We start from the raw sequence: 140,195 nt of genomic DNA on the forward strand, positions 1-140,195 counted from the left end.
CATGTCTCCTGTTTGGAACCTCTCACAAAGGGATGAGTGGTGCAGGATATAGGCATCATGGCAATACCTTGGGTAACCTGAAACCACACTGAGAATACACAGGTTAGTATCACAGACCACCTCCACCTTGAGGGAGTAGTAGCCATGTCTATTTACTTAGACATACCCCCTCAAGTGCAATGCTCCTATCACCCCCTCAAGTGCAGTGCTCCTATCCCAATGTGGGTGCAATCTATGGCTTCCTGCACATTAGGGAATGCTGAGAGCCTATAGAAAGCTACCTTCAGGTCCTACCACTCAGACTCACACCTTAGGAATGAGATAGATGTATGCCAGTTTTGTCATGGCACATGACATTTGAGTTAAATGCCTAAGGAAAGTGGCTTGCGTAATCCCTGACACCCAGCAGCTCACAGACTGAAATGAGCCTGTGGCAAAGTGCAGGGCACACATTAATTTATGCAGCCTAGACATTGCATAGTTACTACCAGACAAAGGATCCAAATAATCTCCCACCTGCTCATATATGTTCAAGAGGTTTGTGCAGTTCAGCCTAAATAGCCTAACCACCTCTTGATCAGAAAGGGATTCCAGGTACGTATGTGGAGCACGGAGCATAATAGGGACCTGGTTCTGGTGCTGGTTCTGCACCCTTCACCTGCGCAGCTCCTCCAAACATGTCAGCCACACAAAGACAGCTCCCAACCTGACTGCACAAATTCCATTGCAAACACCTTCACAGGTGTCATTGATGAACGTGGGGTATATATAAGGGTGTAATTGGTGATTATGTTGGTCTCCTGTGTGAATTTGAGTCAGATGTGTCATTTTCAGTTTTTCAAACACTCAAATCACCTGTCTGAACCTGGTCTATTTTTGGTAAGGTTTGTGTGCGATGTGTAAGGTCGCACCCTATTACGTACATATGCGATTTCTATTAATTTCTATGGGCAAACATCTGGATGCGATTTGATCCTTGCAATTTTTAGTAAATGCCAAGAACATGAGATTTGACTGGTACCCGCACCCTATTACATTTGCGAGCTTTGCAAAATGTGCAATTTTGCCACAAAAAAAAATTGGGGGGCAAAATCACACCCTATTACATCCGGCCCCTGGTGTCTTTCTAGACACTGTCGACCTTTTTACTGTCTATTTTTCAATCCACACCCTTCACTTTACCGACTGTTTAGAAAATGGCAGTTAGGAGCTGTTTGGTTGGTACTCAGTTAGGAGCTGTTTGGTTTGATTGGTATCTCCATCCACTTTATTTCTCTCCAAGGCTTAGCACATAGATTCCAAAATTATAATTAGTTCTACCAGAGTCATATAAGAAATGACTCACAAAACATACAATAATGAAGGTAGTTTATTTGTTTAATTAAAACATAAATAAGATGATTAGAAAATTGCAACCAACATAAGCAAGAACAGTGATGACAATTATGGTAATGAATAAATGAAATGCACTTAACAAGATACAAAAGTCACATCTCCATGGAGACCGGTGGTATATTTACTAAAGTGCAGGTTTTTAGATGTGGAGATGTTGCCCACAGCAACCAATCAGAGTCTACTTAACACTTATCTATCACCTTTAAGAAGTTACAAGCTAGGATATGATTGGTTGCTATGGGAAACATCTTCACTTCTAAAAACCCATACTTTTTTAAATATAACCCCGGGTCTCTCTCCCAGCATGTGACATCATCACAGCCCAATGATAAAGGGCGGATGTCCAGAAGTTTCCTAAACATAACCCTGAGGAAGGCCAGGAGGCCACTATGCTTCGTATCTGTTAAACATTCCCACAAGAGCAACACAAGAGATCTCTCTAGGTAGAGATTGAAGCTTCAAATGGCCATCTGCAATTCACATTGACAGCGAGATCTCGTTGATTGTGCTCCTAGTGCAGGAATATTTTATAAGTTTGCTAGCTGTAGTTTTTTAGCTTTTGTGCTGTTAGGGGTTAATGTTAATAGCTGTTTTGGTATTGTTATGTTAAGGGCGGGCAGGGCTGGTGCAAGCTTTCCCAGTGTCCTAGCCAAAGCTTCAGTTTACCACCCGTACCCCCCCCCAACAAGACCAACTTCACTATTTTGCTCACATGCCCCAGCTAATTTTCACATGCACATCTGCCCTCCAACAATTCCCTCACATTTCCTTTCGCTTACATATCCTATTTCCCCAACTAAAGAAACAGTTCTAACTACATAGTGCACTATACAACGCCAATACACTTACTGACAGTGACACACATACAACATACATTTTATACATTGCATGTTAATAAAATATAAAATATGTATTACAGAACTATTGTTGTCATGTTAGTAAATTATGATTATTACATACAGACAGTTTACTGTAGTCAGACTCAGACACTCACACCGCTCTCTGCCCAGGCAACACCCTGATTATTCCCTGCTTCTCATCTCTGAGAGGAAGAGGAGGAGCAAAAGGGAAAATTACTAGGGGTTGGTCTGGCAGCAGGGGCATGTGATGCAGCCTACCTACTAGATTAGTGCCTTGTTGAACTTGAATCCAGGTCCCTGACTCTGCAGTACTGCTGAAGCCTGAAGGGGCTGGCCAGAGAGTGAGGACTCGGAGACAGACTGTCAGACAGTGTATGTGCAGTATTCTGATGCTGCAGACAGTTACTTACACACTGTCTGTCAGACTGTCTTTCAGTTCCGTCTCCCTTACAAGCACGGTCGCTGGGCAGACACCGCCGGGCGGTCTGGCGGGTCACCTACAGTCTCAATCATGTGACTGTGGTGGCTGCCACCCGGCCCGAGTCCACTGTGGAGTGGAGGGAGGGAGGACAACATTAGTGCAGCGGGCGAGGCTGGCAGTTGCTTCACAAGTGCCGCGGGCCGGCCACCAGGCGGACATGTGATGGATGGTGTATGATGTTAGACCTGCAGGGGCAGCCTGCCTCATGGGCATAGTGTGGTGGCCTGCCCGGCTGGCTTTGCTAGTGCAGGCGCTGCTCTATTACACTTCTATCATTCACTGTCCCACTAGTGGCCGGCGCCCAAAGGCAGATGCCTAATGTTGCCTAATGGTACCGCCGGCCCTGAGACGCGTTTAGGTGTGGGGACTTTGGACCTGATTCAGACCCGCTTGCGAGCGCTGAGCGCTCGCAAGCGGGTCGATGTTGGCCCAGTGCACATGCGCACGACGGACCCGGCTCCGTCGTGCACATGCGCGAGACCCAGATAGCATTCCCATTCAATGCACAATGTGTACTGATTTCCCTACTGGGTTCAGTGGCTTTGTTTTCTAACCAGGCCTCTAGTATATTGGTATGGGAGCATTAGATATTATAGCTATCGTTATGCAGGTAAATTGGCCCTGCAGGTTATTGTTGCCATCTTTGCTGTAACTAAGGAAGTAAGGCCCAACAAAAAAAGAACCGGCTATTGTATCCCACAAATTAATGGATAAAAAGGGCTCCAGTATGACAAGACAGTAGTAGTCACAATTAGGAATATCCTTATAAATTGTTGTTTAACTTCTGGTAATTTTCTAGGGGACATATTTCCTGCTCACCCCTTGGAATAGATTTTATAGATTTATAAACTACTGAATTCTACTATTTATTATTAATGACATGTCAACAGAGGTGCTTTTAGGTCTTTTTCACCAAAGGACTTCGGTGCAGCAAATATTAAGTAAAAAGCCACCTTCAAGTATTTCATGTTAGAGTATTATTATTATTATCATTTATTTATATGGCTCCACAAGTGTTCCGTAGCGCCTTACAAAGTACATAAACAAATAAGTAACTAGCGACTTACAATAAAATACATGGACAAGGATAATAAACATTGCTATATTAGCGACCTTTACACCCACATAATCAGCCAAGTCTTAGTTGCCCTAGTGGGGAGTAAGAGATAAATGAAAATACTGTAGGGAGAAGCACAAGAGGGTAGAGGGCCCTACTCAAAAGAGCTTACATTCTAAAATTGAGGGGCAGACAAACAGGAGTGACACAGATGGGGTAGGCGGGAAGAGAGTTAATAGAGAGTTAATAGAATATTCTCTTAACGTGTACTTTGAATATATTGTATGTTTAAATAGTATTTTACGTTTTAATCCTCGAGTGCACTGGGTATTAAATTTCATTGGTTTAATAATTTCATGTCGTGCTAATAATAGTTTGGGATGTGTGCTCTCTATGTATATTAGAATATATAATTGTTGTATGTGTGTTTATTTTAGATAAGTGGTTATTTAGAGTGTTTGTTAAGATCTGCATTATGGTAACAATATGACATTTGTCGACAGGGTGTTTATAAAGCTCATACTCTGACTCAGGGATATGTATTAAAGCTTTGACAGAGATAAAACACAGAAGTTGCCCATAGCAACCAATCAACTTCTAACTGTCATTTTATAGACTGTGCTTGATAAATGATAGCTAGGGGTATATTTACTAAAGTGAAAGTGTTAGAAGTGGAGATGTTGCCCATAGCAAGCAATCAGATTCTAGCTATTATCTTCTAGAAGGTGCTAGTTAAATGTTAAGTACAATCTGATTGGTTGCTATGGGCAACATCTCCACTTCTAAAACCTCTCACTTTATTAAATTTACCCCCTAGAATCTGCCAAGTTTTGATACTGTACATCTCCACTTTAGTAACCACCAGGAGAAGTAGCCACAAAATGATAATCATTTTATCCAGCAGGGAAATAGGGTTTTAGTTCCTGTTGTTGGATCTAGAGTGTCTAGTTTAATACCAAAAGGACTAATTCTGACCTGCTGGAGGAATCAGTTGTAATGTGTGCTGTCGGGAAACCTCCTGTCAAAATACAGACAGCGTATCTTGTAGCTTAATCCTAACCCTCCCCACCCCGCAACCTAACCCTCCCCTTTAGTGCCTAAACTTAGGTCTCCCCTCTTAGTGCCTAAACCTAACCCTGACCCCTTAGTGCCTAATCCTAACCCCCCCAGTGGTGCCTAACCCTAAACCCCATCCTAGGAGTGCCTAATCCTAACCTCCACCCCAAAAAAACTAACGCCAACCCCACTATGGTACCTAAACCTAACCCTCCCCCCTCGCGGCTAACAGCTAAGATGCCCCGGACTTACCTTGTTCAGATTGACATCTGTCTGTGTTCCGGTGTTGAGATTAAGATAGGCGTTGGTATTTCGATGCCTATCTTAAGTCCCATGTTGGACTTCAAGAGTCGGAAATCAAATCGGCGGCATGCCTTCTGCCGGTCTGCTAACTACATCCCCTGCTGGAATCTCTTGCTCTATATGTATGATACTATAGTACATTCTAGACAGAAGTAGTAATGAGCGGGTTTGGTTCCCTAAGAACCGAACCCGCCCAAACTACGGGGATCTGAGCCTGACTTGGATCTGAAACGAGTCAAAATGTCATCATCCCGCTGTCGGATTCAAGCGAGTTTTGGATTCTATAAAGGTCCCTTGATCATTGCAATTTTTAATTCTGGCTGTGCAGCGTGAAGAGGGAGGGAGCTGGGATCTGTTGCTCAGGGCCGTAGTTAGGGAAGTGCGGCCGGTGCCATTGCACAGGGCACCACAGGTCAGGGGGCACTGTTCAGGCCTGTAAAATTTCTGTTTATTATCATTCTCACTTGTAGCTTCCTCTAATTTCATCCCCAGCATCTCCTGGCGTCACCTATCACTTCCCTAGCCCACCCCATGAGGCCATTCCCATTTTTTGGGTGCATTATGTCCCTTTGAAAAATGAGGGGGGCACCAATGCTCTTTCTGGCACAGGGCACCAAAAAGTCTAGCTACGGCTCTGCTGTTGCTGACACTGATGCTGACCATAGGGGCTGGCTACTGTTGTCCATATAGGAGCTGGCTGGCTACAGTTGTCCATATAGGGGCTGGCTGTTGTCCTGTCCATAAGGGCTGGCTGTTAGCCACACCTGTCATCTGCGTAGCTGCACAGGGGTGTTGTGCTCCTGTCTGTCAAGGGGCTGCTGCCCAATAAATAATTAAACATTTTTTTTGTGTGCGTGTTAGCCACACCTGTCATCGACATATAGTGGTGGCCAAAATTGCGTACACTTTTTGAAATTTGAATGTTTTCAACTTCGAATGCTTATAAAATTTGTTTAATTTCATGCAGTGCAATGATTCATATATCAAATGTAAGGAAATGTAATGCTGAATTCAACACAATAAACAGAGGTCAAATATTTGCATTACAAGGGACGTTATGCTGTGATATAAACACTTAGGGTGAAAATCCCTGTGTACTTATTTTGTTACTGTCCTATCAGTATTTTGTTGGGTATCCTTTATTTTTCAAGACTGCAGCACAGCGATGTGTCATTGAGCCAACCAATGTTTGGAGCTCTTCCTTCTTTTTTATGTGGTGCCATGAGACAATTATAGCCTCAATTAATTGTCTTTTATTGGATGGATGCCTCAGATGTACCAGTTTTTTCAAACAGAACCACAAATGTTCTATGGAGTTCAGGTCTGGGCTGTTTCCTGGCCATCCCAGCACCTGTATGTCATTCTCCATGAATCCCTTTTTGTATGTCCATGCAGTGTGGTAGGGAGCTGAATCCTGCTGGAAAAAAAATATGTGGCATTATCTGGAAAAAGATCCCTGATAGAAGGTAGAAGTTTTGGTTGTAGGATGGTGTCAATGTACTTTCTGCTGTTCAGTGTGCCATCTATGACATAAAGGCGGCATACAGCATCTGCTGTCATACATGCCCAGATCACTTGAAGGATTCTTTGTTGTCACTTGAATAAAATCTGGATGCACCTTTTCCCTGGTGTGACATCTCACACATTTTCTCCCATCACTACCAAATATCGATATCTTAGTTTCGTCACTCCATATCACTTGTTTCCACTGACCTTCTGTCCATGCAATGTGTTCTTTTGCCCACTGTATTAGCTGCTGCTTTGTATTGAGCAATGGCTTTTTTGGGGAATCCTACCTTTTAGGCCAACCTCCGTTAGTCTTCTCCGTTCCGTTCTTGCACTGACAGAAACACCAGTTGCACTCAGTTTACTGCTAATGGCCGCAGATGACATCCATCTGTCCCTGACCCAAATTAGTTTTATTCTCCTATCATCAACAGCTGTTGTGCACTTTTTCCGGCCTTTTCCTTCTTTATTTTGTATAGATTGTGTTTCCTGATAGTGTAAACAAAACTTTCGTACTCCTGATGTTATCACATTCCCACCAATTTCTCTCACAATTTCTGCATACGAACGACCATTTTCAATTAACACCACAATCCTGGATCACGTTGCTGTGCTGCGGTCTTGAAAAATAAAGGATACCCAACGAAATACTGATAGGACAGTAACATCATAAGTAAACAGGGATTTTCACCCTAAGTGTTGTTTTTATGGCATAACTTCCCTTGTAATGCAAATATTTGACCTCTGTTTATTGTGTTGAATTCAGCATTAAATTTCCTTTCATTTGATATATGAATCATTGCACTGCGTGAAGTGAAACAGTTTTATAAGCATTTGAAGTTGATAAACATTCAAATTTCAAAATGTGTCTGCAATTTTGCCACCAGTGTAGCTGTTCAGGGGTGCTGTGCTGCTCCTGTCTGACAAGGGACTGCTGGCCAAAAAATAAACATTTTTTTTTGTGTGTGTGTTAGCCACACCTGTCATTGGCGTAGCTGCACATGGGTGCTGTGCTCCAGTCTGTCAAAGGGCTGCTGCCTCTTTCAGGGTACTCTTTACCGCCAGTGTGAAAAAAAACAACATTTTTTAGTGTGTGTACATTAACCACATTTATCAGCAACATAGGTGTGCAGGGGTGCTGTGCTGTCTGTGTCATTTATCAAGAGGCTGCTGCCTCTTTTGGGTGCTCTCCCTCCCAAGTGCCCACTAAAAAATATTTAATTAATCAATCAATCAATGTGTTTTTGTCTGTGTGTGTGTGCGTTAGCCATGGCATCACAAACGCCTCAGCTGAGATTTACATAAACATTTTCAAAGGTGAAAATACAGGATATGGTTTAAAAAATTTAATAAAGCAGCTAAAACTGCATTCTATGATTAAATTGTCTCTACTCCCTACCCATGGCCCCTCTACCTGAATTTCAGTGAGTCAGAGGGGCAACTCCATGCAACTGTATTCCAGAGTGCAGCTTCTCCTCCTGTAGCCCAGGTCAGAAGATGTGTAAGGGGTGTGGTGATGATATGGTCAAAAATGGAGCTCACATCCATTAAAGTGGACAATGAATGCCCAATGTAACTGGAAGCGTAGCTGTAATTTATACACAACACATGATGGGATGACGATATAGGCTTGGGTGATGGTATAATCTGGGGTAATGTATACATAATCTTCTTCACACAGTATTAATGTGTCCATGCTGGAACTATCATTACAGGTGCCTCTGTAATATTTGCATGTAATTGACAGTAAAGGTCTTTCTCGTACTTTGATGGACATCATCTTTTCCACATTTTGGGGAAGTAGTCTCAGGCTGATCACTGACAAGGTTTGTGGCTGGGCTGAAAAGTATTTCTCAGTGAGTACACACTAGTGGGCAGCTCAGGTAAAGAAAATACAGTTAATGTTCATGCTGTCCATAGCAAGTGGCAACATAAACACTTTTCAATTTTAGAAACTTATATATATCCCCACATTGCCTCTTTTTCCTTGCAGTAGTTATTTACATGCATCTCTTTCTCTTCAGATATGTGTCAGTTGGGAAGAAAAAAGAATGTATTAATCCCTTCTGGGATGACAATCCACTCCCAGCAAGCAGGTATGGTGCTCAAGAATTCCCAAGAAAGACACAACGTAAGACTTAAACCTTAACTCTGAAATATTGCATGTAATGCTCTCTTCCCCTTGTTCACATATCTGATCTGGTTAAGTGGATAGTGGGAACAATGGCAGTTTGAAAGCCACTAACTGGTGCATACACACGGTACGATCTGTACCACCAACAACTTGAAAGATATCTTTCAAAGATATCTTTCAGTGAGTCATCCTGCCACTTCTCTGAACAGGGAAAATTGACAATATCATCCAAGTTGGCCTGCATGCATGGACCATGAAAGATATCTTTATTGTCCATGTAGGAACGTGCATCGTTGGTCATTTTCGATCATTCAATGCCTAAAAATTAATGATATGAATGATATATCGTTCAACTATATCATTATTGTTCATATCGTTTAGGAAAATTGTCCTGTGTGTATGCAGCATTACTCTGGTTTTTTTATGTCTCTGTGCAGGTTGGGAAATGTCTTTACTTCTGCTAATCCAAAGGATTATTTAAATAAATTTTTTTGGAAGCACTCTTCCTGGTCCCCTTCTGGGATGAAAATCCACTCCTAGCCACAGAAGCAGGCTCAGGATTCTCAAGAAAGACACAACATAAGGGCTAAATCAGGGGTTGCCAACCTCGGTCCTCGAGAGCTACTAACAGTTCATGTTTTCCAGACCACATAGCTGGTGCACAGGTGTATTCATTACCCATCAATACATTTGGAAAGATCCACAGGTGGAGTTAATAAAGTTATTATTCTTTGAGGAGACCTGGAAAACATGCACTATTGGTGGCTCTCAGGGTTGGCTACCCCTGCCTTAAATCATAGATCTTATGCTTGAGCCCACTAACTAACTCTGTTTTTTTTAATGTCCCTGTACAGGTTGGGAAATGATTTTTCATGTTGAAAGCACTACTAGAAGTCTTCCTGGTCCCCTTCTGGGATGAGAAAATCCACTCCCAGCAACAGCAGCCATAATCAAGGATTATTCTGTGGCAAAGACTGAGTTGAATGTATAGAAATTTTTTTGGAAATGCCTCCTCTCCTCTCCTTCTCCCTCATAAATTTTCTTCGGAATCAAAAAATTAAATTAAATTTACTACCAATCAACCCTTCATGTCCCTCCCCGGCCTTCAACTACATACATACTCCAACTCCTTCAGGACTCTCTTGAAAATAAAAGTGTTTCCTGATGTTCAATGTTTGAAGTTGAACTGCCATGTGTTTGTGCCGCCCACTGCTGCCACTCAGCTTAGTCAGCCAGCTAGCTTAGTGCAAATTTGGGCCTAATCCGGGTGAAAACAATATAGTGAGCCATGAGGTGGTCAAAATTGACTGGAAACTAGTGGAAATAAATGTTATTGAGGTTAATAATACGGTAGGAACAAAAAAAAGCCAATTTTATGTGATTTTAGCGGTTTTTATGATTTTTTAAGAAAAAATCCAGATCCAAAACCAAAACCGAAAAGCAAAACACGGAGGTGAGGTTTTGGAAAAACCAATCCCGATCCAAAACAAGGGGAAATCCAGATCCAAAACCAAAACACGGGGGTTAGTGCACATCTCTAAACAGAAGGATGTATTATTTGCTGAACTATATTTCCTTATTATTTTGTTATCATCTGCTGTTGCTGTTTGTGTTGTCATCTGGGAGGAAGAGCATATACTATATATGGTACCAACTGATCTTAGGTTAGCCTGGCAATAGCTTGTGCATGGCTGTTCAGTCTCAGATGGCAGCAATCTGGAGGCAGCAAAATCAAAGTTCTCATCACCCAGCACTCTAATGAGAAGCCCTACAATAGTTGATTATAGGAAGTAGCGCAGGTTTTAGCGCAGGTTTAACAATGTCAATTACAGTGCTTTCTCCTGTACGTGTGTCGCCATAAGGAGCAGAAGATGCTTGATTTTTAGCAACATTGTTTAATGTATGCCATCTCTTATTTAATAAACCTATAGAACTGAAGGCTCAGTCTCCACCTATAGAGGTCTCCATTTTTCATAGACCTTTATATGTTCATTGATATACAGTTGCCCCCAGGTTTTCTGCAATATTATATGTTTGCAATACTAAGCACTAAGCTAGTGCATACAAAGGACATGCTGAAGACTTGAGCCCTGAATCTCACAGAGTGAATACCAGTTTTCAAATGGTAACTGAACATATAAAGCAGAAAGTCAGGTGTAATCAATAATAATAGTATGTAACCAGTGGCGGTTCTAGGCACGGGCTAGCAGGGCCGTCACCCGGAGCTCAGCCTTTCCTGAACTCACTATCACAGGAAAACCCCACCCTCCCACTGGCATTATTGGTAAACCCTCAGGTAGAGGGAAGGGGTGCAGCAGTGCAGTACGGACGGCGCTGGGCGCAGGGAACCCTAGCGTTGGCACTGCATGTGTCAAACAGAATATTAGGGGGTCACAAACTCTGGTCTATACAAGCTGCAGACAGAAAACTGAGAAGCAGCAATTGTTTTTCATGACAGTTGGCAATCCTTGTGCATTTAAAAATGTTCAGTGTATAGGAAGTAAATGTAACCCCCATCATCGTATTGTCTTTTAAACAATTTATTTTTTAAAAGACTGCATACACGCCTACTCTCTTGAAAATTGTGGGAGGCACCCGATTTTTTGGGTAACGCCCCACAACCCAGGAAGAGTAGGCATTTCACCCGTATCCCGCCCACTTCCTAGTGAAGTGGGCAGGATGGGTAGATGTTATTGGAAATCACCAGTGGAGTGCCAGCCTAGTGCTACGGATTAGATATATAGATGACGTGCTGTTTATATGGAGTGGAGATGATAAAAGTTTTAAACCAAAATGAACAAAATATTGAACTTTCCTTTAATAGGAGTAAAATAGAAGTCACTTTCCTTGACTTGACCATTTACACCAATGAATCAAAAATTTACACTAAGAACTTTTCCAAACCTACGGACTGCAACTCCTATATAGACCAAAACAGTAATCATCATAGTAACTGGATACACAGCATCCCCAAAAGCCAGTTCCTACGGCTTAGGAGAAATTGCAGTACCTTAGATACTTATGAAGAACAGGCAAAATGGATGGAACAGCAATTTGCTAACAAAGGATATGACATTACTAATGTTAGGGAAACCAAGAATAAAATTAAAGAAATACAGAGAGACAATATTAAAAAGCAATGAGACCATGGAAGATGATGATCCTAAAAATATGGGTGATGTTTCATCACCAAATATTCTTCCCAGTATAAACAATTGGAATATATAGTGAAGAAACATTGGAAAATTTTAGAAAGAGATCCCGGACTTAAGGAGTTCATCAAAGAGAAACCATAATTTATCTATAGAAGAGCAGATAATCTAAAAAATCTTTTGGTTACTAGTGCCCTACCTATAGAAAAAATGAATATGGTAATAATCTCTAAAGGTTTTTATAGATGTGGCTCTTGCATGATGTGTACAACTTATCATACACTGCAACAAATTACTGAATATGCATCAAATCATACTAAAGAAAATATCCTATTAGAGATTTCATCACTTGTGGGACTAAAAATGTGGTGTATCTTTTAGAGTGTCGTTGTGGAGTACAATATGTTGGCAGAACCGGCAGAATGCTGAAGGAACGTCTGTCAGAACATGTCCGCAATATAAAAAAAGGTTATAACCTACACAGCGTGTCACTGCATTTTAAGGATAAACATGAGTGTAAAATAAACAAATTAAAAAGTTTTTGTGGCATAAAAATTAGCAAAGGTAGCTGGCGTACAAAAAATCAAGAGTCACAATTAGCCAAGTTGGAAATGTGGACTGTTTATGACTTACATACGTTAGCACCATTAGATATCAATATGGATTTTGAAACCAAATGGTTTCTATGATTGTTTTTATAATTGGTTCTATCATTATTTTGTACTAATCTATTGCTTTTTGTTTTCTCTCTCCGTTCAGTTCCTCCGCTCCTTTTGAGCTTTTTCCTCAATTATATTAGATTCTGTGGACATTTGTGAGTTTATATATTTTATACCATATATACATTTGTTGTATATGTTTTATATATTCATTACTTTGGAGTGTTTTTCTGTATATTCATGTTCATTGTAACAACCAGTTACACTTTTTTATGGATGATTTTAATACACTGCTTATATATTAAATTGTGGGAGAAAACCCAGTTTTTAAAGTCTGTTATTATTAGATTTGTTGTTCAATACCCCACATCACATGGGGTTAATTGTAAGTCCATTAAGCTCTCTAGAACATTCCCTGGATGGCTAGAAATGAGCATGTGACTGGAGGATACCTTCTTTATATATCGACTACTACAGAGATGACAGCACTTCTTAACAAAGAGGGGTGGACCCTCGAACCGCGTTGAAGCCGCCAGCTGCCAGCCGGACTTACCATGCCTCTATCTGAAAGATACCTTTATGGGAATGCGTGAGAGAACTCAGATGTAAGTTTATTTTTTACATTCACTTTATCATGAGATTTCCCTGTCTTATAAAGAGACCTTTAGATGCACATGTGACAGGATTACTATGTAAGTGTGGTCGTTTCAGTCTGTGACAAAGGGTGAGAGGACTGCACCATCTATTCAGGATTACCCTAGGAATAAAAAAGGGTTTTTGCAGCGCTGGTTCATTATTTCTTGTTTTGGTGAGAAAAGGAGATGCGGTCAGTCACGTGACTCATGGTGGTGGAAACTTTTTCTGAAATTATGGTGATCAGATAACTTCTTAAGAACTACTATAACTGGTTTGATTCCTGGTCCTGTGAGTGGTACAGTATACACTTGAGACTCACCCACTCTGGCTCTGGCTGGGGAAGATAAGAACAGAGGCTGAATATCAAGCATCACCCGCTGGATAGCCTCAGGGACAGACTAAGCCTTGTTTACTGGAACCACCCTACTGGAACTAATGGACATTGGGGTAGATGTATGAAGCAGTGAAAAGAGTGGTGAAGAATGCTTTGACGTTTCATTTATTAAGTACATTGTATAACATGATAGGTAGGAGCTGATTGGGTGCCATGGGCAATTTCTCCACTGGCCGACTTCTCCATGCTTTTCACTGCTTCATACATCTACCCCAACCAGGTATCACTAATTTCATTCTAAAAAGAGCCTATAAACTAGAGATGTGCGGTTCAGTTCTCCAGAAATACGTAACCACACAAATTTTGTGAATCCAGACAGATCCGAGATGCAGTTCTAATCTCCTGAGGAGATCCAGATAAACCCAAGTTGAGGCTCTGTTCTCGCATCGGTTCCAAATTTGGGTTTCGGATTGCAAAAATTACATGATTTTAGATGTTTTTTAAAACTTTTTATAATTTTTTTAAAAAATCCAGATCCAAAACCAAAACACTTGAAGGTAGTTTTGCAAAACCAAAATAGGAAGATGAACCCATATCCAAACTCAAAATACAGGGTTCATCGCACATCTCTACTATAAACATTGTTTATTCTCAAAATTGTTAATCTTATTTTTACAGGTGCCACTCATATTTTAGCTCTCATCCTAACTTTATATAAATGTAGTTATTAGGAATTTAATTATTAAATATTTTATTGTCCTTCTTTTATTGTCAACGTGGTTCCACATACATTTGATATGTCCTTGTAACAACACCATTTTTTCCTGGCTCTGGTGTTATTTCAAGATCCTCTGGAACTTTATTTGATTTCAGTTTCAATTTTTGCAATACGGTGGTCAGAATAAGGAACAGCTCCATGCGTGCCAGACCTTCTCCCATGCAGCTCCTCTTCCCTGTGGATAATAAATTGGTTATTGTCCACTCTAGTTAGGTATAAGGGTTATAAAAATAAAACCAACTACAGATTAAGCAACCAACTACTACTGGGAAGTGCAAAATGTGCTTTTTTAGTACTGTGTATGCAGAGCCAGAACAATGAAGGAAGGGACAGACTTGCATCACTTGAATGCAGTAAGGTCGTGGAATTATGTGACTCCCAGATTTTTTCTAAATCTATGCTTCCTATCTAGTCCCCGACATGAGCCATAAATTGGGGGGGGGGACTTAAATAAGTCCCATGAGAATTTAACAGCAAAGGGAGGTAAGAAGTCCCTTTATGCGGTCTGATGTCAGGAGACACCATTTGTTGAAATAGAACATTAAATCACAGGTTCCCAAACGTGGTCCTCAAGGCTCCCCAACAGTGCAGATTTTACAGATATTCATGGTTGAGCACAGGTGGTTAAATCAAATTGACTGAGATACAAATTAAGTCACCTGTTCTCCACTATGGATATCTGTAAAACCTGAACTGTTGGGGAACCTTGAGGACTGCATTTGGGAACCTCTGCATTAAATTCTGTAGACTGAAACTAACATATCTAATATAAAATATAAATTAAAGGTGGATTGTATTAATGGAAAAAATGGAGGCAGACAATAACTTGACTTAATTAGATTTAAGAAACAAATAGAATTATGTTATACAGTAAGTACAGTTCAATTTTGCTAATGCACCAAAACAGTGCCCATATTACTTATTTTGCCAGAAATGTTCATGGCGGTGTTCAGTATAACATTTAGCCCACAATGTAGCAAAATATAATTTTCAGTACAAATTTTTTAATCTTTCTTACCCACAATGTCTCATGACAGAGCATATCCTCAGAAATGAGGTATTCATAAACTCTTTTGTGAACAAGCAAATAAGTTATATGTACTCTGTGCTGAACAAGAACTATTGTATAGTTAATTATATCTGAGTTTCTTAATGAAAAAAAGGCCAGATCTTGACAATCTCCTTTGTCAGAACATTATCCCCCATTCAAACCACATTCTCTGTCAACTCTTATTATTGTAAGCCCAACGTGAGCAGAATTCCCTGCTGAATATCAACCTTAAACCAATACCAAATTACTACCCCACCATTTACAACCATTAACCATTAAATTGGTACATCCCAAACAGGAGGGATTTGTTCAGGGATGGGAAGACAGAGATAACATACATAACTTTATATATACTGTATATATATTACACATCAGTATTTTGTCAGGTGAAATTTTGTCTCTCTCTTAACACATAGAAAGCTTCCAATTAGATTGCTGACAGGAGGCTCCATAAGCATGAAGTGGGGTAAACCATGAGGCTGTAGATGGGTTGGGTCTGATGACATTGGGTATATTGCCCTGACCAATGGTAGTTCAGGTTGAACAGTGTAGGTGATATAGCTTTATATGAGCAATACTGCTAGAAATTAGACATTTAACTGATCTTTTATCCCCTGTTGTTTGATTTGCACGTTTACCATGTTATGGTGGGTGAGAGCGGCCAGTCAGTTGCATGATCTTGCTTTACCTTGTTCGTTTTAATTTAATCTCTCCCTAACACATACTGTATGATTAGCACAATGGCAACATGGCAAGAGTCTGGCAACACAATGGTGTGCAGCCTCTTTTTTTACATAATACCCTGACATTGTATACAGTTCCATTTTCCATTGTTAAAATTAATGGAACATTTTCTAATGTTTTAAACAAATAAAAGCTAATTTCTACATTTAACAATATAAATAATGATCACCATACTGTAATAATAACATAATTACATATATTAATTATTGTTTTGATATTACCGATAGAGAAAGGGAGAAAGCCCTCGATATATTTGAGACATCCATTTTCATCCAGAAAGTGTCCGGGATCAAAACTTTCTGGGTGCTCAAAAAATTTTGGATCCTTTAGGACAGAAGTCAGCAGTGGAGAAACGATTGTATTCTAAAACATAAATAGAACACAGACATTTGCCATCAAGTGAACTATTTACCAATGGTGTTATAATATTTGGAGCGTTTTGTTTAGAGGACAATCTAGATGCCTGTTACCCACTGTTTGAGTGGTAGCTTCAGTACTAAACTAGGAAACATTGTTGCAAGTAGGATGTGGCCAAGCAGGCTCCCTTCACAGATTTTACTTAATTGTACATGCCATTGGAAAACATGCAGAATTTGACAAACAAATACAGTAGAATAGATTCTCATCGTATAAAGTCTTCAAGCTTCTGACCTTGGGGATATTGTATCCTCTGAATTCTGTGTCTTCGCTAGCTGCATGTGGAATGCCCATGGGCACTATGTCAGAAAACCTCTGGATCTCATGAATCACAGCATCTGTATACGGCATCTTATTTCGATCCTCCAATGAGGGACATCGACTCTGTCCAATCACATTATCAATCTCTTCCTGGATCTTCCCTGAAAGGAAATTAACATTAAGTCTATTTAAAATGGATGTTTTATTGCAATTTGCTTCACTGGAGAACAGTCAACGCATTGAGAATTACTTACCAACATTGCTTAAAGACCCACATTTGCACTAAACTTCTAGGAAACAATAGATTATTAATACTGTATATATCCATCTGCATAAAATAATTGAAGCAAATATCTAATTGACTATTAGAGGTTTAAAGGCAGTATTTATTAAATGTGCTCCAACCAACAAGGCTAGTTACAAAATAATTTTATGGGAGTCTTTCCAAAGACTGTGAAGTGAATGTGGACATCAAAATGTGCTCACACTCATACTGTAAACAACCATTTTGCAGTTCATTAATTACTGTTTTTCATATATCATTTCACATGTTGAGGGGTCATCACTAATGCAGCAGAAAAAAACAAACAAAAAAAGGGAACAAACAACTTCTAGTCAAACAGTCATAGGAGCTGATTCAGAGCCGCTCGCTAGATGCAATCGCTCACACGATGTGTATGCAAATTGCGTAGGCAGTGCTATTGCACAGCAATGTATTAGCACGCCCAGTATTTCTTAGAGAGCGATCACATAGTGTATGCAGACACCCACCAGCCAGTCTTAAGATGCCCACTTGTGCACGTTAGTCCAGGAACTGTATGCAACCATCGGTACATCGGGTAACACCGGATGCGATCGCAGCGCTTGAGGCTGACCATACCCTGCCGCAAGCACTGCGAGCACTTCAGTGTAAAAACAAGCCAGGTGACATGTACTATGATGCTGTCTGTTAATTATGAACACCTCTAAAACGCCGTTGAGATGTTCAGGCACGCCGGTGTTTCCACCTCCACTCCCCCATTTTTAATGGCCAGTCCCTGTTACCACCTATAAATGGCTTCCCTTGTCACTCACTCTGCTGGGCTGTCTATGCGCAGCGAGCTAATGCATTGTGAACTTTCGCTAAGTTATGCGCACGTGCACTGCGATGCATGCGCACAATGCATACACACTGCATACCATCGGTAGCAGTCAGTGTTTGCATCTTAGCGAGTGGGTCCGATTGAGCTCCATAGTACACAAAAGTCTAGATGCAAGTTCAAAACCCAGAGAAATGGTCAGGTTCAAAGCATGGATAAAGTCAGGAACCCATCAAACAAGGTCAGAAACTAATCTAGAATTGGCACATAGAATGTTGATTTAAACACACACTCAGGTCACATGATGAATGTCCACTCTGACTGCCTGTGGAACAAGTGGGTGTGCAGGACTTTGAAACTAAACTAAACCCACATGTTAATCTACATATATTCTAATACACTATAGTTCTTTGCAGGAGCATTCAGTGAAACCTTATATATACAAAATAATATTTTCATAGACTTGCTTACCTGCCACATCTGGGTATTTCACCAGGATGAGGAGAGCACTTTTGAGGGTTGTGCTGGTGGTTTCAATTCCAGCAGAGAACAGATCCATTAGTGTTCCAAACAAGTTCTCAAAATGGAATTCAGTTTTTGGGTTGTCCTTCTCCTGCAGTCATGGGAAGTTCATATGTTAAGTTGTTGCAAAAGATCATTAGTGACTTACATCCATGTAAAGATCTGGGATAATGAAGTGCTGGGATAATATTGATTATCAGACATTACCTCTTCCATCTTTATCAGGAAGCTGTCAATGAAGTCCCGTTGGCAGTTCACATCAATTGTCTTCTTGTGGTTTTCTACAGACTCCAGAAAAAAATGTTTCAGTTTGTCAATGTTTTGAAAGACCTTCTGATGAGGTCCTGGGATGTAATACGATGTTCTTGGAAATGAATGGAGTAGCTGTAAATACAGAGACATTAGTTTTTGCCTGGAGGAAAAGATTTATCAACGCTGTCTAGATGAATGAATGAATAGATGAAAATGAGTCTATGGGGTTTAATTAATAGGAGTCAGCTTCTAAAATCTGATGCTTCTGATTGGGTTTGTGCCTGAAATTTAAAAGGCCAATGATTGTATTACTGAAACATAGCTTGTAAAAACATTGCCCTTTTAAATTTTGGGGATAATCACGATCGGAAGTGCCATCTTCTAGAGCCCGATGCTTAGTAATTAAACACCTATATACCGTAAGGGATGGGAGAAATAGTCTAAACTTAAAGGCTGCTATTAATCCCTTTACAATGTCAGGTGTTCTAAAATTAAATATTATGTGCCTGGTGCAGAGTGGCATGACCACCATGAGATATTGCTGGCCTTGTAGTAGGGGGCACAGCCATGACCTGCTGTGAATATTGGTGGCACTGTTAATCCTACACTGTGGTGCATGCCCCTATACTAGGATGCTTACAAGTTTGTGTGAAATCACTTAGCAAATGCACAGTGCATGCATATTCTGCCATTTATGCCTGCCTGCACCTGGGGAGGTGGAACAAGGGAAAACATAGCTTTGCTTACAGCAAAGGCCTGAATACATAAATGTAGCTTATGCATACCTGCAGAGACATGCATACATGCCAGTTAGGAAGTAGTACAGGGTAGGTGCAAATACATGCTAATAAAGATATATTGTCATAAACCAGGCACATGTGTTCCTCCGGGCAAGTAGTGTTATAGCTAATGACCGCTACCGTTGTCTTTAATAGCATAACTGCTTACCACTGACAACTGCTTTTATCCTGAATAAACCTACAAACCTGATTAAAGGATAAACTGTCTGGACTAACTTCCTTTTCAAATTCTGCTGGTAGCTTTTGTTCTACACCACAGGTTCCCAAACTCGGTCCTCAGGCCTTCAAACAGTGCATGTTTCCCAGGTCTCCTCACAGAATCACAAGTGAAATAATTAGCTCCACCTGTGAATCTTTTAAAGTGTGCCAGTGAGTAATGACTACACCTGTGCACCTGCCAGGTGACCTGGAAAATGTGACCTGTGTGGGGTCCTGAAGACCGAGTATGAGAACCCCTGTTGTACATCAATAGGATATATCAGCAACTTACAATCCCCCATGCAGAGGTCAGTATAGAATAGAGCTCCTTTAGTAAGGAGAGCAGAGTCATGAACTTTTCATCTTCATAGTCAAAACGTTCTCCAAACACAATGGAGCAGATGACATTGGAAACCGCTAACCGCAGAAAATCAGTTGGATCAAACAGTTTGTCTAGGAAGAGAATGACAGAATAATACATCAGCACAGGGAATAAAGGGCACATCATACAGTTACAACTTGTTTATAAATGCAATTAAATATAAACATTTTTTTCCTTATAAAAACCATATGGGAGTCTGGAAGTTTCAATTAAGTACTGAGAATATATGGCAGAAACTTGATGTAACATAGCAACAACATTACTAATCAAATACTATCAGCTGAAGGGATTGGGTATTATATGCTGAAAAGTGGCTGAAAAGCCGCTGATTAGATTCCCGATGCCGGAAGCATGCTGGTCACAGTCCTGACTACAGCTGGTAAGTACCCTAACCCTTCCCCTCACCCCCACCAGCCCTAGCCCTCCCTTGGGGTGCCCTTTCCTAACCTCCCAATGGTGGTGCCTAACCCTAACTCCCCTGTCTGTAGCCTAACCCTAACCTCCCCCCTCCTGCAGCCTAAGCCTAAGTCCCCCCGGGGTGCCTAAACCTAACCCCCCCGCGACTAACCGTTCCCCTGCCCTGCTGTACTTACATTGGGGATGCCAGCTGTCAGTATTCCAGCATCAGTATCTCCAGCTGATCGGGATTCCGGGTGACAGCATCCCGGCCATCGGTCAAATGACCGTATCCCCAGCTGAAAGAGTCTGTTGCAAGGTGAATAGCAAGCTCCATGACTGGGAACTCAAAACCATAATGATAACTTTAAATTTAGAATGTACCGTAAGCAACCATCCAGTGGATTGAGCATAAGTCTTTAGAAGTACAGACCAAAATTGTTTTCACTTTAAAGCTGGCACGCATGGACTGACCCTGATGTTGGGGATGAGCCCTGATCAACCAGATCATGGTATAATTGTGGCACACATGTGGTGGGGTCAGATTAGAGGAGATCATGCAGTTCAGAGTAAGAGACCTGTTGTGTGGTCAGAAGATGACTGCACACTTGCCAACAATAGTCAGTTTAACATTGCATTTTCCAACATTGCGCTATAATGATCTATTTCAATGTTATTTTGCTTTTATTGTTATATTGCATTGATTTTGCTTTGTGCCTGTACACTATCTTATACTATGGTCTTGGGCATGTAGGTCCCGTTAGTCATATATTGTAAATGTCATCTGTACAACTAGATTTTTTAAGACTTTGACAAATGAACAGTACAGTATGTTTCTGTGACCGTACATTCTAGTTCTACTATCTATGTATGTAGTCACAAATAAAAGAACTGAGCTTTGTAAATGCCACTGGTACAGTACTGTAGGTCCCATTTATTAGAAAAGAGTACAATGGAAAGAATGATCTCACTCACCTCCATGTCTCCTGAATCGTTCCACTAGAAAATGGGCCTCTTCCTGGATTCTCTCCCCAATGTCTTTCTTCCCCATCCCAAAATTTCTTAGGGTGGTGATTGAGAAGCGACGTAATTGTTTCCAGCGCTCCCCATTGCTCAGTACAATTCCTTTCAATTTTATGCAAAAATAAGGTTATAAGTGGGATACAAGCAAAGGTACAATTGTTAGAGTATAAATGTAATTAAATATAAAATTGAAGATTTGTCAGTGAAAGTTTGTATGATAATTTTTTTATACATTACATATATATATATATATATATATATATATATATATAAATAATATTACAGATATACTTTAGAGATGAACAGTTTGGTTCTACTCAGTTCTTTTTGCCAAATTAGCACAACTTCAGATTTATCTTATTGGCTATCCAAAACACATGAGAGCCGGATAACCAATAAGATGCCATTTTACATATCCAAATGTAACCGAACCACTCGTATCTAATACATAGTAAGTTAATTTTTGGTAGATGAAAACTGTGGTGGTAGAATTTGAAAGATGGAGCATTGGAAAACCACCTCCCAGCATCAAGCATCATTGTTGCTAAAAATAAATTACTTCTATTATTATAACTAGCAATGGATAAAATGTATCACATCTAACAAAGAGGGGAGAAGTGAGTGGACAAGTGGAGAGGTTGCACAAAGCAACAAAACAGCTTCTAGCTAGCATTTATCAAGTACATTCTATTACAGGCATAGACATCTTTATAATGGGTGCAAGCTGTGCGGTGCACACAGGTCCCTGAGACCAGGGGGGCCCACACCGCAGTATACAATCGGGAAGCCGGCTGCCTTAATACCGGCAGCCGGCTTCCCAACTGTCATATCCCAGCGAGGGTGAAATGCCAGGTGTCTAGATGTAGATGCCTGACATTTCCCCGATGCCGGAAGACAGGCGCCCGGCATCCCAATCAAAGGGATGCCGGGTGCCGTGAGCGGACAGCCATGGGGGGGAGGGTAAGGTTTATGGCACCCGGGGACACTTAGAGTTAGGCACTCCCCTGGGAGGGTTAGGGCTAGGCTAGGGGGAGGGTTAGGGTTAGGGTTAGGCACCCCCGGGGGGGACTTAGGGTTAGGCACCCCCGGGGGGGACTTAGGTTTAGGCAGCAGGGAAGGGGGGTTTAGGGTTAGGCACTTAGAGGGGGGATTAGGGTTAGGCACTTGGGGGGGACGTTAGGGTTAGGCACCCCTAAGGAGGGTTAGGGGGTTAGGTTAGTCAGTACTTACCTATCGATGATCGGGATTTCCAGCGCTGTCTGGCTTCCGCTGCCGGGAACTCTGCTTTAGTCAGCCAGGCGCTGCCGGGGATCGAACCGCTGGCCATGCGGCCGGTGATATTTCATACCGATTCCCACACCGCACACCCTGCACCCACAGTTAATAAATACTTTCCTCTTTGCAGATTTGATTTGCTGTTCCGCAGCACTGAACTGGCGCTAAAGAGCCGGAAAAAAATCACTGTGAAAATATTGTTGGCTATTTTCCTGGTGACCTGCTCATGTGCAGAAAAGATGTCCCTGAGAAAATAGGCATGGGCGTCATTTTCCAGGAGACCCGTGCATATGCAGTAGATTGTGGCATGAAGCCAGAATCTACCACGCTCAGGGCCTGATTCAGACCTGGTCACTAAGCTGCACTCGCTTGTTGCCAAAAGGGGCCGGGTATGCAAATCCCGAGATCGCATTGCCTGGCTTAAGGATGCCCTCTATGTCTTAGAGAGTGATGGCAGTGACCGTACGCTGGTGTTTAAAGATGCCCACTTTTCATTCTTAACCCACATCAACTACAGGGAGTGTATGAATCATCGGTAACATCGAGAGCCATCACAGCAGCTCGCAGCCCTTGAGGTAGACCCTACCCCACCACAAGCACTGTAATCAGTTCAGGGAAAAAAACAACCAAGTGACGTGGTCAATGATGCTACTTTGCTAATTATGCACACCCATTAAACTCCGTTTTGAAGCTCAGACATGCCTGCATTCGCACCACAACTCCCCCGTTCACAAGCACCTTCCCCTGTTACCACCCACAAACGGCACTATCTGTCACTGAAAGTAGTGCTCAGTCTGTGTACAATGAGTGCCCGCTTCCTGACCGCAGTGACTGGCTTGCCCACGTGCTCTGTGAATCATACACATGCGCAGATGTGCGATTATTGCCCCTAGCGAGCGAGCGCAGCTTAGCGACCGTGTCTGAATCAAACCCTCAGTGCGCTGACAGAGAGGAGGGGGCCCGAACGGAGGCTGCACACAGGCCCCCTCCTCTCTTAAAATGCCCCTGATTACAGTGGTAGGAAACCCCTACACTCCAACTTCTGAGGAACTACAGTACACATCCCAGCATGCCTTCCACACTCTTAGCAGGACCTAATAGTAAACTGTTGCAGGCATGTTGGAATGTGTAGTTTCACAGCAGCTGGAGTGCCACACTTTGCCGAACCCTCTTTTCTATTAAATGATAGGTAGAAGTTGATCGGTTGCATTGGCCAACTTTTCCACTTGTTCACTCTTTAGAAGGCTTCACACATCTATCCATACAGTATATGTACACAGTAAAACTTACCATAATCTTTGAAAACTGCATGGATAAAAAAAGTATTTCCTCTTGCAGTGAAAACATCACTGTGGTCCACTAAGGCTTCCCTCACACATTCATAATCAGCTAAGACCACCATCGGGGCATTACCTATGTAAATAGTAAACACTGGTCCATACTGCTTACTAAGCTGGAATGACAGAAAAATGATTGTTAATTAGGCGCAGTCCAGAAACAGTATTTGCATTTTTCTCACAATTGTGGCAATGTAAATTTACATGATATTGCATGGCTGGACACATGACAAAGCTCAGTCATATTGGCCCACATTCTTTTTACTCATGTTAGCAACCTTGTCGCACTACTATAGCATGCAAATCCACTAGTGATGCGCAGTATATTTGTACTTTGATTTTATTATTGCATTAGCAGTCAGAAAAAGGTGCAAAACAGATCCGGTAAAAAATCCGACAGTTAGGGATGCTGGCGCTTAGAATGCCGGCACTGGAATCCCGACACCTGTCAGAATCCTGGTCCCGGTGTGTCAACCGCAGTGTTGTGGGCATGTCAATGCAAATAGCTGTATTCACAAACACACAGCCACAAGCATATGAGGCCATGGTCAGACAAAGAAACTGCACCTGCCATAGTGCTAGTGCAAGTTTTGCAATAGATGGTCGAGTATAAGAATGCACCAATTGGTATTACCCTGGGTCAGCACGGGATGGGGTTAATGTCATTACCCAGCAATAAGCCGGGTCGGGACACCAGTCTGAAAGGGATCTGAGCTGGGTCGCAACCCCGGATGGACCCATGAACAAAATTCTGGGTGCAACCCGGCATTATAATATGAAAGGGGTATGTGAAATCTTCTGCATTGTGATATTAGTACATTGCAGCAAATCATAAAATTATGCAGAAACTACAATTTCTACCGTACATAAACAATACATGAAAAAATAGCTTGATAAATAGCCCCCTTAAAAATTCATATTCTATCAATTCTAGCTTTATTATTGTTTATATAAATATTCACACCTGAACTTCTGATAGTCATTTATCACTGTTTTATCAAGATATATGCTCTTTACGAACATTGTGACAGGTGAATAATTGACTCACATTTTATTTTAATTTTAACACTGTAATGTATTGTCACACTTCAGTATGTTGTAAGCATTAGTGTTTTTACTCATCAGTGCTTAAAAATCATTGCAAAGAACTTTGGCTGTGTTCGAACAGTTTGAATGTGTGCAATCAGATTTGTTGCTGCTAATAAGTAATTTGTTATAAAATATCATTCTTCAGTGGCAACAGTGTAGAAGCCTTTTTTAAGCTGGGCATACACACTACAATTATCGAGACGATCCATCCGATATCCGCGGATCGCCCCGATAATTGTAGCGTGTGTGCGGGCGACCGAGGGTTAAATATGGCTCGGTCAGGCATGCCGGATCAACAAGCATGCCGGTCCGATGCGATATTTGTGAGTTAAAATGTTGGCCGCATTGGGCAGTGGCAGACAAACAGACATTTCCTGTGTTCCTTCCATGGAAGGAACAGGGAAATGACTCCTTCCCTCGGGGCGGAGCGCAGAGGTCGGGGCTAATACACTGTGAGATATCTCACAGTGTATGCTGCAGACATCTGTGGACTGACAGGCTGCCAGATAAAATGTCTGTTGGTCTGCCAGGCATTTTATCTGGCCGTGTATGCCCAGCATGACAAATACAGGGTTGATGGTATTTATACATAATATTCCTTTTAAAGCTGGGTACACAGCTAAGAACTGTATTATCAGCCAGAGAATTGAATAATGTGTACTTTCATACAATCTGTATTTATCACAGATAAATCGGTCTCATCTTATGATTGGTTCTTTGCACATGCTTAAAAGATTAGATAGATTTGGTCATGGTATTGTGCACATCTTAAGCTGGTTATACACTATGCAATAAATTGTGCCGATCTGCGATTATCGGATCTGTGTGTACCAGTACACACTGAGCAATTTTTTGATCTCCTTAATGGGATTTGTAGGTCGAGAACAAGATATTGTGTGCAGCATATGAGATCTCGACCTCCCGATTTCATCATTGTAGGAGTGTTTAAACCCATTTATCGATTAATGCTCCTGCATACATACTATCCAATTATCCAACAATTTAATACTGTGTACCCAGATTTACAGTATGTATGGTCTGAAGATCGACTTGCTGATAGATCTTCCAACAGCTGTGGATGTAAATCTTTATTTCTTCCAATCATAAGAACAGATAAATAGTAACAATTGCATGGAACAATTGCATAGTGTGTATGTACAATATTGGATGTTTCCCTGTGAGGAAAAATAGTTTATTACATTATATCTTTTGTGAGTATTAGATAGTGTGTAGCCAGCTCACACCTGGCTGAATTAATTCTCATAGCATAACCTCCAAGTCTCCACCCATTGAAACTTATTTAAATATCCAATGCTGCAACAGGAAATCTCACAAGTATATACACAAAGGATACAAGTCTGTTGTATTTGCAAGATTAACTCACTCATTTCACTAACTCCCTTGCAATTATAATTCATTAAGTGTAAGATCTTGATAGTTGTAGTGGTTTGCAAAATACACAATTCATAAAGTAGATATATCATTTTTTACATAATATACCTATGTTTATTGTAATTTTGTACAGTGTGGCATCAATAAACAGTATTAATACATTACAATAATAACATGTCATTATGGAGGGCCAGCTCTTTATGTAGCTGTGAGTTAGTGAGAGAAAATATAGCACTGACTTTATAACTTATTATTGTCTGAGTAAGCTGACCAGTACTTACCTTCACCAAAGACTGGGGCATTTCAGTAGTGCTCACATGAAGGACAGTACCTAACACTGGCAATGTGGGTGGTCCAGGGGGCAAATATTTACTTCTCAGTTTACTCCTCCATGTGAAGAAGTACAGGACGAGGCTTACACACACTGTCAGGATTAGAGTCCCTGTTAGACCTATCTCCATCTCCAGTGACTCTAGAATAACAGCCTGAATACAGGAAGCAATTGGACTAACATGCTGAACACAGGACTCTTTATATATACACAGTAACAGCTACAGTGATATGAAATGATATCTCCAACCTATTATTTGTGTTCTTGTGAGTACAATGTACAAGGGCTGTAAAGTTTGTATGAGACAGAATGACATCACAGTGTGATTGGCTGATCTTTATTTACACTGGGTTATGAGAGGTGATATAAGAAGCTACAGAATATATTACTGTATATGGTGTGTTTACCACAGCAAAGATAAGGTTCCAAATCTATCCATTTAAGGCATTTTTTCCACTGTATGTTGTGCAGAACACACACACACATATACATGTTCATCACAAATTACAGCAATGTAGTTAAGTGCACTGATTTTTATATAAAATAAGTGATCCAGGAAGTATTGAGATTCTAATGGCTAAACTTACTAAGCAGTGGGTTTAATGTCCTGGCAGTTTTGCAGAGATTTAGCGGCAGTATTGCATGCCACAGATTTACTATGCACAAAGCTGTTTAGGAACTATGCTTTAGAATAGAATAGAACATCGAATAACCATCAATTTTTATCTCATTAGAAGAATAGAAACCCCATATTTGCTAAGTGGCGGCTTTGGAAACCAAAAAATAAATAAAAAAATGCAGAGCCAAGCCCACCCAAATAAATTACTATTAGAAAGCACTGCACAGATCCCTGTGATCTGTGTGGGCTTTCTTTTGTGAGCTAGCAACATGCAAAAAAAAATGGTATTGGGGATCTCTTCAAATTTATAACCAGCCAGAGGAGTTTGGTATATTTGTTAGACATGCACAATATCAACATTTATTATGTTGACATGAAATGTCAGCAAGGGCATAATGTTGACATTAAATATGTTGACATGTTCATTATTGACCATAGAAAAGAAAAATTAAAACAAGGTGTTTTATGTGTAAATGGGGTACAGCTAGTGTTCACACGTTGGGGTGTCCTCATCCCCAAAATAATGTACAAGACAAACAAGACAAACGAATATTTAGATGAAATTTTCCCAAGTCACACATAGAGAAATTAACGCCAACTGAATGTATTACTCTCAAAAACTAAAATATACATTGGAAACACAATTACAAGTAGGATGGGATTTAACGACCCTTTAAAGTTATTAAAAAAAGAACTGTACTTCCCTTAGCTATGGAAATTATGAGTATTCTGCATAAACATAACCACCTCATAGAAGAATGTGAAAAAAAAAAGATTCTCTATGAAAGCATTTAAAATAATGGGAACCAGATCCCCATTTTCAAAGATGTTTTGTACAAAAAAGAAAGTTTTTGAGAAATATGAAAAGGTGATTATGGGATGTAAGAAAAATAATTCTATGGTGAAAAACTTTAAAATTTAATAAGGTTAGTAAAAGGGAATATACTGTACCAGGAAGTACAACAATATAAACACGTCTTTAGTAGCAGGTCTTGGAGTGATGATAATACTGATATGAACACATTTAACAACCTGAGAAGATACAAAATCTCAGCCCCTTTTTTAAGGAATCTGAGAGGCTCCAGAAGTGGTCAATAAAACATAAGATGACAACAAGGAGGACCATTAAGAAGAGGCCAAGCAAGATGGGAATCTCCATCCCCATCATGTACCAGGAGGGGACAATAACATATAAACTGAGGATTGCCAACCTCTTTTACCACTTATTAATAGAACATGGTATTAATATGCTCAGAAGACTCTCACTCTCCCCCACTACCAAAGTCAAATAATTCCAGTGGGAGGTAAGACTTGAGGCTTTTTGACCATATACTACTCTTGACAAAATAATTTTCCTCTAAAAATAAGAAAATTCTGATCCAACCTCTCCAGTGTAAATTATAGAAGAAAAATTGCTTGTTCTGTGTTAGTGGATTTACAACATATAAACCAAATAGAGAAAAAAAGGGAAAAATGACTCTTTTTGGGGGCACACACAAGGTATAGAGTTATGACTTAGATGTTCTATTAAAAATTAACTTTTATTCTATATTTATTAAAAAACATGAACAACTACAGACAAACAAAAGAACAAACAATGTTTTGTACACAAAAAGGAGAACTATCGTTCTCTCCCACAATGTCTGATATGGTGTTGTATAGCAGTCATATGGATAATTAATGTCCACAGAAATGTATTATTAATCACTAAGGCACACTCTATATATATGCATAGATATTGGTAAGTTTTATGAGATATCTAAAATCTGTTTTAGAGTGTGTATCCTCCAGTGCACGCAGGCATAAGCATGTTTTTTCTATTCATTGCATTGATTTATTAGGGAATAAGGTAGACACATATATTTGTTAATGGTTTGACCTCATAAGAAATATATCCGTTCAGTGAGGAATTTTTTATTATAAACCAAGTTGCTTTGTATTCTAAAGATAAGTTTAAATTGTGAACAATTATTATTACTTTTATTTTTTCTCTAATATATTGGATCAGTGAGGTCTTATCATTTGTGTCTCTTGGACCCTAAAATTGCCTTAACTGCGAATAATTGATGATACACAGTAGTTATGAACATATTATATATAAAATCTTTATTTGATTAGTTAATTTGCCAAGACCCTTTTATTTCCTTGATGGGAGTAATAAATCTCCCTGTTTTTGTATATATACATATATACTCAAACTAAATTGTGGGAGTGAACGATAGTTCTCCTTTTTGTGTACAAAACATTGTTTGTTCTTTTGTTTGTCTGTAGTTGTTCATGTTTTTTAATAAATATAGAATAAAAGTTAATTTTTAATAGAACATCTAAGTCATAACTCTATACCTTTTGTGCGCCCCCCAAAAGAGTCCTTTTTCCCTTTTTTTCTCTATTTGGTTTATATGTTGTAAAAAGACTCTGGGGAGCACCAGGGACTTACCAATAATACAGATCCAGCAGACTTCAGTCTCATGATCAATTTGGTAATATTTTGCAAATATTTGTAAGAGTCCTTATAAGGTCTTTTTTGAGATATACTAGTCATATTATCTTAGCAGGATTTTTTCAGTGCGGTTTCCAATTCATTTTGTTTATGCATTAGTGGATTTACAACAAGAATCAGAGGAAACAATGGCCACACATAAAAAAGGACCAGCATGCAAAAATAAATAAATTTTCTTCCCCCAGAAACTATTTGTCCAGAGGTAAGATTGTTTATAAATTGGGTATCTAAAGACCTGGATACACTCCCCATTAACAAACACCATCACAAAACTACTGGTAACCTGAGTAGAGTAGAGAGAGTAGCTCTCAAAACTACAGGGGCTAGCAGGATGGGGTTATCAAACCCTCTGACATAAAGGGAAATGTGCCAAAATAATAATACATTTGTGAAGCAAACAGCTACAAAATCCTGACTGTTATCAACATATTTTGTGTAAAGACAACTTTAAATCCTTGTATAAGAGACTGATCAATAAGGGAAAAATTATGGCATTATCTCCAAGCAGGCACATAAATATTTATGGATGGAACATCTAAAGATACCTACTTTTTACCTGTTGCCTAAAAATCATACAAATTCAAATACACTGCCTGTTAGGCCAATTGTGCCAGGCATTGGAGGATTATCTGAGAAATCCAGCACATTTGGAAAGGATTTACACTAGAAACATTTGAACTGGACCTACCTTCTTACATTCTGTACTGTACAAGACACCTCCAATATACTTAAGTGACTCCATGACATAAGATAGGAGGAAGGACAAAAATTGGTAAGTCTTGATTTCTAGGCATTAACTACCAGCATTGATCATACAACACGATTGACTGCTGTTAAATACTTTCTTACTATGGAAGAACATAGTGAGTTGCAAGATCTTTTGCTTGAACTTTTACATTTTGCCTTCAGTAAAAACTACTTCACTTTTAAGACATTTTTTTCTGTAGGTAAGGGGCACTGCTATGGTAGCAGCTTGTGCTCTGTCCTACACTAATCTGTTATGTGATGGAAGCAGAAATAGACCTTCCAAGATGGCAATATTCATCAATTATGTAGTTGCCTGGTATTGCTATATTGATGATATTTTAATCATCTGGGATGGAGAGAAGAGTCAAAAGATTGAATTTATAAAATCACTCAATGACAACAACCTAAGGATAACCAATGAAATTAGTTAAAGAGAGATATCTTTCCTTGATCTCAAGGTTTATAAAGATGACAATGGAATACTGGCTACTGAAATATACAGGAAAAACACTGCTATGAATAGCACAATGCATTGTAGATGAGTTCCATTTTCCCCCCAACTATAGACAACATCCCCAATGGAGAATTCCTCAGACTACACCAAAACTGCTCAGATGATAAAATCTTCAGACAAAAAGCAATGAACTTGCAGACAGGATGAAAGAAATGGTATAGAGTGGAAACTACTGTAAATTAAAAAGGGAATAATTTCTATTGGGAAAAAAGAAAAAGGAAGAAATGAGATTCGTAGTAAACTTTGACCAAGAATTAAGGATTATCAAAAACATTGTCCAAAAACTCTGGCATATACTGCTGTCAGGTGAAGATTTAGCAAAGAACCTTGCCAATGATGGTGAATGTTTTACTTATAGGGTGTTGAGAATATTTTCATGTGACTTGTATGCATCATACAAGTTTGTGTAACAGTCATGGTGGGGAAAAGGGGTCAGTCCTATAGAACTGCCATCCTTGCATGTGTTGTAGAATCCCTGTCACTGAAGTGCTTGGTTTGTTAAACTGTGCATGTCCTTTTTAAAATGCAACATAAGGGTGGGTGGGATGGCCCAATGACAATTCCATCATACATCACTTCTCTTTTCGGCCAGTGCTATGTGACAATGTTTCCTAGGTGAGCTATATTCTTTTAAACTGCCGTGTGTTTGTGTCGCTGCTTTGTTGCTTAGTTTAGCTAGCCGGCTATTGGCCATCATTGGTGAACAATATTGTGATCTGTGAGGTGGTCAAAATCGACTGGAAAAGAATGGAAATCAATGCTAGTGCAGTCAGTAATACTATAGGAATAAACCCAGGCTCAAATTACATGATTTTAGCTATTTAAGAAAAAAAACAAAAAACAAAAACAAAACACATCTCTAGTTATATGTCATTTCAAGTCCGGATTTGGGTGATCAACAGAGATATGTACTTTTTCAGATAACCTTGATTTATTTTAAATTATTTGTACTATTTAATGTTTTATAAATTGTTTAGCTGCCAAGGATTTCACTCATTATTTTATTAAATATACTGTAAAGTCTGTGAATCTTTACCATATATTCTGGAAACTGATAGAAACAGTGGATGGGTTCACTAAAACCCAATTTTTTAATATACAAGTACAGTATGCAGATAACAATCTGGAAATTTATAAAGGATAACAGGGGGTGACAAACTTACAGTAGTGCATTAAAAAAAAACTTTGGGAGAGATATTTTTTTACAGCTCTGGAGCAAAGCTCATCTATACCCTGTACTAGTCCCACCTCCCAAATCCATCATGTGTGGGGCCACCAGCAGAAGTGTGGAGAGCTGACTGGTTCCTCCAGGTGGCTCTACACACTGCAGATGCATGCCGGGTGCATCCTTTGGACACTCTGAGCAGCATTTAAGTTACACTACTGGCCAAAGGCACCCAGCTAGCCAGATGTAGGAGCTGTGGAGCAGCCGCAATGTCACATCCAGGGCCCTGCACCCTGGGTGATGGGCCTGCTCGCACACCCCTCCCTATGGCCCTGACACTGTATGTGCATACCAGAATGTTATGATTAATGTGGATGTTCATGATCTTGTTGATGATCTTTAACCTGAGTGAATAAACCTTCCAAAAGGATAAAATAATGTAACACATCCTTGCAATGACAGTATATTAGATAGATTTATAATTGCGTACCTTAAGAACATATAAAACAAGATAATTAAACACTTGCAAGTAGTTTCCCTATATATTTCTACCAATCAAATTACAGGGACACTGTCATCAAAGACCTTCATGAAGATGCATGTACCTTAATATAAAAGCACATCATCATGTATTACTGCAAAAAGTATACTTTTATGATTTTAAAGCCCATACGGAATATCTGAAATGGACAGGCTTATCTCAGATCCCTGGGTAACAATAAAGAGGGAATTTCTGCCCAGAAAAATGTCTTTCAGAAGTGCACCATCTATTTATTGGTCTAAACTATTCTAGGTGAGCCACTACCTATAAATAAACTGACATTTATTTTAACAAATTTGTTCCAATATTCTCAGGCTTAAAATCAACCTTCTGGTATCCTTACGTTGTATAGTAAAATCAAGGGTGACTAAACAATTTTAGATTTTAGGCTAAGATAATTTTGGCGTCCCTAAATCGCTGAAGATTGCCCCCTTAGGAGCCGTTGGAGTAATCCGCCACACCACCTACCTGATGAAGGGGTTAAACAGTAGTAATGCAGTGATCTCACCAGCAGGAGCGATACAGTGGTAGCACAGGGTTTGGTGGACACAGTGCACCATCAGGCTCTAAACTCACTGTAAATAATTGTCTATTATGCTGTAATAATTGTCCACTTGAAACATCGCACTGGCTCTTTAATTTAACTACTTCTTTTGTTATATTCTGTCATTGTGTTCAATATTTTGCAGCCTTATAGATGCATACTTGTTAGGTGACATAAATATGAATAATACTATATATCCTAATATTCACTGAGATTACATACTGAGTATAAACTATAAGTATTTATTAAAAATTCTTCCATTCCCAAAATTTAACACAAATTGTTTTGCTTATATTCAAAACATATGTCATAAGTATGCACAATCATAGTAGATATGTATGTATATTAGGGGTGTGCACAGGCCACTTTTCGTGTTTTGTGTTTTGGTTTTGGATCTGGATCTTTCTTCGTGTTTTGGATCTGGATTGGTTTTGCCAAAACCACCCTTCCGTGTTTTGGGTTCTGGGTTTTGTGTTTTGGATCTGTATTTTTTTGAAAAAAAGCATAAAAACAGCTAAAATCACAGAATTTGTAGGTTTTTCTGCTCCTATGCTATTATTAACCTCAATAACCTTAATTTCCATTCATTTCAAGTCTATTCTGAACACCTCACAATAGTGTTTTTATGTCCAAAAGGTTGCACCGAGGTAGCTGGATGACTATGCTAAGCGACACGAGTGGGCGGCACAAACACGTGACCCATCTAGGCGTGAAACTGCAATGGCAGACAGGATGGCAGTTTGAAAAACTAGGCCCCAAACTGTACATAATGCAAAGAAAAAAAAGAGGTGCAAGATGGAATTGTCCTTTGGCCCTCCCACCCACCCTTATGTTGTATAAACAGGACATGCACACTTTAACAAACCAATCATTTCAGCGCCAGGGTCTGCCACACAACTGTGGCTGAAATGATTGGTTCGTTTGGGCCCCCACAAAACAAGCTGGCAATTAATCTGTCCCTGCACAAACTGGCTCTACGGAGGCAAGATGTCATCCTCATCCTCCTCATCCACCGATTCCTCACCCTCTTCAGTGTGTACATCCTCATCCTCACAGAGTATTAATTCGTCCCCGCTGGAACCACAGGTCCCTCTGTACATTCTGGAGGCTGGTCTCCCTGGAAGAGTTGATAATTCATTTTATGAACATCATCTTCTCCACATTTTGTGGAAGCAACCTCTTACGCCATTCGCTGACAAGGTTCCCGGCTGCACTAAACACTCTTTCGGAGTACACACTGGAGGGGGGGCAACTCAGGTAAAATAGAGCCAGTTTGTACAGGGACCTCCAAATTGCTTCTTTTTCCTGCCAGTACAGGTACGGACTGTCTGACATGCCTACTTGGATGCTGTCACCGATGTAATCCTTTAACAGACAGACGCACGCTTGTCGCTGCTGCTTTGAGGATGCAAGTGCGGCTACAGCCCACACAATTCACAAAGACAGAAAAAAAAAAAAGAATATTTTTATTGTTTGTGGAGCGCACTTTGAGGGTTACACCACCCTTTAACAGACAGACGCACACTTGTCGCTGCTGCTTTGAGGATGCAAGTGCGGCTACAGCCCACACAATTCACAAAGACAGAAAAAAGAAGAATATTTTTATTGTTTGTGTAGCACACTTTGAGGGTGTCACCACCCTTTAACAGACAGACGCACGCTTGACGCTGCTGCTTTGAGAATGCAAGTGCGGCTACAGCCCACACAATTCACAAAGACAGAAAAAAAAAGAACAATATTTTTATTGTTTGTGTAGCACGCTTTGAGGGTGTCACCACCCTTTAACAGACAGACGCACGCTTGTCGCTGCTGCTTTGAGGACAGTATCATATGCAGTGAGAGTAGACTTGTCAGAAATTGTTGGCACGTCCTTCAGTCCGGACCAGATGTCCAAACCAGCCCTTGACTTATGACACAGGCGCACGCTTGGCGCTGCTACTATGTTGATGCACGTGTGGCTACATCGCACACAAGTCACAAACACATTAAAAAATAGTTTTTTATTTTTTGGAGCACTTTGAGGGTTACACCACCCTTTAACAGACAGACGCACGCTTGTCGCTGCTGCTTTGAGGATGCAAGTGTGGCTACATCGCACACAAGTCACAAACACATTAAAAAAATATTTTTTTATTTTTTGGAGCACTTTGAGAGTTACACCACCCTTTAACAGACAGACGCACGCTTGTCGCTGCTGCTTTGAGGATGTAAGTGCGGCTACAGCCCACACAATTCACAAAGACAGAAGAAAAAGAACAATATTTTTATTGTTTGTGTAGCACATTTTGAGGGTGTCACCACCCTTTAACAGACAGACACACGCTTGTCGCTGCTGGTTTAAGGATGCAGGTGCGGCTACAGCCCACACATTTCACAAAGACCGAAAAAAAAAGAACAATATTTTTATTGTTTGTGTAGCACACTTTGAGGGTGTCACCACCCTTTAACAGACAGACGCAAGCTTGTCGCTGCTGCTTTGAGGATGCAGGTGGAATCTAGACGGGATTTGGAACCGGGGACACACTACCTCCATCAATTGTCTAAATCCCACTGCACTAATGGCGGATACCGGATGCACGTCTAACACCAACATAGCAGTAAAGGCCTCAGTTATATGTTTTGCTTCAGGATGACTGCTGTCGTACTTCATCCTCATCGCTAGGGACTGTCAGGGAGGGTCAATTGATTAGTAAAAGTAGTGATGTTCCTACTTCCTCTCTGGGATGATGAACAACTCCCAGCAGCAGCAATAGCACTAGGAGGAAGTGGTTCTTGATCTTTCCCTATTTTATTTTTATCGGAGAAAGTTTGGTCCTCCATTTATGTTATATTGATATATACGTGCGGCTAAAGCGCACACAAACACAGAAAATATTTTTTGATTTTTGCTGGAGAGTAGTGCACTTTGTGGGTTACACCAGCCGGCTCTTTACTTATGGGACACAGGCGCACGCTTGGCGCTGCTCCTTTGTTGATGCACGTGCAGCCACAGTGCACACAAGTCACAAACACAGAAAATATTTTTTTCTGTGTACTTTGGGGGTTACAGCACCCTTTAACGGTCAAGCCAGCCGGCCCTTTACTTATGACACAGGCGCACGCTTGGCACTACTTTGTTGATGCACGTGCGGCTACTGCGCACACAATTCACAAACACAGAAAATTATTTTTTTTTTTTGTTTGGACTGGAGTGTACTTTGGGGGTTATAGCACCCTTTAGTGGTCAAGCCAGCCGGCCCTTTACTTATGACACAGGCGCACGCTTGGCACTACTTTGTTGATGCACGTGCGGCTACTGCGCACACAATTCACAAACACAGAAAATATATATTTTTTTTGTTTGGACTGGAGTGTACTTTGGGGGTTACAGCACCTTTTAACGGTCAAGCCAGCCGGTCCTTTACTTATGACACAGGCGCACGCTTGGCACTACTTTGTTGATGCACGTGCGGCTACTGCGCACACAATTCACAAACACAGAAAATATATATTTTTTTGGTTTGGACTGGAGTGTACTTTGGGGGTTACAGCACCCTTTAACGGTCAAGCCAGCCGGCCCTTTACTTATGACACAGGCGCACGCTTGGCACTACTTTGTTGATGCACGTGCGGCTATTGCGCACACAATTCACAAACACAGAAAATAATTTTTTTTTTGGTTTGGACTGGAGTGTACTTTGGGGGTTTCAGCACCCTTTAACGGTCAAGCCAGCCGGCCCTTTACTTATGACACAGGCGCACGCTTGGCACTATTTTGTTGATGCACGTGCGGCTACTGCGCACACAATTCACAAACACAGAAAATAATTTTGTTTTTGGTTTGGACTGGAGTGTACTTTGGGGGTTACAGCACCCATTAACGGTCAAGCCACCCGGCCCTTTACTTATGACACAGGCACACGCTTCGCACTACTTTGTTGATGCACGTGCGGCTACTGCGCACACAATTCACAAACACAGAAAATAATTTTTTTTTTGGTTTGGACTTGAGTGTACTTTGGGGGTTACAGCACCCTTTAACGGTCAAGCCAGCCGGCCCTTTACTTATGACACAGGCGCACGCTTGGCACTACTTTGCTGATGCACGTGCGGCTACTGCGCACACAATTCACAAACACAGAAAATATATTTTTTTTTGGTTTGGACTGGAGTGTACTTTGGGGGTTACAGCACCCTTTAACGGTCAAGCCAGCCGGCCCTTTACTTATGACACAGGCGCACGCTTGGCACTACTTTGTTGATGCACGTGTGGCTACTGCGCACACAATTCACAAACACAGAAAATATATATTTTTTTGGTTTGGACTGGAGTGTACTTTGGGGGTTACAGCACCCTTTAACAGTCAAGTCATCCGGCCCTTTACTTATGACACATGCACACGCTTGGCACTACTTTGTTGATGCACGTGCGGCTACTGCGCACACAATTCACAAACACAGAAGATAATTTTTTTTTTGGTTTGGACTGGAGTGTACTTTGGGGGTTACAGCACCCTTTAACGGTCAAGCCAGCCGGCCCTTTACTTATGACACAGGCGCACGCTTGGCACTACTTTGTTGATGCACGTGCGGCTACTGCGCACACAATTCACAAACACATAAAATATATATTTTTTTTGTTTGGACTGGAGTGTACTTTGGGGGTTACAGCACCCTTTAACGGTCAAGCCAGCTGGCCCTTTACTTATTACACAGGCGCACGCTTGGCACTACTTTGTTGATGCACGTGCGGCTACTGCGCACACAATTCACAAACACAGAAAATATATATTTTTTTTGGTTTGGACTGGAGTGTACTTTGGGGGTTACAGCACCCTTTAACGGTCAAGCCAGCCGGCCCTTTACTTATGACACAGGCGCACGTTTGGCACTACTTTGTTGATGCACGTGCGGCTACTGCGCACACAATTCAACAACACAGAAAATATATTATTTTTTTAGCACTTGGGGGAGCACCCCTGATGGACAGAGCACCCCCTGGACAACACTACAGCACCCCTTTAGGACTGGGACACTGCACAGGACTTTGGAGTGGACACAGCCCCTATGGAGAACTGACTGCACAACACAGTCCAGGAAGGCCCTATGGACTTTGAAGTAGTGGACACAGCCCCTATTAACAACAGCAGCACAGCACAACACAGCCAGCCCCTATGGACTTTGAAGTAGTGGACAACAGCAGCACAGCACAGCACAGCACAACACTACTCTGCACTACACTACACTACACTACACAGCCCAGCCAGCCCTAACTCCCACCCTCCCTCTTCACTGTCCACAGCCGAGTGAGAAAATGGCGCCGACTTGGGTACCTTATATAGGATCCAAAACCCGCGAGACTCGGAAGGCGGGATGATGACGTTTTGCCTCGATTTCAGATCCGAGTCAGGCGGGAAAAGTCGAGCCGGACTCGGATCGGGTGGGCTCGGGGGGGTTCGGCTTTCAGAAATCCGAACCCGCTCACCCCTAATGTATATAATAGAGAACTAATGGATTTTTTTCTTTATTGCACAATTAAACCACACCCACACATTTATTTTCCTTCCTGTATTGAAAAAGCACTGCATTAAGGCATAAAAAGCATCTAGATTCACCTGACAATTCTTTGAACAAGAATGAATCTCTCAGAAGATGTCTCCCTCCTCCTTACTTTCTCCATATCTTTTCTTATCCTAGTTATGAGTTGTAAACTAATCTGGAGAAGACGGAATCTACCACCAGGACCTACCCCTCTGCCTATATTGGGTAATTTTCTACAGCTAAACAAAGGTGACATAGTAAAATCTCTGCTGAAAGTAAGTGTACATTGGGGTACTACATTGTACATTGTATTGGGTATAATGCTGATTGGGAGCAACATATTCATAGGCTTGTCATCTTACTGATTCTAAATTTTAGTAGCTTGCCATTTTATTATAAAAATAGTTGTTGTATTACTATGCCTTTCCGCAGTGCTGTACAAAATAGAGAACACATACAAGAGCTCAAAGCAACTGCTAAACTTTAATACAATAGAAGATGAGACTTCCGGGCACAAGTGCTTACAATCTAGATGCTGAGAGTGATAAAGTTATCTATGAATGTTTTCATTTCTTTTAACTGCCAAATCTGTGATTTATTTTCTGCTTGAATTTGGCAAATACTTTGATAAATGTTTTTGATTTATTTATTGAAAACAGTTGATTTCTCTTTGTGGCGGAATAAAAACTTCCTATGTTGGCTGCTTCTTATAAGAAATCACTAGTAACAAGTTACTAGATGTGTGCTGACCCCTGTGTTTTGGTTTTGGCAAAACCATCCTCAAGTGTTTTGGTTCGGATTCGGTTCTGGCTCAGTTTTGTATTAGTTTAAAATCGATAAAAAATGATAACAAATTATAAAAACAGCTCAATTCTATTACTTTGATTCGTTTTACAAGCAATACAAAACCTGCATTTGTTTTTTAAATCCAAGTTCCGAATTGCGAGAAGACCCGAGCCAGGATTTGGTTCCACTCAGAACCCCAGAGTCATTCCGAACTAGGAGTCAATTAGACTCGGAACCCCTAATTTCGGGTATTTTCATATTTCAGGAAAACCAAACCGCACATCTCTACTTTATATAGGGGATTGTTTTCTAATTGTAACATATGATGTTAATATAATTTGTGTAATTATATGTGTGTGTATCTACAAGCATAATTCTTATATACTATGGACCTGATGCTTTGGACAAAGCTATTATTGGTAAAATATGCTAATGCCTTCAGGAGCCATTTGAAGGTAAGAGACATCTCCAGTGGCCTTGCAAATCCGGGTACTGTGTCTGAAGACGCAGCATCGGACCAACGTTGTGACCTTCAATCGCAATGTTTGCAGCATTGGCCAACTGAGTAAGCTGAAGCTTACTCAGACTGGTCATCTTCTATCGGTGCTATCTGTGTTCTGGCCATCGGGTTTACGCACATCTCTCAATCAGGCCTGATGTTATTGCAAAGTATATATTACTGTGTACAATAACAAAGAATAATTGTTCCAAAGTATTGCAGTAAGGGTGGGTACACACTATATGACATCTCGTAAACATTGTATAGTGCGTACATCTGATCCATAGTTCATGATGGTCTCTCTTCACATTGTCCTGTCGGCTTTTCTGCCCAGCAGATGGGGCAATGCAATTAATGATGTGGTGCAGTTACACGCAGCATGTAACAATACATCTCACCATTGTACACCTGATCGTGAAGTGTGTATGGTGTGAGCAATGTATCGTTACATCGCATTGCACCGTTGCTGCTTCACCCATACTATAGTGTGTACCCAGCTTAAGAGGCAGTGAATCAGAAAAAAATATTACATTATATGTTCACTTCCTAGGAGATAGAATGGAGACAAAACAGAATGCCTTTAATGTTTCACACCATTACAGATAATTCAGTAGAGGCTAACCTGTCACTTAGTGACATATTAGACATAACTACACTACACTTAAGATAACACATACATATATATATATATATATATATATATATATGTACTGTTTCAAGCGACTGTCTAGTTTCTATTTAGAATCCCCTATGGCAGTGGTTCCCAAACATTTTTGAATCACGGCGCCCAAGAGTATCAGAATTGTTTTCACGGCACCCCTAAGCCAAAAGTTTGATATTGAGAAATTCATTAAAAAATGTAGTAAAGTGAAGTAAATTGTGCTTACCTGTCATCCTTAGGTTCAGTTATGTGGTGGGGGACAGGTTTCTGCTTCTGTTTGTCCACATATTTACATTACATTGACCATAAATAATTAGATTTGGTGCTGGACAATCAACCTGAGGCACCCCTGCAAGTGTCCCAAGGCACCCCAGGGTGCCAAGGCGCACAGTTTGGTAACCACTGCCTTATGGGAATTTGTTTAATTTGCTGCAAAGTATACATCAGTGTGAATACATACAGTACCAGGTGATAAGCAAATAAAAGCAAATAAAATATCATATATCACAAGAAGTATATAAAAACAGTTCAGTGAATAAATAATCAGAATAATATATATTTAAAAGTACAGTTTATTGAAGAAAATTAATAGGCTATATATATTCAATAAATATGTGACAAAGAGGCTTATTACATTCCCTCTGGGTTTCTCTTGCAGCTCACAAACACATAGGCACACTACATGGTTGTAATTGATTTGTTTGTAGTGCTTGGGTGGAGGATAAAACACCATCAGTTCTTGCAGGTGAGTCGATCAATGTCAGCTAGTTTACAAGTGACTAGGCAATTAGTTCACCAGTAACTAGGTAGCCAGGTTTCATACTGACAAAAGTCTGCTGTGCTATTTATCATCTGAAAAATAAAAGCACAATTTTCGCAGTAAGAGATTGTTGATGTGTCATCTGCCAGGTGGCAATATCACAATGGTGTTATCAGGGGATTGCAAAAGACAGCCAGATCCAGCTGTCCACCCAACCAAACAGATGCAATGGTGGTGGAATGTGTTCAACACCACTATCAAGTAATAAACTGTTTCAAAAGCTGTAATTTGCAAAGGGGTTATTGCTAGGTTGTAGAGAAAGCGATAACAGCTGTCTGTGCCACGCCTGCTGATTAATTAAGCTGAGAGTTGGGTGTGGTCCAAAAAAGTTTTCTACTTTCTTGTGAAATATGCTACATCACCCGTTTTGCACAGAAAGCAATTTTTTTTTAAACTACTGGCTGCTGTAGTGCTAAAACCATGTGCAAAGAAGTTTTGATATTTGTGTGAATGCTAAGGGAAGCAAGATTCCTCTTTCCAGTCCAAACTTATGTGGAAATGGAACGCCACCTGAGCCAAATTGTCACCTAAGAGTTTGGCTAAACATCTAGTACCTATATACTTTAGCCCTGGATGAGGACCAGGCTGGTAACTATCGCTATATATAGTGATGATAACATTCTACTATAGATATTGCTAGTTGGACCCTTGTTCAGGCCTGGGAATTTGTTGCAACACAGATGTTTGGACCCCAGCACAGACTGGCAGATGGCCGATAAGCAGCTTGCCACTAGAACAAACCTTTCACATACTAAGAAAATACCCACTTTTAAAATGTCTATTCATCAATAAAATCAATATACAGTTATGTATAAAATATATATAGCAGACATTAACTGTTTAGAACTCATGATATTATCAGATCAAGAAATAAGAACTACAGTGTCCTACAGGCATAGATTAGATGGAAATTGCATTAATTCACTTGTGCATTTTATATAGGGACGTGATTGATCTGTCCATCTCCAGGAGAATCCAATTTATCAATGTTTCAATTCTGTGGTGTAGAGAATATAACAGGCTCACCAGGTCCTAGTGATTTTACTGTCACGCTACTAAGGAAACTGCAGGAAATCAGTAAAATGCATTAATTGTTCATCCATTAAAGCTGTTCTCTCTTATTAACAAGGATTTATATTAGAAAGGAGATCAAGGACTTTGAGCTGGAATACATTGTGTTAACTGTGGATGGACTGCCAAAACCACTGTGACTTGATGAACCTGTTAAATTTTCTACACCACTGAATTGTGGAACACTGATAAAGGGGTTTCACTTGGAGTTTGGTAGAGAAATCTTATCCTTACAGTATATTATCTGCTGTGGAATCCTGTTTAAATATTCTATGGCTGTTGATGCTATGTGGATGCACCTTGCGTATGGTGATACACAAATGTCAATGCACAGTACAAGCAAGATGTTTATGCATATGCAATATCTTCCTTTAATTGTAACAACACTAATATGCATAACAGTCGCTATCTTTATATCATAAATACAATATGAATTACAGAGCAATATATATATAACAGTATAACCTTATGTGAACACACACACCAATTTATGTGGTCCAACGCACAAAAGTAAATATTGTATTTAGAGAATATATAACATTATTATTACAAGTTTTACAGTGGTACAATACAGTTCAAGAACAGAGATCAGAGTTACAAACCAGTATACATACATTTGCATGCGCATCCTTCAATCCAGAGAGTACAGTCATCACCAGATGACTGGTAGAATACTGCTACCGGCCTCTGAATTCAGGGGAGCCTTATTTAATACAGTTAGATTATGGGTGTGTATAATGGCAAGTTGTGTTCCTTTCCATTGGTCCAAGGACGGGATGTCTCCAGTTCACTGGGGGTCATTGGCTGGCTAGAACAGTGGACGATGCCTAAGCTTCAGGCTGCAGTTTCATGAACTTTCCTCTAGGGTCTCTCAAAAAGTAGCTCAAGATCTACCATTGTTATATACTATTATTAAACATAAATCTGACATTGCTAATATCTGCTTGCCGCAATGTGCGACAATCTATTCGCATACATCAGATTACTGCTACCATAATTCTGCACAATATGATCCTAAACATGATATTAATATGTGGTTCCATCCCTGGACTATATGTATTGTGTGGGCCATGGAAGCTGGGATTTATATAATACATTGGACATGTAATATAAATATCAATCAAACTAATCTCTCATGGCCAGAAGGGGGAGAATTGTTACTACAGCTAGCTGGTATATTACTTGCAAAATCAAACATACTTGAATAACACTAGGATTAAAAGGAAAATTGTTCAAATTAAAATACCATAATGATTAAAAGTGGTTTTCACCAAATATATATAAATATATATATATATATATATATATATAAATATATATATTTATATATATATATATATATATATTTATATATATATATATATATATATATATATTTATATATATATATATATATATATATATATATATTGTAGCAAAGAGTTCATATGTGTTTGTATGTATACATGTATCAAATAGGGAATTTCTTGAATTTAATATACATCAAATATATTAGTTTGTTAGGAAGACCTGTTCAAACTGCCTTCCTATCTATGTCACAAAACAATGGACTGGCCACTCTTTGCACAGGTGTGTGTGGGTGATAGGTATAATTAAGATCACAATCTCAGTGTAGCAGACCTGGGGCAGTCATAAACTAGTTCATCCATTGTCCAGTAAGGGTCAGCTTATTTGTACATTAAACACAGGGAATGTTGGTGAATAGAAATTGCACATTTTATTGTTGCTTGAGCAGATAATATCCAACTTACTTTACAACTCCTTGTGGTATTATTGGTTAACCTATAATATGCCAGTTAATGTCAAAATCTGGGATATTATTGTATTTTTAATATTTTTGACTTTGACATCTGCACAAGTGAATGAATGCAATTTCCTCCTAAACTATGTTTGTGGGACTTTTTTGCAGGAACAAGCAAAATAAAATATATAATATTGTATAATATTGATAACAAAATCAAATACACAATACTTCTTCAATACCTATTTCCTTAATGGGAATTGAACCCCAATTAAACATATTTACAGAATTAAAAAGTTATAACATAATATATATTTTACATCAGTAGTTCTCAGCTTCAGTCCCCAAGTACCACCAACAGGTTTTTTGGATTTATTTAATTATGCACAGATGAGTTAATCTACATATATTTTGCTTTGTCAGTAGTAATCCCACCTGCTTCCAGAGACAGAAATCCTCAAAACATGGCTTGTTGGCAAAACTTGAGGGTTGAGGTTGAGAACCACTGTTTTAAGTCTAAGGGGGGTATTTATCAAAGCTGGGGGAGAGATAAAATTGTGAGAGATAAAGTTCTTACAAATCAGCTTCCAATTTACATTTTGCAGCCTATGGTTATAAAATGATAGTTAGAAGCTAATTGGTTGGTAAATTTTTTTACAATTTCATCTCTCTCTCAGCTTTGATAGATAACCCCCAAAGTTTTGATGCAGCTCTACCAGTTCACCATCTTCTTAAACTCCCATTATGCAACAAATGGGAATTTGGTGATGTTAACTATATAAAACCAAGTACAGAAGATAATTTTTTGGATCAATTCTCTTTACATATGATGAGTTCTGAGCACCTTAGACAATGTATCCCATTCTGAATCCATTTAGTATGGATGACTTCTCTAATCACATGTCCTATACCAAAATATCAGTGACAACATTAGTTCACCCAGAGTATTTAGTTGATCGCAGTGGAATTAAGAAAATGTAAACAGAAATCAGGTCAGTCAAGTCCTTGCATAAGACTGCAGCTGCTTGCTCCAGGGTAAATTGAATGTTGTGTAATTATGCATACAATTTATATATGCATAATCATATATACTGTATATGCAAACAAAAATCCACAAGGCTGGAGGTAATGTGAGTCTGGCTTATACAGTAACCATTATACCCCCATTTTTTGGCTTTGGATTTGGATTATTCTTTGTGTTTTTATTTTGAAAAACCACCCTCACGTGTTTTGTTTTTGATTTTGGATCAATATATTTTTTATAATTGTTAAAAACAGCTTAAACCATGTAATGTGGACCTGTTTTTTATTCCTACAGTGTTATTAAATTCAATCACATTAATTTCCAGTTATTTTTTACCACCTCATAGCTCACTATATTGTTCACAAATATTAGCCAAAGGTTACAGTGAGCTGGCTGACTATACAAAGCTACCGAGCAGTGGCACAAACATAGGGCAGTTTAAAAGATTATAGCACATCTATGAAACTTTGCCATACAGCAGTGGCAGATAGGATGGCAGTTTAATAAACTATATGAACCAATAGAAAGTTAGAAACCAAGAGCATTTTCATTAATCAATAAATAGATCAGAGGCTGAAGGGCAGTACAGGGAAATGGAGGTGAATTATGTATGTAGTGGAAAGCAGGTCATGGATTGATTAATTTTATTGATTGATTAAAAAAAATAAGATATGCTGATTAATTTTGCAGCTCTGCAGAGAAACTATTAATTTTCTTAGCTTTGCAACCCTTGTCAGGAATCCTTGGCTATTAACATTGTATTCTATTCTGGTTAAAATGTGTTGTAAATTAGTAATTTATTAGAACAATAACCAATATAAATGTTTGTCTTTGCAAAAATACCATCCCCAATGCCCCCCCAAAATACAGCCCATAATGAAAAATGTGCTGTAAGATGGAATTGTCTTTGTGATTATTTTGTATATTAAAAAGGACATGCACATTTTAACAAACCAAGCACTTCAGGTACTGCCACTTTTGTGTTTGAAGTGCTTGGTTTGTTTGGGCCCCCTCAAAACAAGCTACGAATGGGCTTAAGGCAGCTAACAATGTTGGTAATCTCTAAAATAGCAAGATGATGTCATTATCATCCTACTCTTCACCCTCATCAGTGTTAACATCATCATCATCATCATCATCATCATCATCATCAACATCATCACACAATATTAACTCATCTCTGCTGGAATCCACCATTAAAGAAGTCTCTGTAGTTTGACAAAATTGGTGGCAAAGGTCTTCCTCATGGAATTTGTGGTTCATTTTTATCATCATCTTTTCTACAATTTGAGGAAGTAGCCTCCTACACTGATTGCTCACATGCTGAACACTCACCTATGCTGAACAATCTTTCTCAGTACACACTGCACAATGACAGCTTAATTAAAGTAAAGTGACTTTCTATAAGTGGCATCAATTTGTTTTAGTTTCCTCCCAGTATTCAAAGGGACTGTCTGTAACTTATTTGTAACTTAAATAATCCTCTACCATTCTATGGATGATTACTGTATTAGATTGAGTCACAGTAGAGGTGTCAATAATTTTTGGCAATTATGTTAGGCCTGGCCAGATTCACTCTGTACCCTGAGTTGACTCATCCTCATCACCAGTGGATCTCTTAAGAATGCTTAGGTTTTTTTTCCCAGCAGCAGTAGCAGGAGAAACTGAAGCAGGAGATGTTGAGAGTCATGTGCCACTTGAGCTGACAACTTGCTCACAAGGAGCTCTTTGCATATCTGATCTGTGTTATTTGGAAAGAAATACATTACATATTGATAAAATTTAAATTTGTTGATGACCCTTTGATCCTGGTAATGCGGATTAAGAACTTCACCTACAAGTACAACATACTTAGTGGAATTGCTTAATTTCATCTTCTCCTTCAGTTTCTCTAGCTGCTTTTCCAGTAGTTTAACTAACAGAATGACCTGACCCAGGCTGGGAGTACTTTACCTCACTTCATAGGTTACTATTTCAAATGGTTTCAATAGCTTGCATAAAATGGAAAGTATTCCCCACTGTGTCATGGGTAGTTTTGTAGGTGTGAATGTACTGTATTTGCAGCCACTGCAATATTCTTCATGCAGTTGCTGAATGCCAAAAATGTCCAGAATTTTTTTGGGCCGCAGACAGCATCTCTTGCATGCCCTTGTAATTTTTAAAAATAAAATTCTGAAGCACCAAGTTGATTGTGTGTGCAGAACATGGGATGTGTTCAATTTCAACCAGTTGTAATTCTCTTACAATATTAGTTGTGTTAGGGGAAATGACAAATCCTAAGGAAAGCCCAAGCAGGATAAGCGATTTTGCTATAACATCCCTTAGTTTTTCACACAGATCAAAACTGGTATGACTCTTAGTGAAGCCGGTGATACAGAGAGTAACCTGCTTGTGAATGAGCTGGTGTTGTGTGCTAGATACTGCTGCTGTTGAAGGCAGTACAGCCACCCAGTGGGCTTTCACAGTCATGCTGTCCTCATATCTATGATTAAGTGGATATTTGGTACAAAAGGCATTTTGTAGACCACTGAATAGTTTTTTTAATGTCCTCGTACAGACAAGGAATTGCTTTACTGGTAAAATGGAATAAAGATGAAATTTGGTAGTGGGGACTAAGGACCTCAATTAACTGTCTAAAACCAGATGCATTAATGGCAGATATTGGACAAAGATCTAAAACTAGTATAGCTGTCATGGCTTAAATGATCCACTGTGCAACTGGATGGCAGCTTTCATACTTGTTTCCTCTGGCAAAGGATTGTTTTAAAGCCAGTTGTTGTTTGAAACTAGTACTACTAGTTTTATTGGTCCCTTTCTGGGATGAAGATTCACCCCCAGCAGCAGCCCTATCATGGAATGATTTTTCTGATGAATCCTTGATAGGGGAGGATCAATTAGCATTTGCAAATTGGATGCAAAAGAACTTCCTCTAATCACTAATGAGGAGATGGATGATGAAGGTGTTGGTGGTGGAGATTGCCTGAGCTGGAATCTAGCTGAGAGAAGGGAGCTAGCTGATGCTGGACTGCTTGTTATTATTTTACCAGATTTTCTGAAATAGTTTGCATCACCTCAATGCAAACGACTTAACAGGGAGGAGGTTCCTAGATGGTTAGAATCCATACCTCTCCTTAATGTGGCTTTACAAACACTACAGATGGCTTCAAAAACATTATCAGAATTTGGGTAAATATAATTCCACATATAAGATGTGGATTTTTTGGTCTTATACTCAGACATGACAATGGTTTCTTATCATTGGCAAGAACTTCTGCCACTGGTGACAGACTTAATTTCTACACAAATAACATCTGCAACATCAACATCCTCATTAACGGCACCAGCTACATAAATATCCCCCTCATCCTGTTGTACTTCCTCATTAGCATCCTCAATTTCTATGTCAACATTTTTACTTGTACTGCTCATCCCCACATTTGCAGATGGTACAGAATGATGGATGGAGGCTTCTCTACAAGTCCTATATCAGAAAGGTCAGGCTCACACATTGCACTTGTGGACACCCATTAGTCTCTCCTCAGGGATTTGTAACAAATCTGAAAACACAGTTTGTTCTACTGCCTTGATTTTAGTGATTTATATATTTTGACACCTCTTCTAGATTCTAAGTTAGAAGGTCATGTGAGGCAGCAGAAGATGCCTGACTGATTTCAGTTCTAGTACCATGAGTAATATAAAGGCCAAGGCCTTAGCCTTTCCTTTTCACTGCATGTGGTGTATGGCCTGTTGGCAAATTTATGTTTTTTGGCTGGAAACTTTCCTTTTATTATTAGAGGTGATATTTTTTTCTTTAACAATGTGAAATATTGTTTTGATTTCAGGTGCTCTGTCTTAAACCCTCTATGCCCTTGAGCACTGGCTTTAGTAGATGTTGAAGTACTAGTATTGTCATGACTGGCAGCAGCTGCAGCAATACTACTAGTTGCTGCTAATACTTTTCTATCGACTGATCGTGATCCATATTGACTCACAATGCTTCCAGTAACTATGGCACTGCACCTACTAAACACTATTGTTTAACACAGTGCTACTTCATGGCCGCCGAAACCCACACACATTTTAGAAAAAAAACAGTGTTTTCTATTTTAAACAAATGACAACTTCACACTGCAATTTACAGTTCTAATACTAACAGTGGCACCTAATGATCATTATTTTTTAAGTACAGTGCCTGAACAACACACACTTTTATTTTTTCAAACACTGAGATTCTTAGCTCTCTTAGTAACTGAATGTTATTTTTAAGTACAGTGCTTGAACAGTACACACTTTTATGTTTTTTACACACTGCAATGCACAGTGCTATTAGTATACTGGTGGCACCTACTGAATGTTATTTTTTACGTACAGTGCCTGAAGAACACACACTGATGTTTTTATACACTGCAATTCATAGCACTATTAGTAGCAGTGGCACCTACTGAAACTTATTTTTAAGTACAGTGCCTGAACCTGTACTGAACACACTTTTAGTTTTTTTTAAATATGATGGTTTGCCTAACACTGACACAGTCACAGTGGTGCAGACCACAGCCCTTCACAAATGATGATGACACTGAGTGTGACAAACAGTTGCCCACATCCTTTAATCATATAGTCACAGTTGCACTGCAGCCCACAGTCCTTCACTGATGAAAGACAATGACAGTCATGGTTTTTAAAGAAAAGATGGAAGTATTGTAGAGAGTATCAGGGTATTTTTTACAGAAAGCTTCTGGATAAGGCATGATATGTAATGATTAAATAACAGAAGAATAAGATCCAGGGTGCCTCTCTGAGGTTTAGTATTTTACTTTCTCTATACAGTATATTAAATGTTTTAGTAATAAGTATATACAATAATTGAATGTTCAATTCTCTCTAGTCAATGTCTCCATTCTTCAAATGCCCACATTATAGCAAGTAACTCCAGGTAACCCACATAATAGCTGAGGGAGAAGAGAATATTTTAAAGATATGTATAAGGGTACAATTTGGAATCAGTGATTGAGACAAAACAGCACCAATATTTTCATCAAAGGCATCCACTTAAAAAATAAATCTAATTTCAGATAAAGAGTAGAAGCAGATAAAAAGAAAAGAATCTTGAAGGACGAAAGTAACCAAGTGGCTCTGTTAAACAAATGTATTCCTTTCTGAGTTGAGACCTGGTTTCATCAGAGGAATATATATTAATAATGAAAGCATACTCTGGTTACTTAGTATTATGATCCTACAATGTTTATCAAATGCAAGTGGACTCTATTAGCTGTATTGAAGATGGTGGATCTGTATATTGTATTTTAATGTTAATTACATATGTTTTATAAATACCAATGTAGATTTCTTTGATTTTATTTTACTATTATCAAAGCAATACATCTTGTTTTTTATTGCATCACTCATCTCTTTTTGTTTGTATATATTTTGGAGGATTTGCCTCATCTCTTTCTGGATGCAGTAGTAATCATGGTGTATTATAGTTACATACAAGAATCTAACATCTTGATGTACTTCTTTGTATGAGAGAGAGTATAGTATGGATTCATGGTAATTATTAACCAGTACAATATATATGGCACAGTCATATATCAATGACTAATTCATTGCAGCATAATTAAGTAATATGATAGAAGGTGTAAACACTTGCTGAAATGTTTGATTCAGTTTGACCATACTGTAATATGAATCTCCAAAGGAATCTAATTCATTGAGATGAAACGCATTATCAAAATGTGTTACGTATTATAAAATAAACATGGTTATATAAAGTAGTCATGTTTCCATGTACTTTTAAATTAAACAAATGTTTTTAATTAGATAAACGATACACATTGACCTGACAATATTCACAATTTGAATTCAGTTAAGTGAGAAATACGGTGAGGTGTTTATGGTTTATCTTGGGTCCCGTCTGGTCATTGTGGTCACTGGATATAAATCTGTGAAAGAAGTCTTTGTGGATAGAGGTGATGATTTCCTAGCTCGAGGAGACATGCTTTCTTTTGATTATAGCTACAAGAATTATGGTGAGTAATCTGTCTTTATATAAAATGTAATAAATGCAATTTATAGATATTGAATACTATGTAGCCAGAAATTTCTCAAAACCAACAAGATATATAAATATAATATTAAACTTAAGTATAAAAATATAATTGAACAATAATATATTGAAATAAAATATAAGTAGAGATGTAATTATTATTTTTTATATAAAAATTACACACACCAGAGTGCTTGATAAAGAGTCCTGAGTAGACCTGAAATGTTGCTGTTTCTTGCACAAAATAAATGCAAGTACAGTAGATTAGCTTTCAAACTGTATCTAGTGTGCCATTCCTTTCTGCACATATACTGTATATACTGTATATGTTTTTTCCAGATTTCAGTGCTCACAGTGATTGCTTATTTAAAATATTTAAAAACAAAGATTTCTTGCATCTGCTCTTCCTCCAATCTATTTGCTTCAGTACTGCACACTTTCTACAAATAATAGGGTGAGACCGCTCATAGTGTAACCAGGGCCATAAAGAGTGCTGCCGGGCCCCGGTAAAGAGGGGGGCGTGACCTAATCGCTGGAAGCATGGCCACGCACCCTTGAAGAAGAAGAAGGAAAAAAACATTTTTTGCAGCACCACGAAACGGCACTGCACGCTGGGGAAGGGGCACTGTGAGCCCCTTAGCCCAGCGCAGAGCCAGAGGGGGGCGCGATCAGTGTGATCGCTCCCCCCCTCAGACAGGGGAGATTGCTGTGGCCGCTAGCAATCTCCCATGTGCTGGGCTGCTGCGAGGGAGGGAGGAAGGGGAGGGGGGTGGCGCCAGACCCGGGCCCCCGCCTGGCCCCTCTGGAAGCCCGGGCCTGGGTAAAGTGTACCCGCTCCCCCCCCTCTCAGCGCCCCTTAGTGTAACATGTACAGTATTACCAATTCACACTTAAATAAAACAGTGGTGTCAAATTTATGTATATTTTGTATAAAAAGAGAGCCCATTCTTATAACACTTTCTAGATCCTTAAAGCCAGATTTCCAAATTGCTAATTCACAATGATTCATGATCCACCATGATCAATATATGATATACATTATATGTATTTATAGTACTCATTTCTGTTTGTTGCAACATCCTTCTACTGTACTTCCTGTCTAAAAGTCTAAAACTGAACTTGCCTTTGCTGACAGATGCCCTGAGTGTTGGGAAGCATATAAAGCAGGAATGAATAAATGAATGAATGAATTAATGTTTTATGTAAACTTTCTGTTAGCATTTGTAGATTAAAAGTAATCAGAAACAGGGCTGCAACATGATCTATGGATAAAAAAAACAACAACATAGGGCAGTCTCCATCTTTAACACAAAAAGTAATTGCAGCTGTACTTCCACCAAGGTCAACAGTGGCCAACCCATAGCAATGTTTACTGCACACAACTATAATAATGAAAATAAGTTAGATACAATTCATACTGCATTTGTATTTCACAATTCAGGAATTGCATTTACAAGCAACATGGAGAGATGGCGGGAACTTCGCAATTTTTCCCTTTCCACAATGCGGGACTTTGGCATGGGAAAGAGGAACACAGAAGAACATATTCAGGAGGAAGCTCAGTGTCTGGTGGCAGAATTAAAGAATACACAAGGTTGGTATACAAAATCATGTGTTATAATTCAAATAATCCTCATATACACAAGAAAAATATTCATAACCCAACATCAAACATTTTTGAAAAAAAAAAAATTGCATATTTCAAAAATTGTGCAATACAGAGAAGACACATGTAAACAATTTATAACCTCAATATGCACATTGTCTATTTTGTGACTAAAAAAATCAAAAAGTGTGTGGAATGAATATATATATATATATATATATATATATATATATGTATTCCTGATTCAGAGTTGCACACAAACAGCATTGCTTGCATTGAAATACTGTAAATGTGGATCTTCATCCAAAATTACAATTGGTCACATTTATATGGCCATTCCACTCCTTTATATCCACTTTTGAAAGCAACCATCATTACTATAAATTCACATTTATGCTAGCCCTATCTCTGGTGCAAGAGCTCATTCCAAACTAAATGTATATCTGCACACACATGCCTGCAGATAATTTGTGATGAATTTGATTTATATATTTAAACACCTGCCATAAAAAATGAACTAAATAAAAGTAATATGGAAAAGAAATTACATAAATATTTAGGAACATAATTTCTTGGATTCTTCTTGGGGTTTATTAGGCTGTCTATTGTTGCTCATGACCAGCTGCTGTAGTTATTATTGTATAGCTGAGTATTCTGGTTGTTTGCATATACATGCCTTTATATGCTCTCTGCTCACTGGAGAATGGTCTCATACTTTGTGTTGATTGGTACTAGCTGTTTTAAGTAGTAGCATCAGTGGGAGTTCCTTGCAATTTGTAGCATTTCACATTAGCATTCTCACCCTCTTTGTGTTTTCTCTTGTGACTTTGATTCTGACCACTGTCTGTGACATTGTACAGTATGCACTAACTGTTTGTTACTTGGAATTATTGTTATCTGTGTATTCCAACTCTGCTATTTAAATGCTGCCTGGAACGGTCTCTACTTTATGAATTACATCTTGGCTGATTAGTTCCTGCAACCTCAACTCATTTCATTGTATGCCACCTAGACTGACCACTGCTTATAACTGCAACTTTACTTTAGTCATTGGATTATTTATTGCCACTACTCACCTTGTTCATTTATCACATCTCATTTGGTTTAACTCTGAATTGGATTTGTCAATGTTGTTTTTTACTGCTGGACTGTGCCCTCTGGCTGTATTAAGTATTACATGCTGCTGTCATCATCTGGTGCCTCTGTGTTGTATGTTTAGTTTAGTCATTAGGAATACCTAGCGTCTTGCCAGTAGTGAAACTGCTATTCATAAATTAAGACTACTTAGAGTCTAATATTTATTGATTTTCATAATTGATCAACTGCATGATTTTAGAGACAGAAATGAGAATTTATATTTTGAAAATATGTCCTTCTTTAATGAAAAATTATCTTTCAGTCAACTCTCAATGGGATTCATTTAAAGGTAATTGTAAATCCAGCTAGAGTGTGTAAAAATTCACCTGGAAAAATCATGCTGTGATACATGAAGTAACTTTTCCCTTCATGTACCTCCCTTCACTTTACATTTCCATTCTATAACCCATTCTAGATGACAGAGCTAGACTGATCTTCCTCTCCCATCAGCCTTCCTCCATTATTCATTCCTGTAAATTCCTTAACTGGCTCCTTTTTCCATAACTGCTCACCCTCACTTAGAAAACTCTCTAATGCTTACCCACCATGCAATACTGAAATGAGAAACACCCCTGTGTGCACTCCATCCACCCTTCAATATTGCCTCTCTTACTCTTTAATAACCTCCTCTCACTCCCATCTCCAAGACTTCTCCCATACTACTCATCACCTATGTAATTCCTTGCATCACCCTAACAAACTCTACCCAAACTTACAATTCTCTCTATGCTTACTTAAAAGCCACCTCTTAATGCTGACCCTCCCAATCCCCTCCTAGGGCCGTGTGTCTATTAAATCTATATCCTCCCTCTTCAAAGTAAGCTCTAATGGGAAGGGTCTTTCTGTTTTTTTTGTCTCATGTCTGACTATTGTCTCTCTTGCTCATGTCACATGGATACTAGTGTTAGGGGTAAATTTACTAAGCCTTGGAGAGAGATAAATTGAAGAAAGATAAAGTACCAACCAATCAGCTACTGCTATTTTTTAAACACAGCTTGTAAAATGACAGGAGCTGATTGGTTGGAAGAGTGCTTAAATAATATGGTAACAGAGAGAAAACAACCACTCTGCTAATGAATTACTTGGACTTTTGCTGCTGCAGATAGACTGTGTAGGTTCAAGTAGCAAGAGATTAGTTATAGTCCCAAAAGAGCCACAAAAGTCTCCAGAAAGGTCAGGGTTAATCCACAAGTAGATTATACACATTGAGGGCATAAGCAATATCAGGTATTGAAACAATCTGAGGTCTAGCAACTGGTTATTTCACAAAGGGAAAGGTAATGTCAGGTCTTCAAACAATCCAATTTCTGGCAGATTTATTTTGATACAAAAAGCATACATTAAAGAAAGATCATAATAGAGATTTTACCAGATAGATATTTTGTAATATAGTAAAATATTATTGACTTGTCAACTTGCACCAAACCAGATTCCCTGCCTAGATCAGCCTCCTTATTGAGGACACAGACACTCCAATAGTACCAAAATGTTTTGAGAAGAGGCTATTCCTCATGGCAGTGTAGAGGGGTCCTCTTTAAAAAATGTCTTTAATACTATCACTATACAAGTACTTCCAGTTGCTGTGAGTTACTTAAACTGGAAATAATACTATGCTTCAAATATGTAAACAAGATAACATAAGTACATCTAGATAAAAATGTTCAAATTATATATTTTTCCTATTAGATCACTTACTGGGTACCAGAGTTTAGATCCAATCCTTGCAATGTTATGATGAAGTGTGGGCTGACCAGAAGTCTACACTTGATTACATGTGTAGAGCATATTCACTTCTGTTGTCCTATCCCTGTCAATTATTTCTTCTTGGATACTCTTGATGAAAACATTTTGTAACCTTTGAGCACAAGGTGATCACTATTTTTTTTCCATTTGGCTCAGGCATTTATTGTCTTTGCTGCAACTGTTTTTCAGGAGTACAGATTGACTTATTGATACTCCATTGAGCCATTTCAAATGGTGCTCACTATCAATAGGAATGTAATTGTTTGAGTCTTTTGGATTATTACGGCACATACAGTGGTTTGTAATGTATTCTACTTAACATAGATTTTTAGGTTCAAAACATTAATGCTTCCTATACTTATACTGAAAGTAAGTTGGATGTTAAAAGTGTTAATGTTAAATGACATACAGAATTAATCTAAACTTTCTCTTGTGCATCTCCAGTTAAAAAGAATGTTGTCAATAAAACAACGGCATGTTCTTAGTTCTGAGCACCAAGCTACGTTGATCCATATGTTGTTGTTTCCCAAAAGGCTATAAATATATTGGCCTAGCTTATGACAAATTTAGTTCCCTTGACTGTCCCCATTATTTGGAGGAAATACTCTCCTTGTTTTTGGTAGGTAATATCTGATAGTTCTCAATAGATTTATTTTTTATAGTTTTATTTATTCATGATTACAACTGATTCTTCTTTATTACATGGCTTTATGACTATGTTGTCATCTTGAATAAAATCTTTAATGGCATGTCTTTCTTTTGTAGATAAATTTAATTTGATGGAGTTTCTATTCACTAATTATTTCCAAACCCTCACCTACAGATTTGTTAAAACTGTCAATAAGACTTCCTGTGATAATTTTCAGCCAGTGTGGCATGTCTGCAACCCAGGGAGAATGGCTGTCATTGCATGTGGGTCCCTGAGTGTGGTGGCTGCCCACCAAGCTTCTTCATGCAGTTCTGGATCATTCAATTTCTGGGAATAGCACTCCATGTGGGGCTGTATGGGGTGGTCTCCTGCTCCATCTCATGGGGACACTTGAAGCCTAAGCATGGCAACATTCTGTGGAGCCACACCACCTGGTTTTGGAAAATTTCAACTATCACAGCTTCTCTCACACAGCTGCCAGTCCACTAGTACATGCTGCCCAACATAACATTAGTGATCCCCAAATCCTCTAAAGTCACCCATTTGGATGCCAAGCATTTAGCAATTAATTGAGCCCAACCAACTGACAGCCTCCAAGACTGATACAATGACTGTCCTAATAGATCTAGAGCTTGGGTTAGTCTTCTCTACTTTACCATTTACCTTGCTCATGGAGGATAGCCAGCACTTCAAAGCCTGGAGCCAGGGTTTCTAAAGACCTTGGGGTGCAATCTGCCAGCTACAATATTATTCCCTGATAGAAGAGATATTTAAAAACTGCATCAGCTGGATTGAAGGCAGCAGGATTCAAATATTTCAAGATCTTTGCTGGCACACTTAGCAGCAGAGATGTCTCCTTAAACCCACTTTGTCTAAGCTCCTGAAAAAGAATATCAAGTATAGATGGGGTTTTCCATTCAGCATCAATGTGCAAAAGGATGGAAATCTCCATATGTTGAAATCATCATCTGAGCTAAAGGACTTTGTTCTGTCCGCAATGTCCAGACAGTGCCTCTCCTGGACTGGTCAGTAATTTACTCCCATCTAGATGCATCATTACCAGAGAGCAACATCATGAGAATCATGTCAGACCTTGATCAGCCACTTGGGCTCAGCTGACCCAGGGTAATTTTTCAGTATTTCTGTGCTAACTTTTATATTTCTAGCATGCTACACAGTGCATTTTTATTATTTTGGATCTGCTGATAATTTCTATGGTACCCTACTTCAGTTTACCTTAATGTTCATTCTGTGTGTAGAGTGTAAACTCTCCTTTTACATTTAGAAATGTATTTTGCATTACGAGATTCATCTTTATCCTTTTTCTTTTTATGCTATTGTTGTATGTTGTGATAGCTGTATTATTTATTTTTGGTGGCTGTGAGTGGTTTTAAATTTGGGCTGTGTGGTGGGGGGTATTGGGTGACCCCCTAGTGGGTTATGTTGCTGCTAGTTTTATGTAGGGCCTTGCTCTCTCATATGCCAATCAGTTGCCCAGTGTGTCTGTTTAATACTTTCATTGTGTCTGATCAGCATATCATTGCATATAATGTTAGCTCTTATTTTTTGTTGGTTTATTCTCCTTTTCTTCCCCCTTCTTACCTTTTCTCTTGATGCCTCTCTGTTAGTCTTTAGTCCTGATGAGCGCTCTCAGTCACTGTATTTTTTCTTCATCCTGAATGAACAGATATAGTTTTTGTTGAAGAGACACATTTGTTTTAGATTCTGCCCCTAACAATTCCAACTATTACTATCTTACCATTTGTATAGCAACATTAGTGAGGTGAGGCTTAGTCAAAGGGAGTTGCTATCCTCACAGACATCCCCTTTTATAGGGTTACACATCTCAACTCAGGATGGGGAGAGGTATTTTGGTTAAATGTAAAATATTCTCTCAAGATTTTACTTTGGTTTCCCCTTATGCCCCCAAATGCAAGTAAACCAGTCTTTTGGACCCAGGTGTTAGAAAATATAACTATTTTGCATTTGGGTATTTTGATTCAGGATGGAGATTTAAGCTGATCAATGGACCCTTTCATAGATACTTTCAAAGGACATTCTTGCACCTCCTTCTGCATTTACTGCCAGGTGCACCATACATTTTTAGACCATCAGCTGATTGACCTGTGGTGCTTCACACACCAGGAAGATTAATACTTCACTTTCTTCTCAATTCCCCGTCAAGTTTATAGTAGGCTTGATTATTATTTCATTCCACATAAGTTTTTTCTTTCATATAGGACTCTTCTATTGGCCCTACAACTTGGTCGGATCACTTTCCATGTCTGTCTTGGTTGCTGTTCCCCATTCCACTCCTTATAATTGATCCTTGTGGCTCAATGAGCTTATTATCCAGGACCAAATATCCAAAGATGAATTGTTGGCAGCCTTGGATGGTTTAATTCTCCATCACTCTACCTCAGTTGTCTAAAAGGCTTCTATTTAGGAAGCTCATAAATGTGTGTTGAGAAGCAAACTCATCTATTTGGGGTCTAAAATTAAGAAACAAAAGGCCTCTCATATTTTAATGGTCTTTAGGAGATTAAGATATGTACAAGTGCTTTTGTTGGACGAACAAACCCAGTAAGTTTCTGGCACAAGCTCTGAGGAAACAATGTTCTGCCCTCTTTATCTCTAATATGAAGACAGAACAGGGAGAAATTGCACACTGCCCCGAGGAGATTGCCTCATTGTTCCATAAGTACTACAACCAGCTTTACAACTTGACCCTTCTCTCCAAATCACCTGACAGGTCCTATATTTCCATTAAAATTCAGTCCTATCTAGAGTATATTAATTTCCTAATGTTTCCAGAGGAAGCTATCACTTCACAGGAGAGCACCTTTATGGAAAACAAGGTTGCCGAGGTAATTAAGTCTTTTGCAAAAGGCTGAAGTCCCACATATTTTTGCTGTCAACTGACAATGAAATTGCATATGACGGACTTGGTTGGAGCTTTCTCACAGGGGTACTGGAGAATTTGGGTTTGGGAGATTTATTTTGTGCCTGCATTGTTGGTGCTTTATACTCGCCCTTTGGCTAGGGCAGTAATTCCCAAACTTTTTCGAATCATGGCACCCCTGGGCCAAAAGTTTCTTATTGAGAAGTTCAGCAACAATTACATGAAGTAAATTGTGCTTTTATGTCACCCTTAGGATCTGTTATGTGGAGGTTGACAGGGCTGCATTTCTTTCTGCCCACACATTTTTTGATTGGCAGCCATAAGCACTGGTTTTATCTAGCACACTGACTAAATATAATTTTAGTTGGAACTGGATCACCAACCCGAGACACCCCTGTAAGAGTCCTGAGGCACCCCAGGGTACCACAGCACCCAGTTTGGGAACCACTGGGCTAGGGTCAAGATGAATGGGATTCATTCCGACTGCTTCAGTATCTCCAATGGAACTAGACAGGACTGCTCTCTCCCATTAATTTTATCCTTTCCATGGAAGCCTCAGCAAGGCCAATCCTGATGTTTTAGGCTTTTTGATTGGGAGGTCGGAATATAATTTGGCACTATTTCCTGATGACTTGTTAGCAATAGTTTCAAACCCATTGGTTTCCCTAAATAATCTTACCAGTGAATTCCACAAAAGTAATACCTTCTCAAACTTTAATATAAATTTCACCAAACTGACTGTTTTAAATCTTTGAACTCCCCACTAAAGATATGTGGTCTGGTTTTCCTGAAATAGGAACGCACCAGACCTTAAAGGTTCCAAGTCAAATTGAGACCCTGTTCGGAATCGCTTTCTTGTTCCAAGTGGAACTGAATCCCTGCTTGGATCTGCTGTCAATTCAGAAATCAGATTTAAAAACCAAACTTGGATTTTGGATTGCATGTAAACAGGTCAAAATTACATGATTTTAGCTGTTTTTATTTATTTTTTTATATATTTATTTTAAAGGAATCCAAAACTGAACCAAAACCTAATCTGAACCAAAACACTTGAGGGTGGTTTTGCCCAAAACATAATGATAAATTAGAATCATAACCTAAACAGAGGGGTCTCCACACATCTCTATTTCAAACTAAACCTTCTTCCTATTCTTCAGATGTTAGATGTGATCTTTGGGAGTGGAAAGCTTTGCAGGTGTCCTGGTTTAGACAGATCAAGATAATGAAAACCCTGTCGAAAGTGCTGTATCTTCTTCAAACAATCTTGATCTATAGCCCTCCAAGGTTATTTTAGGAACTTGATGGGTGTTATGATACACCTGAACAATAAAACCTCTAGAACCACACTACAGAGGTCTTCTGCCTATAACAACTGCCCATTTCCCATCGAGAGAGATGCTCACACTGATACTAAGATGCCGCCAGGTATTTAACTCAGGATAGCAGAGGTTTATACAATAATCAGTTGATCATAATGCTGGATTAGTTGATTAAAATGTGCGAGTACAATGAGACTATATTATTAAATCGTGGTTTTTTACCTTAACAGCAGGAGCTATATAATAACAGGTAGCTTGATAATGGTAACTGCAAACAAATGACACTTTTAAATAATAAGGAAGGTGATACTTAACAATATGTAATGCAGGGAGCAGGAGACCATAGATCAAACTGGATTAGCAGTCAAAGTATTCAGGATACCAGCAGTACTCACCAGGCATTCAGATCAGCAAGTTTACACCAAGGCATGAAGCTATAAGTGACAAAGAGGTGATAACCTGGCTGCTTCTTAACACACACAGACCAATCACTAAATATCACTAAATATCAATTAGGACCAACCCCCTGCATATTACAGGTGAGATGCTGTACATAGGAGAGCAACTAATGACTATCCATGCAAAAAAACACCACCTGCATACATGTCTATGCATCCTCTGATCACATACACTGGGGTCCTGGTCTCCTAGCAATGACTGGGACCAGCATGCAAAGTTGTTACTGATGCTAGCTTTCCAACCTCCTTGCAAACAGCAGGACCTGAGTAGGTAGTGAAACACTGTGGGTTGGCTATCGCAGCTCCTAACAATGGGCTCTAAAATTGAAATTGGAGGTTCTATGCAGACATAAGTCTCATGGTGGGCTCCAGCTGCCTGATTGTTAACAATATTATTATGCAACTCATTTAATCTGAATTGCTACATGGTCAACCATGTCCACTACCAAGCAGTGGGTCCAAACTGAGGGTGCTTCGATTCATATCCCTGCAAACATTTTTCTCTGGAATCTGGTCTTCCCATATGCCACCCACCTAACAGTGCGGTCAACCTTGGCCTGCTGGCAGAGACTTATTGCAGGGTCCTGCCTTCTAAATTCTCATCTATCTCTCCTCTTACCTGTCTGATGCATAATATGCAGTTCAGCCCCAGTCATATAAAAGGGCTCCTTTGGTCCCTGGTCCACAGGGGGTTGATCAGCTGATGGTCCGGGTTGTGCTTGGCCCATTTGCTCTCCCGAATATACCAATTGCTAGATTTGGCTCTACATCCAAATCTACCTGATTTGAGATTGTCAGTCCCTTATGGATCATTTCCAGTTTGAGAAACTTTTCTAATTCACTCATGTTAGCTTTGAACGCTCATGAGTTATTGGAATCCACTACAAATTTATCTCTAGGTGATACCACAGTCCTATTGTGTTGCACGCTACTGTATGTTCCCATCTATTCCGAATTTCTGCTTGCACTGTGGGGCTAACTCTGGTACACCATTCCATAGCTGGTGGACATGCCCTGGGATCACTGAATTTTGGCAGGGGATTTTCTTCATCTCCAGACGTCTTTGTTGTTCAGATATACGTATGGACTACTGATTTTGGCAGTTCACTTCTACGACCATCCTTCCATGCAAATATTAAAAAATCATTGCTCAAACATCTGAATAATGCTGTTAATGTTGTGATGTCAATGCATTTGAAATCCCCTCTTGCCTCATCCATTCGAGAGTGGTTCTGCCATATTGATCTGTATATGGTTATGGAGGATATTACCCTCTCAGCCTTTGATAATATTCTGAATTTATTTTCATATACTTTTACAGGGTGAAATTTAAGGATTCTCCAGAATATCCTTTATTTATCACCAACACATAGGCGTCCCTCCCTCTCTCCTCCCTTTCCCTCTTTTGCTCCTGTTGTATCCCCTTAATTTATGTATTCAATCCATTTTTATTTTGATTTATTATCTTTTGCTTTATTTTTCACTACAGTGCTGGTTGTTTTATATTGGGTTTTACTAGCCAAAAACGTTAAAATTGTACCTACAGTAATTTCCGACACCTTTTATGATGTTTTTTCTGTACTAAAGAAGGAAGTTTTTTATTTTTGCTAATAACTTTTGTTATCATGTGTCAGAAGTTAGACTTGTTTTCTAAATTTAGAATCCAGATCTTCTCTTAAATTGGTATTTTGATTATATTTCATGGCAAAATAAAAAAGGTTGTACATTTTTATTGTGAATTTTTGGATGTTGATGAATTTTTCTAAATCATCCAGTTGGGCAGTGGGTGCATATTTGTGGACTTTTTCTACCCTCCATCAAAGTGAAAAGGGCATTCTTTTATGTTTGAAGCATTGAGTGGTAACCTGACTATTATTATACTGTTTTGCTTTTTGTCTACTCCTCAGCGCGAAATTAGTGCCTGTACTTGTGTTGCTATATTGCGTACTTGTAGTCATGTATATCGGATTGAATTGTATCCATGTAACCCACAATCCCAAGTTAACACTCAGTACTTCAAAGGAAAATGCTGGGATATAAGTAAGTGTGCTCCCCTACATATACCTTTTCCTTTTAAAGTATTGACTATTGAGCAGGTTACAAGCTTACCATGGATGAACTACTGGGAAATAACTCCCAACTTCTTGTGAGTAGTTACAAATGGGCTGACCCACAGTATGATGGCTTGTTACCTCAACTTGGGACAGTCCTGCCAAAACCAATACAGTTTGATTATGTGCTCTAAAAGATGCTGCCCATAGCAACCAATCAGAGTCTAGCTATTATATTCCAGAAGGTGCTAGAAAAATGTTAAGTAGAATCTGATTGTTTGCTACGGGTAACATCTCCACTTCTAAATACCCACACTTTAGTAAATATACCACTTAGTATCACCACCAACTTCACTCATTTTAGCTCGTTTGTTGTGCTCCAAATATACTGCTTTTGGTTTTAATCTAAAATGACATGTGGGTGAATCAGGGCGTCATGGCATTAATTGTTTTAAGGCTTTCATTAGATTGCTTGTAGTGCACCTATAGTGGACAATGACATTGGAAAGGAGGTTTAATGTTGTTTGGTTATATCTTCACATGGTTGTTGGGGAGTAAAATACAATTTCTTGTAGAACCTTGCTTTTTCTGTTTAGATTCTTTCTTTGATTCACTATATACTGTCACACGGCGGCCGGGAGACCCCAGAATCAGACCCCGTCGCTTACCTGTGCGGGCGCTGACCCGCGCTGTCTTCCGGCTCCCGCGCTGTACGCTCCTTCCTCTTCTCCCAAGGCAGTCTCCGCTGTTGTCCTCTGGAGGGTCCCGCTGCTGTGCTGCTCCCACGCCGGCTCCTGCTCACCGCTGGTCCCCGCTAACTACCTCCAGGAAGCGCTGTCCTCCGGTCCATGGGCGCGGCCATCTTGGATTGCCCATGTGACCCCACTACCACCAATGAGGAGCTTTCTCCTTCTCTCTCAGCCTGTCAGCTCCCAGTGTCCACTATAAAAGGATCCCCAATGCTCACACAAGTTGCCAGTGCAACTAGTTTCTTAGTTTAGCTAAGTAGCCTTCCCACTGCGATCCAGCCGCTCTATGTAGCCACTCAGCTACCAACATCTACCCACGGCTATCCAGCCGCTCTACGTAGCCACTCAGCTACCAACGTCTACCCACGGCTAACCAGCCGCTCCACGTAGCCACTCAGCTACCAACATCTACCCACGGCTATCCAGCCACTCTACGTAGCCACTCAGCTACCAACGTCTACCCACGGCTATCCAGCCACTCCACGTAGCCACTCAGCTACCAACGTCTACCCACGGCTATCCAGCCGCTCCACGTAGCCACTCAGTTACCAACGTCTACCCATGGCTATCCAGCCGCTCCACGTAGCCACTCAGCTACCAACGTCTACCCACGGCTAACCAGCCACTCCACGTAGCCACTCAGCTACCAACGTCTACCCACGGCTATCCAGCCGCTCTACGTAGCCACTCAGCTACCAACGTCTACCCACGGCTATCCAGCCGCTCCACGTAGCCACTCAGCTACCAACGTCTACCCTAGGCTATCCAGCTGCTCCACATAGCTTCCTAGCTATCTCGTTACTGCCGCATTCCTCAAAATCCTGTCAGTTCGCTGCACCCTCTCATGCGGAGAAACTTCATTAAGCCAAGCCTCCTCCAGCGAGCGTCTGCGCCAAGTAATACAGATCCAAGGCCCAGTCCGGGAACACAGCTCCTAAATTCCACGCTTGTGACATATACAGGAAAGCATTTTGAACCCAAAATTGTTTGGTGCATACTGTGGGCCTGATACAGAGGTGCACTCTGTGTCAATGACGCATGCTAGCGGTTGATGTTTTCAGTCTGCTCATGCTTCTGTTTCGCAGTGTACATGCATCCTAATGGTTACCGCTTAAAGCCGCAAAATGAATATGGATGCAGAGAGAGGCAATTTTACCAGAAGTTTCTGGGCGGTAACAGGGGGTGGCTAGCCAGATGTGGGCATGATGCGGTCAGGACCAGTGCACATCTCTACTCATTATGTACTTGAAGTACTGCAAAAGCAGAGATCAAAGTACTCACTAAATAAGCTTCCACTTTGGCATTTTACGTGAATATGGACACCACTATTTTTGGATTTGATCTTTCTATTTTGTGTCCTTCATGGAATGCCTCATTGTTGCTGCCCCTATGGGCCTCATTTACATTTTCCTTTTTTATTTTTCTAGTTTTAGAATCTTCATCCCCCTTGTAGCCTATATGACTCCTCCCACTTACCTCTATGGGTTGATTCAGCACAGGATGGAATTGCAAAGCCGCACATACAGTAAGCAGCTTTGCCATACCATCCTTGCAAATATGCACCCCCTGTTGCATTTGAGAAGCCAGCACTGCGACCAAGGTTGCAGGCTGGGATAACCATTGTGACCATCGGTTGTGATGGTGGATGGTGCTGGTCAGTTCAGTAAGCCTCAGCTTGCACAGGTTGGCCAGCTTGCAAGGCCAGAAAACTGTGTCCATGGATGCAGGTCCTGGCCTTACCACCATTTCCAGCCAACCCTGCGGCCACACCGCCCCAAAAATGCCTCTGCCTGTCAATCAATGTGATCATGCTGGACCCATTCTGCACATGTAGATTCCTGATAATTGGGAATCTGTGTTCAGCATTACACTAGCATGCAGTGCTGAATCAGCCTCTATATGCTGCTCCTGATTAAATGTAAAGCCCCAAACTCACCCCCACTCTGCCTTCCCTCCATCTTTCTCCCAACTTACCTGGTTACCCTTTGACTCTTCACCCTCTCATCTTGGTTCCTGTTTGTCTCTCTTTATTTACTGTATCTTCAGCATTATTTGGGTTATTTCACCCTATATGACTATCCATTATATACTGATAGACCATGTTGATGTCATGTGCTTTGTTTATTTTTGGAAACTTAATTATACATTAAACATTTTAAAACAGAGAATTTTCCTTCGTAACTTTCAATGTGACCTTCAGATTCTACTCCAAACAAATGGCAGGCCATACATATTTTACACACATATTGGGGCTGATGCATAATTAGATGAAAATCAGACCTATGTATTACTCCTCATATTTTCTTGTCGTAGTATGTATCTTGCTGTGTACCTGCCCTCTATCTGTATGCTTGGTTTGTTGTTTGTCATCTTCATCATCAGTGTGCTCTTTCACCACCGGGTAGGGTACAGGATGCCAGCGGTCAGAAACCCAATGTCAATATCCTGACAGGGTTAGGATACCAATACCTGTCATCAGTATCCTAACCCTACCTTTCACCCTAACCCTCTCTCTCCCCACTGCCTAAACCTATCCTCCCCCTAGTACCTAAACCTAACCTCTGCCCACACCCTAAACCTAACCCTTCCCCCTTAGTGCCTAACCCTTCCCCTAGTGCCTAACCCTAACCTCTAACCTCTCCCCAACCCTTCAATACATTCTAAACGCTGATATTCTAAGTGCCAGCATCCCGCATGTCATGATTATGACCACATTCCGCACCATCATATACTTGGTGCAAATGTTACGATTGGAAACAACTGAATTTATCCATAAATCTTACTTTGCAATTGCCTGCAGATGCAATAATGCAAACTCATTGAGTTTGCCTTCATGAAAACATACTATTACAGCCTACAGTATTTTCACCTCTTTAGTAGCAAGTCGAAATATAATTAAAATGTTTATTACACTGATTGCATAGTTTATATTCTGCAATCAGACATACATTCAACTCAGCACCATGACCACTGTGTGCATTGATCTTTGTTTGTATTTGGAGTATTTAGCTTAATGGGCAATACTTTTCCTTTAGCTGTATGAGACGTTCCCCCAAATCATGAAGTACATCCCCGGGCGGCACCAGAAGATTTTTACTTACATGAGAAAGCTTTTGCTCTATGTGGAAAATAGGGTTGACATGAACCAGAAGAATTTGGACCCCAATAATCCGAGGAATTATGTTGATGCTTTCCTCATTAAAATGGAGAAGGTAAACATGGTCATTTATAGTGTATATACGGTATACTGTCAGTGATCAAGTCACAAAACAGATCACAATAATACAAATGATAAAGAAATAGTTATGTTATTTATCAAAAGTGATTTTACCAAAACCTGCTACTGTTAACATTGACATTACCAATGTAAGCAAAGTATTAATGTAGCATTAACTAAGTTTTTATGATCATTAACTCATTTCTTTATGATATGTCTGATAGTTATAAAGAGTGGGCTTAGTTACTGTATGGTAACAAAATATTCATAAAAATGTATGCATATTGTCCTTTAGATAAAAGATGTTAGTTATAACATGACGTTCACTAAGGGGTCTATTTATTAAGACCAAAAATACAGTAAAGCCTCTGAAAATGGTTGTTTTTGGAAGAATGCCTTATTTTTGACTATCAGGGTTATTTACCAAAGAGGATAGCGAAGCAGACATCAGTGATGTCTTCTGCAGTCCCTGTCTTTACGAGGTCTTCTATGGAAACTGACTCATTCACCAAGCTCCAAAAAGGTTAGCTGTAAAGATCTTGACCTTGTTAGCTATCAATGGCTTTAACACACAGCAGATTGTATGCTGCAATTACCCTCCATCCAGTGTAAAAAAACAAAACAAACTACTCTGGCTCTGATAGCAGATAGAGGGACACATGTATAAATGTTTTATTTGTGATAAAATGCCATTTTTGTTTTTTTATAGCATTTACATTTTTTTTGCAGATGTATTATGAGTTATTGCATTTTTATTGCATTTTTGGGGAGATTTTTATTGCACTTTTGGATGCATTATTTGTCTGTATTGTAATAACACAGAATAGTTCTGGAATCATAGAAATGAATTAAATTGCATAAATTTTTCATATGTATCAAAATAATACCTCTTTTTTTCGACTCATGACTTCTGTAATTATCAGCATGATCTGAAGGTGTAATTTGGAACTGAAGTGGAGTGTTTGTAACCCTATCCAGTATTGTCAGACCAGTCAGGCTGCCAGAAGAGGGTCCAAGTAAGACTATGGCAGCTACAAAGCCTGGAGGCCAGAGGGGACCAGGAGGCCGGTGTCCAGACCTGCAGTCAGGCAGGGAGGACCACAAATTCTAAGACTGTTTGTGTGAAGCTGTAGGAGCCAAGCAGCAGGGCAGAAGGCCAGTATCCATACCTGCAGGAGACAGGGAGGACCACAAGAGAGACTTTGTATGAAGGCCAGGAGGCCATGTCTATACCTGTTACAGGATTGAGATTTTTTAAAACTGTGTTACATTTGCAGTCTAGCTGCCCATAATAGTCCAGGTTCAAGAAGTGAGTTAGTGCCCTGGATGGGTGCTTGGTATTTGTGTTTTGTTATTTTTACTGAATGCTTACAGAAAAACTCCACTTATTTTCATTTAAACCTGAAAAGCTGCATATGGACCCTTATTAAATACCAGTGCACTGCATCACTGACCCATCTATCAACCTAAATTACCTCAAGTTATCACTATATATATACACAGACAGTGTAATGGTTAGTATTACTACCTCACAGCACTGAAGTTGTGAATTCGATTCCCACCATGGCCCTAACTGTGTGGATTTTGTATATTCTCCCTGTGCTTGCGTGGGATTCCTCTGGGTACTCCGGCTTCCTCCCACACTCCAAAAATATACTGGTAGGTTAATTGGCTCCCAGCAAAAATTAACTCTAGTGTGTAAGTATGTGCATGTACATGTGGTAGGGAATATAGACGGGAGGTGGAGGGGGCTGAAGATCAGATGAGGGCCATAACTTTATCTCTGGATATAGGGGAAAAAGAAGTCAGAGTTTGTGAGATGAATGGGGAGTAATAGGCTGGCAAAGGAGGGGGTGGAGTGCGGATGGCCTGATGGGATATGATCTGACATATGGGGTATATTTACTAAAATGCCCATAGCAACAAATCAGATTCTAGCTATTATCTTCTTAGAAGGTGCTAGTTAAATGTTAAGTAGAATCTGATTGGTTACTGTGGGCAACATCTCCACTTCTAAAAAGTCTCACTTTATCAAATGTACCCCATGGAGTAACTATTAGATGTAAAGTAGGTATCAAAGTCAAGGGAAGAGAGTGATGAGGGTAGGTAATGGAGGGGAGAGCAGAGGAGGAAGTTGAGAGTGGCGAAGAGACATCAGGGGTTTGAGGACTTGGAGGAGATGTGGTTTTTGAAATATGACTGTTTAGAGAGGGAAAGGGCAGGTTGAGAGCATACATTTGAAGAGGATGAAGTCTGCCTTAGAGCGTGATTTCCTCCACTGTCCGTCGGTGGTTTGTGAACACTTTTGTGAGTATCTGGTACATTTAGAAAGCCTGGGGTGGGAAGTGATTGCCAGAGCAACAGAGTCAAGAGCAGAAACAAGGGAGGCATTGTATAGGGAGGTGGCTTGTTCAGGGCAGGAGAGAGAGAAGATAGGGGACATAAGTGAGTCAAGCAGAGAGGATAAGGAAGTGGTGTTGATAGCCTCATTCTTCCATTTAGTGATAGTAGCCTTAGGAGGCAGCGGTGGGGAAGGAGAGTGGGATAAGTGAAAAGAGAGAATGTGATGGTCAGAGAGGGGTAATGGGGAATTTTTGTAATCAGCGAAGATATCATTTTAAAGTACAATGCTACAAATAATGCTCTATAACATTTAATACAGTGTATAGCATTGCTGGGACTAGAACACTAAATATACAGTAGGTAATGTTTATTTGTCTTCTGTGTCTCCAGGAAAAGTTGAATCCCAGAAGTGAATATCACCTCACCAACTTAGTGAACAGCACTTTACAGATTTTCTTTGCTGGGGGGGAAACTATCAGCACAACTCTGACTTATTCTTTTCTAATTCTTTTGAAATATCCAGATATCCTTGGTATGTAATGATACAGTAGATAATCAAAGTATCTGTTTTTTTCTGAATATAACAAAATGAATACTGGTATTTAAATGCTACGGTCCTGATTCAGAGTAGTACTCTAATACAAATGTATTTACCAATTTTGCCGCTTAGCAATTGCTAAAACATGCTAATGCATCAGCCGGCAGAATTTGTATAGGGACACCCACCGGAGCCCTTGCAGTTGCCCACAACTGAGTACACAAACGTAGCATTGGACACAGACCCGGAAAAAACATTGACTCCTCTAGTGAGTCTATGGTCACTCAGAATGGCCACGGTTACTGAGACACTGGAGCATTGTTCGCTGCATGCACAATCGCAGATGCTGACTAGTACATGCCAAGGAAAGGGCCCCTAAATGCCCATTTTTTGGCCGAAACTTCCCATAACCACCCACAAAACAGTGTCATCCTGTCAATCAATTGCGAGTGAATGCTCACAGCAGGCTTGATCGCAATTAATTCACTGCGTGTGCACAATGCCACTGTGATGTATGCATAGACCACCGATAATTGCTCAACTGCGTGAAAATTGGCATAGCGTTCAACTCTGAATCACACCCTACATCCTTAACTTTGTTGCTGTGGTAAGTTATGAAATATTTTTTTATGATAAATATCCAAAGTCCACATGGAGATTGATGAGGTCATTGGTCAAGACCGGAGCCCCAAGGTGGGAGACAGAAACCAGATGCCATTCACAGATGCTGTGATCCATGAAATACAACGATATATAGACGTGCTCCCACTGGGTGTGCCAAGGAAAACCACAAGAGACATCACGTATAGAGGGTACTCTATACCCAAGGTAGATGTCCTAATCTGAAATGATGGAGCATTATTGTTGGTATAAATATATAGGCAGTTGCAGAATGATTGATATTATATTTAACCTTGGTATCTTATTAAAAGACAATGGGTTGATTCAATGTTGTACATAAACCTGATGATTTGTGTACACCAAAAGAAAAGCAACCGCACCAGTCTGTGATATACCCTCCTGAAATATTTATTAATATAATTTAATATTACAAATAGGAGGGGTGCTACCCACTATGATTTAGTATCTGATATAGAAAAAAAGAGAAAGTTGTATGCAAGAGTTAAAGTGGGCTGGAACAGGATGGAACTCAGGGCCTGATTCAGAGCTGAACGCTCTGACCAGAGCGCTCACTCTGAATCAGGGCCCTCCTCCCTGAAAATGGAGCGGCCTCCTTGCTGCTCACATAGCTGTGGGTAACCACCCACAGCTTATGCGAGCGTCCATGATGATGGTCGCGATGGTCTTGACCATTGCGACCATCGGGCTTGTGATGGAGACCCTGCGGTAGGGTCTCACTGCCGCAAGCCCTGGAGTGATTTTGGCTCTATCAGAGCCAAAATCACTCCAACTGACATCACTAGTGATGTCAGTGGGGGCGGCTTCAGACGGTAGGCGTTCCCATGGGAACGCCTCCGTCTGGCAGGCACGCCCCCGGCACGCGCACCAAAGGGGGTGTGCTGTCAATCAACAACGACAGCATGCCCCCTTTGGTGTGAGACCCAGAGCGATGGAGAGCCCGTCGCTCGCCGGGTCTCGCGCTTGCGCACGACGGAGCACCCTCCATCGTGCGCATGCGCAGTGGGGGAACATCGACCAGCTTGCGAGCGTCCTGCCGCTTGCGAGCAGGTCAGAATGACCCCCTCAGTTCCGTCACCTCCTATATTTCCATTAAAATTCAGTCCTATCTAGAGTATATTAATTTCCTAATGTTTCCAGAGGAAGCTATCACTTCACAGGAGAGCACCTTTATGGAAAACAAGGTTGCCGAGGTAATTAAGTCTTTTGCAAAAGGCTGAAGTCCCACATATTTTTGCTGTCAACTGACAATGAAATTGCATTTGACGGACTTGGTTGGAGCTTTCTCACAGGGGTACTGGAGAATTTGGGTTTGGGAGATTTATTTTGTGCCTGCATTGTTGGTGCTTTATACTCGCCCTTTGGCTAGGGCAGTAATTCCCAAACTTTTTCGAATCATGGCACCCCTGGGCCAAAAGTTTCTTATTGAGAAGTTCAGCAACAATTACATGAAGTAAATTGTGCTTTTATGTCACCCTTAGGATCTGTTATGTGGAGGTTGACAGGGCTGCATTTCTTTCTGCCCACACATTTTTTGATTGGCAGCCATAAGCACTGGTTTTATCTAGCACACTGACTAAATATAATTTTAGTTGGAACTGGATCACCAACCCGAGACACCCCTGTAAGAGTCCTGAGGCACCCCAGGGTACCACAGCACCCAGTTTGGGAACCACTGGGCTAGGGTCAAGATGAATGGGATTCATTCCGACTGCTTCAGTATCTCCAATGGAACTAGACAGGACTGCTCTCTCTCCCATTAATTTTATCCTTTCCATGGAAGCCTCAGCAAGGCCAATCCTGATGTTTTAGGCTTTTTGATTGGGAGGTCGGAATATAATTTGGCACTATTTCCTGATGACTTGTTAGCAATAGTTTCAAACCCATTGGTTTCCCTAAATAATCTTACCAGTGAATTCCACAAAAGTAATACCTTCTCAAACTTTAATATAAATTTCACCAAACTGACTGTTTTAAATCTTTGAACTCCCCACTAAAGATATGTGGTCTGGTTTTCCTGAAATAGGAACGCACCAGACCTTAAAGGTTCCAAGTCAAATTGAGACCCTGTTCGGAATCGCTTTCTTGTTCCAAGTGGAACTGAATCCCTGCTTGGATCTGCTGTCAATTCAGAAATCAGATTTAAAAACCAAACTTGGATTTTGGATTGCATGTAAACAGGTCAAAATTACATGATTTTAGCTGTTTTTATTTATTTTTTTATATATTTATTTTAAAGGAATCCAAAACTGAACCAAAACCTAATCTGAACCAAAACACTTGAGGGTGGTTTTGCCCAAAACATAATGATAAATTAGAATCATAACCTAAACAGAGGGGTCTCCACACATCTCTATTTCAAACTAAACCTTCTTCCTATTCTTCAGATGTTAGATGTGATCTTTGGGAGTGGAAAGCTTTGCAGGTGTCCTGGTTTAGACAGATCAAGATAATGAAAACCCTGTCGAAAGTGCTGTATCTTCTTCAAACAATCTTGATCTATAGCCCTCCAAGGTTATTTTAGGAACTTGATGGGTGTTATGATACACCTGAACAATAAAACCTCTAGAACCACACTACAGAGGTCTTCTGCCTATAACAACTGCCCATTTCCCATCGAGAGAGATGCTCACACTGATACTAAGATGCCGCCAGGTATTTAACTCAGGATAGCAGAGGTTTATACAATAATCAGTTGATCATAATGCTGGATTAGTTGATTAAAATGTGCGAGTACAATGAGACTATATTATTAAATCGTGGTTTTTTACCTTAACAGCAGGAGCTATATAATAACAGGTAGCTTGATAATGGTAACTGCAAACAAATGACACTTTTAAATAATAAGGAAGGTGATACTTAACAATATGTAATGCAGGGAGCAGGAGACCATAGATCAAACTGGATTAGCAGTCAAAGTATTCAGGATACCAGCAGTACTCACCAGGCATTCAGATCAGCAAGTTTACACCAAGGCATGAAGCTATAAGTGACAAAGAGGTGATAACCTGGCTGCTTCTTAACACACACAGACCAATCACTAAATATCACTAAATATCAATTAGAACCAACCCCCTGCATATTACAGGTGAGATGCTGTACATAGGAGAGCCACTAATGACTATCCATGCAAAAAAACACCACCTGCATACATGTCTATGCATCCTCTGATCACATACACTGGGGTCCTGGTCTCCTAGCAATGACTGGGACCAGCATGCAAAGTTGTTACTGATGCTAGCTTTCCAACCTCCTTGCAAACAGCAGGACCTGAGTAGGTAGTGAAACACTGTGGGTTGGCTATCGCAGCTCCTAACAATGGGCTCTAAAATTGAAATTGGAGGTTCTATGCAGACATAAGTCTCATGGTGGGCTCCAGCTGCCTGATTGTTAACAATATTATTATGCAACTCATTTAATCTGAATTGCTACATGGTCAACCATGTCCACTACCAAGCAGTGGGTCCAAACTGAGGGTGCTTCGATTCATATCCCTGCAAACATTTTTCTCTGGAATCTGGTCTTCCCATATGCCACCCACCTAACAGTGCGGTCAACCTTGGCCTGCTGGCAGAGACTTATTGCAGGGTCCTGCCTTCTAAATTCTCATCTATCTCTCCTCTTACCTGTCTGATGCATAATATGCAGTTCAGCCCCAGTCATATAAAAGGGCTCCTTTGGTCCCTGGTCCACAGGGGGTTGATCAGCTGATGGTCCGGGTTGTGCTTGGCCCATTTGCTCTCCCGAATATACCAATTGCTAGATTTGGCTCTACATCCAAATCTACCTGATTTGAGATTGTCAGTCCCTTATGGATCATTTCCAGTTTGAGAAACTTTTCTAATTCACTCATGTTAGCTTTGAACGCTCATGAGTTATTGGAATCCACTACAAATTTATCTCTAGGTGATACCACAGTCCTATTGTGTTGCACGCTACTGTATGTTCCCATCTATTCCGAATTTCTGCTTGCACTGTGGGGCTAACTCTGGTACACCATTCCATAGCTGGTGGACATGCCCTGGGATCACTGAATTTTGGCAGGGGATTTTCTTCATCTCCAGACGTCTTTGTTGTTCAGATATACGTATGGACTACTGATTTTGGCAGTTCACTTCTACGACCATCCTTCCATGCAAATATTAAAAAATCATTGCTCAAACATCTGAATAATGCTGTTAATGTTGTGATGTCAATGCATTTGAAATCCCCTCTTGCCTCATCCATTCGAGAGTGGTTCTGCCATATTGATCTGTATATGGTTATGGAGGATATTACCCTCTCAGCCTTTGATAATATTCTGAATTTATTTTCATATACTTTTACAGGGTGAAATTTAAGGATTCTCCAGAATATCCTTTATTTATCACCAACACATAGGCGTCCCTCCCTCTCTCCTCCCTTTCCCTCTTTTGCTCCTGTTGTATCCCCTTAATTTATGTATTCAATCCATTTTTATTTTGATTTATTATCTTTTGCTTTATTTTTCACTACAGTGCTGGTTGTTTTATATTGGGTTTTACTAGCCAAAAACGTTAAAATTGTACCTACAGTAATTTCCGACACCTTTTATGATGTTTTTTCTGTACTAAAGAAGGAAGTTTTTTATTTTTGCTAATAACTTTTGTTATCATGTGTCAGAAGTTAGACTTGTTTTCTAAATTTAGAATCCAGATCTTCTCTTAAATTGGTATTTTGATTATATTTCATGGCAAAATAAAAAAGGTTGTACATTTTTATTGTGAATTTTTGGATGTTGATGAATTTTTCTAAATCATCCAGTTGGGCAGTGGGTGCATATTTGTGGACTTTTTCTACCCTCCATCAAAGTGAAAAGGGCATTCTTTTATGTTTGAAGCATTGAGTGGTAACCTGACTATTATTATACTGTTTTGCTTTTTGTCTACTCCTCAGCGCGAAATTAGTGCCTGTACTTGTGTTGCTATATTGCGTACTTGTAGTCATGTATATCGGATTGAATTGTATCCATGTAACCCACAATCCCAAGTTAACACTCAGTACTTCAAAGGAAAATGCTGGGATATAAGTAAGTGTGCTCCCCTACATATACCTTTTCCTTTTAAAGTATTGACTATTGAGCAGGTTACAAGCTTACCATGGATGAACTACTGGGAAATAACTCCCAACTTCTTGTGAGTAGTTACAAATGGGCTGACCCACAGTATGATGGCTTGTTACCTCAACTTGGGACAGTCCTGCCAAAACCAATACAGTTTGATTATGTGCTCTAAAAGATGCTGCCCATAGCAACCAATCAGAGTCTAGCTATTATATTCCAGAAGGTGCTAGAAAAATGTTAAGTAGAATCTGATTGTTTGCTACGGGTAACATCTCCACTTCTAAATACCCACACTTTAGTAAATATACCACTTAGTATCACCACCAACTTCACTCATTTTAGCTCGTTTGTTGTGCTCCAAATATACTGCTTTTGGTTTTAATCTAAAATGACATGTGGGTGAATCAGGGCGTCATGGCATTAATTGTTTTAAGGCTTTCATTACATTGCTTGTAGTGCACCTATAGTGGACAATGACATTGGAAAGGAGGTTTAATGTTGTTTGGTTATATCTTCACATGGTTGTTGGGGAGTAAAATACAATTTCTTGTAGAACCTTGCTTTTTCTGTTTAGATTCTGTCTTTGATTCACTATATACTGTCACACGGCGGCCGGGAGACCCCAGAATCAGACCCCGTCGCTTACCTGTGCGGGCGCTGACCCGCGCTGTCTTCCGGCTCCCGCGCTGTACGCTCCTTCTCTTCTCCCAAGGCAGTCTCCGCTGTTGTCCTCTGGTGGGTCCCGCTGCTGTGCTGCTCCCACGCCGGCTCCTGCTCACCGCTGGTCCCCGCTAACTACCTCCAGGAAGCGCTGTCCTCCGGTCCATGGGCGCGGCCATCTTGGATTGCCCATGTGACCCCACTACCACCAATGAGGAGCTTTCTCCTTCTCTCTCAGCCTGTCAGCTCCCAGTGTCCACTATAAAAGGATCCCCAATGCTCACACAAGTTGCCAGTGCAACTAGTTTCTTAGTTTAGCTAAGTAGCCTTCCCACTGCGATCCAGCCGCTCTACATAGCCACTCAGCTACCAACATCTACCCACGGCTATCCAGCCGCTCTACGTAGCCACTCAGCTACCAACGTCTACCCATGGCTAACCAGCCGCTCCACGTAGCCACTCAGCTACCAACATCTACCCACGGCTATCCAGCCACTCTACGTAGCCACTCAGCTACCAACGTCTACCCACGGCTATCCAGCCACTCCACGTAGCCACTCAGCTACCAACGTCTACCCACGGCTATCCAGCCGCTCCACGTAGCCACTCAGTTACCAACGTCTACCCATGGCTATCCAGCCGCTCCACGTAGCCACTCAGCTACCAACGTCTACCCACGGCTAACCAGCCACTCCACGTAGCCACTCAGCTACCAACGTCTACCCACGGCTATCCAGCTGCTCTACGTAGCCACTCAGCTACCAACGTCTACCCACGGCTATCCAGCCGCTCCACGTAGCCACTCAGCTACCAACGTCTACCCTAGGCTATCCAGCCGCTCCACGTAGCTTCCTAGCTATCTCGTTACTGCCACATTCCTCAAACTCCTGTCAGTTCGCTGCACCCTCTCATGCGGAGAAACTTCATTAAGCCAAGCCTCCTCCAGCGAGCGTCTGCGCCAAGTAATACAGATAAAAGGCCCAGTCTGGGAACACAGCTCCTAAATTCCACGCTTGTGACAGTTTGCACTGGCCAGATGGACTTGGCAAGTGGTCAAGGATCTGGGATAGAAGCCTCGCAGGATGTACTATCCTGTCTGGAAAGACAGGAGACCTCTCAGGCTCAGCTGATCCAATTTATCCAAGAAATGTCGTCACGCCTGGACAACATTCAGTCCTTACTGGCTCATCCTGCTCCCGCTGGCTCCCAAGCCGCCTCTCCTCCTGTGGTGACACCTGCTCCTCTGGTTCTACCTCCTGCTCGTCTTCAGCTCTCCCCTCCGAGCAAGTTCGATGGCAACCCCAAATTATGCAGGGGTTTTTTATATCAATGCGAAATCCAATTCGAGCTACAATCCGCCAACTTTCCGACGGCCAGAACCAGGGTGGCATATATCATCTCTCTGGCCAAGCACTCGATTGGGTCTCGCCCCTTTGGGAGAAGTCGGATCCCCTGCTCTCCAACTACCCCGAATTTGTTGCTACATTTCGCAAAATCTTTGATGAACACGGAAGAACCACCTCCGCATCAGCTGATATTCTACGCCTCCGTCAGGGCAGCAGGACCGTCAGCCAATACATAGTCCAGTTCCAGACTCTGGCTTCAGAACTCAATTGGAACGAGGATGCCCTCATCGCTGCCTTCTGGAGTGGCCTTTCTGAAAGGCTCAAAGGCGACCTAGCTTCCCGTGACCTTCCAACCAGTTTGGATGGGTTAATCTCTCTCTGCAACAAGGTGGATCTCCGTCACAGGGAGCATGCCTTGGAAAGAGGCAGATTTGATCGTGGAAGGCCACGTCCAGTTTCCCGCTTACCCTCTCCTCCTCTGGGCGAAGAACCCATGCAGGTCAACCGCTCTCATTTATCGGCTGAGTAGCGTCAGAAAAGGCAGAGGCAGAACCTCTGTATGTACTGCGGATCTCCTCAACATTTAGTTAAAACTTGTCCCATTCGTCCGGGAAACGCCTCCTCCTAACTTATGAAAGAGAGGTTAAGTTAGGAGTTGCCATTGAATCACAAAGGAAGTCTGATTCCACCATCCAGGCTCATTTAAAGTGTCCTCGAGGTTCCAAAGCTGTATTAGCTCTCCTGGATTCCGGAGCGGCAGAGAACTTTGTCACTACTGATTTTGTCCAGAAGCATCAAATCCCCATGGAAGCGTTGCCTCGAGTCATCACTTTAACCGCCATTGATGGTAGTCGCATTTCTAGTGGAACCATCACCCATCGTACAACACCACTTAAACTTACCATTGGGGTGCTCCATTCCGAACAACTATCCTTCCTAGTGATTCCCAAAGCCTCTCATTCTTTAGTCCTCGGATTACCCTGGCTACAGAGACATTCACCTCAGATCGATTGGACCACCATGCAAATAATCTCCTGGGGTTCCAATTGCTTCAAAGGTTGCCTTCAGTGGGTAATACCTATCAGATCTTCCGTTGTACAGGATTCTACAGACCTGCCCAAAGCCTACGATGGGATTCAGGACGTCTTTAGCAAACAGAGCGCAGATTTTTCTTCGTAAAAAAAAAAGATGGTGGCTTGCGCCCGTGTATTGACTACCGGGGTCTTAATGAAATAACTATTAAGAATCGCTACCCTCTTCCTCTCATTACAGAGTTATTTGATAGAGTCAAGGGAGCCACAGTTTTTTCCAAACTCGATCTAAGAGGAGCCTATAATTTAATTCGTATCCGTCCAGGCGATGAATGGAAAACGGCCTTCAACACCAGGGATGGGCACTACGAGTATCTCGTTATGCCCTTCGGCCTCTGTAATGCTCCGGCTGTCTTCCAGTTTTTCGTCAATTAAATCTTCCGGGACCTCTTGTACAAGTGTGTGGTCGTTTACTTAGACGACATTTTGATTTTTTCTCAAGACCTCCAAACTTATCGAGACCAGGTCAAACAAGTCCTTCTGAGGTTGCGGTCCAATCAACTGTTTTGCAAATTAGAGAAGTGTTTGTTTGAGGTCTCAAGTGTACCATTCCTGGGATACATTATCTCCGGAACAGGCCTTCAAATGGATTCGTCAAAACTACAAGCCATTCTTGATTGGTCTCTTCCTTCTTCCTTAAAATCCATACAAAGATTCCTAGGATTTGCCAATTACTATCGCAAGTTTGTAAAAGGTTTCTTGACTCTGGTAGCTCCGATTACAGCCCTCACCCGCAAGGGAGCAGATCCAACTATATGGCCCGTCGAAGCTACCTCTGCATTTCAACTTCTTAAGCAAGCCTTCATCTCCGCTCCCATCTTAAAGCAACCAGACTCCACCCGGCCCCTTATCCTGGAGGTGGACGCATCCTCTGAAGGTGTCGGTGCAGTGCTCTCCCAGTGATTTAAAGATGAAAAACTTCATCCCGGTGGTTTCTTTTCCCGGAAGTTTTTGCCTGCAGAGAAGAACTACACCATTGGAGATCAAGAGTTACTTGCCATGAAACTAGCCCTCGAAGAATGGCGATATCTTCTAGAAGGAGCTCATTACCCCATTACCATTTTTACTGACCATAAGAACCTCCTTTATCTTAAATCTGCAAATTGCTTGAACCCTCGTCAAGCCTGGTGGGCAATGTTTTTCTCCAGATTTAACTTCAAAGTCTCCTATCGCCCCGGTTCACAAAACCTCAAAGCCAACGCACTCTCCCGTTCCATGACGAGCAACCCTGATCTACCCATGGAACAGCCCCAACCAATCTTGAATTCCGCTTCCATCGCCTCTACCCAATTATCTTCTATACCCCCGGTTGGGAAGACTTTCGTCGCTCCGGAACTCCGCAAGAGGTTACTGCATTGGGCTCATGCTTCCCTGTTCTCTGGTCACCTGGGTATGGATAAAACCCTAGAATTTATCCAGCGGTCCTATTGGTGGTCTTCGATGAAAAAGGTGTCATGCATCAAATGTGCCCAACACAAGATACCTCGGCGGGTTCCACACTGTCAACTCCAACCTCTTGCAATTCCATCTAAGCCATGGACTCACCTATCTATGGATTTCATCTCTGATCTTCCTCCATCTCGGGGCCACAACACAATTTGGGTTATCGTGGATCGTTTTTCTAAAATGGCTCATTTCATACCACTTACTGGGCTTCCGTCTGCACCTCTACTCACCCAGAGCTTTATAAAAGAGATCTTCAAGCTCCACAGCCTTCCTCAAGAGATCATCTCCGACAGGGGAGTACAGTTCGTAGCGAAGTTCTGGAGGTCACTCTGTTCAGGTCTTCAGGTAAAACTCAAATTTTCTACCGCTTATCATCCCCAGACCAACGGTCAGACCGAAAGGGTCAATCAAGACCTGGAACAGTTCCTGCGCACTTTTGTCTCCTCCTCCCAAGATGACTGGATTGAACTTCTTCCTTGGGCCGAATTTGCCCACAATAATCATTATCACACGTCCACCAGCTCAACTCCTTTTTTTACAGTTTTTGGTCAACATCCTCGAGTGCCAGATTTCCCTCTTCTTCCCACATTAGATGTGCCTGCGGCCAAAATGTCCCTTCAACGATTCTCCAACATCTGGGAAAAGGTTCGTTCCTCTCTGACTAAAACGTCAGCCCGGTACAAGAGATTTGCTGACCGCCAAAGACGAGCGGTTCCAAATTTCTGACCTGGGGATATGGTCTGGCTCTCTATCCGAAACCTAAGACTCTGAGTACCCTCGATGAAATTTGCTCCGCGATTCATTGGTCCATTCCCAATCATCAAAGTCTTGAATCCTGTGGCTTACAAGTTAAAGCTTCCTCCATTTCTTCGCATTCCAAGTTCCTTCCATATTTCTCTTTTAAAACCACTAGTCTTAAACCGATTTCAGAAGGTCCTGCCTAAAGCTTCTAGTGTTCAAACACAGCAGGGAGAGGAGTTCGAAGTTGACAGAATGTTAGATTCCCGTTGTCGATACAACCGTCTTCAATACCTTATCGACTGGAAGAATTATGGTCCGGAGGAACGAATCTGGATAAATGCCTCCGATGTCCAGGCACCCCGTCTGGTCAAAGTGTTCCATGTGAAATTTCCTCATAAACCAAGGAAGTGTCCGGTGGCCACTCTTGAAGAAGGGGGTACTGTCACACGCCGGCCTGGAGACCCCAGAATCAGACCCCGTCACTTACCTGTGCGGGCGCTGACCCGCGCTGTCTTCCGGCTCCCGCGCTGTATGCTCCTTCCTCTTCTCCCAAGGCAGTCTCCACTGTTGTCCTCTGGAGGGTCCCGCTGCTGTGCTGCTCCCACGCCGGCTCCTGCTCACCGCTGGTCCCCGCTGACTACCTCCAGGAAGCGCTGTCCTCCGGTCCATGGGCGCGGCTATCTTGGATTGCCCATGTGACCCCACTACCACCAATGAGGAGCCTTTTCCTTCTCTCTCAACCTGTCAGCTCCCAGTGTCCACTATAAAAGGATCCCCAATGCTCACACAAGTTGCTAGTGCAACTAGTTTCTTAGTTTAGCTAAGTAGCCTTCCCACTGCGCTCCAGCCGCTCTATGTAGCCACTCAGCTACCAACATCTACCCACGGCTATCCAGCCACTCTACGTAGCCACTCAGCTACCAACGTCTACCCACGGCTAACCATCCGCTCCACGTAGCCACTCAGCTACCAACATCTACCCACAGCTATCCAGCCGCTCCACGTAGCCACTCAGCTACCAACGTCTATGCACAGCTATCCATCCGCTCTACGTAGCCACTCAGCTACCAACATCTACCCACGGCTATGCAGCCGCTCTACGTAGCCACTCAGCTACCAACGTCTACCCACGGCTATCCAGCCGCTCCACGTAGCCACTCAGCTACCAACGTCTACCCACGGCTATCCAGACACTCCACGTAGCCACTCAGCTACCAACATCTACCCATGGCTATCCAGCCGCTCCACATAGCCACTCAGCTACCAACGTCTACCCACGGCTAACCAGCCGCTCCACGTAGCCACTCAGCTACCAACATCTACCCACGGCTATCCAGCCGCTCCACGTAGCCACTCAGCTACCAACGTCTACCCACGGCTATCCAGCCGCTCTACGTAGCCACTCAGCTACCAACGTCTACCCACGGCTATCCAGCCGCTCCACGTAGCCACTCAGCTACCAACGTCTACCCTAGGCTATCCAGCTGCTCCACATAGCTTCCTAGCTATCTCGTTACTGCCGCATTCCTCAAAATCCTGTCAGTTCGCTGCACCCTCTCATGCGGAGAAACTTCATTAAGCCAAGCCTCCTCCAGCGAGCGTCTGCGCCAAGTAATACAGATCCAAGGCCCAGTCCGGGAACACAGCTCCTAAATTCCACGCTTGTGACATATACAGGAAAGCATTTTGAACCCAAAATTGTTTGGTGCATACTGTGGGCCTGATACAGAGGTGCACTCTGTGTCAATGACGCATGCTAGCGGTTGATGTTTTCAGTCTGCTCATGCTTCTGTTTCGCAGTGTACATGCATCCTAATGGTTACCGCTTAAAGCCGCAAAATGAATATGGATGCAGAGAGAGGCAATTTTACCAGAAGTTTCTGGGCGGTAACAGGGGGTGGCTAGCCAGATGTGGGCATGATGCGGTCAGGACCAGTGCACATCTCTACTCATTATGTACTTGAAGTACTGCAAAAGCAGAGATCAAAGTACTCACTAAATAAGCTTCCACTTTGGCATTTTACGTGAATATGGACACCACTATTTTTGGATTTGATCTTTCTATTTTGTGTCCTTCATGGAATGCCTCATTGTTGCTGCCCCTATGGGCCTCATTTACATTTTCCTTTTTTATTTTTCTAGTTTTAGAATCTTCATCCCCCTTGTAGCCTATATGACTCCTCCCACTTACCTCTATGGGTTGATTCAGCACAGGATGGAATTGCAAAGCCGCACATACAGTAAGCAGCTTTGCCATACCATCCTTGCAAATATGCACCCCCTGTTGCATTTGAGAAGCCAGCACTGCGACCAAGGTTGCAGGCTGGGATAACCATTGTGACCATCGGTTGTGATGGTGGATGGTGCTGGTCAGTTCAGTAAGCCTCAGCTTGCACAGGTTGGCCAGCTTGCAAGGCCAGAAAACTGTGTCCATGGATGCAGGTCCTGGCCTTACCACCATTTCCAGCCAACCCTGCGGCCACACCGCCCCAAAAATGCCTCTGCCTGTCAATCAATGTGATCATGCTGGACCCATTCTGCACATGTAGATTCCTGATAATTGGGAATCTGTGTTCAGCATTACACTAGCATGCAGTGCTGAATCAGCCTCTATATGCTGCTCCTGATTAAATGTAAAGCCCCAAACTCACCCCCACTCTGCCTTCCCTCCATCTTTCTCCCAACTTACCTGGTTACCCTTTGACTCTTCACCCTCTCATCTTGGTTCCTGTTTGTCTCTCTTTATTTACTGTATCTTCAGCATTATTTGGGTTATTTCACCCTATATGACTATCCATTATATACTGATAGACCATGTTGATGTCATGTGCTTTGTTTATTTTTGGAAACTTAATTATACATTAAACATTTTAAAACAGAGAATTTTCCTTCGTAACTTTCAATGTGACCTTCAGATTCTACTCCAAACAAATGGCAGGCCATACATATTTTACACACATATTGGGGCTGATGCATAATTAGATGAAAATCAGACCTATGTATTACTCCTCATATTTTCTTGTCGTAGTATGTATCTTGCTGTGTACCTGCCCTCTATCTGTATGCTTGGTTTGTTGTTTGTCATCTTCATCATCAGTGTGCTCTTTCACCACCGGGTAGGGTACAGGATGCCAGCAGTCAGAAACCCAATGTCAATATCCTGACAGGGTTAGGATACCAATACCTGTCATCAGTATCCTAACCCTACCTTTCACCCTAACCCTCTCTCTCCCCACTGCCTAAACCTATCCTCCCCCTAGTACCTAAACCTAACCTCTGCCCACACCCTAAACCTAACCCTTCCCCCTTAGTGCCTAACCCTTCCCCTAGTGCCTAACCCTAACCTCTAACCTCTCCCCAACCCTTCAATACATTCTAAACGCTGATATTCTAAGTGCCAGCATCCCGCATGTCATGATTATGACCACATTCCGCACCATCATATACTTGGTGCAAATGTTACGATTGGAAACAACTGAATTTATCCATAAATCTTACTTTGCAATTGCCTGCAGATGCAATAATGCAAACTCATTGAGTTTGCCTTCATGAAAACATACTATTACAGCCTACAGTATTTTCACCTCTTTAGTAGCAAGTCGAAATATAATTAAAATGTTTATTACACTGATTGCATAGTTTATATTCTGCAATCAGACATACATTCAACTCAGCACCATGACCACTGTGTGCATTGATCTTTGTTTGTATTTGGAGTATTTAGCTTAATGGGCAATACTTTTCCTTTAGCTGTATGAGACGTTCCCCCAAATCATGAAGTACATCCCCGGGCGGCACCAGAAGATTTTTACTTACATGAGAAAGCTTTTGCTCTATGTGGAAAATAGGGTTGACATGAACCAGAAGAATTTGGACCCCAATAATCCGAGGAATTATGTTGATGCTTTCCTCATTAAAATGGAGAAGGTAAACATGGTCATTTATAGTGTATATACGGTATACTGTCAGTGATCAAGTCACAAAACAGATCACAATAATACAAATGATAAAGAAATAGTTATGTTATTTATCAAAAGTGATTTTACCAAAACCTGCTACTGTTAACATTGACATTACCAATGTAAGCAAAGTATTAATGTAGCATTAACTAAGTTTTTATGATCATTAACTCATTTATTTATGATATGTCTGATAGTTATAAAGAGTGGGCTTAGTTACTGTATGGTAACAAAATATTCATAAAAATGTATGCATATTGTCCTTTAGATAAAAGATGTTAGTTATAACATGACGTTCACTAAGGGGTCTATTTATTAAGACCAAAAATACAGTAAAGCCTCTGAAAATGGTTGTTTTTGGAAGAATGCCTTATTTTTGACTATCAGGGTTATTTACCAAAGAGGATAGCGAAGCAGACATCAGTGATGTCTTCTGCAGTCCCTGTCTTTACGAGGTCTTCTATGGAAACTGACTCATTCACCAAGCTCCAAAAAGGTTAGCTGTAAAGATCTTGACCTTGTTAGCTATCAATGGCTTTAACACACAGCAGATTGTATGCTGCAATTACCCTCCATCCAGTGTAAAAAAACAAAACAAACTACTCTGGCTCTGATAGCAGATAGAGGGACACATGTATAAATGTTTTATTTGTGATAAAATGCCATTTTTGTTTTTTTATAGCATTTACATTTTTTTTGCAGATGTATTATATGAGTTATTGCATTTTTATTGCATTTTTGGGGAGATTTTTATTGCACTTTTGGATGCATTATTTGTCTGTATTGTAATAACACAGAATAGTTCTGGAATCATAGAAATGAATTAAATTGCATAAATTTTTCATATGTATCAAAATAATACCTCTTTTTTTCGACTCATGACTTCTGTAATTATCAGCATGATCTGAAGGTGTAATTTGGAACTGAAGTGGAGTGTTTGTAACCCTATCCAGTATTGTCAGACCAGTCAGGCTGCCAGAAGAGGGTCCAAGTAAGACTATGGCAGCTACAAAGCCTGGAGGCCAGAGGGGACCAGGAGGCCGGTGTCCAGACCTGCAGTCAGGCAGGGAGGACCACAAATTCTAAGACTGTTTGTGTGAAGCTGTAGGAGCCAAGCAGCAGGGCAGAAGGCCAGTATCCATACCTGCAGGAGACAGGGAGGACCACAAGAGAGACTTTGTATGAAGGCCAGGAGGCCATGTCTATACCTGTTACAGGATTGAGATTTTTAAAACTGTGTTACATTTGCAGTCTAGCTGCCCATAATAGTCCAGGTTCAAGAAGTGAGTTAGTGCCCTGGATGGGTGCTTGGTATTTGTGTTTTGTTATTTTTACTGAATGCTTACAGAAAAACTCCACTTATTTTCATTTAAACCTGAAAAGCTGCATATGGACCCTTATTAAATACCAGTGCACTGCATCACTGACCCATCTATCAACCTAAATTACCTCAAGTTATCACTATATATATACACAGACAGTGTAATGGTTAGTATTACTACCTCACAGCACTGAAGTTGTGAATTCGATTCCCACCATGGCCCTAACTGTGTGGATTTTGTATATTCTCCCTGTGCTTGCGTGGGATTCCTCTGGGTACTCCGGCTTCCTCCCACACTCCAAAAATATACTGGTAGGTTAATTGGCTCCCAGCAAAAATTAACTCTAGTGTGTAAGTATGTGCATGTACATGTGGTAGGGAATATAGACGGGAGGTGGAGGGGGCTGAAGATCAGATGAGGGCCATAACTTTATCTCTGGATATAGGGGAAAAAGAAGTCAGAGTTTGTGAGATGAATGGGGAGTAATAGGCTGGCAAAGGAGGGGGTGGAGTGCGGATGGCCTGATGGGATATGATCTGACATATGGGGTATATTTACTAAAATGCCCATAGCAACAAATCAGATTCTAGCTATTATCTTCTTAGAAGGTGCTAGTTAAATGTTAAGTAGAATCTGATTGGTTACTGTGGGCAACATCTCCACTTCTAAAAAGTCTCACTTTATCAAATGTACCCCATGGAGTAACTATTAGATGTAAAGTAGGTATCAAAGTCAAGGGAAGAGAGTGATGAGGGTAGGTAATGGAGGGGAGAGCAGAGGAGGAAGTTGAGAGTGGCGAAGAGACATCAGGGGTTTGAGGACTTGGAGGAGATGTGGTTTTTGAAATATGACTGTTTAGAGAGGGAAAGGGCAGGTTGAGAGCATACATTTGAAGAGGATGAAGTCTGCCTTAGAGCGTGATTTCCTCCACTGTCCGTCGGTGGTTTGTGAACACTTTTGTGAGTATCTGGTACATTTAGAAAGCCTGGGGTGGGAAGTGATTGCCAGAGCAACAGAGTCAAGAGCAGAAACAAGGGAGGCATTGTATAGGGAGGTGGCTTGTTCAGGGCAGGAGAGAGAGAAGATAGGGGACATAAGTGAGTCAAGCAGAGAGGATAAGGAAGTGGTGTTGATAGCCTCATTCTTCCATTTAGTGATAGTAGCCTTAGGAGGCAGCGGTGGGGAAGGAGAGTGGGATAAGTGAAAAGAGAGAATGTGATGGTCAGAGAGGGGTAATGGGGAATTTTTGTAATCAGCGAAGATATCATTTTAAAGTACAATGCTACAAATAATGCTCTATAACATTTAATACAGTGTATAGCATTGCTGGGACTAGAACACTAAATATACAGTAGGTAATGTTTATTTGTCTTCTGTGTCTCCAGGAAAAGTTGAATCCCAGAAGTGAATATCACCTCACCAACTTAGTGAACAGCACTTTACAGATTTTCTTTGCTGGGGGGGAAACTATCAGCACAACTCTGACTTATTCTTTTCTAATTCTTTTGAAATATCCAGATATCCTTGGTATGTAATGATACAGTAGATAATCAAAGTATCTGTTTTTTTCTGAATATAACAAAATGAATACTGGTATTTAAATGCTACGGTCCTGATTCAGAGTAGTACTCTAATACAAATGTATTTACCAATTTTGCCGCTTAGCAATTGCTAAAACATGCTAATGCATCAGCCGGCAGAATTTGTATAGGGACACCCACCGGAGCCCTTGCAGTTGCCCACAACTGAGTACACAAACGTAGCATTGGACACAGACCCGGAAAAAACATTGACTCCTCTAGTGAGTCTATGGTCACTCAGAATGGCCACGGTTACTGAGACACTGGAGCATTGTTCGCTGCATGCACAATCGCAGATGCTGACTAGTACATGCCAAGGAAAGGGCCCCTAAATGCCCATTTTTTGGCCGAAACTTCCCATAACCACCCACAAAACAGTGTCATCCTGTCAATCAATTGCGAGTGAATGCTCACAGCAGGTTTGATCGCAATTAATTCACTGCGTGTGCACAATGCCACTGTGATGTATGCATAGACCACCGATAATTGCTCAACTGCGTGAAAATTGGCATAGCATTCAACTCTGAATCACACCCTACATCCTTAACTTTGTTGCTGTGGTAAGTTATGAAATATTTTTTTATGATAAATATCCAAAGTCCACATGGAGATTGATGAGGTCATTGGTCAAGACCGGAGCCCCAAGGTGGGAGACAGAAACCAGATGCCATTCACAGATGCTGTGATCCATGAAATACAACGATATATAGACGTGCTCCCACTGGGTGTGCCAAGGAAAACCACAAGAGACATCACGTATAGAGGGTACTCTATACCCAAGGTAGATGTCCTAATCTGAAATGATGGAGCATTATTGTTGGTATAAATATATAGGCAGTTGCAGAATGATTGATATTATATTTAACCTTGGTATCTTATTAAAAGACAATGGGTTGATTCAATGTTGTACATAAACCTGATGATTTGTGTACACCAAAAGAAAAGCAACCGCACCAGTCTGTGATATACCCTCCTGAAATATTTATTAATATAATTTAATATTACAAATAGGAGGGGTGCTACCCACTATGATTTAGTATCTGATATAGAAAAAAAGAGAAAGTTGTATGCAAGAGTTAAAGTGGGCTGGAACAGGATGGAACTCAGGGCCTGATTCAGAGCTGAACGCTCTGACCAGAGCGCTCACTCTGAATCAGGGCCCTCCTCCCTGAAAATGGAGCGGCCTCCTTGCTGCTCACATAGCTGTGGGTAACCACCCACAGCTTATGCGAGCGTCCATGATGATGGTCGTGATGGTCTTGACCATTGCGACCATCGGGCTTGTGATGGAGACCCTGCGGTAGGGTCTCACTGCCGCAAGCCCTGGAGTGATTTTGGCTCTATCAGAGCCAAAATCACTCCAACTGACATCACTAGTGATGTCAGTGGGGGCGGCTTCAGACGGTAGGCGTTCCCATGGGAACGCCTCCGTCTGGCAGGCACGCCCCCGGCACGCGCACCAAAGGGGGTGTGCTGTCAATCAACAACGACAGCATGCCCCCTTTGGTGTGAGACCCAGAGCGATGGAGAGCCCGTCGCTCGCCGGGTCTCGCGCTTGCGCACGACGGAGCACCCTCCATCGTGCGCATGCGCAGTGGGGGAACATCGACCAGCTTGCGAGCGTCCTGCCGCTTGCGAGCAGGTCAGAATGACCCCCTCAGTTCCGTCACCTCTAATGGTAGGTGGAACTAGTTCCACCTCCACCAAGTCCCTGCACAGAAGTCCCACAGCCACTCTCGGTCTACCTAGGGAGTCTCAATTTCTTCAGAGGTCCCTCATTTCAGAGAAACCAGCATATAGATAAGGAAAGAATCAAGTCAATACATAGGGGTTGCAAAAAAACATTAGGCATCCAAGTGACATACTATAGACTAGTTTGTGGGGACCCCATACAAAAACTCAGAGGCATGGCAGAAAAATAACACTGATATAGAACTTTTTTTTTCTTTTTAAGTGATCTAACATTGTAGTCTTAGCTGATGGCAGGAGTGCTAAAAAAATCATCTAATATGTATTTCACACTGTCATAGCCCCAAAAGCTTCTGGGGCCTAGACGGGCCCCCCAGGCCCCCTGCCATTCACTTTACCATTTCCTATACACAATAGTGTGTGTGTAAAGAACAGTTTTCACACTTGTTTTGGCCTGTCAGACTAGCGTGTCTGGGGGGTGGGGAGTAGACAGTGGGGGAGATGAGTTCCACCACCTCTCCAGGACCACTTTAAGCCCTGGTTGTATGGAGCACTAATCACATTTATATGAAATCTTAAAATATAACTTTTATTAATTCTAAAACAAAAACTTTTTCCAAAAAATGTGGTGAAATATTTTTATTACTGTTTTAAATCTTATATATAAAAGACCTGTAATGAGGTTTGTGTGTTCAATACCCCAGAGATTGAAAATTAGTTGCAGACATTTCATGCAGGGCCGTAGCTAGGGTAGTGCGGCCGGTGCCATCGCACAGGGCACCACAGTTCAGGGGGTGCTGTTTGGGCCTATCAAATTTCTGTTTATTATCATTCTTGCTTGTAGCTTCCTCTTATTTCATCCCCAGCATCTCCTGGCCTCCCCTATCTCTTCACTGGCCCTTCCCCATGAAGCCATGGCCCTTTTTTGGGTGTATTATGTCCCTTTGAAAAATGAGGGGGGCGCCAATGCTCTTTCTGGCACAGGGCACCAAAAAGTCTAGTTACGGCTCTGATTTCATGTATCATAACATTACTATCTACTACTGCAAAGATACTCAATAGATATTTTCTGTGGCTGAAGCCATCCTTACTTTATTTTGTATCTGATTACAGTGTGTAATTAGTTAATTACATAAAATATTGATATGACAAATCTCTGTATTGAACTGCTCAAATAACTTGCACTTTATTTCCTATACCGTGGAATAAAATGTATATTGTGTATCATATACATTATCTGTGTCTATTATCTTACTTCTGGATACAAATGTTATCTCATCACTAAAGTAGATTGTATTTATGACTCAATTTCTCACTCGTGGAATAATTCAATTGCTCACTAGTGGAGAGTCTATTGCAAATGTGACTAGTAGTCAATGATATAAATTACGTGGTTACAATTACTTATTGTGCTTATTTATTAACAGTGTAATGTTTAATATTAACCACTGATTTGTCACATTCAAAACTGTTAGTTGTTCCCATCAGGAGATTCGTATGGGCACAAATTAATTTATTATCACTGTGGATATATTAGGTAATTATTCCTGATTCAATTTGTATATTATATATTATACTTTACATTTGCTATTACTAATTGGTACAGCATGCATTCAGCCTAATTGTGCAGCAGATAAATACGGCTATTAAATACAAGCAAATTAGATCAAATCAGCATATATTTTGTTCATAGACATGCTTTCACCATCTATGCTGTTTAACCTCAGCTGTTGTTTGTAATAATATTATGTCAACCCTTCTAAGCTGCAGCAGAAAATCGGCCTGATATGTGTGGTAGTTATACATACAATGATACCCCTCTTCCCACGGAGCTAAAACCCGGGTTTTTGAAGGGTTATCCCGGGCAGCTTCCTGGTGTAAAAGGGGAGAGGGTTGGATCACCGGGTCGAGTGACCCGGCAATCCAACCCAGGTAACTAGCAGGGTTTAACACAGGCATAGCCTGTGAAACCCTGCTGTGAGAACAGCGCACTCCGGGTCACGTTGACCTGGAGTGCGCTGCTAGCCGGCCGATTGGTCCGGCTTCAGTGGCGCTTGGAGATGACGTCATCTCCAAGCGACCACTTTCACTCCGGAAAAGCCAGGTCTATGCATTGCAGACCCGACTCCAGTGCGAGCGGCGCTGACTTGGGAATATCCCGAGTCGGCGCCAGCAAAATCCGGGTCTGATCCGGATAGGTACTTTGGCCCTGATTCAGAGCCGGATGCAATTAGCGCTCGCTCGTTCAGAAAAAGGGGGTGGCTATTCAAATGAACCGTTCGCTCTTTGCGGTCAGTTGCCGCCTCTATGTCTGAACGAGCGAACAAAACATGCGGACGGTTATTTGAAAACTACGCCCCCTGGCCGCTCGCATCATACGTCATGTCCGCTATTTATTAGATCAATCGAGTACATCGAACAACGTATGAACTGCTCGCTATTCTTGGGGTTGGTTTTTCCTACCACAATATTGCGAGCAGTTCTGACTATGAAACAACCCAGTGACGTGGTCAATGACGCTGCTGTATTAATTATGCACACCCATGAAACGCCCGTTTTGACCTTTAAGCACGCCTGCGTTCGGATCTCCACTCCCCGTTTTAAAGCACCTTCCCCTGTTACCACATACAAACGCCTCATCTTGTCACTCAAAATACTAGGCACTCGCTATTTTGCGAGCACATGAATTTCGGCCGCACTGAATGGTTCGCGCACGCGTACTAAAAGCCGTACGCATGCGCAGTTGTGCGAAAATCGGTCAGAACGAACGAGCGGCCGCTTACGAGCAGCTCTGAATCAGGGCCTTTGTTCCAACTCCGGGTCAGATCCGGAATTTAGGTGGAAAAAGGGTATTTGTAATAGCAATTGCTGGTTAATAACCCTTCGGAATAATGTGTCTGTGAGTCCTGCTGATTCATTTGTGCCAACTGGCTTTATTATTCATCAGCTCTATCAATTACAACATATATTAGTTTGAGCATTTTTATGGCTGGTAGAGAGATTACCATGATTTAGCAATTCTACTTCGGAACCAGCAACCCCAATTCTAGTCAGTCTATTGTATTGGGTTTCAATTGAGGCACTTTCCTTTAGTGATGGATGTTCCTAATCAGCAGTTACATAATATTTCCACAAGAGTTTTTCTAAAAAATCTAAAAGTTGTAAAAGTGGTGGTTCCAGGGAATCCTAATACTGCCTCAGCAGTCATGCCCAGAGATGATAAAAAGAGTCCCAGTTGTGTTCAGCATTAGGATGGTAGCTTTTGGGAAGTGTGTCCACTGATTTGTTTGCATGTCCCCTCCCCATGGAAGATTGTGAACCATGTTGATGAGACTGGGCTTGGTTCACATTATGTCTGAACTACACATATTGGGGACCAGCCCATCCTTTATAGCCTGACATTGGCTTCCCCAAAGTCCCCCTTTTTCAGTGGGAACCAGAACTTATAGATTTGGTGATGGTTATAGATTTTTTTTGGGGGGGAGGAGAAGTGCACTCACATGTTTTACTTATTTATTTATTTTTAACAATTTAACAATACAATATGCAGAAGTCATCATAGGCATTTTTATAATGTGTGCATGGTGTGTGGTGCATATGGGCCCCCTCAGGCATTAATACACCACTGGAGGTCACCATTATCAATCTCCTCCCCAGGCAGTTCAAATAGGTTTTCAAGTCTTAATGATCATAGTAACTGGCTTACACTTATCAGTTATGGATACTCTAGGGATGAAATGCAAAATGGGTTTAAGGTATACCCAAAACAGTATACACAAAGTGAAAATATTTTCATCTATTTGCAAGTATTATACCAAATGTGCTCACTTTACGACAGAAAACCATCACGAATCCTTAAAACTTAAATGCACTTACATTGCATACCGCTTCCCCTAAGTAATAAATATGTATTTTTTTTCAATCATTTTAAATGCTAAATCCTCCATCATCATTGTTGTTATCTTTTATTTGTAAGGCGCCACATGTAGTCCATAGCACCATACTTATGGGATGAACAGTGAACACATATAACAGTATAAAATAATGCAAAGACAACAATGCATAATACATTAGTATACAAAATAAAGTTATACAATGTCCAATCAACAACAAAATTGACAGAGTATAAACTGAACATAGAATTGTAGATTCAGCTCTTGTCAAGACAGTGAGCATCAGTGATAAGCGTGAAGTCTTCCAGTGCCCAGGTGCATGGACTTGAGAAACAGGCCTGGTGAGACAGGAGTGCAGTGGTAGAAAACACAAGGGATTGCAGCAAAGGTAGATGAATTAGGTGGTTATCAGGCTTGAATCAAGATGTGAGTTTTGCGGGCACACTTAGAGCCTCGAAGACTAGTTGTTAAGCTAATATTACATGGGAGTGTGTTCCAAAGGTTGAGAGCAGTATAGACAAAATCCTGTGAACAGGAGTATGTTGATGTCATTGAAGTAGTGGGAGGAAGTAGGAAGTGTGGAAGTAATGCAGTGGTCATTGTCAGTGTGGAGTGGGAATGAGTGTAGGTAGAAATTATGTTGGAAATGTAGCAGGAAGAGGAGTGGATTTGTAGGTCAGGGTGAAGAGTTTGAACTTGATTCTATAGGAGACAGGAAGCCAAGGTAATGATTGGCATCTAATTGTAAATTAGGCACTTAGTGGCCAATCTTCAGAATGGAATTTATGGCCTCAAGCAACCAGATCCTAGAATCAGAAAAAAAAACTCTTGCATGGAGGGACAAATCCTTATCTATACAGTAAGTTAGAAAGCAATGCATGGGAGAGTTATTATATGATCCTAAAAAAATTTTTACACTTGAAAAATGAAAAAGGGAAGATAGTGTTGCCAGATAACCAAAATTGTTGAAAGATGATTGGCTAACTATAGTTCAAATCTACAATAACAAGGACAGAAACTGCTGTTGCATCTGCTACAATGCAGATATGTTTAGCCCTATCTCAATTGACCATTGGAGTGGATCATGTAAAAGAATAATCAATGTGACTTCCGATTCTGGTGATGATGGAGTGAGCCACTTCTCTTACCAGCTTCCCTCAGCAGACTATTGGCATCCACATTGCAGTGCATGGAGAAGTATTTAGCCTCTCTGATGCCCGCTAAACAACGTCTTTCCCACTTTGAGAATGGCTGCACCACCTCCAATATGCCCACAGATTCCAGAGACCTCAGAGCTCCAGACTTGCAGCCTAAGATGCAGCCACCAGACCTGACAATCATTGCACCTTTGTCCCCAGTACCGGAACTGTGACCTCCCTCTCCTAAGGAGATATTGTACACACTATTAAAGATACTGTTAGTAACTTGCTGAAAGAGCAGACTACAGGACAGGCATGAGTGCTACAATAGGTGGTAGCAGATACAAAGGGTCAGATCCAGCAACTTGCACAAAGGGTTTCCACAGTGGAACACAGACTAGGATAGACTTTCCAAGAAGATGTTACTATTTTAAAATCCCAGGCTTCCATATTACAGAAATTGTATTATCAGATCAGGGCTAAATTGCATGATCTGGAAAATAGATCCCACCGCAATAATTTAAGAATTGTGGGTTTACCTGAAGCTTTGAATGGATACGTGCCTTACTAATTTTTTTGATCTGTGCTGCCAGAAATGCTCAGTATTGAAGATTCCTGCACTGAACTTGTCATATTGTAGAATGGGCCCCACAGGATGGGTCCCTCCAGATTGCAACCTAATTCTAAACCACATGTTATTCCAATCAGATGCCTCAACTATTTCCATAAGGACACTATTAGGTATGCATCTTGTAGAACTGTGACCTCACATGGAATGGCTCTAAATTATTTATATTTCAGAACTATTCCCAAGCACTCTCTCCCCTATGTGTCACCCAGTCTGTCTCCCACTCACTTTTAGATTGTAAGTTCTTACAAGCAGGGCTCTCTTCTTTTCCTTCCCAAAATTGACACCAAACATTTTGGGTTTGGCAGTCCTGCTGCTGATATGAGTCTTATGACTGCTGATGCAGCAAAGTTTATAAACCTTGTACTGTACTGCAATGTTTTGTACTGCAATTCATGTTTATTTTTATTGTGTTGCAGAACCCTTTTGACATCATATAAATAAAGGATAATAACAATAATAACTCACGGGAGATGCTATTGAATTCTGTGACGTGAGATGATGTTGAAAAGATTTAATTGTGGCATGTAGTTTATACCCTTTCTCCACTGTTTGGGTTTGCTTCTAACAGATACTGCTTTTTGATTCTATAGGTGACTTTAGTTTCTATGTTGTTGCAAATTAAGTTTCTCCTATTGTCAGCCCTGAATATACCTGTATAGTGTACAGGTATCTCCTTACTACCTAACTTGCTGTCTATTACCATGAGGCCTCACTTACTCATTCCATCTGCATATGTTTTGTTTTATTATTATGTTTAAAGGTGTAATTCCTGTTATGATTGTTCTTGTAATCCAATAACCTGTAATTCTCCCTCTTCTATTCTACTTTCTCACTTTATTTACCCGTGTTTGGTCTGGCTCCATATGCTGCTGATTTGTATAAGGTTTTGATATAGATAAGTTGGTCTTGAAGCTTCTTTACTCCAGATTGCAGAGAATGTTGATCTTAAGATTTACAGTGATGTCAATTGTTTTCCTTTTTGCTCTGAGGTCTATTAGGTCTCCTGGAGCTTGTTTAATTTTTAAGCATTTCTTTTTATTGTTTTTGTCTAATTGTTTGTCCACCCTCTCTGTTGTGTATTCCCTGTTGTATTTTCCACTCTAGTCCTTCTGATATGTTGCTACAGAAGAACTTCATTACAGTACAACTATGTATTCTTCACTCTATATTATTTTGCCTGCCCTCATCCATTATTATTGGAAATGTATTTGATTAAATTAGGATCTTGGAGTGTGGGAAGCATCAATTCACCAATGAAATTAAATAAAAGATTACTGTAACTGAATAAGCTCCATTTAGATTTGGTCTTTCTACAGGAGACCCATTTACTACAACAAGAACTGTGCTGATTTTAGTGAAAAATCAGTTGCAGATTGAGCTAATGTTGCACATATCCATTATGTTTTATGTACAGTTTATGCTCCAAATTAATTTTCCCAAAATGTTTTTTTATCCATAACCCAAGTGTATCAGTTTATGCCACTGTCACTAAATGTCAGGGTTGACTTTAATATTCTCTCTTATATATAAAGATCCATGCGGTCATCTTCCTAAGTTAGGATTTTAAGTTTTTGCCATGACAAATGTATGGAGAACTAGACATCCTCTAGATAAAGAGATCACATTCCTCTCTACCACCCATGGTACTCTGGGCCTGATTCAGAGATGGACCCTAATGAGATCGCAGCTGCGATTTTGCAAGGAACACAACTGCAAAAATATACTGTCTGCAAAGAACACTCAAGCACAGAGACACCCACTGCTGCCTTCTACCCTGCATGCTTAAATATCGGTAATATCGCCGCACATAGGCAAAATCTTGCCCATGCAGAAGGTCTGACCAGCCGCATCCTTGGGAGCTCTCCTGACATGCAGAGTTGCATATGCACTCTCAGTGGCTAATTTATGCATGCCCAAGTTATATTGTTCAAAGAATGCATGCACAATGGCAAAGAATCGCAATAGCGTCCATTTCTATATCAGGCCCTAGACTATGTCTTAGTGGCTGATGCATTAATAACCAAAGCTGTAGCTATAGAAATTAAACCAATGTATTCTTCACATCACGCACTATTCTGGGTAGCTCTTGCCACCACGACAGATAGAGGCACCTTTAGGCTATGGAGGTCTCCAACTTACCTTTCTTCACTTTTGAGATATAGGAGCAAAGTTGAGGCTTATGTGGAGCAATTCAGACTTAATAATATTCAGCACGAACAGGAAGACTCTCTTGTTTTTTTGTAGTCATCTAAGGCAGTTATTTGTATATTATATGTGGTTGCTTCCCAGTGCCGTAAAGAGTTTTTTGAGCTATATAAACATGTTCAAACCTCTTTAATGTGGGCATACCAATTATTCAAAACATCTCCTCCTACGTAGTAAACCAGATTACCTTACAGCTAAAATCCAATTTGATGAGATATTGTCTAAAATGGGGGACCGTTTCTCCCTCCAGATAAACCACAGTTTTTTATTTAATTTGGTAACAAATCAGTATGTCTACTCTTTAACCTTCTGAGGAGATCACAACTTGTCTCTTTGATCAACAATCTGCATAGGCATGATCATTCTTATACAAACAATAGTACAGAAATCATTGAGGAACTTTTATCATTCTACAAATTCATATATGCCCAGTCGCCTACTGAAAAACAGGCTAAAGCTACTTTCTGGTGGGGAATTCACTTACCTCAGTTAGACTAAGACATTATAGACCAGCTATGTGCTCCAATCACCTCTACTGAGGTGCAGTTGGTTATTCAAAAGTTGAAACTCGCTAAAGCCTCTGGTCCCGATGGGCTTACAAGGGAGTATTACAAGATTCTATTGCCTAGAATCTATGATACTCTTACTAATCCATTTAACACTATCTGAACTGCTATGTTTCCAAACTATTTTAATTATGCCATCCTCAAAATTCTCCCCAAGCCATACAGAGACCCAGACTTAACTAATTCCTACAGGCCCATCTCTCTCTTAAATGTCAATTACAAGTTACTGATTAAAATCTTGGCAGAGAGGATCAAACTATTACTAACTTCTATCATCCATATGGACCAAAGACTATTTATTTTGGGATTGCCATTCAGTGGGTAATATTAAAAAGGTGAACAGCACAGTAGGTGGAATCCTCCAGAGTTTATTGTAGTGTTACACACTAAAATATATCTGAACTGGGGATTTATCGAAAAGCTAACAAGATCTCTTTAATTTCTCATTAACTATTCATTTTTATTTATAAGTTCAATACATTGAAATGTACTCTATTGACTTTACAATCTACCTCATATCAATTATAGTTTAACCTTGAACAATATTACATGCAAGTCTCTCTTTTGGTTGCATTAATATTTTAATCTAACTTACTACTCACAATCAATTTTAGATTTTGTTGTTTGTTCCCATTTGTGTCCTTGCTTTTGTCTCTGTCTTGTTTTGTATCCTTTACATTATTCTATGTTTATTGTCTTATGGTTTACTGCAGGGGTGTGGGCACTGGTTACTTCACTCTAAATAACACTGGAAGTTTTTTCCATATATTGTATTGCTATGACCTTATCTGTAATTGTAATAATTTTCTTCCCTCTACTTGTATGTAACATGTTGGAAGCTTTCTTTATACATCATGTCAGGTCCCTTTTCCTTAATTGAGTAAAAACACTAGAAAAATAATTCATCACTCCCTCCACCCTCAAACTTGACTATGGAGCCCACAGAGTGTATGACACTGTAGCTGAAGTTCGTCAAGAAGCGTTATGGTTTATTTTTTGATAATTACTAATTTAATTATTATATTTATTCTATTATGTTACCAGAGAAAGTCCAAAAATTAATATAGTATATGACATTGTGGTACAGTAGAAAATAATAGGTTAACCCTGATAAAAACGGACACTAAGCAAAAGTTTATTAAGATGCATGCATCCAAGGGATACAAATAAAGTGTTAACCTTCATTCTTGTATGTTTTTCAGCACACCAATGTGTTTCCGATGTTGACCACAGTACTGAAAGACCCCACCTACTTCCCATACCCAAATGAGTTCAATCCCAAGAATTTTCTTGATGAAAATGGTGCATTTAAAACGAATGATGCCTTTATACCTCTATCAGCAGGTATACACACTTATAAACATAAATAATTATTTATAATAGTATGTAAAGTAATTGCTAGTCATTGTGGAGATGAGAAAATAAAATGTAAAATTCACCATCCAAAATTTCTCAAACATTTATGCAGAAATTACTGCACCCACAGCAGAAGGTCCTTCATTTCTACTATTTATTTATATGTATACATAGGAGGTACCAGAGTCAATATATACAAAGATAATACACTGATGGTGTTGCGCTAATTGGATTTGTAATTACAAATAAATACTTAACGTGGCAGAAATGAATTCAAGACACCAAATAAATCTATGATGAATTTAATAAATACACAATAAGCATATCAGTAATGGTATACAAATGACATATAACAATCACCTTAATATTGTAAAAGTCTGTACAGACTATCATATATTACCATTGAACCTCTTGATTCCTAATAGAGACCTACATAACTGACAGGTTTACTAAAGAAAGCATAAAAATATAAAAAAATTGTACATTGCATGTAAACTGTGACCAATCTTAATCTGATAGTTCTCACCCGATCAAAGTCCACATATGAGAGTCCTAATAACCCCTTTGATTTTACCTCCGGGTTTTGGCAAGGGGTAGCGCTGGAATGTTTTCCAAAGGTGTAAACAATACAATGTTATTTAGGAAATATGGACTTCATGCTAATTCGAAGCGCACATATAATCCACCTGTATATCCTGAAGAGGTGTAGTGGTTATTGGTATCTCCTACCACCTGGCCAATGGACAAGGTTATCCTCTGATGGGGAAATCCTGAGGCTGTAATATGGCCAACACATGACCGTCTGGTTATCTCTCACCATCTTGAATCCAGCCAGCGGGCACCGTCCCTGCAATGTGTAGCGCTTATGGCTCTCCATGGAAATAATTGGGTATCCAAAGTCAGCAAAACGACTGTGTCACTTGATGAAAATATATACAGTTTATATTAAAACAGTGCGTGGACTCCTGTTTTATTGTTTTGGCAAAACCAACTGTAAATGTTATGGATTTGGTTTTGGCAAAACCACCCTCAGTGTTTTGGTTCAGATTTGTTTTTGTATTTCTTTAAAATTGATAAAAATTGATAGAAAGAAACAGCTGAAATCATGTAATTTGGACCCGTTTACATGCAATCTAAAACTGAGATTTCAAGTTCAGAACTTACAGCAGACCCGAGTCAGGACTCAATTCTACTCAGAACCCCAAAAGTGATCTGAGCCTGGACTCAAGTTGACTTAGAATCCCTCAATTCAGGTGTGGTCCTATTAGAGATGTTCTCTGGTATTTTGGTTGTGGTTTTAGATCTGAATTCATCTTCATGTTTTGGTTTTGCAAAACCATCCTCAAGTGTTTTGGATTTGGGTCTGATTTTTAAAATTTCTTTAAAAAAAAACAGGTAAAATCATGTAATTTTGACCTGTTTACATGCAATCCAAAACCCGAGTTCGGTTTGTAAAACTGAGTTCAAGCTGACCGCAAAACCAAGTTGGGACCTGTTTCAACTCGGAACTCCAAAGTGATTCCGAACTCGGACTTGGTTCAACTCTGAACTCTTAAATTTGGTTGTTGTCGGTTCTCTGTGAACCGGACCTGCTCATCTCTAGTTCATATGGCAGGAAACCAAACTTGCACATCTCTAGTAGATATCAATATATATGAATTAGTTGTCTTAATGCAGCCCTACTTGTACATTTTCCAGCAGTAGGGGGAGTAGAAAATATTATGCAAGAACCACTGCAAGTACTCTAATCCATAATCTGTTGGGTAACACCTGATGAGGAACTGCGCTTTTTAAAATGAAAACACCACATCTGATATGGCAGATAAAATAATAACAGGACATACTATATTTAAAAACAAGAATATACATATGAATTTAATAATGTAGAATGAAAATCAATATACAGTACAGATAATAACCAGACTGATTAAATGATCCTACAAATTTATACAAATTTTAGGATTATAATGTTACTATATCGTACTAGAAATAGAACTCCCCTGCTGCAGACACTAAGGGGAATTCAATTGCTCAGTGGCGACTGTCAGTCCGACGGAGCAATTCAATTGTTGCTCCATACACGCAATAGCCATCGGCGCCGACATTTCTGTTCTCAGTCTCCTGAGGTGGCGATCAGAAATGTGTAATAAGTTTGTGGTTTGGGCATCCAAACGGTAGTTTGGGAGCCCTTACCAGGTCTTTATATGGTTTTTGCCACATTATGTGGCTAAACCCTGTCTATTTGGGTGCGACAAGCCCAATAATGCATGGGCGCCCAAAAACAATTTATTATAGGATACCAATCTCCTGTCACTTTTGAAGGGAGATTGGGTGGGATAAAGCAATTGACTCACCACCCTTTATGATCTTGGGATTAGAGTTGCAACTGTAACAAATTCAAATATTAGGGCAAACAGATATAAAGCTTGAGTTGAGTATGGAACAGAAAAAAATTGCAAATATACAACTAATATTTCGTAATTCCTCCCTTATAGGAAAAAACACATCCCACTGTTTACAGCCAATGACTGAACAGCTTTTGAGAGATTAGAAATAAACAATGTCAATAAAGAAACTAGTAAATGGGTCCTTTAAATTGTGACTGGTACCATTTAGTGTAACAGTATATTTTTGTTTTTCACCAGGGAAAAGGATCTGCTTGGGAGAGGCCCTTGTTCGAATCGAGCTCTTTCATTTTTTAATTACTGTTTTGCAAAATTTTAACTTGAAGTCTCCTGTTCCTCCAGAGGAATTGGACATCACACCAGATATATCTGGACTGGGAAATCATCCAAAAGCTTACAAGATCGCTTTCATTCCTCGTTAACTATTTATGTTTATTTAGGAGTTCTGTACATTGAACAAGTTCACAACACACTATTGACTTTCTAATCCACCTCCTATCAATAATATTTCATCTTGATCAACGGTACATGTAAGACTCTCCTTTGGTTGCTTTAAAAGTTTACTCTAATATACTACTCACATTCCATTTTTTATTTTGTTGGTGTAATGCTCTAACAAAGTATTTAGGGAAATAGAGGGAAATTTTAGAATGGAAAAATTCAACTAAACTCCAAGAAAAAGGAAGCATGTAAAATAACTGTAATTGGAATCCACCATAAGCAGTAGTCACTGACTTTTATTAATAGGCAGACTGTGACTACTGATGAAAGATTTTCATAGAACTACCTGTATGTTAGTTGATAGAAGAATTTTGTTATCCAGAGCTGTTCTAACATATAAAAGTATATCGATAAGCACTATTTAAATAAATAAACCTCTTATTGTTAAACATTCTAATATGTCTGTAAATCTGAGTTAAACTTACAGTAGTTCTGAAGAGTTATCATTATGAAAAAGAACCTTGAAATATACTGTACATGCTATTCTGTTATTATTGCAAATGTCATAGTGGAAATGCTACGGTACTGTAAACAAAACATTTAATTTGTTTGTTCAAAGTTTTTTGTTCTGAATAATATACCTTTGAACATGCTATTTTAAAATAAAAACTTGTGGCTGTTTTTAATGACATCAGTTGTTTAAATCATACACTGGGCCTGATCCAGACGTGCATGGAATTGTAGCCACGACTCCGTCTTTTGCCACAGGGCGACTGCGTCTATCTGTTAATGTCGCAGCCAATGGTATTAGAACTAGTTATTTTTAATGGACAAACATCATCTTTCACGGACTTTTGTCCATGAAAGATGACATTTTGCCTCTTTCTGAGACCCTAAATTTGGCGGGAAAAATCAGAACTTGTCTGGAAAATCAGAACCAATCCGAGCCTACACATCTCTACTTAGAACAGTTACCAGTCCACCAGCTGTGTATCAGTCGCACCGTCGGAGATTGTGCCTGCCATATGGAGGTGCAGAGTCTCTGTCTGAACATGGACACATATGTCAGTGCTACAAGTCCACAACACTCCTGCATCTTGCTAGCCATCCCCCTGTTGTCATCCAGATATGCCCACCAAAATTGCCTCCCTCTGCATTGAAATGTGCTCTGCAGTTCCCAGCTGTAATCATGATCAATGTACAGACATAGCCATCTACATTATTGCCGCGATGCGTGTGCATGCATTGTGGCATAGCACAGCAATTGCCAGGCTGTGAGTACTCGCAGTCGGTGATTACCCTTTTGAAGTCTATGGTGTGTGTACGCATGCTCTAGCCATGGGCGCGGTAGTCACGCTATCCATGCCGTGATGCATCGAGGCTAGATGATCGTGGCTGCATCTGTAACTCAGACTCTTGTGGGTGCTGTATCCATGTGAGCCCCATTGATTTCCACACTTAGGGTCTGGGAGATTCCTCTCAGCCTCCAGGTCACGTACAATGGGAAATTTGTCTCCCTTCAGTCACCTTCTGATCTGGATGACTTCTGCCTGGCCCTTGGCCTTGATTGATAAGACTGCAATCCCAGATTGGTAAGACTTAACACTACAGTCAGATTTGCTGTTGAGCCTACTGAGATTGGAAGGTAAGCAGATGATAAAACTTCCCTTCCCCCAACCCCCCCCCAAAAAAAACAGAAGTCTACAGATTTCAGACTTACACCATATTTAAACACTACTTGAAATATTATATGATATAATTTGCTCTATCTGCCTATTATGTTCTTTTTCAAAGGCTCTATGTCTTCTACTGACTGAACCACATCTTGCTCTGCAATCTCACTCATTCCATCTGTGAGTTTGTTTGATTTCCTTATTCTCACTGTCTTCACCTTTATGAACTCTCTTTATCATTTTGACTCTGCTGAGAGCCTAGTGACAATTTCTGTCCTTTACTTTGTTGTATCTGTGACACAAATCTAAGTACCTGCATTTAAAGGGAAATATTCATATTGATCCTCTTGTGGTCATTTTTTGTATATGTAAGGTGATATACTGTTGTCATGATTATTGTTATACAAAAAACTTACTAACTCTCTTAGGTTGGCAGAATCATTATCCTCCCGTTAGCCCCAACTGCATTCATCATCCTTATGATGCAGATACCTCACTCTAAGTTACCTGTAAGTGGTTTGTTATATTTAATAGTTTCCAAGAATTTTCAACTGTTTGTATTCCACTCTATTCATGTTACCCCCTCCCTCTTGCAAGCTCACCCTAGGGCCTTCCCCTATTCATGCTATAGCCTCCAATGTTACCACCTCTGCAGTTTCAGACTAGCCTACTTCCATTTAATGGTCTAGTGTTTCTAATTATCTTCTTTCAATGTGTCATTTGGATTCTTAAGTGCTTGTGGTGTAGATGTAATTAGATGCACAGAAAGATGATGTCTTTATTAAGACATTAAAAATTACCTGAATATAAAATTAAAATAACATTTTAAAATGTATCATAATAAACAACTGAATTGGTTAAAACTACTATACATAAAAGGCATTTTTTTTCTTAAATCTTATTCCCAAATATGCTGTGTCATAAATATTCGTAGATAGAAAAAGCAGGTATACTCTCCTTCTGGCGTTAGCCTCAGTAGGGTGGGTGTTCTCCCAAATCACAGAAGATTTTAAGGTGGTATTCAGAACAAATGTAGAGAAAAAGATATGGAAAACAAAAAATGTATTGTTTTACATAGACATAATAAAAAACCTAAATCGATGGGTAAATCCACACTTATGCATACATCAAATCTGTAGAGATAATACAAGGTGGAGGTTTACCAGAAGTCCAGAAATAATGGGTATCTAGAAATTATGTTGGAGGCTTCCGGATATCTCAAAGTGAGACCACTTCCTCTGGATTAACTGGATATCTGCACCAAGGTAAAAATGATGTCTGTCACACTGTTGTGAACGTGTTTTGAGACGCAGGTCTCTTCCTCAAGACAGTGTCTAAGTTACTGAACCAGTCCTCCCTTTTATCCTCAAAGCCTCAGTTACAAAAGGATCACATAATCCGGGGGAAAAACAAAATTATTGTTGCCTCCATAACACATCAAATCATATATATAAAGTTGATATATTCAATAATATAATAATGGAGTGTACAAAATGGTATAGACTTTCAAAAAAGGAACCTTATGCAAATGCATACAACACACCTTCTCTCACTGAAGACTTTGGTCTCGTGGACCGACACCATTGTCTTGGCAGAAAACACCCCCGGACCAAGAGGTGAAGCTTTTTGCCACAGTTGGAGATGGGAGACTAGACAATCAGTGACTCAGAAAGTCAGGACTCTGAACAGTAAGAGCAGTAGTGCGGGGTAACCTAATACCCACTTACACCACTGACTCACACAGGATCAGTGAGGGGGACATGTGTCATAGCTACACATATGGTAGGTCACCCCTTAGCAAGGGTAGACTGACACCCTGTACTGGTTTAAGATCAGAGCATGCTACTGTGAGAACAACCAACATCACAGGACTGTAGCAGAGGGTGAATGATAATAGTATCCACCCATTTCGCTTGCAGCTAATATTACCAGCAATAGTAGGGACTACATGGAGTTACAAATCATAGACACACCAGTGAGGTTGTCACTTACCAGTGTTAAAACAGAGGCAAAGGTAGAGTGTTGTACAGAAAGAGGCACCCTAACGGAGATTACTTATGTAGCCTGCAACTCAGGTGTAAGGAGGACATTGACTTTTATACAGAACATCCAACCACACAAGTTCTTACACTGTTGGGTTTTAGGGAGACGTAGGCACACCCAAAGCTACACAATGAGCCATGACATAGGGAGAATACACCTTGCTCCTGCGCACTGAAGAAAACTTTCTGTGTTGTTCAAGGTGCTGAAATCTTTCAAAGTAGTCACCTGTGATGTGTGTTCAGACACTGCCAGATTGAATCAGGTGCTTCCCTTAATCAGACTTTGGAAAATTAGCTTGAGAAACTGAAGGAGAAGCTGAAACTAATCAATTTTGCTAAGTATGTCCTTTATTCGCTTTACCAGGATCCAAGGGTTGTCAACATCTTAAAATCATATCAATACATTTTGGCTACCATGCTTGTTCCTAGGTTTTTCTTTCTTTCCAATAGACACATATATGAAGAGAAGCAAAGAGCTATTTGTGAGCAAGTTGTCAGCTCAAGTGTCATGTGACACGGCAATATCTCCTCCTTCACTTTCTCCTGCGGCTGCTATACAACTCATCTTTCCTACGAGACCCACTGGTGACACAGATGAGTCAACACAACATTTTGACATCTGGTAGGATCTAGAGGAATTGCCTAATATGTCTCTATCTGATACAGTAACCATTCAAAGAATGGTTGAGGATTATTTTAATGATAGCATCCAAACAGGCATGTCAGACAATCCCTTTGACTACTGGCAGGAAAAAAAATACAACTTGGAGGCCCTTGCACAAACTGCCTTTGCTTTACTTAAGCTGCCCACCCTCCAGTGTGTAAAGAGTTTGCAGCACAGCTGGGAACCTTGTTAGCAATCGGTGTAGGAGGCTGCTTCCTTCAAATGTGGAAAAGAAGATGTTCATCAAATTGAACTACAAATTCCCTGAGGAAGACCTTTACCAGCAGTTACGTCAAAGTCCAGAGGCTCCTGTGTAAAGTTGATGTTCTGTACTGAACATTGATACATGCTGTAGTCACATCCTCTATACTGTAGTCACACTGCTGCAGCACAAGCAAGCCACACCAGCAGTGTTTAATCTAAACAGACCTTTTATTGTGCTGACACTTGTAGTTGAGTGGTGATGTTAAAGAGCGTCCCTCAACACCACCATTCATTTGTAAGGTATGTCATCACTGTGTGAGTGCCACACAGCACTGCCAAAATACCACACGTTTGCTGTAGAAGAAGCACAGTCAGTGTGTAATCCAAATAGACCTCTTTCTGGGCTGAGCCTAGTAGTTTAGTGATGATTTCATACAGTGCACTTCAAACCCTACTGTTCATTTCTAAGGCATCTCATCACTATGCCGTACATCACTACCAAAGTTGCCACTAGGCATTTGCAGAACAATTTGCACAGCACAAGAAAATACATGAGCAGTCTTTCATAGAATATCCTACTATGCTGTATTACTTCAGTATTGTATACTGTATTAAATACACTGTTTACACTGTGCAGTACTGTACTTGATTGGCCCACCTGTCAGGGCTTACTGTACTATTGTATTCTGTAGTGACATATTCATCCACTACTGTATTATTTACCACTGGATCAGTGGCCACCCAGTGGTGAAGCTATGTAATGCATGCCATGGATACTGTCAAGTCTCAATGCACATCACTGCACTATTTTCATGCTGCAACTTAGGATGCTGTATGGTATGACTTAAGAAAACATCTGTACACACTGATGAGGGTGAGGATGAAAATGGTGACATGATCTTGCCTCTCTAGAGCCTGTTTGTATGTAGAGATCATTGCCAGCAATGTCAGTTGCCCTTTTGGTAGCTTGTTTTGTGGGGGCCCAAACAAACCAAATACTTCATCCAAAGTGGCAGTTCCTGTCGCTGAAGTGATTGGTTTGTTAAACTGCATGTACTGTTTAATATACACAATAAGGGTGGGTGGGAGGGCCCAAGAACATTTCTATCTTGCACCTCTTGTCTTTGCATTACGTGCTGTTTGGGGTATTGCTGTCTGTCTTTTTGCATAAACGACAAACATTTTTATAGTTTATTAAACTGCCAGCCTATCTACCACTGTTGTGTAGCAATGTTTCATAGATGTATTATATTCTTTTAAATTGCCATGCATTTGTGCCGCTGCTCTGTCTCTTAGTTTAGCCAGCTAGCTTGCTGCAGCCTTTAGCCTATTGTGACACAGTCGGGATAGGGGTCCCTCTCCTGGGGTAGATGGACTCCCTCTTTACACAAACAGCAGCCGTAGAAACAGGATACAAGTCAGGGGTTCTCGTACAAACTGGTCGGTGCCAGTCTTTATTGTGCCAAATTAATATAAACATGAACAAAACATAAACATAAGTCCTAGCCCAGCTGGGCACTAGCTACACAACAGATTCCCTCTCTATAATTATGGTATGGCCTATTGCCCTCACCATCAACAAAACACGTGCACAGTACTTCCAAGGATTATCACCAAGTGTCTCTGAACAGGCTAGTCTGCCTGCTCTCCCAGGTGTGAGACAGTAGGCCACAAACAAACCATGCTTATATTAGCCATTTCCAGCTACAAGCCCTAATGAGCCTGCTACCAGGTTGAAAGGCCCAAAACCTGGAGTGGACTGTGGATGGAGCCCTCCCTCTCCTCACAGCCACACCCCCAGGACCCAAACTGGCTTTTCCAAAAACCTAGGACAAATATACCTGCCATTGACCACTTTACCAGTGCTTCTATCGCATATCCCCCCCTTTGTTTTGACCTGTGGGGCTGAACAACTGCAGCCCCCAAACAATGGACATTTGACAAAGCATCTACATTGGCCAGCTGACTTCCTGGCCAGTGTTGTACCATAAATTTAATGTTTGTAATACCAAGAACCATGTAGTTATTCTTGCATTACTGTCATTGTTTTCTGACATCCATGGTCAGTGATCAATCTGAACTTTCTTCCCACCAAGTAGTACCTGAGAGTCTCTAATGCCCACTTTATGGCCAATACTTCTTTCTCGACCGTAACATAGTTTCTTTCATGTACATTTAATTTCTGGCTTAAGAAGAAAATCGGGTGTTCTTCACCCTCTTTGCTTTGGGACAGGAACGCTCTGATGCCTACATCGGATGCATCGGTTTGTACAACAAACTCTCTGTCAAAATCAGGGGTAATCAGAACTGGTTGAGTACATAATGCTGTTTTTAACTCCTGGAAAGCCTTCTCTGCTTCAGGACCCCATTCCACCATGACTTTCTGTTTCCCTTTGGTAAGGTCAGTCAGTGGGACTGCAATGGTGGCAAAATTGGGTATAAACCTCCTAAATACCCAGTGATCCCTAAGAAGGCTCTCACCTGCTTCTTATTCAGGGGTCATGGGCAGTTTTCAATTGCCTCAATCTTATTGAGCTGTGGCTTTATCAAACCTCTGTCAATGGTGTACCCAATATATTTTACTTCTTCCATCCCCAGACAACACTTTTTTGGGTTGGCTGTCAAACCTGCCTTATAGATGGAGTCCAACACTACTTGTACTCTGGGCAAGTGAGACTACCAATCAGGACTATGAGTGACCACATCATCCAGATAAGCAGCAGCATACTGTCTATGGGACCTTAGAATCCTATCCATCATTCTTTGAAAGGTAGCAGGTGCCCCATGTAGCCCAAAGGGCAACATCTTGTATTGAGACAATCCCTCTGGTGCAGAAAAACCTGTATTTTCTTTGGCAGTCTCAGTTAATGGCACCTGCCAATACCCTTTAGCTAAGTCAAGAGTAGTTAAATATCTGGCTGTCCTCAGCCTTTCAATTAGTTCGTCCACCCTAGGCATAGGGTAGGCATAGAACTTTGACACACTGTAAAATTTAAGTAAGTCATTGCAGAATTGCACACTCTTGTCAGATTTTGGAATGAGCACAATGGGACTTGACCACTCACTATGCGATTCTTCAATTACACCGAACTCTAAAAAAAATGTTATTTCCCTCGACATTGATTCTCTTTGGGCTTCTGGTAACCAATAGGGCTTTAGGTTAACCTTAACCCCTTGGTCACTGATTATGTCATGTGTAATGACTGTGGTTTTCCCTGGTAGGTCAAAAAACAGCACCCTATTTCTGATCAGAAATTCCTTAACTTTCTGCTGTTAACTGGCTGACAGGGTTTTTACCACTGTCACTTTGGGTACCATGGGCCCTGGGTTTACTGGAGGGGCTTGGATGGCTGACAGTGCTGCTCTATCCTAGGGTTAAGGGGGGGAGAGGGGGAGGGTTAGGCTACTTACTGCCCCTGTCAGGATTTCACTCCATCGGGCCTTTTGTGGTTTTCCAGACAGTAAGGGTGCCACAAGACTTGCTCACTGCTCTTTAGGCCACTTCTCTCTTTCGGCAGTTCTTTCAAAGGCCGTAAGGTACGCCTCCACATCATCACTCTGGGTCATCTTTTACAGAAAGTGAGTGGCCCGTATTGTGTGAGTGTTAGTTAGAAGAGCAAGGGGAGCATCTCCAGACTGGACTACAAGCTGTTGTACCACCTCTTTTATGGCCTGGATGTTTTCTGCTATGGACTGGTAGGTTTCTTTGATGGTGTCTTGTTGTTGCCTCTGGGCTGCCTCCAAGGCCAATAGTTGCACCTGAGTGGATTCCTGCTGAGCACTGATAGCTTCCTGCTGAGCCCTGGTAGCATCTTACTGAATTTTGTTCATTTCCTGCTGAGCCCTGGTAGCTTCTTGCTGAGCTGCTGTAGCCTGGAACAAGGCTTTAACAACGTCCTCCATTTTGTCCTGGGGAGAAGGTTGGAAGCAGAATCTGGCTTCACTAAGCATCTGCGGACACCAGCTCTATGGACTTCAAATGACACAACTTTATATCCACACTGACTAAATGGTGTCTGTCTCTTTACATTTGAAATGAAAATTTTTCCTTGCTGCAATTTCAGTATGTGATTGCCCGCATTCTCCACCAAATGTGACAGTCGGGATAGGGGTCCCTCTCCTGGGGTAGATGGACTCCCTCTTTACACACACAGCAGCTGTAGAAACAGGATACAAGTCAGGGGTTCTCATACAAGCTGGTCGGTGCCAGTCTTTATTGTGCCAAATTAATATAAATATAAACAAAACATAAACATAAGTCCTAGCCCAGCTGGAAAATAGCTACACAGCAGATTCCCTCTCTATAATGGTAGGGCCTATTGCCCTCACCATCAACAAAACACGTGCACAGTACTTAGAAGGATTATCACCAAGTGTCTCTGAACAGGCTAGTCTGCCTGCTCTCCCAGGTGTGAGACACTCAGCCACAAACAAACCATGCTTATATTAGCCATTTCCAGCTGCAAGGCCTAATGAGCCTGCTACCAGGTTGAAAGGCCCAAAACCAGGAGTTGCCTATGGATGGAGCCCTCCTTCTCCTCACATCCACACCCCCAGGACCCAAACTGGCTTTTCCAAAACCCGATACTCTGGTCTGCTTACAAAACAGACTTCTCCTGGGGTTTTTTAGAACACATAGACCAAAAACCTAGGACAAATGTACCTGCCATTGACCACTTTACCAGTGCTTCTATCACACTTTATTGGGACCAAAACCATGATGAATTAGAAACAAAACCAAAACATGGGATGCGGCACACATCTCTAAATTTTTCGGTCAGGAATGCTATTTTCATCTTATGAAGGGGGCATTGTCTGTTTTAACCTTCTCTGGATCAATAATATTAGAATTTATCATGTACCTTTTTGTAACTTTACTATGTAGCTTAATTAAGTTGTCTGAGGGCCTGATTCAGTACATATCGCAATTGTGATCGCAGCTCTGTAATCACACGCAGAGGCACTGCAAAAATATGCTAATCATTGCAATCAAAGTGCACTCTCAGTACAACATAAGGATGCCCACTTCCCTTTACTCCTTAATACTTAGCAAAATAGCAAAACCATCGGAAACATTGAGTACCATTGCAGCCTCACGCACACTTGCACAAGGTCAGACCTTACTCAGAAATTGCTAACATGATTGCACGCTGTGGTAACTCAAGCTGCATATCATACTTACCCGTCTTCTTATCTTCGGGATGATGGGGTTCGGAATGCCGACATCAGTATCCTGATCCTCTTTCAGGATATCGTCATATGCATTATGCCGGGCATTGGGAATCCCTTCAGGATGATGGGGTTTAGAATGTCGACATCAGTATCCTGATCCACTTTCAGGATATCGTTGTAGGCATTATGCTGGGCGTTGGGAATCCGGTATATCGACGCCCTGGATCCTGTCTGTCGGCATATTCTCCTGAGTCTTTAGGGGCCTACCTCATGTGTTATCCTATTTGTTTAACTACAAAAGGCAAAACACATTTGTTTTGGCAGGATTACAAGCACAAACATTTTATAGATGAACTTTAGCAGATAACTTTATTTGAAGTTCATACTCTCTTCAAAACCTCAAAACAGCAAGAACAGGACAAAGTATGATACATTTTTTTTTATAAATCTGGAACTGTGCTGAAGTTTAATTTGACCGTGGTGTAGATCTTGTAAAAAAAATAGTTTTTATCAGGTCATTAACTTTGGGGAGGGATCTGACTACATATAAGCAAATCCATGTATAAAGATTTAAAATTAAATTTTTATGTTTTGGAGCTTGTAAATAATTTTACAATTATGAGAAGTAATAAAAAAAAATAACAATTACCAATTGGAATGCAGGGATTTACCACACAGTTTCAGATTTTAAAACATGCTTCTCAAAGTGCCAGTCACTATCTCAGATTCTTTCACTGTGTACTACTGGCAGACTTGCATTATATTGCATGGTATTGTGAGATGAACAAGTATAATTGGCAATTAACTCTTAAGACTGCAATGGAAAGGTCAGTCACTGTAGATGCTGGTTTTCAGGGCTTATTGAATCCATTAGGATTAGGTCAATGCAATACGCACCTATGCAGTTACCTGTAGAGGTAGGAAGAGAGATGTACTATGTTCAAAAATAGAAAATAAAATCCCATAAAAAGCCCCAAACACCTCTGGGGTCTAGTCATAAATAGGACTATTGTCAATCAAATGGATAGATAATAGAGATAGGTAGCTTATGTGGGGAATTCAAATAGCTACATTAAAACATAAACTTATTGTGTGTTAACCTTATCATGTCACAATTTCACTTTTAGCCTGTATATGCACTCTTGTTTTGCACCCAATTCAATTTTGACATTAACAGAATAATTCTTGCAGGTTTTACGAAAAGTATAGGTGAAAATGGGGAAATCTGTCTGTATCCCAAAAAAGGCAAACAGATAAGATAACAGTATAAAAGTCTATTAGTGGCCATAATAAAAGTATTTGGGGTTCTTAAAATGCGTCAAATGGCTGTAATAAGCATTTTTCTAAAATAGTGAAAAATGATTGAAAACAATTGTCTTTTTTGCAAATTATGTTCTACTTAAATTAGGGGTGCATAAAAATGTCTATAAGTATATATTTGTGTCATTTTAAGACACTTTTTAAAACAAAAATTCAAAATACACTTCTAACACCCACCTTCAATCTTAAAAACACCTGTCCCATTCATATAGCATAATCGCATATCTGTCCCACATCAATGAATCCATTTTACTGCACTTTGCACATTTTCATGTCCAAAAAAACATGTAATTATTGGCCAAATTAAGGGGTCTATTTACTAAGGATGGAGATAAAGTGAATGGAGATAAAGGGGTAAATTTACCAAGATGGGAGTTCTATTAAGAAGTAATGTTGCCCATAGCAACCAATCAGTTTCCAGGTATTATCTTCTAGAAGGTGCTAGATAAATGAGAAATACAATAGAATCTGATTGGTTGCTATGGGCAACATCATTTCCTAACTAGAACTCCAATCTTAGTAAATTTACACCATAGTATCAGCCTATCAGCTCCTTACTGCCATGTCATAAGCTGTGTTTGTAAAATGACAGTTAGGAGCTGGTTAGTTGGTTGGTACTTTATCTCCATTCACTTTATCTCCATCCAAGGCTTAGTAAATAGACCCCTAAGCAAATATTTTTTTTCCGCCTAATTAGTCATTAAGGAGGGTGGCCCAGTGGTTCTGAACCAAGTCCCGACATTTTTACCTTAAAATAGGGATTTTCCCCAACTTTTCACCTGCTATGGAGGTGGTGAAAATAAATTTGCATTAAATCCTATAAAGAATTATCAAGCACTAACTTCAGGGCTAATTGAATAGTGCAAAAAAAGTATCCCGAAATTCTCTTTAATGCACTTTAATGTGTGAAAACAGATTATCGTGACTAATTTAATGTCCTCCCTATGAAAGATTTAGAATTATCTAGACAGAGCTAAAAATAAATTCTAAAATAGAGATCAGAGTAAGAGGAGTCTGCAGAGACAGTAGAGACAACCATCACCAGTGTCACAGTGAGAACTACAACTGCCACTGGATCTGCATCCAAGTGAGAGACTAAGGGGATCATTCAGACCCACTCACAAGCGGCAGGACGCTCGCAAGCGGGTCAATGTTCCCCACTGCGCATCAGCACGACGGAGGGAGCTCCGTCGTGCGCATGCGCGAGACCCGACAAGCGATGGGCTTTCCATTGCTCCGGGTCTCGCACCAAAGGGGGCGTGCTGTCGATGTTGATTGACAGCACGCCCCCTTTGGTGGGCGTGCCGGGGGCATGCCTGCCAGACGGAGGCGTTCCCATGGGAATGCCTACCGTCTGAAGCCGGCCCCACTGACATCACTAGTGATGTCAGTGGGAGTGATTTTGGCTCTGATAGAGCCAAAATCACTCCAGGGCTTGCGGCAGGGAGACCCTACCACAGGGTCTCCATCGCAAGTCCGATGGTGATGATGGTCAAGACCATCGCGACCATCTTTTTGGCCACTCGCATATGCTGGTGGGTGGTCACCCACAGCTATGTGAGCGGCCAGGAGGCCGCTCCATTTTCATGGAGGAGGGACGGCCCTGATTCAGAGAGAGCACTCTGATCTGAGCGTTCAGCTCTGAATCAGGCCCTAAGAGCCATATTCAATTCAATTTGGGAGCGAAAAGTCCATGCTGGACTTTTCGCTCCACATCAGAGCTTTTCTTGGGATAAAGTATTGGCCGCGTATTCAATTTAAAAATAGCGAAAACGGGACCCCGCGAATTTGGATCAACGAAAAAAATATGAATTTTTGGGAAATATAATAGGAACCTCCCTAAAGATGTCCAGACATGGGGGTTCAGTCTGGGTACCCCCATTTAGCCCTGCAGAATGTTTTCTGCATTTTTAAATAGCCGCGGCAGGTATTTTTTCCTGACATTGAAGAAGTAATGCAGAAGAGCACTTACCTTTTTTTTTCTTTTTTAAAGGTGGTCCCATCAAATTTTGGGTACTAGCATATTTTTAAGTCCCTAAACGAACTTTTTTTAATTCTGCAAAAAAGCACCTGCCGCTAATAGCCTTTTCTATAAAAAACCTGCCACATACTTACAGAATACCCCTGAACCTATTTTGATTTTTTTAAACACTGTTCCCCTATTATTTTTTTCCCCAAAATTATAAATAATTTTTTTGGGGTGTCCCGATTTTTTTTAAAACTTTTTTTGACACAGTTCATTTTAAGGGGTCATTCCCAAGGGTGCAGTCTATTTTGTTTATTCCTGCACCTATTCAGTGGTGGAAAGTTATCCCTGTGTTTTTTCAAAGATTTTTCGAACTTGCGAAAAGTCTTTGAAATTGAATACGGGGATAATTGAAACATGCGCCGATTTTGACTTTTCACAGCCTAATTGAATACCCCCTATGGAGTTTAATTACTAAGAATCATGCTTGGCCATTAAAAAATACTCTGGGCATCACTAAGACTCGACTGTGTTTTTCATGTTCCAACACACAGGTTTACTTTACTAAGAATTATGTTTGCCTGTCTATTTTTATTCAATGGTGATAATGATCGTGTTGTATCATGTGTGAGTTCAGTGTATTTGCCTCTTCTAAATATACTCCACTGAGCGCTGCACAGATCAGTGTGATGTATGCAGTGCTTTTGTGTGTAGGGTAAAGAAAGGGTTAAAAAAACCAGAAAAAATGGCATTGGGTTCCTCTAAAAGTATAACCAGCCCTGGATCTCTCATCCCATTCTGGTACAGAAAAAAGAGGGTGAGGGAAACCAGTGTGGGGTTCCCCCTATTTTCCTATACCCAGCACTAGGCTGAACCAGCCGGGGTGGTAATGCCATAACATGGAAACACACAGCCAAAGCATTGACCAGCCCCAAACTGGTCAGCCCAGAGCTGGCAATCCTCGGGAAGTGGGAACCTCAAAAATTACCCTGTGAGGGTTATTTTGTAAAAGAAAGAAATAATATAGTTTTTTACAGTGGTACTACAGGTCTCAGCAAGCCTATCCTGCAGCTTTTATAGAACCACCTATACCCCTACTGTAAAGAAAACACAGTACACACACACACCGAAGATTTTATGCACACTTACAATACATACTTACCTTCTCCCTGGAGGAGGTTGGTCACCTTCTTTTTTTACTGATTATTTAACTTTTTTAACACAGAAGCACTGCACAGTTCACACTGATCTGTGCAATGCTTCAGCAGAAGATGCAGATCATGTGCACTTCTATTCTTTTCTTCTATTCTGTTTTAAATATGATTCTTAGTAAATCTGTGAGTAGTATTTCTGACTATGGAAAGTACTCATGTGTTGGTTCAATGGTCTAATAACTTCAATTTGTGTGTTTTGCCATATTGTTTGTGCGGAATTGTGTTTTTGCAGTCGTGTTTGCCCTAAGTAAATCTAAAAAATGCAAAATCAAGGGAAACTCACAGAAGAACGCAATCTCGGCCAGAAAAGATTCTTATTAAATATAGCCCTAAGAGTTAACTTCCACTCTACAAGTACAAGTATACTAGAATTACTGTAGCAACTAATTAGATTATTGTCTTAACCATGTTCCCTACAGTACAGACAAGTGGTGCAACTTCAGATTTACCCTTTATTAGTTATGTGCACCGACCGCCGTGTTTTGATTTTGGTTCTAATCCATCAACGGGTTTTGGTTTGGGTTGGTTGTTCAACATAACCCAGCTGTAAAGCTCTTACAATATCTGTGGCATTGTCAGAAATCAGAAATCCCAAGGAGAGTCCAAGTGGGGTAAAGCCATTTTACATCCCTAAGTTATTGTAAGAGTTTAACACTGGTATGCCTCTTAGTGAATCCAGTAATACAGAGAGTAGCCTGCCTCTGAATGAGCTGGTGTTTGTTTGATGCTGCTGCTCTTCATGCTGCTGAAGGCAATACACCCAGGGGTACTGAGAGGGAGGGAGTGGGTACAAATTACCCAGGCCCGGGCTTCCTGAGTATGGGTAATCACTACTGGTTCCGAAATTGTACCATAAGGGACATAAATTTATTTCCTTTAATTCACCCCCGTGCATTCCACCCAGTGGAACACACGCATCTTCCTCCAGAAGTGAGATTGCCTCTCTGCTTCTTTCAGCTGAGCATTCCACACACTTGAACGCATTCCGCTACTTCCTACATTTAATTCTCGTGATAGTGTGTGCCACTAGCTGGATCACGCACTGCTACTACCGGATTGTTATTCAAGTAGTTGTGACAGCTGTTTTCTGTTCTGTAATCCATTTTGCACACTTATTCTGCATTCCCTCTCTGAAATGTGGTCTTAAACCATTGCGTTGTCACACCCCTTGTGTTCATTCCATAAGTTACATTAGTTCTTATATAAGAACCATCCTGTAGCGATACTCTATTAGATATATTGCACACACATCAATAAATATACATTACAATGCTCAGATAATTCAATACATAAAAATTAAGAAATAAAAACTATATATTAAAAATGATCAAAAAAGAGCAGATCATATACATCCATGATTAATTAAAATTGATACATTAAGAAAAGATGTGATGTTAATATGTCAACCATAAAAATACACATAAATCAGCCATAAAAATATATATACAGATAATGATACCACCAATATTTTTTTTTAAAGTAATAGTTCATGTAACATAATGCTCGATAATACATCATATTCATATATTCATACACTTTACATCATAATTAATGTAGATACTAGATTTTGCAATAGGTACAAACTAAAGGTGCCCACACACATAGCCATGTGTTCCCGATCAGCCAATGTAGTAAGATTTCCCCTGAACCCTCCCCGGGAGCTCCCCGGCCGTTGTGGTCACGATTTTCGAAAAAAATCGTGAGATTGGGCACGTTGAATTGAGAGTCTCCAAAAATAAAAAAAAGGCTCTACACAATTGGTGGGAAATTTAAGAAATTTAAATAGTCATAACAATGGTAGGGGCTAGCTAAGGGGTATAAAAAGCAGGTGCCATTTTAACCCTGTGCACATTCTACTCTGTTACTAGTGAGGCTAGGTGTATTCCTGCAGAACCCTGTACATTGCTACTGTGCTCTTTGTATATGGCTTGCCTTTTACAAAGTTTCGTCTACCTGCAAGTGTGTGCTACCTACCTGCATTCTATCCTGTTCCTGAAATCTGTGCTGATGCATCCCTATCAGTATAGAGTGTTGGTCGCTGAAGCTGGGATCCGGGAGATTAGGAAGAGGGCCCAGCAAAGGAGGATGAGAGCATGCTGGACTAAGGAGTGGCTGCTACAAAGCGATACCCACGCTCAAATGTCCCTGCTAATTGGGCTCAATGAGAACAACCTGGATGACTACCGCAACTACCTGTGCATGGATGACGCCACCTTCCAGGAATTGCTGCATCTGGTGACTCCCCACATCCAGAGACAGGACACAAGGTGGTGGAGGGCAATCCCTGCTGAAGAGAGACTGGTGGCTCCCCTGACATACCTGGCTACAGGAAAGTCATTTGAAGACCTGAAGTTTAGGACACTCATCTCACCTCAGTCCTTGGGCATCATCATTCCGGAGACCTGCAAGGCTATCGTTAAGGTGCTGCAGTACTAGTATTGCAAGGTAAGAAGAAACAAAACACACCACACATTTGTTTCTTGTCAAAGAAAATGTATTTTTATTTTTTAGTCATTGTTTGTTTTAAATATAACTCTTTAACTGTGCAAGCCAATAAAGCAGAAAACTGTGCTGCATAGCAGACATCTTGTGTCAACAGCACTACATAGTAGTCAAGGATTTTAAAAAAAAATTATTAGAATACACAGTCACTGTGGCAAAAATAACACTGTATAGTAGTTCCTCACAATTTTGCTGTTTTTTTAATTAAACTCTTTATTATTAATAGACAGCCAATAAGGCTGCATTAACCAAACTGTACACTGAACTGTAGGCAAATCAAACTGTGCACTGAACTGTATGCAGTATAGAGTGGAATATAAATTGTACAAAACAGCATTATCACCAAATTTTATCAATCCCAATAGGTAGCCAACTGTATGTTATACGGTGGGTCAGATGCCAGTTTGAACAGGCCAATATACACATGGCACAAGTATAGATTGTGGCCCTGGATTCCATCAATCTGTACATGTGCCATGTGTGTAGTGACCTTGTCCAATCACGTCATCACCACCCTATACCATACAGCCAGCACCTATTGGGAGTGATAACATTTGGTGATAGTACAAGCAAGAAAAAAAAAAGGAAATAAATTAAATGTGTGAATAATGGGGCAATTCATCCGTTGCATCCAGCAGAGTGCTAAAAATGGTAGTGCTTGTGCTTGGGGTGCTGGGTGGTAAATGCATTTGGAATACTCAGCAACCGGTTCTGCATTTTCCACACCACCATAAACCTACATGTGGAGAAGATAGATTGGGTCTTGATTGCATGCTGTGTGCTGCACAACTTTCTGTGAAGAAAATCTACCCAATGAGGACCAGTCTCAGCTAGACCAGAAGATGTAGGACCTCTGGAGGACATTGCCCAGTTTACATCTGTGTCTGCACTACCAATTTCTACAACATCGACCGCACGTGCCAAAGAAGTAAGGGAGGAGTACATGGCCTATTTCAATGGCCCAGGTGCAGTGCCATGGCAGGAGGAATGTCTGTGAACTAACTGACTACAGTGTACAATTGGGATTGAACTACATAAAACAAATAAAGTTTTTGGTTTACGAACAGTGGGCTTCATTCAGAGGCGGACGTACTGTCTACGACCGCATGGCGCCTCGATGTTTGTCCAGTGCGCATGCGCACGAGTGAGCCGGCTCCTTCATGCACAGCACCGGTCGTAGCGGGTCTCTTTCCAAATGGGGCGAGCTGTCGATGTTGATTGACAGCTCGCCCTGTTTGGAAGGCGGGCCGGGGGGTGGCAGCCCAAACGGAGGCGTTCCCATGGGAACGCCTGCCATTTCGGGAAGGCCCCACTGACATCACTAGTGATGTTAGTGGAGAGCTTCCGGCTCTGACAGAGCCCGAAGCTCTCAGGGGGTTACGACAAGTGAGACCCTACCCTAGGGTCTCGTCGTAAGCCCCGATGGTCACGATGGTCTATGACCATCGCGACCATCACTCTAGCGGTTGTTAGAGCTTGTGGTGTAAACCCACAGCCTAACGACCAAAACAGAGGCGGCCGGTCAGGATGCAAGCGGCCGCCCAGTTTCTGAGCGACCGCTTGCATACTCCGACCACCTCTGAATGAGGGCCAGAGTCTCTACTTACCAAAACTTCCGCAGATGGTCCACTCACTTCTGCCGCTTCTTTTCCCTGTTGCTCGGCCATCAGGACAATTGACTGGCGTTGTGGCTCCTGTTCACTCAAAAAGCTAATGAGGTGATAGTACCACATTGTTAGCTGGTACAAGTCGTCGGTGCCTGCTCCTGAACTTTTGGAACATCAACTTTATTTTTTCTCTTTAACGCAGACTGTACGCAGGTTCTGGATTTTGTTCCGGACTGTTATGAGGTCAGCATCTTTTATAAACTTTTTGGTGTAGTCCAACAACCCCTCCAATGCTGCCAATTCCTGCGACTTGTTGTGGCATTTTTTGCTGGATATTTGCCATAGACACTCCTTTGACTGGAGGATCTCCAGGAATCCAGTCACAAACTCTCGTTCGCTATCCATAGACATTGCTGGGAATAAAAAATATTAAGGACATAAGATTAAAGTAATATATTTTTATAGTATTGTTATTTTTTTTTCCAGGGTTTCAATGTATTTTTATTGTATTTTAAATGGTTTTTTTTACAGGAATGTTATATTGGTGGGTAGGTGGGAAGTGAATGCATGACCAAGCCACCACCCGCCCCATTCTGGTGAGCGGTGGCTGGGTCATGCATTTAATTTGTTTTGTGGCAGACATTGGTGGGTAGGTGGGTGGCACACATTGGTGGGTAGGTGGGTGGCACACCAAAAAGCTGAAATTCACACTTCTGGTGTGCAGGCTCTACCGTGCTTCTTTTCTCTTCTCTCCATGATGCTGCACAAGGTGGAGTTGGGGCGTGTACAGGCTTGTGTTAATCAAATTCCGTCATGTCCGCCGAATTGTGCGATTAATCATGTAAAAAAACCCTCATGATCGAGACCAATCGCGTCGCAGATTAGCATATCTGCCCTACAGCACGGCAGATCTCAGGATGCGAGATACGGCGAGCGGGGACGCACATCGAGATCAAAACCGTGAGTAAAAAGTCACTATTTGTGCATATTCCTTATGTTTTGTCGTGACAATTTGTCAAAATCGTCTTAATCGTGAGATTTATCACTATGTGTGTGGGCAGCTTTAGTTTAAGGGCAAAATTTACTAAGCGGTGGGTTCTAAACCATGGGAATGGGATTACTCACAATTTTGCCTAAGAACACAGCCATGAATAAAGAATGGTACCAAAACAACCTCCAAGAGCAACTTCTGCCAACCATCCAAGAACAGTTTGGTGATGAACAATGCCTTTTCCAGCATGATGGAGCTCCTTGCCATAAGGAAAAGTGATAACTAAGTTGCTCGGGGAACAAAATATAAACATTTTTAGTCCATGGCCTGGAAACTCCCCAAACCTTAATCCCATTGAGAAGTTGTGGACGATCCTCAAGAGAAAAGTGGACAAACAAAAACCCACAAATTCTGCCAAACTCCAACCATTGATTAGGCAAGAATGGGCAGCCATCAGTCAGTATGTGGCCCAGAAGTTGTGGTCAATCCTCAAGAGGCGGGTGGACAAACAAAAATCCACAAATTCTGACAAACTCCAAGCATTGATTAGGCAAGAATGGGCGGCCATCAGTCAGTATGTGGGCCAGAATTTGATTGACAGCATGCCAGGGTGAATTGCAGAGGTCTTGAAAAAGTAGGATCAACACAGCAAATATTGACTCTTTGCATAAACTTAATGTAGTTGTTAATAAAAGCCTTTGACACTTATGAAATGCTTGTAATTTTACTTCAGTTTACCATAATAACATCTGACAAAAAGGTCTAAAAACACTGAAGCGGCAAACTTTGTGAAAACCAATACTTGTGTCATTCTAAAAACCTTTGGCCATGGCTGTACAATCTTTGATAGATCTCCCACTTTGTCTCTGCATGTGAATTCAATTGTTGCAACTTCTCTTTGCTGGTTTTGCTGCACTCTGCAGCATTTCATACCTTTATTTTTATGGGGGCATCACACAAAGTGCCCCTTGCTTATATGGAGCGTCTCCTTTCTCTCAAACAACAATGCAGGTCATGGCAGCCACCACATTTCCCTCTGAACTCCAGTGTTTCCTCCCCCCATCCCAGGTCTCCAACAATATTACAACCTAGTCTATCAAGTTTGATTATCTTCTCATGTGTCCTTACTGTACTTATTGACTGTCCATAACCATATGGTGCGGGTCGCCCGATGGAACTGAGAAACTCCAAGAGGAGTAGTCTTAGTCGCACCAAAACATCACACATGGCACAAAACCGCTGTGTGTGAAAGAACCTGATCCTCAGGAATAAAAAAATTCAGGTTTTTTTCTGCCCAGAGAAAACCGTTGTGTGTGAAATTGCCCTAACAGTGCATGATTTCTGGTTCTCACAGAATCACAAGTGCAATAATTGGAACCACCTTTTGGAATTTTTAAATGTATCAGTTCAGTAATGCTCAACCTGTGCTCCAGTAAGGAGATATTGAAAACATGCACTGTTAGTGTGTCCCGAGGAATAGATTTGAGGGGCGTATTATTAATGGGTGCAGGGTGTGCAGTGCACATGGGCCCATGGGTCTAGGGGGCCCACACACATATTTTTTAATACTTACCACTCAAAAGTCCCGCGTTGGCTGTAGCTCTGCACAAAACACCTAGAAAATGGCCATCGTGGAAATTTTCCCAGCGTTTTGTGCATTCAAAGTAGGGAAATCGTTGAGAAAATGGCAGCCACACCATTTTCTCTTTGACCTGTGCATGCGCAGAAGACTCTGGGCACAGAATAGTGCCCAGAGTCTATTGCTACGGTTAGTGCACAGCCGACTACTGGAGAGAGGGCCCTGGATGGGGAATGCACATGGGCCCCTCTTAATAGGTTTCTGTTTATGTAGCAGCATATATAATTCAGTTGTTCCCAAACTCTGTCTTTGAGGCACCCTAACAGTTCAGGTTTTGAGGATGTCCATGCTTGAGCCTAGGTGACTTAACTAGTACCACAGTCAATTGATTTAACCATCTAAGCTCACAGTTTGCACAGTGGAACACTGGCCCTGATTCAGAGTCGGACGCTCTGACAGAGTGCTCGCTCTGAATCAGGGCCGTCCCTGCTCCTTGTTGGAGCAGCCTCCTGGCAGCTCGCATAGCTTTGGGTGACCATCCACAGCTATAGTGAGCGGCCAAAATGATGGTCGCGATGGTCAAGACCATCGCGACCATCGGGCTTGTGACGAGACTCTGCAGTAGGGTCTCGCTGCCGCAAGCCCTGGAGTGCTTTTGGCTCTATCAGAGCCAAAAGCACTCCCAATGACATCACTAGTGATGTCAGTGGGGCTGGCCCCAGATGGTAGGCGTTCCCATAGGAACGCCTCCATCTGGGCAGTCACGCCCCGGCACGCCCACCAAAGGGGGCGTGCTGTCAATCACCATTGACAGCACATCCCCTTTGGTGCGAGACCCATAACGTCGGCTTGGCCATCATTATTCGGGACTCGCGCATGCACACGACGGAGCCACCTCCGTCGTGCGCATGTGCACTAGGGCAAAATCGACCTGCTTGCAAGCGCTCAACGCTCGCGAGCAGGTCTGAATCAGGCCCCCTGAACGGGATGCATCAAGCATCATATTTTGAATGTGATACATCACACTACTAATCGCACACACATGACCAATTGTGTTTAAAACTGCAAAGGACAGCTCTTTTGATTGGGGTTGTGCGCCGACCCCCATGTTTTAGATTTGGATTTGGTTTTACAAAACCACCCTTGTGTGTTTTGATTTTGGATCAGTATTTTTCTTAAAAAATCATAAAAACAGCTGACATCACATAATTTGGGCCTGTTTTTGTTCCTACATTATTATTAACCTCAATAACATTTATTTCCAGTAATTTTCCAGTCAATTTTGACCACCTCACAGCTCACAATATTGATTTCATCTAGTTTTAGGCTAAAATGTTGCATTGAGCTAGCTGTCTGTCTAAGCTAAGCGATAGCAGTGAGAGTCACTAACATGTGGCAGTTCAACTTCCAACATGGCACAGAGTGGCACTGCACTAGTAGACAGGATGGCAGTTTAATAAACTATATGATCCCTTGGGAAGTTTCAAATCCAAGCATGTTTTCATTAATCAAGAACTAGGTCAGAGGCCTGAGGGAGTTGGAATATGTTTATGGACTGAAGACGGGGAAAGGATGGAAGGATTGATTAGTTTTTAATTTATTTACTTTAATGTTTTGATTCCTAAGAAAATTTATGAGAGATGATCAATGTAGGATGAAGTTCTAAAAGACATCTTTGATCTGGAGGAGATTTTTTTTATACATCTAATAGAAATGTATTTATTTTATTTATTAACAGTTTCTTATATAGCGCAGCATATTCCATTGTACTTTACAATTGGAAGCATAAATAGAACAAAACTGGGTAATAACACACAGATATATAGATAGGAAGGCCCTGCTCATAAGCTTACAATCTATAGAAATGCAGTGGCCTTGCTTGTGGAGGTGCTGCTAAATAGTACACACTGTAACAAACATTTACTTTGTGCCCTGGGAGGTATTGAGGGATAATGGGACCAAGACTTGCTGTTTACATCAGAAAGCAGCCTGTAGTTCTCCGTTGAACTACAGCTCCCAGCATCCATGCTGTTTGCCTGGCCTACTGGAATTTGATTATCAACAATAGGTGGCATGCCTAAGGTTACCTCAGCCTGCTTTACGCACTGTATGTAACATGTAAATATATATGTAATGTGACCAATATACATAACTAATTTTTGTATTCAATGTATTTGCACTTTATTGCACACATCCTGGCAGGAAGATGCTCTGTGCCACTGTTCATATTTCTGGTGTCTCTCATGACACCCACCATTTACACAATCTACATTATCCAGTTATTCCGCTTAGAGTCCCCTACATACAAAGGAGGCAGCTGTTTATTGAGCTAAACTGTTATTTATAACAGCTTATCAATTCACCTGGGTCCTGGGGCAACCGGTTGGGGTTGGGAGCAATGAAAAAAACTAGGTAAACTAGAAAAACTACCATGTATTGCCTACCAAATCAACTTGCTGGTTCAGATTATTTTTTAATTAAAGGGGCATATAGGGGATGCTGTCTATGGCAATAAAAATTTCTGGAAATTTTTGTCATTCAGCAACCACATGTAGAAGATTTCAGTGCTGTGGCAGTTCAACTTCCAACATGGCACATCAGGAAACAAATGTTTTTATTATTCAAGAGGCCTGAGGGAGTTGGAGTATGTATGTAGTTGAAGGCAGGGAAAGGAAGGTTTGATTAGTAGTAAATTTATTTTCATTTTTTGATTCTAAAGATAATTTAAGAGAGAAGGGAGGCATTTACAAAAAATATTTAAATCATTCACATCAGTCCTTGCCCCAGAAGAATCCTTGAGTGCTATGCCTGCTGCTGGGAGTGGATCTTCATCTCAGAAGGGGACCAGGAAGACTACTAGTAGTAGTTAAAAAAAAAATTGACTGTTAAACAATCCTTTGCAAGGGGCAGCAAGTATGACAGCAGTCACACAGTTGCACAGTGGATCACTGATGCCATAACATCTATGCTGGTATTAGATGTGCGTCCAATATCTGCCAATAATGCAGTGGGTTTTAGACAGTTAATTGAGGTCCTGTGTTCCCGCTACCAAATCTCATCTATTTTCCACTTCACTAGAAAAGCAATTCCCAACCAGTACAGGGATGTTAAAAAAAAAAAACTTAATTAGTGTCCTCCAAAATTCTGTTGTACCCACTGTCCACTTAACCACAGATATGCAAACAAGCAAAACAGAGCAAACACAAGATTACATGTCTGTAGCAGCTCTCTGGGTGGGTGTATTGCCTTTAGCGGCACCAACAGCAGCAGCAGGCAGGCTATTCTGTGTATCACCAGTTTCACTAAAAGGCATACTGCTGACAACCTTTTAGAAAAACTCAGGGAAGTCATTGCAAAATGGCTTACACCACTTGGACTTTCCTCAGGATTTGTGATTTTTGACTACGCCACCAAAATTGTGAGAGGATTACAGCTGGGTGAATCACGCAACCAACTTGGTGGTGCAATTTTTTATCATTTATTTTTTTTAAATAACAGGGCCATGCAGGACATTTTTACAATTCACCAGGTGCATGTAGAAGATTGCAGCACCTGCAAGAAATGTTGAATTTGCCCTGCTACCAGCTGAATACATAGTTGCAAGGTGGAACTCCACCCACATAAACTTCAGGGGATATAGGAACAGCAAAAAGCCTTCCAAAGCTACCCAGAAAACTATGACATAGGAAGAGGAGGGGGAATGTACCATACTCAAGCTCAGTGGAAAATACTTTCTGTGTTGTACAAAGTGCTAAAACCCTTCGAAGTAGTCACCTGTGAAGTGAGCTTAGGCACTGCCAGCTTGAGTCAGGTAATTCCCCTAATTAGACTGTTGGAAAAGCAGCTTGAGAAACTGAAAGAGACGCTGAAACAAAGCAATTCCACTAAGAATGTCGGACTTGTAGATCAAGTACTTTATTCACTTTGTGAGGATCTAAGGGTTGTCAAGATCTTACAATTGAATCAATACATTTTGGCGACCATGCTGGATCATAGGTTTAAGTCATACATCTTTCTTCCCAATGGACACAGATCTGAAAAGATGTAAAGAGCTGTTGGTAAGCAAATTGTCAGCTCAAGTGGAACATGATTCAGCAATGGCTTCTCCTTCAGTTTCTCTAGCAAGTGCATCTGCTGAGAAAAAAATAAACTTTTCAAAAAGACCCACTAGTGATGCAGATGAATCAACACAACCAAGTTTTGACATCTGGTCAGGTCTAAAAAAACTGCCTATAATTAATGAGGCCTCTTCCATGAATCCATCTGATACAGTCAGCTTCCAAAGAATGGTTGAGGACTATTTAAAATTTTTTAATGATAACGTCCAAACTTGGCATGTCAGACAGTCTGTTTGACTACTGGCAGAAAAAATGCCAATTTGGAGGCTCTTGCACACACTGGCTTTGCTTTACTGGAGCTACTCACCCTCCAATGTGTACTCAGAAAGTTTTCAGCACAGCCGGGAACCTTGTCAGTGATCGGTATAGGAGGCTACTTCCTCAAAACATGGAAAAGATTATGTCCATCAAAATGAACTACAAATTCTATGAGAAAGACCTTTACCACCAATCACGTCCAAAAATTACAGAGACACCTGTAATGGTGGATTCCAGTAGGAGCAAATTAATATTGTGTGAAAATTATGTACGCACTGATGAGGGTGAGGAATTGGATTATGATAGCGACAACATCTTGCCTCTGTAAAGCCAGTTCATGCGCATAGAGATCATTGCCAACAATGTTAGCTGGCCATTGGCAGCTTGTTTTGTGGGGGCCCAAACAAACTAATCGCTCCATAATTGAGGATATTGTTGATGAAGGTGTTGTTTGTGAAGATTGCAAGTGCCTTGATCTAGCAGAGAGAAGAGAGCTAGCTGACACTGGACTGCTTGTTATTACTCTTTTTAGCCAACGTTTCAGAATTTTGTTAAAACTTTTTTGATGGCATCGCTGCAGATGACGTAACAGGGAGGAAATTCCTAGGAGGTTTCAAGATGGTTATGGTCCCTACCTCTACTTACTCTGGTTTTACAAAGGGTACAGTTGGCTTGACAATTGTTGTCTGGATTTGGGTAGAAATAATTCCACACATAAGAAGTGGATATTTTTGTCTTATGCCCAGGCATGACAATGGGCTTTTCCTTCTCATTGTCAAAAACTGTTTCTTCCACTGGTGCCTAATTTACACAAACAACATTCTCATCATCAACATCCTCATCATCAATATCCTTATTAGCATCAGCTACACATATATCCTCCTCATCCTGGTGCACTTCCACAGAAGCATCCTCGATTCTATGTCAGCATGTTCACTTGTGCTTACATCATCATAATAGATAGAACCACTAGTCATAGATAAAAGCCAAGACCTTAGCCTTTCCTTGCCACTTAGTGTGGTGAAAGGTATATTGCCAATTTTATGTCTATCTGCAGCTAACATTCCCTTTGATGTTTTTTTCTTTACCATTGTAAAAGTTTGCTTCTTTTATTTTAGATGCCCTGACTTAAGCCCTATATGCCCTTGGGCCCTTAGTATATGACGTAGACAGACTAGTATCTTCATGACTGGTGGCTCTGGCAGCAGCTCTAGCACTAGCATGTGGTTCTGCTCTTATCTCATCTGATTGTTCTCCATGTCAATAAATACCAATGAAGTGGGGTACAACACACGTCAATTTGTATTTGTACCAAATATTACACTGCAGTATCAATGACCTACAACATCACAATATATTTTTTTACTCCACTGCGCTACCACTCACAGTATCACAATACATGTTGAATATTACACTGCGTTTCCACTTATTGTGTCACTATATTTTTATGAATACACTGCGCTATCTCTTACAGTGTCACAATATTTTTTATGAATAAGAATAACATACCATACTACGACTTATAGTGTCACAATGCATGGATGATAAACTGCGGTCTGGCCGACAGTGTCGCCGAACAATAACAGCGCAGCTAAGTTGCTAACCCACACACACATACGAAAAAAAGAAAAAAAAATGTTGGAGGAATGCTAATTTTATATTTCACTTTTATTTATTTTACACTGTGGGACAGCACCACTGGATGAGGCAACAGCCCCTTGATGATCAACAACCAAGCAATCCGTTATGGACAACAAAGCACCCCTGCGAAGCAGCGGAGTGTGGACAGACCACCTGCAGAGTCACAAATACGTAGATGATAAACTGAGTTCTGGCCGGCAGTGTCACTGAACAATAATAGCCTAACTAGTTACTAACTGGTAACTACCTAGCACACACACACACACACAAAAAAGTTAGATTTTAATTTAAACTTTTATTTTTTATACACTGGGGTAGAGCACCCCTGGATTGACAGAGCACCTCTGGATGACACAGCACCCCTTTATGAACTGCAGCCCTAGCCCCTTGATGGAAAGGACAACACAGCAGCACCCCTTTCTGTGCAGCAGCCCCTGCCGCTTGATTGACAGGACAACAGTGAGTCACACAGCAGTGCACCTCCCACTTTATGTACTGCAGCCCCAGCCTGACAACACTGCACCCTTGAATAAATAGTGACAAGTCACTGACAACAACACACAACACTGACTGCACTATAGATAACAGAGATTGTCTGCTCTGTACACACTCCACAGCTGGAGTGAAAATGGCGCCGATCACCGGGACCTTTATACAATCCAAAACCAGTGAGAATCCGACAGCGGGATGATGACGTTTTTCCTCGTTTTGGATTTCAAATTTGGGCCATACTTAATTAGATGCAAAAAGCTGTGATCTGCGGAAAAATATTGCCAATCTCAGCTTTTCGCATGGCAGAAACTTATCTCTGTATCCAATTCCATCCGCTTTTCGCATACGCGGAAAATCAATGCAATGTAATAGGTGAAAAAGATTCACCTCTGAATAGTAGGTAAAAAGAAGAGCACATTTTTTATTTTGGGGTGCAATGGTGGGGAAACCAATCAGAACCTTTGAGACAGACCCCAAAGGACAACTGTGTCAAAAAATCCCGGAAAAAAACTTAAGAACACCCCAAAAAGTACTTGCATTTTGGTGTTGAAAAAGTAAAAAGTTCGGTACAAGCATAAAAACTAGCTCAATAGACTTTTTAGAAGTCTGCAAGGATGGGTCAGGTGTATTTGGGAAGTGCTTGCAACATGTGTGTTTTTTTTTTTAAAATGACTTCACCTTAGAGACTTTAAAATATGCTAGCACCTATTTTCATGTACCCCGAATTTGACAGGACTACTTATTTTCACCAAAAAATACTGCTTAATGCCATTCTTCACCACTTGTGCAAAAATACTAATAAGAAGCTATTGAAACAACTTCAGTATCACAAATAGTTTTATTAGGGTTCAGAGCCAAAACTAGACATTTTGGTGCCCTGTGCCAGAAAGAACATTGGCGCCCCCCTATTTTTTAAATAGGGAGATAACACACCTGAAAAAGGGCCATAGCCTCATGGGGAAAGGCCAGAAAAAAGAAAGGGGAGGCCATTAGATGCTGGGGATAAAATAAGAGAAGGCTACAAGTGAGAATGATAATAAACAGAAAACTGACAGGCCCAAATAGTGCTCCCTGCCCTGCGGTGCCCTGTGCCATGGCACTGGGCGCACTACCCTAGTTACGGCCCTGTTAGAGCTATTCTGGCATAGCTACATTGATCCCCAATGTTAGTGGATCTTTTTGGAGTATTCAGGCTGATTTCCCCGATTCTGACAGCACTTTCCGCCTGTTCTGACTTCGCTGCTTGCCATTTTCGTGTGGTTTGGAATTGAATAGGGCGAATAACAGGGCTTGCATGATAAGTTTCTGCATCCAAATACGCTATGTAGGCAGAAAGTAGGGCAGGTGAAACTTTATCAAAACTATTTGAATACGGCTCTTAGGAGGAAAACTGCGAGCCGAACTTGGATCTTACTCGGATCCCCTATGGTCGGGTGGGTTCGGTTCTCGGAAAACCGGACCTGTTCATCTCTACTTCTGATAAGAGTTGTATTTGCAATGCTAGGATGTCTTGGTTTATTACCCTTGAGTCCTTTTGCAACTGTGTGAATGAGAAGCCAGCCGTCTTCACATAAACCTGTTATCAACAGAGGTTTAACACATTATATTAACCTACTTTGAAGCATACTTGATGACATTCTGGCTGCCCCCTCCAAAGTGCCTTAATATGGTCCAGATGGCTTAAACCAGAGTTTCCCAAACGCAGTCCTCAAGGCTCCCCAACAGTTCCGGTTTGAGATATATCCATGTTTGAGCACAGGAGGTTAAATCAAATTTACTGAGGTACTAATTAAGTCACCTGTGCTCAATCATGGATATCTCTAAAACTGAACTGTTGGGGAACCTTGAGGACCTCATTTGGGAACATATGTTTGCAAATATATGCAACAAAGATATCTGGATTACTATTATCATGTAGCAGTGGTTCTCAAACTCGGTCCTCAGGACCCCACACAGAGCATGTTTTCAAGGTCACCTAGCATATGCACATTACTCACTGACACATTTTAAAAGACCCATAGTTGGAGCTAATTATCTCACTTGTGATTCGGTAATAGGGTGTCCTGGCTGTAGCATTACACCCGGTCAGTTTGGGTCTGGTGCTGGTTTTAAATATAGGGGACCCCTACGCAATTCCCCCCCCTATATTTTAAACCAGGACTGGCCCTGCAGCCTGGTGCTGGTTCCTAAATTATGGTGGAACCCTTCTCGTTTTGTTCCCCATAATTTTCGGGGCTGGTAATGCTTTTGGGGAGGACTCTAAGTAATTTTTTTTTTAAATGTAAACCTTTTTTTACAGGTACAACACACAAGCAGCTTACACATATCTCACTGATATGTGCAGGCTGCTTGCTCGGGAAAGCTAGGCAGAGAGAAAACTCTGTAATCTCGGGTGAGTAATCACCTTCAAAACGTGATAGTCTGTGGAGATATCTGCTTCACCATCGGCCAACTCCATTTTGCACAAATCGCCTGTTGGTAAATTTGAGAGTTAAAAAGTGAAAAAAGCACCCGTATTCTGACAAGGTACAACAAGAATAAGCTCATTGTAAATTGGAAAGATCTCGAATCTTAGTAAATTTACCCCCTAGTGTCATATAGTATTCAAATCGGGATGTAGTCAGGAAGCTGACAGTCTAAATGCTGACCACCGGCTTCCCAACTGTCTAATCCCGGCAAGGTATTAATCACAGGCATCAAAATCCCAACACCTGTCATTAGACCTACGCCGGGAGCTTGATGCCTGGCATACCGAACGAAGGTAAGCCGGGGGCTGGGCGCGGACAGCCATGGGGGGGTTAGGTTTTAGGCTCCCAGGGGGACTTGGGGTTTGGCACCCCCCATGAGGGTTAGGTTTAGGCTAGGGGAAGGGGGGTTAGGGTTAGGCACCCCCGGGGGAGTTTAGGGTTAGGCACCCCCCTGTGGGACTTAGGTTTAAGCTGCGGGGAAGGGGTATTTAGGTTTAGGCACTTAGGGGGGGGTTAGGGTTAGGCACTGGGGGGGAGGTTAGGGTTAGGCACCCCTAAAGGAGGGTAAGGGTAGGGAATTAGATTGGTGGTTCTTACCTTAATTAGCAATTGGGATCTCCACCCCTGCCGGGCTTCCACTGTCAGCAGTGATACCTACTACACCCTTCAAATCTTATTGCTGTTTTTTTGCAGTGAGCTGGAGAATTTTTTTTATTTCTCATAGCCACTATTTGTATACTAGGGCATTTAAATTTGTCCGCCCAGGTGTGATATCAGTGACGGCGATTTCTGCATCCAGTGTACGGGTTGGTCGGTGTGTCAATCATACACACAGGCATCTGCAAGATACATCGGTATCTACCGTGCTGTATGGCTGACACAATATGACTGTGACCTACATTGTTTACATACATATTGGCTGTACCCACGTCTGCAGCATGAATGATTTATCGCATAGTGTGTACTCAGGTTACAGTTAACTTTGCACCTTGGCAAAACCATGTTGCACTGCAGGTGGGGCAGATTTGAACTTTGCAGAGAGATTTAGAATTGAGAATTGCTTTTCCAAACCTACATCCAGTATTTATGAGCTAACCCTTGCATTACAATATGGTTTCTCCAGGAGCACAGGGCCTGATTCAGAGATGGAAGGAATTGCACAACTGCAGGGATACGGCTGTACAATAGGGCTCAACTAATGCTCTAATGCAGCACGAGGCATATGTAGGAAAAAATATGCCTCCTGACAGCATCTGCGATCTGAGTGCTGCACCTAAAGGTGCAGCTTGAGATCACTATGGGGACCATCTGTCACGATGGCCCCAGTGATCGCCAATTTGGGTAAGCTGACGTTTACTCAGAATGGGCAACATACCTGCTTAGCTGGGGTCAAGAAATCTGTTCTGGAAAATGCAGACCCGAGCCCCTGCACTCCCAGAAAACTGAGGCAACACACCCGCATTTCCGTAAATGCAGGCCAACTGTCAAAGACACATTATTGGATATGATCGCTTGCAATTATTATCTGATGATCCAATAATCTATGGTCTGACGATGGGTTACCATGACGCTACTTTGCGTCGGTGCAATATGATGCGCACAAATGCGAATCCACCACACACACATACACTGATGCAAATAACGCACACACATAAACTTATATGCATACACAGAGATGCTCGTATGTGTATCCACATGCGTACACATAGACACTCACATGCGTATTCACATACATACATATGAACATTTCCTATTTCAATACACAGAAGCACATATGCGAACTCATATGTATAAAATGTTTCCCATTCACAACAGTTGATAACCAGATTTTTAATTAATAATTATGATGCATTATGTACTTAAGTGAGATCTAAGGTTTACAATATAGTGGACATGTCATGTTTGGTATCATACTAAATCCATTTATTTGCAGACATCCGTTTCTATTGGAAAAAAGTCGCATCTTGCGTCCGCTAGTTATGGATGATAAGGGTTATTGCATAGATTGTTATTACCTATATGCAGTGTTGTGGCTAGTTTTAACCAGTTGTTCTGCGGGAAACTACACAATGTGACCGTTTGAGGACTTGCCTTACCCCTGATAACACCGTATGAACCAACCAATGACCAGATAATCCAGAAGCAAGATCCAATGGAAACTTGTCAACTAGTCCCTTTGTTAACTCTGAACTCTGTCAGGTATATAAGCTGTGTCCTGATCCCAGTTTTCAGACATCCTCTTTGATGACCACAGGCTTCTGGATTGATGACTGTATACTGGGACCAGTGTGCATGTGTATGTATCGGCTTGTACTATTTTATTGCTTTTTACTCTAATTGTTAAATCTTTCATCATGTTACTTTTTCTTTACATAACTAACTTTTTGTGCTTTGGAACCACACAATTGGACTGGAAAGCAATTATTTTTTAAGCGACTTGCAATGCTAAATAGCGACTAGCGACTATTATGAATCAATACAACCATCCCCCACTCTGCCCCTGAAATTGCTGCAGCATGTCAATGAACTGCAAGCATCAAAGCAGGACCTGTTCTGCACGCGTCCTGTCTCATAACAGGTTTCTTCACATAATTAGATTGCTTGCATATATATTCATATCACAACATAGTAAACATTTCAAACATAGAAGACACACGGCGGGTTTGCCGACGCACATTTCGCTGTGTGCTATTTCAAGGCATCCCCGCCGTGTGTCTTCTATGTCTGAAATATTTAATATGTTGTGATACAGGACACTGCAGCATGAGAGAGCTCATTCATTGAGCAAATAGTTGTGATTAGCAACATTGTTGCATAGTGTGTATGTGTTACTCTAATATTTCCTAGGAAAGAGCAGTGGTGTCCAAGTGGGCACATTAACTATACAATCTTTAATACTGTCTTCTCAAACAAGCCTTTTTACTCTAGCAGTGGCTGGCAACATTGTTGTTAAATACATATGTATAACACTATCATTGTAGGCTAGCAACACTGTTGCATAATATATATATATATATATATATATATATATATATGTGTTACTCTAATACTACACAGGAAGGAGCAGTAATGTCCAACTGGGCACATTAACTAAATAATATTTAAACACTGCCTTCTCAAGAAAGCCTTTTATTCCAGCAGTGACTGGCAATATTGATGCAAAATATGTATGTATAATACTATTATTGTAGCCAATGTGAGACTGGCTTCAGAAGGAAATAATACATATGATTCCTTAATACAACCTAGTAATAATTACCCCAACAATCTATGTTTAGGGGATATTATCAATAACAGATTCAATCATAAGGATATACTGATGTGTATAGAAGGGGTGTGCACTGGCCACTTTTCGTGTTTTGTGTTTTGGTTTTGGCTCTGGATCTTTCTTCGTGTTTTGGATCTGGATTGGTTTTGCCAAAACCACCCTTCCATGTTTTGGGTTCTGGGTTTTGTGTTTTGGATCTGTATTTTTTTGAAAAAAAGCATAAAAACAGCTAAAATCACAGAATTTGTGGGTTTTTCTGCTCCTATGCTATTATTAACCTCAATAACCTTACTTTCCACTCATTTCCAGTCTATTCTGAACACCTCACACCTCACAATAGTGATTTTATGTCCAAAAGGTTGCACAGAGGTAGCTGGATGACTATGCTAAGAGATACGAGTGGGCGGCACAAACAAGTGGTCCATCTAGGAGTGGCACTGCAGTGGCAGACAGGATGGCAGTTTGAAAAACTAGGCCCCAAACTATACAAAATGCAAGGAAAAAAAAGAGGTGCAAGATGGAATGGAACCCACCCTTATGTTGTATAAACAGGACATGCACACTTTAACAAACCAAACATTTCAGCGCCAGGGTCTGCCACACGACTGTGGCTGAAATGATTGGTTCGTTTGGGCCCCCACAAAACAAGCTGGCAATTAATCTGTCCCTGCACAAACTGGCTCTACGGAGGCAAGATGTCGTCCTCATCCTCCTCATCCACCGATTCCTCACCCTCTTCAGTGTTGTGTACATCCTCATCCTCACAGAGTATTAATTCGTCCCCGCTGGAATCCACAACCACAGGTCCCTCTGTACGTTGTGGAGGCTGGTCTCCCTGGAAGAGTTGATAATTAATTTTATGAACATCATCTTCTCCACATTTTGTGGAAGCAACCTCCTACGCCTTTTGCTGACAAGGTTCCCGGCAGCACTAAACACTCTTTCGGAGTACACACTGGAGGGGGGGCAACTCAGGTAAAATAGAGCCAGATTGTATAGGGACCTCCAAATTGCTTCTTTTTCCTGCCAGTACAGGTACGGACTGTCTGACATGCCTACTTGGATGCTGTCACCGATGTAATCCTTTAACAGACAGACGCACGCTTGTCGCTGCTGCTTTGAGGATGCAAGTGCAGCTACAGCCCACACAATTCACAAAGACAGAAAAAAGAAGAAGAATATTTTTAATGTTTGTGTAGCACACTTTGAGGGTGTCACCACCCTTTAACAGACAGACGCACGTATGTCGCTGCTGCTTTGAGGATGCAAGTGCAGCTACAGCCCACACAATTCACAAAGACAGAAAAAAAAAGAAGAATTTTTTTATTGTTTGTGTAGCACACTTTGAGGGTGTCACCACCCTATAACAGACAGACGCACGCTTGTCGCTGCTGCTTTGAGGATGCAAGTGCGGCTACATCGCACACAACTCACAAACACATTAAAAAAATAGTTTTTTATTTTTTGGAGCACTTTGAGAGTTACACCACCCTTTAACAGACAGACGCACGCTTGTCGCTGCTGCTTTGAGGATGCAAGTGCGGCTACATCGCACACAACTCACAAACACATTAAAAAAATAGTTTTTATTTTTGGAGCACTTTGAGAGTTACACCACCCTTTAACAGACAGACGCACGCTTGTCGCTGCTGCTTTGAGGATGCAAGTGCGGCTACAGCCCAAACAATTTACAAAGACAGAAAAAAAAAGAAGAATATTTTTATTGTTTGTGTAGCACACTTTGAGGGTGTCACCACCCTTTAACAGACAGACGCACGCTTGTCGCTGCTGCTTTGGGGACAGTATCATATGCAGTGACAGTAGACTTGTCAGAAATTGTTGGCACGTCCTTCAGTCCGGACCAGATGTCCAAACCAGCCCTTGACTTATGACACAGGCGCACGCTTGGCACTGCTACTATGTTGATGCACATGCGGCTACATCGCACACAAGTCACAAACACATTAAAAAATTAGTTTTTGATTTTTTGGAGCACTTTGAGGGTTACACCACCCTTTAACAGACAGACGCATGCTTGTCACTGCTGCTTTGAGGATACAAGTGCGGCTACAGCCCACACAATTCACAAAGACAGAAAAAAGAAGAATATTTTTATTGTTTGTGTAGCACACTTTGAGGGTGTCACCACCCTTTAACAGACAGACGCACACTTGTCGCTGCTGCTTTGAGGATGCAGGTGGAATCTAGACGGGATTTGGAACCGGGGACACACTACCTCCATCAATTGTCTAAATCCCACTGCACTAATGGCGGATACCGGATGCACGTCTAACACCAACATAGCAGTCAAGGCCTCAGTTATACGTTTTGCTTCAGGATGACTGCTGTCGTACTTCATCCTCATCGCTAGGGACTGTTGGAGGGTCAATTGTTTAGTAAAAGTAGTGATGTTCCTACTTCCTCTCTGGGATGATGAACAACTCCCAGCAGCAGCCACAGCACTAGGAGGAAGTGGTTCTTGATCTTTCCCTATTTTATTTTTATCGGAGAAAGTTTGGTCCTCCATTTATGTTATATTGATATATACGTGCGGCTAAAGCGCACACAAACACAGAAAATAGCCAGCCGGCTCTTTACTTATGGGACACAGGCGCACGCTTGGCGCTGCTCCTTTGTTGATGCACGTGCAGCCACAGTGCACACAAGTCACAAACACAGAAAATATTATTTTTTCTGGTTTGGACTGGAGTGTACTTTGGGGGTTACAGCATACTTTAACGGTCAAGCCAGCCGGCCCTTTACTTATGACACAGACGCACGCTTGGCACTACTTTGTTGATGCACATGCGGCTACTCCGCACACAATTCACAAACACAGAAAATAATATTTTTTTTGGTTTGGACTGGAGTGTACTTTGGGGGTTACAGCACCCTTTAACGGTCAAGCCAGCCGGCCCTTTACTTATGACACAGGCACACGCTTGGCACTACATTGTTGATGCACGTGCGGCTACTGCGCATACAATTCACAAACACAGAAAATAATTTTTTTTTTGGTTTGGACTGGAGTGCACTTTGGGGGTTACAGCACCCTTTAACGGTCAAGCCAGCTGGACCTTTACTTATGACACAGGCGCACGCTTGGCACTACTTTGTTGATGCACGTGCGGCTACTGCGCACACAATTCACAAACACAGAAAATAATTTTTTTTTGGTTTGGACTGGAGTGTACTTTGGGGGTTACAGCACCCTTTATCGGTCAAGCCAGCCGGCCCTTTACTTATGACACAGGCGCACGCTTGGCACTACTTTGTTGATGCACGTGCGGCTACTGCGCACACAATTCACAAACACACAAAAAATATTATTTTTTTAGCACTTGGGGGGAGCACCCCTGATGGACAGAGCACCCCCTGGACAACACTACAGCACCCCTTTAGGACTGGGACACTGCACAGGACTTTGGAGTGGACACAGCCCCTATGGAGAACTGACTGCACAACACAGTCCAGCCAGCCCTTATGGACTTTGAAGTTGTGGACACAGCCCCTATTCACAACAGCAGCACAGCACAACACAGCCAGCCCCTATGGACTTTGAAGTAGTGGACAACAGCAGCACAGCGCAGCACAGCACAGCAGAACACTACTCTGCACTACACTACACTACACTACACAGCCCAGCCATCCCTAACTCCCACCCTCCCTCTTCACTGTCCACAGCCGAGTGAGAAAATGGCGCTGACGCGGGTACCTTATATAGGATCCAAAACCCGCGAGACTCGGAAGGCGGGATGATGACGTTTTGCCTCGATTTCAGATCCGAGTCAGGCGGGAAAAGTCGAGCCTGACTCGGATCTGCCTCGGATCGGGGGGGCTCGGGGGTGTTCGGATTTCAGAAATCCGAACCCGCTCACCCCTAGTGTATAGGAGTGAGAAGTAGCAGCAATGCCCAATAGGGCACATTAACTAAATAATGCTTAAATATTGCCTCCTCAATTAGTTTCTTAATTAAATATACTGGAAATCCCTCTTTAACAATTGTTAGTTGAATAACTTTTGGGAATGCCACTACAAAGTGACAATTCCATTATGGATTAATATCCCCTACCGTTTATTACTGACATAGGGAGTCAGTATATTACAGAGTGGTAGCACTCCTTACATACTTTGTTGATATTCAAGAAATGATTGAATTAAGGATATATTGCAGTGAATCACAACTTGTATAATAAACATATGTGTGACATTGTAGGGTAGGAGGGTGCCCCCTTCATCCAATATACTGTTGCATTAAAAAGTTTATACGCATTTTCACTGTATATAAATTAGAGGTTTATTACCACCTCTTTAACTTTCCTATTTGTTCACTTGAATTCTATCTAAGAACATACTATTTATATTATTGCTTGATTCTAATACATTTACAACAACAATTAAGACAAATTAATAATGA

At 41.0% G+C, this 140,195-nt stretch overlaps 2 protein-coding genes across 2 annotated transcripts; one reads left to right on the plus strand and one right to left on the minus strand.

The window, feature by feature from the left end:
• Positions 1 to 14,307: 14,307 nt before the first annotated feature.
• Positions 14,308 to 27,030, minus strand: LOC148502867 (cytochrome P450 2C8-like). The gene is made up of 9 exons (XM_088449289.1): positions 26,851 to 27,030; positions 24,042 to 24,204; positions 21,429 to 21,578; positions 19,968 to 20,128; positions 18,633 to 18,809; positions 18,375 to 18,516; positions 16,798 to 16,985; positions 16,368 to 16,509; positions 14,308 to 14,526 (listed from the first exon to the last, which is right to left on the minus strand). Exons 1-9 carry the CDS (start codon positions 27,028 to 27,030, stop codon positions 14,345 to 14,347), a joined length of 1,485 nt encoding a protein of 494 aa, XP_088305415.1. The 3' UTR covers positions 14,308 to 14,344.
• Positions 27,031 to 39,145: 12,115 nt separating this feature from the next.
• Positions 39,146 to 102,580, plus strand: LOC148502868 (cytochrome P450 2A4-like). The gene is made up of 13 exons (XM_088449260.1): positions 39,146 to 39,325; positions 51,519 to 51,681; positions 53,140 to 53,292; positions 56,950 to 57,096; positions 59,435 to 59,700; positions 67,348 to 67,524; positions 70,263 to 70,404; positions 71,057 to 71,238; positions 85,164 to 85,340; positions 88,080 to 88,221; positions 88,874 to 89,055; positions 99,600 to 99,741; positions 102,399 to 102,580. The coding sequence occupies exons 1-13, from the start codon at positions 39,146 to 39,148 to the stop codon at positions 102,578 to 102,580; spliced, it is 2,235 nt and encodes a 744-aa protein (XP_088305386.1).
• The last annotated feature ends 37,615 nt before the right edge of the window (positions 102,581 to 140,195 follow it).

This window comes from Taudactylus pleione, unplaced genomic scaffold, assembly GCF_031769625.1.
Source record: "Taudactylus pleione unplaced genomic scaffold, aTauple2 ptg000481l, whole genome shotgun sequence".
NCBI classification, from domain to species: domain Eukaryota; kingdom Metazoa; phylum Chordata; class Amphibia; order Anura; family Myobatrachidae; genus Taudactylus; species Taudactylus pleione.

Bases quoted from the DNA above. Each gene is read 5' to 3' on its own strand.
- LOC148502867 (XM_088449289.1), bottom strand. From the start codon at position 27,030: ATGGAGATAGGTCTAACAGGGACTCTAATCCTGACAGTGTGTGTAAGC. The intron at 18,517-18,632 runs GTAATGTCTGAT...CCATGACTGCAG, and splicing joins TCCTGATAAAGATGGAAGAG to GAGAAGGACAACCCAAAAAC. The intron at 16,986-18,374 runs GTAAGCAAGTCT...ATTTCCTTTCAG, and splicing joins GAAATACCCAGATGTGGCAG to GGAAGATCCAGGAAGAGATT.
- LOC148502868 (XM_088449260.1), top strand. From the start codon at position 39,146: ATGAATCTCTCAGAAGATGTCTCCCTCCTCCTTACTTTCTCCATATCT. The intron at 88,222-88,873 runs GTATGTAATGAT...AAATATCCAAAG, and splicing joins GAAATATCCAGATATCCTTG to TCCACATGGAGATTGATGAG. The intron at 99,742-102,398 runs GTATACACACTT...GTTTTTCACCAG, and splicing joins CTTTATACCTCTATCAGCAG to GGAAAAGGATCTGCTTGGGA.